Source organism: Pseudoliparis swirei, chromosome 16 (assembly GCF_029220125.1).
Source record: "Pseudoliparis swirei isolate HS2019 ecotype Mariana Trench chromosome 16, NWPU_hadal_v1, whole genome shotgun sequence".
In the NCBI taxonomy this organism is placed as follows: Eukaryota; Metazoa; Chordata; class Actinopteri; order Perciformes; family Liparidae; genus Pseudoliparis; species Pseudoliparis swirei.
In genome coordinates, this window is record NC_079403.1 from 5,237,520 (window position 1) to 5,381,698 (window position 144,179).

Genomic DNA, 144,179 nt, shown 5'->3' on the forward strand with positions numbered 1-144,179 from the left:
AACAGAACAGACGAAATACCTACGTGTGTGTGTGTGTGTGTGTGTGTGTGTGTAGTTATAATGGGTTGAAGCCTTTACTGTGAGCATTCTCCCCCCAGAGATCAGGGACTCGGCGTGTCATGGCAGCACAACGAATCTTTTACAACGAGTGTGAATGTGCGAATTACTGAGGAGTTTTTGATTATTATTAATACGTTGGAATTTAGGTTTAGGTTGGAATTTAGGACTTGTGGCGCGTCGGCCATCGTATTTCAAATAAATTAAATATACAATTTACCCCGAAAAGATGTCCGCTTTAATGGCTGCTTGAATGTAAAACCACATTATTAAGCAGACGTGTCAGTTTGACCAAACTGGTGTGTTTTGGTTGCGGCTGCCAGCGAAGGCCCGGCTAATTAAAGCGGGGGAACAAACAGACACAGTGTGGCGAGGAGACGCCGGCCGGCTGCGCCCACTGTGTGTTTTCCATGAGTCAGAGTGGGCGTCGTCCGGCGGCGGCGGCGGCCAACGTCCATAAGCTCTCTCCATCTGTCACCAACAGCCCTCTCCTGGTAGCCGGCCTTCTTTTATTCACCCGTTTGCTTTGTTCCCGCTTTGAATTGCAACAAAATACAAAAGGAATTGAGGATGAGGCAACAATTACATCACTTTTGTTGTTGTTGTTGTTTATTTAGAAAAAACGCTATTTAAAAAGGCCGTCTCAACCGTTATGATTGCCCGCTTTGGGAAGAAGGATGTTCTTTCAATTTAAAAGCATTTTATTTACATACATTACAGAGTTCATACACATTTTGACCAAAGAATTTCCATGACTTTAAAACCAAATTTCGATGACCAAAAATGTTGTGAAATCTCGGTGTAAAAATAAGGACAAATGAATGACAAGTTTGATTAAAAAGAATAAATATTTATATAAATGTTTATTCTTTTAAATCAAACTGCATAAATGAACATATGAATATAACAAATGTTCATGACTTTTGGGATTTCATTTTTTCAAGGACTTTTCCAGGCCTGGAAATAACCATTTTTATATTCCATGATTTTTCCAGGTTTTCCATGACTTTACGAACCCTGTAAATGATATGTAATAAAATAAAAAAGGGGACAATTCTTAAGGTTTTTCTATGAGCTACTTGTAATATTCTACGTTTATCTTGATTGTTTCTGGTTCATGAAAATAGGGAGAAAGTGTAGTATATATAAAAATAGCAAAAATTACAATAAAATTAATAAAAACAACAGATAATGAAATAGTGAGAAAATGTAGTATTTAAACTAACAATGACAATTACAAAGCAGTACATACCGGGTTAATAAACATATAAATATAACAACATTTCCATGACTTTTTCAAAACTTTTGCTATTATATTTATTTCAATGACTTTTTCAAGCCTGAAAAAAAAACATTTTAAAATTCCATTTTTTTTTACCGTATGAACCCTGCTTTACATTTTCTGAAACAAAGTGACAGAAAATGCAGAAAACAAAAAGAAAGCTTCTCTGTGTTGCTCCTCAAACCTTGTACTTCCTCTTCCCGGTCTCGCTGATGACGCAGATGTGCTGAGAGAGGAAAACACAAAATCAGGCGCGTGTGTAATTTCAACGTTAAGATTTCAACTCCAGAAATGTTTTCAAACTTCGTCCGAGGACATTGACGTTCGGGGCGAGAGGAAAAATATTAGTTTAAGATCTCCCTGCCCTGCGGGGAATTCCAGCACGTTCTCCATGTGCCGTATACCACGGAAAAAAAATAATAACAGATGAAGCTTGCAATCACTTTTTTGAAAAGCAGGCGAGGTAATCAAAGATATGACACGTTCATTAATCTCACCCTGGGGCGTCCCGGGGGTTCAACCCATATTTCTTTCTGCAGGATAAGGACAGATAAGAGGGGAAGCTTTGACTCGATAAAGAGAGCCTGTAACCTCCACATTCCACAGCCCCCCCCTTCAAACTTTCGTAATGAACACCAACCCCCTCAAACATGGACAGGACACACACACACACAAAGAGTTGTACAGTACATACATTACACACACACACACACACACACACACAAAGCTATGGGAGTCGGTCCTGGCTTAGTGTTTGGCATGAGTCAGAGGTCAATTTGAGGCCACGTCTTTTGCAGATATGAAAATGACAAAGTTCACATAAGTTTGCACTTACTAATTTCGGGCTGAGAAATCTGGCATGAAATAGCGTGTCATCGGGGGTGCGGCAAAAAGAAAATAGAGGAGAGGTTGCGCTCCCGGCTCAAAGCTCGGCGGAGGTGTGAGACGGGTGTAAACAGTCCGAGGAGGAGAGGCAGCGGCGGGAAAGGCCGGACGCACTTCTCAGGAGAAGAAGGAGGCGGGACTTCTCCTTCAACATGGTGGATGAATGAAAGGAATAAGAGAGGAAATGGCGTCAGTTGTTCTACCTGCACTCCCATGTGCTAGCTGCTAGCATACCAACATGTCACCGCGAAATGTTATGCTGCGTTCACGCAGAAAGCGTTGCGAAATCTTAGCGCGAGTAGATCCCATAAGCAAAGTCAATGTACAGACGTGAATGGTTGCGAATGACGCAACTTGCGCGACGTGAAAAATTCGCTTCATTCGCCTCGAGTTGAAATATTTACATTTTGCCGAAAAAGTTGCGAAAGCCAATCGGCGTTGAGCTGCTCCGCCGTTGGTGAATCTAACTTCTGCTCTAGTGGAGCTGAAGAGACATTCAGACGTAGAGGGGAAAGTCACCGAGCCGTGTGAGCCTACGGGTGATGTCATGTATAAATATATATATTTATATATATATATTATATTAATGTTATGAACCCAAACACGAGGGCGGTAGATGGCGTCTGTGGGACGTCCTCAACAAGTATGAAGCAGAACTAGTGGTTAGTTCTTCATGGTGAATCAAGGAGATGATAACTGTTTCCACGGAGTAAAGCCACAGAGATAAGCCCCGCCCTCTCTGAGGCGCGAAAAGCCACAAACTCGGGATTAGAGATTGTCCCTTTTAACTTTGTTTACTTTGCGTTTTATCTTCTTTTTTCCTTTCTTTTTCATGGCAAATGAATTTCACTCGAAATACGACACCGTCAATAACTGGATGATTCGTGAACCGGAGGTTTCAAACACATCGCGAATGGGTTTGAGCTGCTTGGCCTCACCTGGGCGTAAAGCCTTCTACCTGTCGGGGGAGTTCAGGTTTCAGGGAGAGGAAGTGATTCTATTTGATTCGCTGCGTTTACCCCCCTCCACTCCCTCCCCCCCTTTCATCCCTTTCTCTCTCGACTCTTCAAAAAAAAGGTCATGCGCTCATGTGTGTGTGTGTGTGTGTGTGTGTGTGCAGGTGACTTACGCTCAGGTCGCGGAAGTATTTGTTGTAGTCCAAGGCGTAACCCACCACGAAGTGGTTCGGGATTTCGAATCCGACATCTGGAACCCGAAAGTTTTTCAAGAGAATCAGGATGCGTGTAAATCAAGACCGAGATTTAAACTGTGATGACGTAAGAACAAACATTTAAGATCTTAAAGACACGCGGCAAAGCTCCCCGGATCACTTGGGATCAACCCTGAGTTTACCGAGGTGGGGTCGAGTTCAATGGAACTCGTATTTTTGGGTTCTGGACCAACGGGTGAACGTTTCCGCCGCTTACGTCCACGCCGTCATTGTTTCGGTCATTTCGTCTCCGGATCGGAGATGATGCTGAACACATGTCAGAGAACCAGAACCGCCCGCTGCACCTGATCCACTGCCGCGCACGGCAGAACATTCCAGATGTGGGACGAGTGGAGAGCGATTATGCCATCGAAGAACCATTCTGGTTCCACAAAGAACTTTTCAAATCAGGGGTCTTTAAAGAACCATTTCCTTCAATAGTTCAACAAAGAACCTATAAAGGTGTCTCAAAAACCTTCAAACCAGGGTTCTTTAAAGAACCATTTCTTTTAAGAGTTCTTCAAAGAACCTATAATGGTGCCTCAAATAACCTTTAAAAAATGGTTCTTGAAGGCGCCATTTTTGGTTCCACAAAGAACCTTTCAAACCAGGGTTCTTTAGAGAACCATTTCCTTAAGTAGTTCTTCAAATAACCTATATAAGTCTCTCAAAGAACCTTTAAAAAATGGTTCTTTAAGGCACCATGTCTGGTTCCACAAAGAACCTTTCAAACCAGGGTTCTTTAGAGAACCAGTTCTTCAAAAAACCTAGAAAGGTATTTTAAAGAACCTTAAAAAATGGTTCTTTAAGGCATCATTTCTGGTTCCACAAAGAATCTTTCAAACCAGGGTTCTTAAGAGAACAATTTCCTTTAAGAGTTCCTTAAATAACCTATAAAGATGTTTCAAAGAACCTTTAAGAAATGGTTCTTTAAGGCACCATTTGTGGTTCCACAAAGAACCTTTAAAACCAGGTTAAAGAACCATTTCCTTAAATAGTTCTTCAAAAGACCGAGAAAGGTATTAAGGAAATGGTTCTTTAAGGCATCATTTCTGGTTCCACAAAGAATCTTTCTAACCAGGGTTCTTTAAGGAACCATTTACTTTAAGAGTTCCTTAAATAACCTATATAAGTCTCTCAAAGAACCTTTAAAAAATGGTTATTTAAGGCACCATGTCTGGTTCCACAAAGAACCTTTCAAACCAGGGTTCTTTAAAGAACCATTTCCTTAAAGAGTTCTTCAAAGAACCTATAAAGGTGTCTCAAACTAAAAATGGTTCTTCAGTAGGTGATGGTTCTTCGTAGAACCACAAAGCCTTTTAAAAAACCACTTAAGAACCATTATTTTTCTGTGTATACTTACAGTCCATCAGGTTGTCGGCCATGTTCGGGACCCTCTTCACCAACAGACTGAAACACACGAAACACAAGAGTTAATTCCCACAATGCAACAGTGCAGAGCTGCAAGTGTTCTGAATTATCTTGTTTTACTGTGGAAGAAAAAAATGTCACTGTGAGAAACACCAAAGTGAGAACTGACATTCAAGGCAGCATGCCAGCACTGTGGAGAGGAACATGTGAAGAGAGGAACATGTGGAGAGAGGAACATGTGGAGAGAGGAACATGTGGAGAGAGGAACATGTGGAGAGGAACATGTGGAGAGAGGAACATGTGGAGAGAGGAACATGTGAAGAGAGGAACATGTGGAGAGAGGAACATGTGAAGAGAGGAACATGTGGAGAGAGGAACATGTGAAGAGGAACATGTGAAGAGAGGAACATGTGGAGAGGAACATGTGAAGAGAGGAACATGTGAAGAGAGGAACATGTGAAGAGGAACATGTGGAGAGGAACATGTGAGAGAGGAACATGTGAGAGAGGAACATGTGGAGAGAGGAACATGTGAGAGAGGAACATGTGAGAGAGGAACATGTGAGAGAGGAACATGTGAGAGAGGAACATGTGGAGAGAGGAACATGTGGAGAGAGGAACATGTGAGAGAGGAACATGTGAGAGGAACATGTGGAGAGAGAACATGTGAAGAGAGGAACATGTGGAGAGAGGAACATGTGAGAGAGGAACATGTGGAGAGAGGAACATGTGAGAGAGGAACATGTGAGAGAGGAACATGTGGAGAGGAACATGTGGAGAGAGGAACATGTGAGAGAGGAACATGTGGAGAGAGGAACATGTGAAGAGAGGAACATGTGAGAGAGGAACATGTGGAGAGAGGAACATGTGAGAGAGGAACATGTGAGAGAGGAACATGTGGAGAGAGGAACATGGAGAGAGGAACATGTGGAGAGGAACATGTGGAGAGAGGAACATGTGAGAGAGGAACATGTGAGAGAGGAACATGTGAGAGAGGAACATGGAGAGAGGAACATGTGGAGAGAGGAACATGTGGAGAGAGGAACATGTGGAGAGAGGAACATGTGAAGAGGAACATGTGGAGAGAGGAACATGTGAAGAGGAACATGTGGAGAGAGGAACATGTGAAGAGAGGAACATGTGGAGAGAGGAACATGTGGAGAGAGGAACATGGAGAGAGGAACATGTGGAGAGGAACATGTGGAGAGAGAACATGTGAAGAGAGGAACATGTGAGAGAGGAACATGTGGAGAGGAACATGTGAGAGAGGAACATGTGGAGAGAGGAACATGTGGAGAGAGGAACATGTGGAGAGGAACATGTGAAGAGAGGAACATGGAGAGAGGAACATGTGGAGAGAGGAACATGTGAGAGAGGAACATGTGAGAGAGGAACATGTGAAGAGAGGAACATGTGGAGAGAGGAACATGTGGAGAGAGGAACATGTGGAGAGAGGAACATGTGGAGAGAGGAACATGTGGAGAGAGGAACATGTGGAGAGAGGAACATGTGGAGAGAGGAACATGTGAAGAGGAACATGTGGAGAGAGGAACATGTGAAGAGGAACATGTGGAGAGGAACATGTGGAGAGAGGAACATGTGGAGAGGAACATGTGAAGAGAGGAACATGTGGAGAGAGGAACATGTGAAGAGAGGAACATGTGGAGAGAGGAACATGTGGAGAGGAACATGTGAAGAGAGGAACATGTGGAGAGAGGAACATGTGAAGAGAGGAACATGTGGAGAGGAACATGTGAAGAGAGGAACATGTGGAGAGAGGAACATGTGGAGAGAGGAACATGTGAAGAGAGGAACATGTGGAGAGAGGAACATGTGGAGAGAGAAACATGTGGAGAGGAACATGTGAGAGGAACATGTGGAGAGAGGAACATGTGAAGAGAGGAACATGTGGAGAGAGGAACATGTGAAGAGAGGAACATGTGGAGAGAGGAACATGTGGAGAGAGGAACATGTGAAGAGAGGAACATGTGGAGAGAGGAACATGTGGAGAGAGGAACATGTGGAGAGAGGAACATGTGGAGAGAGGAACATGTGGAGAGAGGAACATGTGAAGAGAGGAACATGTGAAGAGAGGAACATGTGGAGAGAGGAACATGTGGAGAGAGGAACATGTGAAGAGAGGAACATGTGGAGAGGAACATGTGAGAGAGGAACATGTGAGAGAGGAACATGTGGAGAGAGGAACATGTGAGAGAGGAACATGTGAGAGAGGAACATGTGGAGAGGAACATGTGAAGAGAGGAACATGTGAGAGAGGAACATGTGGAGAGGAACATGGAGAGAGGAACATGTGGAGAGAGGAACATGTGGAGAGAGGAACATGTGGAGAGAGGAACATGTGGAGAGAGGAACATGTGGAGAGGAACATGTGGAGAGGAACATGTGAGAGAGGAACATGTGAAGAGAGGAACATGTCGAGAGAGGAACATGTGGAGAGAGGAACATGTGAAGAGAGGAACATGTGAAGAGGAACATGTGAAGAGAGGAACATGTGAAGAGAGGAACATGTGGAGAGAGGAACATGTGGAGAGAGGAACATGTGGAGAGAGGAACATGTGGAGAGGAACATGTGGAGAGAGGAACATGTGGAGAGAGGAACATGTGAAGAGAGGAACATGTGGAGAGAGGAACATGTGGAGAGAGGAACATGTGGAGAGAGGAACATGTGGAGAGAGGAACATGTGGAGAGGAACATGTGGAGAGAGGAACATGTGGAGAGAGGAACATGTGAGAGAGGAACATGTGAAGAGGAACATGTGGAGAGAGGAACATGTGGAGAGAGGAACATGTGAGAGAGGAACATGTGGAGAGAGGAACATGTGAGAGAGGAACATGTGGAGAGAGGAACATGTGGAGAGAGAACATGTGAGAGAGGAACATGTGAAGAGAGGAACATGTGGAGAGAGGAACATGTGAAGAGAGGAACATGTGGAGAGAGGAACATGTGGAGAGGAACATGTGGAGAGAGGAACATGTGGAGAGAGGAACATGTGGAGAGGAACATGTGGAGAGAGGAACATGTGGAGAGAGGAACATGTGAAGAGAGGAACATGTGGAGAGAGGAACATGTGGAGAGAGGAACATGTGGAGAGAGGAACATGTGGAGAGAGGAACATGTGAGAGAGGAACATGTGAAGAGAGGAACATGTGGAGAGAGGAACATGTGGAGAGAGGAACATGTGAAGAGAGGAACATGTGGAGAGAGGAACATGTGGAGAGAGGAACATGTGGAGAGAGGAACATGTGGAGAGGAACATGTGGAGAGGCACATGGAGAGAGGAACATGTGGAGAGAGGAACATGTGGAGAGAGGAACATGTGGAGAGAGGAACATGTGAAGAGAGGAACATGTGGAGAGAGGAACATGTGGAGAGAGGAACATGTGGAGAGAGGAACATGTGGAGAGAGGAACATGTGAAGAGAGGAACATGTGGAGAGAGGAACATGTGAAGAGGAACATGTGGAGAGAGTAACATGTGAGAGAGGAACATGTGAGAGAGGAACATGTGGAGAGAGGAACATGTGAGAGAGGAACATGTGGAGAGAGACATGTGGAGAGGAACATGTGGAGAGGAACATGTGAGAGAGGAACATGTGGAGAGAGGAACATGTGAAGAGAGGAACATGTGGAGAGAGGAACATGTGAAGAGAGGAACATGTGGAGAGGAACATGTGAAGAGAGGAACATGTGAAGAGGAACATGTGGAGAGGAACATGTGAAGAGGAACATGTGAGAGAGGAACATGTGGAGAGAGGAACATGTGAGAGGAACATGTGGAGAGAGGAACATGTGAGAGAGGAACATGTGAAGAGAGGAACATGTGGAGAGGAACATGTGGAGAGGAACATGTGGAGAGAGGAACATGTGGAGAGAGGAACATGTGAGAGAGGAACATGTGGAGAGAGGAACATGTGAGAGAGGAACATGTGGAGAGAGGAACATGTGGAGAGAGGAACATGTGAGAGAGGAACATGTGGAGAGAGGAACATGTGGAGAGAGGAACATGTGAGAGAGGAACATGTGAGAGAGGAACATGTGGAGAGAGGAACATGTGGAGAGGAACATGTGAGAGAGGAACATGTGAGAGAGGAACATGTGGAGAGAGGAACATGTGAGAGAGGAACATGGAGAGAGGAACATGTGGAGAGGAACATGTGAGAGAGGAACATGTGGAGAGAGGAACATGTGAAGAGAGGAACATGTGGAGAGAGGAACATGTGGAGAGGAACATGTGAGAGGAACATGTGAGAGAGGAACATGTGAGAGAGGAACATGTGGAGAGGAACATGTGGAGAGGAACATGTGAGAGGAACATGTGGAGAGGAACATGTGAGAGGAACATGTGGAGAGGAACATGTGAAGAGAGGAACATGTGGAGAGAGGAACATGTGAGAGAGGAACATGGAGAGAGAGGAACATGGAGAGAGGAACATGTGAGAGAGGAACATGTGAGAGAGGAACATGGAGAGGAACATGTGAGAGAGGAACATGTGGAGAGAGGAACATGTGGAGAGGAACATGTGGAGAGAGGAACATGGAGAGGAACATGTGAGAGGAACATGTGAGAGGAACATGTGGAGAGGAACATGTGGAGAGGAACATGTGAGAGAGGAACATGTGGAGAGGAACATGTGGAGAGAGGAACATGTGAAGAGAGGAACATGTGAGAGAGGAACATGTGAAGAGAGGAACATGTGGAGAGGAACATGTGGAGAGGAACATGTGAGAGAGGAACATGTGGAGAGAGGAACATGTGGAGAGAGGAACATGTGGAGAGAGGAACATGTGAAGAGAGGAACATGTGAAGAGAGGAACATGTGGAGAGAGGAACATGTGGAGAGAGGAACATGTGAAGAGAGGAACATGTGGAGAGGAACATGTGGAGAGGAACATGTGGAGAGAGGAACATGTGGAGAGAGGAACATGTGAAGAGGAACATGTGGAGAGAGGAACATGTGGAGAGGAACATGGAGAGAGGAACATGTGAAGAGAGGAACATGTGGAGAGAGGAACATGTGAAGAGAGGAACATGTGGAGAGAGGAACATGTGAAGAGGAACATGTGAAGAGGAACATGTGGAGAGGAACATGTGGAGAGAGGAACATGTGTAGAGGAACATGTGAAGAGAGGAACATGTGGAGAGAAACATGTGGAGAGGAACATGTGGAGAGAGGAACATGTGAAGAGAGGAACATGTGGAGAGGAACATGTGGAGAGGAACATGTGAAGAGAGGAACATGTGGAGAGAGGAACATGTGGAGAGAGGAACATGTGAAGAGAGGAACATGTGAAGAGAGGAACATGTGAGAGAGGAACATGTGAGAGAGGAACATGTGGAGAGAGGAACATGTGGAGAGAGGAACATGTGAAGAGGAACATGTGAGAGAGGAACATGTGGAGAGAGGAACATGTGGAGAGAGAGGAACATGTGGAGAGGAACATGTGGAGAGGAACATGGAGAGAGGAACATGTGGAGAGAGGAACATGTGGAGAGAGGAACATGTGGAGAGAGGAACATGTGAGAGAGGAACATGTGGAGAGAGGAACATGTGAGAGAGGAACATGTGGAGAGAGGAACATGTGAGAGAGGAACATGTGGAGAGAGGAACATGTGAGAGAGGAACATGTGAGAGAGGAACATGTGGAGAGAGGAACATGTGGAGAGGAACATGTGGAGAGGAACATGAGAGAGGAACATGTGAGAGAGGAACATGTGAGAGAGAACATGTGGGAGAGGAACATGTGGAGAGGAACATGTGAAGAGAGGAACATGTGGAGAGGAACATGGAGAGGAACATGTGGAGAGGAACATGTGAGAGAGGAACATGTGAGAGGAACATGGAGAGAGGAACATGTGAGAGAGGAACATGTGAGAGGAACATGAGAGGAACATGGAGAGGAACATGTGGAGAGAGGAACATGTGAGAGAGGAACATGTGAGAGGAACATGTGAGAGAGGAACATGTGGAGAGAGGAACATGTGGAGAGGAACATGTGAGAGGAACATGTGGAGAGGAACATGTGAGAGGAACATGTGGAGAGGAACATGTGAAGAGAGGAACATGTGAGAGGAACATGTGGAGAGAGGAACATGTGAAGAGAGAACATGAGAGAGGAACATGTGGAGAGGAACATGTGAAGAGAGGAACATGTGAGAGAACATGTGAGAGGAACATGTGGAGAGGAACATGTGGAGAGAGGAACATGTGGAGAGGAACATGGAGAGGAACATGTGGAGAGAGGAACATGTGGAGAGGAACATGTAGAGAACATGTGAGAGGAACATGTGAAGAGGAACATGTGAAGAGAGGAACATGTGGAGAGGAACATGTGGAGAGAGGAACATGTGAGAGAGGAACATGTGGAGAGAGGAACATGTGAGAGGAACAGAGAGAGGAACATGTGGAGAGAGGAACATGTGAAGAGAGGAACATGTGGAGAGAGGAACATGTGAAGAGAGGAACATGTGGAGAGAGGAACATGTGGAGAGAGAAACATGTGGAGAGAGGAACATGTGAAGAGGAACATGTGGAGAGGAACATGTGAAGAGAGGAACATGTGGAGAGAGGAACATGTGAAGAGGAACATGTGGAGAGAGGAACATGTGAAGAGGAACATGTGAAGAGGAACATGTGAAGAGAGGAACATGTGGAGAGAGGAACATGTGGAGAGAGGAACATGTGGAGAGAGAAACATGTGGAGAGGAACATGTGGAGAGAGGAACATGTGAAGAGGAACATGTGGAGAGAGGAACATGTGGAGAGAGGAACATGTGGAGAGAGGAACATGTGAAGAGAGGAACATGTGGAGAGAGGAACATGTGAAGAGAGGAACATGTGAAGAGAGGAACATGTGGAGAGAGGAACATGTGAAGAGAGGAACATGTGGAGAGGAACATGTGAAGAGAGGAACATGTGAAGAGGAACATGTGGAGAGGAACATGTGAAGAGAGGAACATGTGGAGAGAGGAACATGTGGAGAGAGGAACATGTGAAGAGAGGAACATGTGAAGAGGAACATGTGAAGAGAGGAACATGTGGAGAGAGGAACATGTGGAGAGAGGAACATGTGGAGAGAGGAACATGTGAAGAGAGGAACATGTGGAGAGAGGAACATGTGGAGAGGAACATGTGGAGAGAGGAACATGTGGAGAGAGGAACATGTGAAGAGAGGAACATGTGGAGAGAGGAACATGTGGAGAGAGGAACATGTGAAGAGAGGAACATGTGGAGAGAGGAACATGTGAAGAGAGGAACATGTGGAGAGAGGAACATGTGAAGAGAGGAACATGTGGAGAGAGGAACATGTGGAGAGGAACATGTGGAGAGAGGAACATGTGGAGAGAGGAACATGTGGAGAGGAACATGTGAAGAGAGGAACATGTGGAGAGAGGAACATGTGGAGAGAGGAACATGTGAAGAGAGGAACATGTGGAGAGAGGAACATGTGAAGAGAGGAACATGTGAAGAGAGGAACATGTGGAGAGGAACATGTGAAGAGAGGAACATGTGGAGAGAGGAACATGTGAAGAGAGGAACATGTGGAGAGAGGAACATGTGGAGAGAGGAACATGTGGAGAGAGGAACATGTGAAGAGAGGAACATGTGGAGAGAGGAACATGTGAAGAGAGGAACATGTGGAGAGAGGAACATGTGAAGAGAGGAACATGTGGAGAGAGGAACATGTGGAGAGAGGAACATGTGAAGAGAGGAACATGTGAAGAGGAACATGTGGAGAGAGGAACATGTGAAGAGGAACATGTGAAGAGGAACATGTGGAGAGAGGAACATGTGAAGAGGAACATGTGGAGAGAGGAACATGTGAAGAGGAACATGTGGAGAGGAACATGTGAAGAGAGGAACATGTGAAGAGAGGAACATGTGGAGAGAGGAACATGTGAAGAGAGGAACATGTGGAGAGAGGAACATGTGAAGAGAGGAACATGTGAAGAGGAACATGTGGAGAGAGGAACATGTGAAGAGAGGAACATGTGGAGAGAGGAACATGTGAAGAGAGGAACATGTGGAGAGAGGAACATGTGAAGAGAGGAACATGTGGAGAGAGGAACATGTGGAGAGAGGAACATGTGAAGAGAGGAACATGTGAAGAGGAACATGTGGAGAGAGGAACATGTGAAGAGGAACATGTGGAGAGAGGAACATGTGGAGAGAGGAACATGTGGAGAGAGGAACATGTGAAGAGAGGAACATGTGGAGAGAGGAACATGTGGAGAGAGGAACATGTGGAGAGAGGAACATGTGGAGAGAGGAACATGTGAAGAGAGGAACATGTGGAGAGAGGAACATGTGAAGAGAGAAAAACATTCAGTAAAAACATTTTTTTAAATCACCTTTTAGAGTTTCAACAGTCGCTGCATTGTCCCCGAGGGAAATCACATTTCTGACGGATGGTTTCCACGGCGACGCCGTTGGCAGCGTCTTCAGAGCCGTGACACACACACACACACACAGAACAACGCGCTCTCTGCTCGCCAGCGATCAACATGTGTGTGTGTGCGGCGAGCAGAACGTCTCCGTGAGTGTCCGGGCGGCGGCGCACACTTTCCCCTCGCCGCAGGGCTTCAAGGGACCCCTTGTTCCCTCGGCCCGGCCGGTGTGTATGGGGCTCTTTGTGAGGCCCCTGGAGAGCAGCTCTGGGTTTTGGGGGGGGGGGGGGGGGCCGGGCGGCTGGAGAGAGAAAGCAGGCCAACGTTCCCCCGCTGTACACCTGAGACACACTGCGGCCACACAGCGGCTTCAAGGTGTGGAAAGCGGCATTTACAGTTTACAGTTCCCCTTCAGGTCCGTACGCTCATGGAAAACCGGGAATAGTATATGGAATGTTTTGAAATGGTTATTTACAGGCCTGGAAAAAGTTTTGAAAAAACAACAAAATGGAAAAGTCATGGGCATTTGTTATATTCATATGTTCATCTACGCTTTATATACTGTATGCTTGGGAATTCTCATTGCTATTTTAAATACTGGATGTTATCACTTTTTGTATTATCTATTGTTTTTATTAATTAGTTATTTTTTTGTGTAGCTTCTACGATACTTTAATTACCTTCGCATTGAAAATGCGGAAGGTAATGTTTTGATCGCCGTGTATTTATTTATTTGTATGCGTGTTACTCGCATAACTCAACAAGTATTAAACCGAATCGCATGAAATTTGGTGGGATGATTGGTTATTATCCGGGGACCATTTGATTAGATTTTGGGATCGATCGGGTCAAAGGTCAAGGTCATGGAAAGGTCAACATCTTCTTTTTACCATAGCACGGTCAATTTTTATCCAATTGGCATGCAACTTAATGCCAAAATGTTCATAATTCAATGCCCAATCCTGTGATAGGCGAAGGTATGCGCTCTACCGAGTGCCCGTTCTAGTTATGTAATGTAAAGCTTCTTTGACTTTGAATTACACCCGAGATTTCACAACATTTTTGGTCATGGAAAACCTGGAAAAGTCATGGAATTTTTAAATGGTTATTTCCAGGCTTGGAAAAAGTCTTGAAGAAACAAAAAAATCCAACGTTTTGGAAAAGTCATGGAAATGTGTTATATTCATATGTTCATCTACGCGTTATATACTGTATGCTTTGGAATTCTCATTGCTATTTTAAATACTACATTTACTCACTTTTTTCATTATCTACTGTTTTTATTGATTTTATTGTAATTTAGTTATTTTTATTGTGTAGCTTCTAGGATGCATTAATTATGTGATGTAAAGCGTCTTTGAGTACTTTGAAAAGCGCGATAAAAATGTAATATATTATTATTATTATTTTTACACTCGAGATTTCTAGAAATCTTTGGTCATGGAAAACCAGGAAAAGATATGGAATTTTTTGTAATTGTTGTTTTCCAGGCCTGGAAAAAGTCCTAGAAAACCGATAAGTTTTTTGGAAAAATGATGGGATTGTGTTGACGTTGAGTTTTAAATAATGAATACGCTTTTTAAAGAATGACACTCAAAATATAAGCCGGCATACGCTCTCATAAATGTTTATTCTTTTAATCAAACTGTCGTCTCTCATTCATTTGTGTCAGTTCAGGTTATTTACTGCGTGTTTTGTAATGATCATCGTCTCGTGACCTTCAGGCGGCGTATGAACATGTGGCGCTCACGTCAACGGCGCTCCGAGCTTTAAGCGGCAGTAAAGCTGCACATGTAAACATAAATACTCAGATTACCATAATAACCCCCGGATTAGGACGGCAGGAAGCAGCGCGCCGACACAGCGCTGACCTGTGTCTGCGCCGCCATGACGACCCACACAGAAACATGAAGGAGCCGTCAGGAACCGAAAATGGTTCTTCAGAGTGATGCCACAGAAGAACCATTTGTGGTTCCACAGAGAACCTTTCAAACCAGGGTTCTTTAAAGAACCATTTCCTTCAAGAGTTCTTCAAAGAACCTATAAAGGTGTCTCAAAGAACCTTAGAAAAACATGGTTCTTTAAGGCACCATTGTTGGTTTCACAAAGAACTTTTCAAACCAGGGTTCTTTAAAGAACCATTTCCTTAAAGAGTTCTTCAAAGAACCTATAAAGGTGTCCCAAAAGAACCTTTAAAACATGGTTCTTTAAGGCACCATTTCTGGTTCCACGAAGAACCTTTCAAACCAGGGTTCTTTAAAGAACCATTTCCCTAAAGAGTTCTTCAAAGAACCTATAAAGGTGTCTCAAAGAACCTTAGAAAAACATGGTTCTTTCAGGCACCATTATTGGTTTCACAAAGAACTTTTCAAACCAGGGTTCTTTAAATAACCATTTCCTTCAAGAGTTCTTCAAAGAACCTATAAAGGTGTCTCAAAGAACCTTCAAAACATGGTTCTTTAAGGCACCATTTCTGGTTCCACGAACAACCTTTCAAACCAGGGTTCTTTGAAGAACCATTTCTTTCAATAGTTCTTCAAAGAGCCTATAAAAGTGTCTCAAAAGAACCTTTAAAAAATGGTTCTTGAAGGCACCATTTCTGGTTCCACAAACAACATTTCAAACCAGAGTTCTTTAAAGAACCATTTCCTCCCGCTGACCTTTTGACCCCGGGGTGAGAATTTATCTTAATACGAGCCGACGGCTCAGTTTCAAAATGCAAACATCGGTTTTATTTTTTAAAGCAAACACTTTTTTGGGGCATATTGAAGGAAGAGGGGACCGCTGTGAGGAGAAAGGGGTGTGGCCTGTCCCAGGCCGTGTTTTTGGGGGCGATGAAACGTGTTTGCATATTAATCAAGAATATAAAAGAGCGAGGGGTCTCTCCGTTCTCTCACAATGAATCAGAATGACAAAGAGCGTGTTAAATGTGTTGACGCGCACCTTCCCACGCACGAAGGACAAGTCTCGGCTCCCGATGATGTGCAGCTCCTCGGTCGATTGGTCGTTCTGGGGAGGGGGGGGGGGGGACAAACAAGGTCAGAGACGTCCTCATCGAGGTCATCGAGGTCACGTAGGACATGTCCGCGGGTCAGGAGGAGAGTCATTGCACGAGGACAATGAGCGTCGAGTATCAGCCTGAACATAAACAAAGACAGACTCTCTCCCTCGGGGAGCGAAACGGCTTTGAAGCCACACATGCATCACTGGGGGGGGGGGGGGGGGGGTCACATGATCGACTCCCGGTGCCATCGGTCAGACACTGACCACCAGCTTTGAGATGCTTTTCATGCTTTTATTTACAGCCTAACTCCTCTTAAGGGATGTTTTTTTCTTCATATTAATGTATTTATTATTTGTAAGTAACAGGTTTGTTTTGCTCTTTTTTCTTCTTCTTTTTAAGTACATTGTGTTTGTATCTGTCGATCTGGGCGGCGAGCTGCTGCACACAACCGTCCTGCCAGGCGTTGTTAATAAAGTTGCATTGAATTCATATGAATTGTTACTTGTTATGAAGCCCTGTCAACTGGTGTACTCGGCGTGTTTAGTCGTATTCGGTGGTAAACACATCCCACCGGCTGCCTTTAAGCTCGGGATATTATAACAAGTTTGGTTTAAATGTCCAAGCGAGACGAAAAAATAATAATAATATCCATAATTAAATGAAATCCAACTCTTACAACAGAAACGGTGGATCCTCCCAGGGCTCCAACGGGGGGGAGAGAAGGAATGTGACCACATGCGGAGAGGAATGTAAATCACGTCGCTTTGGACGTCCTCCAAAAACACACAGAAGAATAACAAGTGGCGGCGGAGCCAAGCGACATCATTGTAAACATCACGATATCATGACCGGCTTTATGCGTTCCAGGTGTTAGACGGGGGTCACACGGCCGTTTCTCCTGGCAGAGGCCAGGGCACCTATCAGGGGAGAGCGACATCTATTGGCCGAGCTGAAGTAGGACGTCGTGGGACGATATAACATGGAGGAGTGTTACTGGTGCTTGGTGGATGTTGGAATGTAAGTAAGGATTATTTATTTTATAAATACACTACCGGTCAAAAAACACCTACTTTTTTCCAGTTTTTATTGAAATTTACACAGTTTAATTTCTTAATCTACTCTGAAATTAAAGCATGGAACAAATTGGAGATAATAATAAAAAAATAGAGATTAAAAAAATAAATATTGGACATATATAAAAAAAATATTGGACATAAAAAGAAAAATATTAGAGATAAAAATAAAAAAAAATCATGGAATCTTTTTGTTTGACAAAATGCAATCTACATTTTTGACTTATCAAAGTTGCCACCGTGTGCAGACATAACAGCCGAACACACTCGTGAATTCTTACAATGGAAATCAAATATTGTAATATTCTCAAGCTGGAAACAATAACAAATATATATTCATAACTAACTAAATTTATTGATTTGTGTCAGTTAAATTTCTGTGGATTGAAAAACCAAAACATCAACTAATCATTTCAGCAGTACGTCATAAAAACAGCTGAATAAAAAAATAAAAATGTTAAGGTAAGAATGAGGGGAGAAAAAGATGTAAATTGTAATATAGAAATATTATTATTATTATTAATATATCATATTTCATTGCAGGTCAGATATCTTGATCGGAAACAACCTCCCAGAGAGAAATAAAAAATAATAAGAATACACGTAAAAAAAAGGAGCACATAGTCCCACGCCTGCTGAATAATATATCGAGCAATATTATTTAGGGAGGAGTCAAATTTGAAGGAAAGAAACACATTTGCGGTGTTATTGATGAATATCAAACATAAAGTTCAGATCTACGCGCTGCCAGTCCCGGCTGTGCAGACATTGGTACAGCTGTCTATTGTAAATTATAATGGAACAAAAGATTGAATATAAAGTATTTGAGATATGCATGAGGACTGTTGACCCGTAGTGTCGCTCACCTTTCAGCTCAAAACATTTAACCATCATTCATGCTATACTGACTTAGAGGAAATAAAAAAGATTGAAAGTTCTTTGAATAAAACGACTTCAAGGAATTCATTCAGAGAAATACAAGCACGTTAAATAAATACACATCTTTGTGCTGAACATACCACGATTCCTCTTTTCATCCCGGCGTTGTCCATGTGTGGTTGTGGGGAGACAGGTAGAGGCCTTCAGTGGACACACACACACACACACACAGACACACACACCAAATATTGACGAGCTTTCCATCTTCGCTCTGACATGGGTTTTTTTTCTGTCCATTTTAACATAGTTCTCCCTTATTTTATTTGTTTTGTGTGTTTTTAATTGTCTTGTTAGTACTTGACTGCCTAAGAGTCTCCTGGATGAGGATATTCACTATTCTCACTTTTAATTGTTTGTGCACTGTTTGAAAAGTGTAAATATTGTATAAATATTGAATATGTAAAAGTAAGTTTTTAGGTTTGCTTTGTGACTATCTGCCTCTCGGGAATAGCCTCTTGGCTATAACTGAAATGTTTTTCTCCTTCTTGAAAGTGGTGTAGGATTATGTTAAATTCATGAAAAAGCAATAAAATAACAACAAATCGTGTGGAAAATGGTGCGAGAAATAATTTAAAAAAAATAAAACTGAGGAAGATGTACCAGTTTTCAGCAGGAAGGGTCATAGGATGTATTTAGAACACATAATTCAAGCGCAGAAGAAGAGGAGGAGGAGGAGCGTCACATAATGAGGTCACATTCTGTCGTGTCAACTACACTTTCAACATTTCTATTCTATAAAAGTGTTTCGTTACTTACAGTTTCGATGTCTTCTTCTTTGCCGGCGACGAGAGGAGCAAGAGGAGCGTCTGGGAGAGGAGGAGGAGACGTCCTGACCGAGGGACCACGCTCCGGTCATTTGTCGTGGACAATTGACGAGATAATCGGACGCATGTGACGCTCCGCCGGCTCGAGGCCGCAGCAAAGGGAGGTTTAAGAAAATAAGATAAAACATGTGACGACTAATATTTCGCTCACTTCCACCGCAGTCGTTTTTTTAAAAATTCAGTTTTAATTCAATTGATTTTTAAAGTTGTTCCTTCCAACAACAAAAAAATCAGTGAGAAGGTGAAAAGAAAGAAAAAAAGGGATAAAGATACATTTATTTTTTGATTTAAGATGTAATATTTCTAAGATGTATATAGAGTTGTGGAGCTACACTTTTTTTTGCCTTTAAAATGAGAAACAGTACAACAAAAAAATACACATTTCTCCCTCCAAAGAATGCCAATAGTCCACCGAGAAATGCTTTTGAATGCTTATGAATTCACACGGTCATTCTGCATAATTCCTTAATTTGTAGTTCGCTGGGCTTCACAGTTTCATCTTTGTTCCATTGTTCATGTGACAGAGAGAATATGCGAGTAGACAGACGTCTGTTTAGCTCATGTGACATTTGGAGTGTGTGTGTGTGTGTGGTGTTTTCTTTCTCGAGACACACACAGGGCACCGCACAGCCGACTGACTCCAGTGTTTAATGTCCGGTTACTGTATGTAGATGGTCTTGAACCTCTCGAAGAGGTTGATGTCGCTCTCCAGCTGCTGCAGCTGCAGCTCCAGTTGGTCCCTGTGGGCTTTCTTGGACAGGTTGTCCGTGACGAACGAGAGGCTCTGGTACTGGTGGTGCAGCTTATCCCACGACTTCTTCAGGCCCTGCATGGTGGAGCCACAAAGGGAAACCCCGTGAGTACAATATAAGCAGCTCGGTATCATCCTGCTGTCGGGATAAAACACTGATCAAACAGCGGCGTTTATCTGGATTAAATAAGGAACTTTAGGAGCTAGTCAGACCTTTACATGTAATCTCCCTGAAATCCACCACTGAGGTGGGATCAGGGTAATCCTGATTTTTAGGATCAAACTGATCCAGATTTCCCACTAAAGTTTTGAAATAATCAACAGCAGTGTTTAATCCGGATCAAAGGTAGGATTGGATTACCAAATCTAAATCTGAATCTTCAGGATCAGATTTGTATTTAAATACCCGTTTTGGAGATCTGATCAGGATTTAATCCAATCCAGTAAGATTAATTTTGTGGGATCATTTTTAAATACCGGCCCCAGAAGACTAATGTCTCCTTCTGGATCCTCCTTCTTGTTTCCCTTAAATACATGTTTTGCTTCATTGACTCTTCAGTTCACCCTTGGCAGACTCCTGAGGGACTCCGTGTAACGGTGACTCTTCAGTTCACCCTTGGCAGACTCCTGAGGGACTCCGTGTAACGGTGACTCTTCTTGCATGAATAAATGATTTCATAGACAAGTTCTGGTTCTTCGATATTCTTAATCTCATTTTATAAAGACTTAACATTGGGTAGGGACAAATGTTGCCGTCACATCTGTGTCTTCACACTGTTTTACTTTTTCGTGATGCACCAATCGCCTCGTTGGGATTCCTTGCATGTACAATCACACCAATCAGTGTTGTGTGGGAGTACCTCGAGCGTGGCTCGCCGCTCCTCCTCCGTCAGGTGCTTCATGGCTCCCTGCTGCCGCTGTTCTGTCAGGAGGTCGTGGAGCTCCTCCTGCTCCCTCCGCTCTTTGTCATTGCGCTGCTGCAGGTACTCGGGTACTTCTCCGTATTGCTGCAGACAGGAAGTGGAAACGTACAGAGTGCAGTGGACCTAACGGAATATTCAATCAAGTCCCGCAGATAGATGACACACACAGACAAGCAATGGTTCTTAAATGGTTCTGCACTGTTGCATTGTGGGAATTAACTCTTGTGTTTCGTGTGTTTCAGTCTGTTGGTGAAGAGGGTCCCGAACATGGCTGACAACCTGACGGACTGTAAGTATACACAGAACAATAATGGTTCTTAAGTGGTTCTTTAAAAGGCTTTGTGGTTCTACGAAGAACCATCACCTACTGAAGAACATTTTTTTCGTTTGAGGCACCATTATAGGTTCTTTGAAGAACTCTTTAAGGAAATGATTCTTTAAAGAACCATGATTAGAAAGGTTCTTTGTGGAACCAGAAATGTGGCCTTAAAGAACCATTTTTTAACGTTCTTTGAGACACCTTTATAGGTTATTTGAATAACTATTTCAGTAAATTGTTCTTTAAAGAGCCCTAGTTTGAAAGGTTTGTTGTGCAACCAGAGATGGTGCCTTAAAGAACCATTTTTTAAAGATTCTTTGAGACACCATTATAGGTTTTTTGAAGAACTATTTAAGTAAATTGTTCTTTAAAGAACCCTAGTTAGAAAGGTTCTTTGTGCAACCAGAAATGGTTCTTCTGTGGCATCACTCTGAAGAACCATTTTTAGTTACAGATGCCACCTTCATTTTTCTGTTTGTATCATACAATAAAAAAGGGGACTATTCTTTACGGTTTTTCTATGAGCGACTTGTAAAATTCGATGTTTATCTTTATCGTTTCTTGTGTTTCTTGCGTGAAAGGAAAACCTTCTTCTTGATGTATTTGGGGACGAGTCCTGAGTTCTCAAGGAGCTGCTTGTGTCCGTTCCGGGTGTCCACGCAGGTCGGCCGGGGCTTCATGGGCACCGCCGTGGCCGTCCTTATGAAGTCTCTCGTGGTGTGGATGCCCATGGGCGGGATGTCCGTCTTCAAGGGAACCGCTGCTTTCTTCACGGTGCAGGTGTGACGCACGTCTTTGGAACACAGCGTTTCTGAAAGCGCAAACACAGACGTGAAGTTGAGACGACACAGAATCACCGCTCACAGACGAACCCACGCGGGGTTCGAACAGCCGACAGCAGAACTCACTTTGGGGCAATTTGGGCTCTTTGGAATGCTTCTTGAGGAATCTCTCTGGGGATGGAACCTCTACTTTCGCTGGCCCCATCGTCTTCATTGCATCCTTCGTTAACTTTTTCTCAAGAACAACTGTCGGCCTATACTTGGACATGTACCTTCAGTCGATGGAAAAATAGATAAATACATTGATAAATGACATGTACATTGTATTTACTCAGGCAAAAAATATATATACTTTGAAGTATTTAAAATATACTTAAAATGTCAATAGTGCATTGTCACGCTTTCACCTATTTTAAAAATTCAACTTTTAACAGACTTTAAAATAATTGGACTGCAGTATACTTTCAAGTAATATACTACAAGACAAATATACTTTAAGTATAAGTTCTGTGCACTTACTACTTAACTTGTACTAAGTATACTTTAGGTTTTTCCAATTTAGCACAAATATAAGTTGGGATTAAATACTATTTAATCACAATTTAAATATATTAAGTCCAACATTAGTTCAAAATAACACATAAGTATATATATGACTAGCAGGGCTTCAAGAATACTCAATAATGCTAAGAATAAATAAACTTAACATATTTATTTCTCACCTGTTTATCCAGTGCCAAATCACCATCTCAGGGCATTTTTCACCATACTATATAATTATTTGCAGTTACCAACCAATTTCATCACCAAAATGGTTTGCTATGCTACAGGTTACAATGTGGGGCCAAATTCCAAAGCTAGACTTGAGGTCATAATCTATCAATCAGACTTTTATTTCAGACTCAAGGTCCAAATAGTAGACACACTAAATAGAATACAAAATCACAAGTAAAATGTCATACTTTGCTTTCTATGTCTTATTATAGTTTGGGCAAAACCTTGGACACTAGTTACTGACTAGGTTAGTTGCTAGGTAACCCGAGTAGACTAGCTAACCTAGGTAGTTAGCAAGGTGAACGTGACGAGCTTACGTTATTTAACGATAGTCACGCTGACGTTACCTTTGCGAGGTTTGAGTATGAACCTCTTCCGTTGGGATCAGATTGTAGACGCTCTCTGGTGGATACACGACTCCAGACATGTTTAAGTTATTTTAAAACGAACTCGTTTGTTAACTTGGTCGAGATAACGGTCCTGTGGGTCACTAGTTAACCTAACTGTGTTTGTTTGTGTGAGAGCGCTGTGCCGGGCTGGTTGCTAGGCAACAGCGGGGATCGTACGTTGCATTTCCGGACAGTTGTAAAGTTAAATAACTAAATAATTTTAATTAATTAATTAACGTGTGTCTGATATGTAAAGTACACGCACTGTGTCTTGAATGTGGGGTACCTAGTCTATTCAAAAATATATATTTTAATTTACACGTCATTTTCTGGTGCGCCTTCGTCTTCTCGAAGCTTCATACATTTTGTCCCTCCGGGCTGGCCGTAGATGTTCGTGCTTACAGCAGCTTCACTTGTGTGCTACAGACGGTGCCGTGTTCCCGTTACAGCACCCAACATGCTTATTAACTAAACTCAAACATTCGTCGGCACGTGTAAAGTACGGAGACACAGCAGCGCACGTGAGTGTCTTGCGCGTTACGCTGTCACGTGTTATGACAAGTCACTACTGTCCTGACTGCAAAACACGTGCACAAGTTGGCACACTACTTTCACACAGCCTATGCTTGCAGCACATGTTCAAACACGTGACTGGTCAGCAGAATACAAGATTTGTAAAATATTTAAAAAAGTGTAACCGCTTTTTAAATGTCCCTTTTGTGAACAGGACGCTGTCATTCGCTGCCCCCTCAATGGCTTTGCTGAATGCCCTCCGAGCTGTCAGACGCTATCTGAGTCCCCTCTCAACATCTAAATCATGGCTCTCTACCAAAGGCTCCCTGCTGGGGGACAAGAACATCCTGCTCATGGGTGCTCCTGGCGCAGGGAAGACCACAGTGGGGAGGATCGTGGCCCGCCGACTGGGTCTGCCCATCATTGACGTCGACGACGACGTCTTGGAGGCGGCGTGGAAGATGCCCGTGGCGGCCAAGCTGGCGGCGGTGGGCGGAGAGCGTTTCCTGGAGGAAGAGGGCCAGGCCCTGTGCGGCTTCTCTGCCTCCGGGTGTGTCGTTTCCCTCACGGGTTCGAACCCCCTCCACGCCGCAGCGATGCGCCGCCTCAAAGACTCCGGAGTGGTCGTCTACCTGGACGTGGACGGCGAGGACATCGTGCGGAGACTCGCCGGGATGAAGGTGAACCGGATTGTGGGCCAGGAGGCGGGGGCGTCCGTGAGGGACATCCTGCGGCGCAGGAAGCCGTTTTACGAGAAGTGGCTCGACGTGCGGGTGCTGTGCGGCCGAGGGGCCGCGGCGGAGGAAGTGGCGGAGAAGGTGCTGGAGGCCGTGGAGAGGCACGGCGACCGCGCCGCCGACGCCTTCGTGTCCACCAGGAGCGCCGGCGAGGCACCGGCCCGCCCGAAGACGCACTTCAGCGACGCGGTCGTCGAGGGTCTCGCCGCCGACGGAGGCCTCTACGTTCCCAAAAGAGGCTTCCCGAGCGTGGACGCTGGCGAGTGGCTGAGGCTGGTTGACATGTCGTACCCGGAACGGGCGTCGGTGCTCCTGGAAAAGTGCATCCACCCGTCGGACGTCCCCGCGTCGGACCTGAGAGCGATGGTCTTCGAGGCGTACGGGTCCAACTTCTCCAGCGAGGCGGTGGCGCCGGTGAAACACCTGGAGCGCAACCAGTACGTCCAGGAGCTTTTCCACGGCCCCACCGCCTCGTTTAAAGACCTCGCCCTGCAGCTGATGCCCCGGCTCTTCGCCCACTGCCTCCCGCCCATGTGCAACTTCCTCGTCCTGGTGGCCACCTCCGGGGACACGGGCAGCGCGGCGCTCCACGGCTTCGGCGGCCTCGGCGCCGGCGCCGACCGGACCGGCGTGCTGGTGTTCTTCCCGGAGGAAGGCGTGAGCGAGACCCAGAAGCTCCAGATGACGGGCCGCCGGGAGGGCAACGCCAGGGCCGTCGGCGTGCGGTCCGACTTTGACTTCTGTCAGAGGAGCGTGAAGAGGATGTTCGGAGCGTCGGGGCTGACCGGGCACCTCGCCGCGGAGCACGGCACGGTCCTCAGCACCGCCAACTCCATCAACTGGGCGAGGCTTCTGCCGCAGGTGGTGTACCATTCCTCCGCCTATCTGGACTTGTGCAGAGACGGCGTCGTCGCCTTCGGGGAGCCCGTCGACGTCTGCGTCCCCTCCGGTAACTTCGGCAACGCCGTGTCGGCCGTGTACGCCAAGCAGATGGGCGTCCCGATTCGGAGAGTCATCTGCGCGTCCAACCGCAACCGCGTCCTCGCGGACTTCTTCGCCACGGGCGAGTACGATGTGCGGGGGCGGCCCCTGACGCCCTCCCGCTCCCCGGCAATCGATATCCTGAAGCCCTCCAACCTGGAGAGGTTCGTCCACCACGCGTCGGGCGGAGACGGCCGCCTCGTGGCGGAGCTGTTCGCGGGCTTGGACGCGCGGCAGCACTTCCGGGTCGCCGAGCCGCTCCTCCGGCGGATGCGGCGGGAGGTGCTGGCCGGCTGGTGTTCCGAAGGCGACTGCCTGGCCGCCGTCCGGAGCGTCCACGCGCGGACGGGCTACCTCATGGACCCGCACACCGCCGTGGCCAAAGTGGTGGCCGACAGGCTGCAGGACGGCTCGTGCCCCGTGGTGCTCTGCGCCACCGCCCACTACGGGAAATTTGCTCCCGCCGCGTTTGAGGCCCTGGGAATCCTCGACGTTCCAGAGGACCCCGTGGAGCAGCTGAGGCGCCTCGGGTCGGCGGCGTCGGCGCCCGCGCCGCACGGCGGCGTGATGAAGTGCCTGGAGGAGGGAGGCAGGGCGGGGCACGCCGTGTGTCGGGCAGATTACGCCTTGTTGGTCGGAGAGGTGGAGCGCATGATCCAGGACTCCTTCTTGAAAGTGATGTAGGATCATGGCAAATTTATGAAGTAGCAGAACAACAAATTGAGTGGAAAATGGGGCAAATTATGTCATAAAACTTAAGAAAGTGTGCCAGTTTTAAGCAGGAAGGGTCATAAGATAAATTACAAAATAATAATTTAATACTTGCAGGATTAATAAAATACATTTCAACAAAACAGCCACTGTGGTTATTCTATAATTGAGCTCTATTATGCGGTGTCTCTGGTACTCTCATCCAATCAGGCATCTACCTGGACAGCTAGTCAGCTACCTGGCTGGAGGTAGAAATGGTTATTATTATTTAATTCAAAGGAAAACCTTTTGAACCACACCAATACTTTTCTCTCTTTCGTGAGCTTCTCTTTTGCTAACATTCAGAAACTAATATTCTTTAATAAGACGGCGAGGGCAGTTTTAGTTTTTTTTTCTCTACCACAGAAAACATCTGTGATTGAGATGGAAAGAAAAAAATACAATGTATTGTGGAAAGAAGTGAAAGGTAATGTATTTATAAATAAATATATGAAGATATACTTACCAGACTTCAAGCACAGACATGTTTCTGAGGTGTATTTGGGGTGAATATATGGACTTTATTATAATACAAGCTTTCTATGTGTGCTCCAACAAAGCCCTTCAGACATCTGTCAGCGACTCTCTATTATCTAACGTGATTGTATTTTTATTTTTTATTTGACACTTTTAAAAAAAAAACATATAAACGTGCAGTCGTCCGACATCAAGAGAATAATTAATTGTGCAAGACATGTCTTCTTCATGAGAAGAGACTCCCTAACAACCGCTCAGCGGGTTTCCAACCTGTCTCCCATGTGACAGGCGCCGAACGCTCACACACACGGCGAGGAGAGGAAACTCACGCGAGTGAAGCAACGCGAGTAAAGCATCGCGAGAGTTCGCGATCAGCTCGGAGCGTCTCGCTCTCTCAAGTCTCGTCTCCTCTGGGTTCCTCGTGCCCCTGACGTGCTCCCGCTCCCCCGACTATCGATATCCTGAAATCCTCCAACCTCGAGAGGTTCGTCCACTAAAAGTTACCGAAAGTTCAGAAGTTAAAGTTTAGTTTAACACGAAGAAGTTAATGATACGATCATTGTTCTCATTCTGAGTTAAATTGTATTTCAATGTAAGCTAACGGTCCGTTAAGCTAGCTTTGGTGTATTTGAAACTTTTAGCTAGACTAGAGTTTTCTTTTTTATGACGGTCGTATTACTACTAGCGGGACACTCGGTTCTTATATGCATCGCCGTTTTCTCTCGAAAGATTATGACGATTCAGAAAATGCAATAACTAAAAATGATCGCCCGTACACATCGCGACGAGTTGTCCGGTTTTTTACGGCTCTCCCTGAAGGCAACACACGTGGTGTTGTCTCTCTAAGCTAGGCTACATGCTAGCAGAGCTCTGAGGAGCGCGGGACGATGGGAGGAACACGCTGCGTGTGGACGTCCATTGCCACAGAATCTAGCCCCAGTGTAACCGGGCTCTTTATCACTGTAAGGCAGGGCTCTCAAGTGTCACGCATTGAGCGTGAGACTCACGCATTTCGGTCTTAAGTCACGCACTCCCGCCACACATCGTATTTATCACGCTGAAAAAACATGAGCTGGCCGCGCTGCCCTCACCGTGGAGGAATCAAGCGCTCCCCTGGAGCTACACAATAGCCAATCAGAAACAAACCGTATCTGTTGTATCTGAGTAAGATTTAATCCAGCAACCAATGAAAATAAAGCATCCTGGAATTGCGCGCGACTGATATCCGAAAGTTTCCTTCTGGGGGGGGGGGGAATAGATATGTCACTTGCCTGTCTTCAAAACTTGAGAGCCCTGGTAAGTATAGTTTTAATTTGAAGATTATATATATATATATTCTTCTGTTTATTTTCTCTTCTGGCTAGCTCTCTTTTATTCCTCCCTCTGCCTCGAGATTTTTTCTCTTCCTTCTCTCTGTCTCCAACTTTTCAGGCAGGAACATTAACCACAAGGTGGACACAGTAAATATCTCTTTTCTATATAACCAACGAGTACTTTGTGTAATTTGTTGTCTACAATTAGTTATATAGAAGGTTAATAAAATGTAATATTGTTGAGTAAATGTCTCGTGTGGTTAAATGTTCCTGCCTGAAAAGATGTATATATATATATATGTGTATGTATGTAATATATATATGTATATGTGTATATAATATATACACATATATATGTGTATATGTGTATATATATATATGTATGTGTATATATATTATATATGTAAATATATATACATACATATATATATCTGCATTTGTATATACATGGTGACCTGACAATTTATAGAATACATAAACCGTATTTTATTATTATTCTGTGAATAGGTCACACTCCTGGAGACAGTTTGGGGCCGGTGCAGAGAACCCGACCCCCCCCCCCCCTGAGGGCTCTGAGGGGTCCAGTGGGTCCAGTACCACACCACGTGTGTGGGCTGGGATGAGGATTATTTTAAATGTTATTTTTGTCCACTTTGATTTTGTATTTTTTGTGGCTCTTTTATTTAAATAAATATTGGCCACCTTTTCGAAGTCATTTGTCTTTTTCTTTAACAATGTAGATTTTCACTGATGAATGCTTGTTTGTAGTTGCAGTATAACTCTTACTCTGCACTGTGATGATAGTCATTGTTATGGACAAGATGTCTGTGCATAATTGTTAAATGTCATACATGAATTGGTTTTCTTTCCAGTGATTGAAATGAGAAGTTGAACAAACATCCGGCAGGTGGCAGGGCTCCAGACTAACTTTTTTAACTAGGAGCACAGTGGCCCCTAACTTAAAATGTTAGGGGCGCAAGCAGAAATTTTTAGAGCTGGGCTTTAGTTTCCTGGGTTTTAATTTTTATCCATCCATCCAATCAATCGATCCATTGAGAGAGTATTGAGCTGGTGGCTCTGCCAGCGCGTCGGCGCACACATCCAGCACACGGTAACCACACCTCACTCACACCACCCCCCTCTAACCTCTCCTCGCCTCCATTTTCTCTATTTTCTCTGCAGGAAAATTCAGTGCGTTGAAAAAAGAGTTTCCCATCATTTTCCTTGTATTACTGATACATAATTTCATATCATTTCTACTTTATGCCTTTTACATTCATTGCCTTCAAAACATTCACAAACTGCAAAACATTCACTCTTCTGAATTACACACATTTTAGAAAAAGTTTAAATTAAAACATTTTTAAATTGCTTTGCACTGCATGTGTGCAAAAATGCAATCAAAACATGTGTGTGGTTAATCAGAGAATTTGGATCAGGTTTTTGCACCCGATCTCGATCACTGAAATCAGTATCCCGATCACACAGATTGAAGCATTCATATTTCGATCATTTGTTTATTATATGAGGACTATGCTATGAAGCATATTGAGGAACATTGTACATATAAAAACTATAAAGAAATTAAATAATAATTAATTTTTCTTTTTTTAAGAAATTACATTGATACATGATAAGATGTCCTAATTGATACATTACAATTTTATGTATATTTCAGATATGTTGTTTGCATCATATTGTACTGGGAATTTCCTGAATCTTATACAGACTTTTCATACATACTTTGGAACTGACTTTTTTTTATAAACAGGACTTGTAACTCAAAAAAATCCTACTAAAGGTCCAGTTAAAATCTCAGAAACGATAAAAATGTATAAAAAAAATCATATGTTACCAAAAATTGACATGTTTATCAATATTTTGTCGTGTATTTTTTGTCGACATCTTATGTTCGTTCGTGTTTCTTTTACTTTGCAATTATAAACTCAATGTACGCACCCTTTTTCACTTTACTTTAATCACTAACTTTCAAAACCGGATGTTGTCACTTAGATCCTTCCGCTCCGCTCTTTCAATTATGTGAGAGGATGCATTGAGGAGAGTAGACTCAGACAGACGGGGGTGGACGCCGCGTGGTGTGATCCTCTCCCTCGTGGACCTCTCACTCTGCGCCCTCCTCGCTCGTTGGGTCTCTCCGCGCCGGCCTCCTCGTTATCTTTGTCCCCCCCCCCTCCACCAGGCCCAGCTTCTTCCCCCACCCCTTCTCTCACACTTCTTTCTTCTTCTTCGCCAGTTAATCTCCTTTCTTCTTTCCTTCTTTACCTTAACTATAGTGCAAACCAGTCAAACAGGTTAATCAAGCAAAAATAAAGTGTACAAAAAAACAAAAAATCTGCTACAACAAAACAAAAATATTTGAAAAATTCAAAAAAAAAAAATAAAAACACTGTCTAACTTTAGGCGCAGTGTTTGAAATTTGGTTGCAGTCACTGGGTGGTGCTATACACTCAAGTGGAAAGTAAAGAGCTTTTATTGCATAGCTTGGAGTTGAAGCTGATATCTTATTGTGAAGAACAGCTCGAAGGTCCCGATATGTTGACAGTATTTTGTTGACCCTGGAACAAGTTAATATCCTGGCATCAGTTTCTCAGTAAGATACTGTAACATGTCCAGGATCTCTACTGGATTTGGGACTTTCAGCAACTTGTCATCAAAATGTTAAGTAATTTGCTAAGTGAATTAATACAATAACAGGACTTTTAGTGCAAGCTCTTTACCCCAAAACATTTAGGAAACTAGTGGAAGCATCTGTCAAATAAACAAGAACAATTTACAATGAACAAGACAATAAGACATTTTAATATTCATGTTTATTACAATAGCCTTGACAAAACATAGCATCCAACTGATTCAAATATTCAAGCCCTAACAAATAGAAATGTATAAATATATATTTCTTTATTCCAGACTCATGAGTCCATAAAACAAATACAATATATAAAATACAATACTGACTAAATAACCCCATGACAGGTTGATGTGTGTATTGCCTGTTCTGTTTTTGTACAATAACATGTAACATTTGATAATAGTGATTCACTGACTGGAGCAGTTTAGGAATAACTTTTTTACACAAACATATGTGTGTGTATATATATATATATTGTTTTTGTTCTCAAATTTCCATTTTCACTCTCCAGGTAGGAGAAAATACCCACTGAGTCAGCGAGAGCGGGGGCGGAAGATGACTCATCGGCGGATAACCCGGTTATTGACATAGGAACGGAACAGACTACGAATTTGATGATCAGCATACCCGAGACTGCAACAGTGACAGCAGGACACAAGCTCCAGAGCTGCATATGTGGCTGGGCAAAGGTTACTTCCACTTTCTGAGAAGCAGGTCGAGTCAGTTGACTGAAGTTCAGCAGCAGGGCCAAAACCACAGTCTGCAGGACATCAACATCCCTGTCCCAGAAGAAGACGCACCTTGCACAGGAAACCAACCTGAACCCAGCCCAGCAAGACCTGCAGTGGAAAAGAAGATCCAGGGGCGAAGGCCACTGATCAAGTGGCCAAAATCCTGTGAAAAGGCACTGTGGATGGAGGTCAACATTGACCTATGCAACATCTTAGAGAAACTCAGAGGCACCACCAGGAAGAAGCTGGAGAAAATGGGAGATCTTATATACAGCTATGGATCGGAAAGGTTTGGAGCAGTTGAAAGAAAGAGATCTGAACCGACAATCCCCACTAAGTCCAGGAGGCAGAAGGAAATAGATCGCCTAGTCAGAGAGAAGGCAGCTGAAGAAGCAGTGGAGGAAAGCCACAGAGGAGGAAAAGGAGGGCATCAACGTCTTGCAGGAGGAAATCCGGAGTAGACTTGGGACACTGAGAAGAGCGGAAAATCTGGTAAAGAAGCGCAGAAGGAAGGAACAGACAAGATCACGCTTCTACAAAGACCCTTTCAAATTCGTGAAGAGTCTCTTTACAGCGGAGAAGAGTGGAAGCCTCTCAGTGTCAAGGGCAGACCTGGAAAAACATCTGGAAAAGTCCTGCACAGATACCAAATGCCACGAAGAGGTTATTCTCCCATCTGACATGCCACCAATCAATCAGCCAGAGCACCAGCTAGACATCAGCCCACCCAGATGGAGCGAAGTTGAGAAAACGGTGCATAGAGCAAGGGCTGCTTCAGCCCCAGGTCCTAACGGAGTTCCATACAGGCTCTACAAAAATGCACCAGATGCCCTGCGATTCCTCTGGAAGCTCATGAGGGTGGTCTGGCAAAAGAAGGAGATACCAACATCCTGTCAGAGAGCTGGAGGAATCCTTATCCCAAAGGAAAAGGACTCTTCAGAAATCGGCCCATTCCGCCAGATCAGCCTCCTGAACGTCGAGGGGAAGATATTCTTCAGTGTGGTTGCTCACAGGCTGGCAGGATACCTGCAAAGAAACCATCTGATTGACACATCAATCCAGAAAGCAGGCATCTCTGGCTTCTCCGGTTGTCTAGAACATGCGAGTATCATCTGGCATCAGATCAAAGTTGCCAAGAGGGAGGGAACAGATCTTCACGTGGTGTTCCTAGATCTCGCCAACGCCTTAGGCTCAGTTCCTCACAACCTCCTTTGGACTGCCTTCGACTTCTTCAGGGTCCCTGTAGCCCTAACAGGCCTTGTCAAGGCCTACTTCCAGGACGTGCAGGTGTGCTTGTCAACAGCAGAGTACACCACAGCATGGCAGCATCTAGAAGTGGGAATTATGGCCGGCTGCACCATCTCCCCGCTAGCCTTCACAATGGCCATGGAGATGATAATTCGAGCATCTCGGTGGGTGGTTGGAGGACAGTTTATAAGACCTGGCCTGAGGCTGCCGCCTGTGAGAGCTTACATGGACGACCTTACCACCCTCACTACAACCAAAGCTTGCACTGTACGGCTACTGAGAAAGCTGCAAGATAACATCGAGCTGGTTCGGATGAAGATCAAGCCAAGCAAGTCCAGAAGCATCTCCATCGTCAAGGGGAAGCTGTCAGACCAACGCTTTCTCATTGGCGATGAGCCTATTCCAACTGTCTCTGAGAAGCCTGTGAAGAGCCTTGGCCGATGGTATGATGCCTCCCTTAAGGACAAAGAGCAAGTAGATCAGCTCAGGAAGGATGTAGCTAGCGGACTGGGGAACATCGACAGAACCGCACTACCTGGCAAGTTGAAGCTCTGGTGTATGCAGTTCGGGCTCCTTCCACGCCTCTTATGGCCACTTACCATGTATGAAGTCCCGATCTCGAAAGTGGAAAAGCTGGAGGCTGATCAGCACATATGCAAGGAAGTGGCTTGGGCTTCCCAGGTGCCTCTGCAGTATAGGGCTCTATGGCAAAGGAGTATTAGAACTGCCCATTTCCAGTCTGGCAGAGGAGTATAAATGTGCCAAAGTTAGACTGGAAATGATGCTATTGGATTCGAGTGATCCATTTGTAGCCCAAGCTGCACCCATCCTGGCTACTGGGAGGAAGTGGACCCCACTGGAAGCAACCAAGCAGGCAAAGGCAGCACTCAAGCACAGGGACATCGTGGGCCGAGTGCAGCACGGAAGGAGTGGTCTTGGAGCCGAAGCCAGTACACCGGCCTGGAACAAGGCTACTCCGTTCCAGAGACGCAAGCTGGTGGTCCAGGAGGTACGTCAGCAAGAGGAAGCAGCAAGGTGTGCAAAAGCTGTGTCACATGCAAGGCAGGGGCAGTGGATGAATTGGGAGGGAGTGGACAAGAGGAAGATCTCCTGGCAGGAGCTGTGGGAGATGGAGGCATTTAAGGCTAGCTTCACCATCAGGGCCACTTATGATGTACTGCCGTCTCCCAAGAATCTTAGCCAGTGGTACGGAGAAGACCCCACATGCTCCCTCTGCCCGACTCCAGCTCCACTAAAGCACATCCTGGTGGGCTGCAAGACCGGCCTCACTCAAGGCCGGTACACCTGGCGGCACAACCAGGTGCTACAATGTCTTGCGGCAGTGCTGGAGAGTCGACGGATGAGCGTCAATGCCCTTCCTCCACCATCTCGTCGGCCGGCAACAACATTTGTCCGGGAGGGCGGGGGCCAGGCCACTCTCACCACTTCAAGACCAGAAACTGGACAGCTACGTGGGGCACGGGACTGGAAGATGCTGGCAGACCTAGGCCAGAAGCTCCGCTTTCCAGCAGAAATAGCATTAACAAATCTGCGACCAGACCTTGTGCTTTGGTCGGCCTCACTCAAGCAAGTTTATATCATCGAGCTCACGGTGCCCTGGGAGAGTGCGGTGGAGGAGGCCTACGAGCGCAAGAAGATAAGGTATGCAGACCTTGCAGCAGATGCACATCAACGAGGCTGGAAAGCTAGGGTCTGTCCAGTTGAAGTAGGCTGCAGAGGATTTGTAGCCACCTCAACATCCAGGCTTCTTCGAGAGATGGGAGTGCGGGGGAAGGCCCACAGGCAAGCAGTCAAGGACCTTTCCAGGGCTGCTGAAAAGGGAAGTCAGTGGCTGTGGATTAAGAGGAAGGACTCCACCTGGGCTGTCGGATGAGTGATGACATCTAGGGAGTGAGCCCGGGACGCCGGATCTCACTGCTGAACCCTCTGGAGATGTTGTGGGTCAATCAGTGAAACATCGAAGAAGGAGGGCGCCCACTTGATAACCCAGAGGATGCCATCAATCATTCGACCAGCCCACGGAGTCTCGAGTATGCAGAAAAGGATATTTACACCTTGTCCTACATAACAGATCTATTAATGCATACATGCAGACATTAGTTCTCTCCTTCTCCATGCCCTGGTCTTTGTACAGGGAAAATACAACAAAACATAAAATCAGAGTATATGGTGTGTGTGTGTGTGTGTGTGTGTCTCTGTCTGTCTGAGCCTTTTTTAAATCAAAGAAACAAAATACATAGATGAGTGTAGATTTATGTTTCTGCGAATGCATACATGGAATTTAATTGGTTTTCAGGCAAGAACAAAAAAAATGAATAAATTAATAAATTTTCTTTAAAGAGCAGTCAAGAAATAAGGATCCCTGAATGTATCGTATTGTGTCTGGTGTTTTATCAAATTTCCCCTGCCTTCAAATATATGACGCGTACACATGGAGGCTTCTTATTGAAGGCTTGTTCTTTTCTGACCTCCCTCCTCCGTGTCTGTGGCCTTAATCAAGCTGCTGCTGCAAGGTGAGTGTGAGGAATGGGTGGGTAAAGTGTCTGGGTGGGGGGTATAGTGTGTGTGTGTGTGTGTGTGTGTGTGTGGTGAAGGGAAAGAGAGAGAGACAGCTGTTGCTAAGGAGCACCTCGTGGCCCATGGCTCGGTGAGCATGGATAATTGCAGGTATACCAGCCTGTTCCTGTTCCTGTTCCCGTCTCCTTAATGTGAACACGTGGCCACGCGATGGAAGCTGCTCCTTCACAGCGGGTCGAAGCGGAGGAAGATCTGTTGAAGCGCGTTGATTTGAGCTTCATGCTCCCCAGATCGACGACTCTGGTGCGTCTCTTTTCTGAATGGTTTTTGACGCCCGCATCTCTTCTGTCTGCAAATTTGGTCTTTTTTTCACGCTGTAAATAAGGAAAAACGTCAAACTTTATAATCGCTTTTGCCTACTTTAATTCATCTAAAGTAGTCTAAAATAATGTATCTTCGGTTACAAAAGAGTCTCGTCTTCACAATAGAAAGAATCCCAATTTGACATTATTTGCAGCTGGATTTGTCCCATCAATAGTTCCACAGATGTCTCTTTTACGTTGGTGGTTTATGAGGAAAATGCAAGGGGAAACGTTTAGATGAATTACCGTGAGTAGCCACCGGGGCAAACTTGGAACCTGGGATTAGCGGTGGTGCCGTATCCGGTTCTTATTATTACCTTCTCATTGAAAATGCGGAAGGTTATGTTTTGATCGTAGTGTATTTATTTATTTATTTATTTGTATGCGTGTTCCTCGCATAACTAAAAAAGTATTAAACCGAATCGCATGAAATTTGGTGGGATGATTGGTTATTATCCGGGGACCATTTGATTAGATTTTGGGATCGATCGGGTCAAAGGTCAAGGTCAAGGTCATGAAAAAGTCAAAATCTTCTTGAATCGCATGAAATTTGGTGGGATGATTGGTTATTATCCGGGGACCATTTGATTAGATTTTGGGATCGATTGGGTCAAAGATCAAGAAAAGGTCAAAATCTTCTTTTTACCATATACCACCACCACGGTCAATTTCTATCCAATTGGCATGCAACTAATGCCAAAATGTTCATAATTCAATGCCCAATCTTGTGATATGCGAAGGTATGCGCTCTACCGAGTGCCCGTTCTAGTATGTTATATATTCTTGGAAGCTACATGTTAGTGTGCATGAGTGAAGCCAGGATTTTAAGTCCAAGGTCGCCAAATGCAGCTTACTGAAGAGATCACACAGTCAAAATAACCTAAACCTTTTCATCCACTGCCAAGTCTGACTTCTGGTGGGGACATTGTAAAATTTGAATTTAAAAAAATCTCCCAATTAAACTGTACAACACCTCAAGGCTACCAAAACTCCAGAAAAATACGCAAGATACACCCGAATCTGATCACAGATTGGATTCATTCACTGCAACTTTCAGAGAACAGATCAGTGATGTCGTGGGCTGACGTCACATCTCAATACAAACACTTTTAGTTGCGTAATACTTTTGACTTTTTGTAAATGTCCCCATTGAGGAGGTGAATCTCATCAAAGTGTCTCTAAAAACATTGGTTAGCGTTGGTTTCAGTGGATTTCTTCCGTCCCACGACCGTTTGAATTAATTTTTATTTCGGAGGCTTTCCCCCTCCTGCCAAGAACCAAACCCACAGGGAGAACCAACCATCTTTATCCGGCTTGGCACCGACAGTTTTGTCACATGCATGAACGTTGGCACGAATCACTGGCACCGAGCGTCGGTTTCTGAAGTGGAGGTAAAACACTCGCCCACCACCGCGGAGAGTTACATCGTTGGCAGCGTGGCCAACGTCCTCCGACAGGCTCCGTTGTGTGCAGCGGGATGCCAGTGAGGGATCATGTGATGGTCAGATACAATTTATTTACCTGTATTTGTACCTAATGTCTCGTGTTTATCACAAAAACGATGTAACTCATTTATAATTAAGTTTTCCACCGACACATTTTTTTCAGCAAATGCGAATTAGCGAATTAAACTCTATTTTTCCTCTAACTTTTTCAATTTTAAATGTATCCATTGACAGTTTACCAATATATATATTTAGGTATATTTTATTTAAATAATATAACATTTTTATTTCATTTCAGTAATACCTCCAACTCAAAGAGATGTTCCCTTTAAAAAATGTGTTCACTGAGCAAAACAAAATAAAACTAGAACGGGCACTTGGTAGAGCGCATACCTTCGCATATCACAAGATTGGGCATTGAATTATGAACATTTTGGCATTAGTTGCATGCCAATTGGATAAAAATTGACCGTGCTATGGTAAAAAGAAGATTGTGATCTTTTCATGACCTTGACATTGACCTTTGACCCAATCGATCCCAAAATCTAATCAAATGGTCCCCGGATAATAACCAATCATCCCACCGAATTGCATGCGATTCGGTTTAATACTTTTTGAATTATGCGAGTAACACGCATACAAATAAATAAATAAATACACAGCGATCAAAACATAACCTTCCGCATTTTCAATGCGAAGGTAAATATATATTCTTTTCTTCCGAGGCATAATTTTATGACCTTGTTTTCATGTCCGTGTTCACGCATAGTTGTGTTGTTTTCACACGCCACACCAATCAAATGACAAAATACACTCCTACTTACTTATTTAGTTACAAAGTAACAGAATAAGCTCCTTGAATTTCATCAACCATCACAAAATAGACCAAAAAGGTGCATATTGTTTCCTGTAGCCGAACGTGATGTTAATGTGCAATAAAATAATCACACAGGTGTGTTTTCTGTTATCTCACTGGTGGTATAGCGACCTGGTTTGGATGCTTTCTGACTTCCTGCTGCACTCCAGGCGTCTCACTCCACATCCAAACCCAAAGCAGCAGGAGGAGATTGACAGTCACACCACAGATGGCGTCCCTTTTCTTCCTCATCACTTATTCCTGCGTGCCGTCGCCTCCTCATGCGATAACCGGCCCGAGGTAAGAAGTGATCAGCGACTGTCACACAGTGAGCGATCTCCAGACTGGAAAAGCCACGTCTGAGACGTCGAGAGCGGTTGTTCATCAACGTGACCGATGCAGGAAAAGCCAAGGTTAAAAACAATGTCAGCATCCGTGTGTATGAAGCAGAGTTATTGTCTTTTAAAGATGTTTCATTCTTACTTAGGAATTCAGTTTGCATTTGAGCTCTTTTTTTAACATTTATTTAAACTTTTTAGTCCGCTTAGGTGTAGTTTCCAGCAGGTATTTCATATTTGTAACAGTTAAACACAATCAATACAATCCATTAAAAACATTACTGCGTTAATAAATAACTGAACATGATGCTTGACATATTGTCGGACGTTTTAATGCGCAATGAAATGAGGTGTTTCTAGTATTTTATTGTCCACAACTTTGTTATTATTATTATTATTAGGTTATGTTTTGATCGCCGTGTATTTATTTATTTGTATACGTGTTACTCGCATAACTCAAAAAGTATTAAACCGAATCGCAAGAAATTTGGTGGGATGATTGATTATTATCCGGGGACCATTTGATTAGATTTTGGGATTGATCGGGTCAAAGGTCAAGGTCAAGGTCATGAAAAGGTCAACATCTTCTTTTTACCATAGCGCGGTCAATTTGTATCCAATTGGCATGAAACTAATGCCAAAATGTTCATAATTCAATGCCCAATCTTGTGATATGCGAAGGTATGCGCTCTACCGAGTGCCCGTTCTAGTTTAGTTTGTATTGCTTTATATTAAACTATATCACTTGTGAAAGAGGGAATAGAGCAAAAGAAATGAACAAATAAATCCGCCTGTTCTCAGGTCCACACTCAGAGGCTCTGCTGTATGCAGAGTTGTGTATTCTGGTATCACCAGTAGATTACAGAGCGTCTCCCTATCAGGCAAAGCACCACAGTAAAAACCCAGTTTATGACTTTATGACTCTTCTCCACTTGTGCTGCTTTCACGTTAGCTGCTACTTAGCGAGCTACTTAGCGGCACAGTCAACTCAAAGGTGCCGGGGGACTTTCTCTTTACGGGCAATGCTAATTGCCTACATGTATCGTGTGTGTCCTCGAGGTTTAGTACATGCTCTGTGTGTGTTTCCTACACTCAAAACACGTTTTTAGAATAGCGGATTTTTTTCCTGAACGTTTGAAAGCTACATTGTTTACGTCCATGTTAGCTAGCTAGCGAGCGGTCTCCACGTTGCTGCTGTGAGTGGAATAGCCTGAAACCAGTGGCTGTGTGTCGAGTGAACCAACGACACACGAACACACTGCGGTCAGAAACTCAACAGGGTCTCGTTGACAGCGGCTGAAAGTCTTGTGTTGTCGTTGTTGTTGTTTTGTTGACCTTTCACTGCTAATCTCGCAGCAGTTAAATACAAGCGTACTCCAGGGCGACATCGCTGTTGACGCCACATCTACACCGTCACCTTGTGTAATTAGTGGAGCACGCGATCGAGTCTCAAACAATAAAAAGGCTCCATTTTGTTTCTGCCAATTTCCCAGTTGCTCTTCTTTCCCCGGCGGCAGCGTGAACGATTGATCACCGTTCGGTGTCGATGACAGACACGGGTATCATCATACTAATACGATTAGCGTCATTACGCTCGGGTTTCTAATTTAGAGTTGAATTACACAAAGTTTCGTGTGAGCATGTAACATAATTCTGCGTGTGTCATCACAACAGATGCAGGGATGACGTGTCGTTTGAGGCCAGCAGGAAGTTTGCGTCTCACTGGTTTCACAATAATATGAAAACCTTCCACATAAACCTGTCAAGTACAGCAGAAGAAGAAATTTAATTTCCCCCCCATTCTTTTAAAAATGTCCCATTCTTCATATCTGCTCGTGATTAAGCAGAAACACACATTGGTGTTGATGACATCTCATGAGTCTCCATCTGGCAGCTCATTACCATGAAGAGCCCACAGCTCATGCAGATGGCTCACACCTCCAAAGGAGGTGCCACGTCCACCTTCCTCCCCGCCATCATCGCCACGACTGATGTTTTGCATTTCTTTCATTTGACATCTCCGACATCAGGACGGGATACGAGGAGGAAGGCCAGAGGTACTGCCCCATTCACCGTGATGTAAACAGATCGGGAGGTTAAATGACATTTAGGGGATCTTTTCGCAAACAATTTAATACATTAAGGATGTTAAAAATTAATTTGACCGATTAATGCTTCAGTTTCCGCTCAGTTTGACAGTTAAAAAGAAATTGAAAAAAGCTAAGCAAAACTCAGGCTTGCCACTCAATAGCGTGTCCACCTTAAAAGATCAATCCACCTTAAGTACTAAGTTAATTTACTAAGTTTAAGTTACTTAAATTTACTCTACACCCTCATTCTGGAATATGTTGCAGAATAATTAAAAACTCAATGAACTGATACCACGTACTGCTTTTAAATAGAAAATTAAAGAAATGGAGGCAGGTCCCCAAAAATATCAATGTTTCTTAAATTAACTCTGTTATGTCCCTGTCTCTTAACTTCTAGTTTATTTAAACTCATCTTGTTCTGTGTTTTTTGGGTTTGTAACTGTGTGTTTCTTACGTCGCTGTCTGTCTTGTACAAGTCACCCTTGAAAAAGAGATTTTTTAATCTCAATGGGACTAAAATAAAAGTTGAAATGAATAAATAAATAAGTGAGGATGTGCTGTAGTCGACAGAATTATCCAAATAAGTATCCAGAGAATATTAAATTGACGGGTTTGTGTTCTTCAGTGTGGAATCACAGGAACAAGTGGGAGGAGTTCACATACGTACACACCGGCCCTTTAAGGAGGCCTTAAATCCATGCCGCCATTTATGATTCTAAAATGTGAGTTTCTACTCTGCACATCTTCTGTTTTCCTCACCCTCCTTCCAGGAAGAGACGCCTCTCGGCCACACAGCGTGACGGGACATGCCCCAACACACCCAGGAGAGAGAGAGAGAGGTGGAGAGAGAGAGAGAGAGAGAGACTTTTAACTCATAGATTGGGGATGAAGGAGTGGAATAGATTTGAAAAGAGCCCGGATGCTTCGCTGGAGGGTGCTCGGCTAACACGCTTGCATCACCAATGAATGAGTTTATTGATCAGAGTCACGTGGAGGTGGAAGGCATCACTGGATTCCCACAAAATAAAAAAGCCACTTTTATGTTTTCACGTCCTACAAACGAGGAGATGAGGGACGAATACCCGTAGAGAGACACCTCCTCTCTTTACCTTCCTTTCTTCTGGCTGGGCGACCATGAAACCACGCTAGAGGAATTTTTTTTGTGCCTAGCCCAGGTTGAAATCTTTTAAAATATTTCGTTTAAAGTAAAAACTGAGTCGTAAAATAACCTTTTAAAGGTTTGACCCGCACTGCAGCTGTAATCTTTGTTGTTGTTTCATATTCGGTGTATTTACCAAACACTAAAACGTGGGATTATGGATTACAATAAAAAGCATCAAAAGATGTATAGAAACATTAAACACATATATAAATGACACTATATTAAGTCTCTATTTCATGCACAGATGTTGCTATATGTTTTCAGTGAATTTGGTTTTCAAATATTTTCTCTCGAAAAATTAAAGTGCATGTAATTAATCTTCGACTCTTATTGATTCATCAAAATCCAGCGCCTGATTTTAATGAATCAACCGACGCTGACTTCATGTGTTTTCAGCACAGCTCCTCCTCCCTACACCCTCCTCGCCCCGCCCCCCGCCGCCTCTCCACCAACCAACCGACCGCGCGCGCCGTGATTGACAGGAGCGGCGGCCACAGGCGCGGCTCCAAGGCGCGCTCCTCGGGCCCTATGAGAGGCGGCGGAGGACCGGGCGCTGAGGGGCGCGCGGATGGGGGCCTCGCGCGATGCTCGTTGTGGTCGGAAGAGGGCGGAGTGCGTCGGTGCTCCCCGAAAAAATAATAATATATATATATATTTCTATGTAAATATATAATAATAATAACCTGCCCACCATAGCCCCCTCCCTCCTGGTGTTGAGTCAGTCTGTGTGGAGCCTGCACGCAGAGGAGGAGGGAGAGCGTCCGCCGCGCAGCAGAGCCAAGAGCCAAGAGCGTCTCCAGAGAGGGAGAGGGAGAGAGAGAGAGAGAGAGAGGGAGAGAGAGGGAGGGAGAGAGAGAGAGGCTGGAGGGGAAAACAGCTGCAAGCGGATACTCAGCATCAACAAGCTGTGTGAGGCATCTGTAAAGAAGGAGACGGGATTCAGCGAGGACAGCGACGGGGTTCCTCGCGTTTCCTCCACCTCCACCTCCTCCACCACCTCCTCCACCTCCACCTCCTCTTTTACTGATTCCAAGATCGGAGGCGTGGACCTTGTAAGATCACTACACGGGGTGAAGCGATGGTTTAGAGAAGCAATTTGGTATAGTTTTTTTTCTTCTTCTTCTTCTTCCTCCCATTTTCTTCTTCTACTTCTTCTTCAGCGCGCCCCGGCCAACAACACCGTAGATCCGAGCAGCTACACACACCACCAGCACCACCCAACCCAACCCCCCCACCCTAAACATCTGCGGAACATGGCTGTTTCCCGACCGTCGCTGCTGCTGCTGCTGCTGCATGTGGGCTTTGCGGTGGCATCGGACCACCGACACGCGCAGTGGTCGGCGGCGCGTGCGGAAGACGCCGGAGCACCGGCGGCGGCGCACGGCGCTCAGGCGCACCGTCGGCATCTGGCGCATCTCCGCGCGCCTCCCGGGGACAAACCCGAGGAGCGCCTCCTCCCCCGGGCGGTCACGGCTTTCCTCCACACGGGGGACTCGACCACCTTGAAGCACGCCAACTGCTCGCGCAGGTACGAGCTCACCTCTCTGCGTGAGGGGGGGAGGTCGCGAGGCACGTCGTCCCCCCCCGCGCGTCACTCCATGGGCAGCGTGCTGGACACCGTGCTGCACGCCACGAACTTCCTCAACATGATCCTGCAAGCCAACAGGTCCAGGGAGCAGAGCCTCCGGCGGGACATCGAGTGGTACCATGCCCTGGTGAGGAGCGTGCTGGAGGGGGACGCCAAGATCCACCGGGCGGTGGTCACTTTCATCGCGGACGCGTCCGCGTCGGGCCCCTCGGTGCTCCTCCAGGCCACCAGGGCCGGCGGGGAGATCGTCCTCCAAGACCTCTCCGGCGCGGCCCACCTCCATCTGCACAACCGCACCGTGGACACGGAGTGGTACCACGGCGTCAGGGACAGGAAGAAGCCCAGCTTCCGGAAGAGGGTGCTGAGCCAAGACTTTAGCTCACTTGACAATTCCATAAAGAGAGGGGAGAGTTTCATCCCGGACAAGAAGCACGTCAAGTGGTCCGCGCCCTACCTGGAGTGTGAACATGGGCATTTTGTACCCCGCTGGCTTCTGACCCTCTCGGCTGCCTTCTACGGCCTGAAGCCCGACCTGGCTCCTGAATTCAGGTAGGCACCCCCCCCCCTCCCCATCCTATACATATAAAACAAGCTGCTAAACAACAAGCTTAACGCACCACATCTCTGCTGCCTTCATGAAGTGCTCCTTTGTGTCGCTCTGCTTGTGTCGTTGAGGCAGAATTATGTCAAAAGGTTGAGTTCAGGTGAATTCAACCCACCGCGACACATCTTCCATCCCTGCCTCTCTTTCCTCCTCCAAACACGCCGCAGCCTCCCCCTGTTCTACCAAAAGGGGAGGGGGAGGGGGAGCAGGGGGGGTTTCTTCTCTCCTCCATGTCTGACAAGGCTAAAAATAACTCCTGGATGTGATGTGGCGCTGGTGGAGGAAACCTCTGGCTGCAGGCCCTGTAATTAATTCATCAAAACTCTCTCTCTCTCTCTATCAGCTTTACTGTAGCATCCCCTTTTTACTTTGGGGGGGGGGGGGGGGGGGGGCTGTGAAATCTCATCATGAGATGACAGACACATCAGATGAAGAAATTATGAAATATCTCTTATGTATTTGGTGTTTTTTCTCCTCCAATCCGCATGTCCTGAAGCCACCCCTGCAGCCTGCTTGTGTAACATGTACGCCACCAGTCCTGATATATATATATACATATATATATATATATATATATATATATATATATATGTGCCGGTATATATGATCCAACATCTTCCCAATGAATATTTAATCCAGATCACTTGTGTGTGTTGACTGCCTTCGATGAATCTTTAATTGATGCACTGGAGTCGCTCCCAGGCATCGGATTGCAAATGAGTGAAAACCTGCAGCGATGAGAGCCGCTGTGTGTAGCCGCTACACCTGGAGGAGGAGGAGGAGGAGGAGGAGGCCGGAGCCTCTCGGAGCAGCTTCGCCCTCACGCTGAAGCTCTCTGATACGAGGCTGCAGGACTCAGGACGTTACATTATTCCATATTTGGTGGGATTTGATTGCGTATGAGATGCTTTTCCTTCTGTGGCCAGAGAAGATCCAAGGTGTGACACGCGTGGGCGTCTGGTATTGTTTAAAGTCCCCGGAGAGAGAGAGAGAGAGAGAGAGAGAGAGAGAGAGAGAGAGAGAGAGAGAGAGAGAGAGAGAGGTCAGTTTAGAAATGTCTATCTTCACGAGAGCAACATCCAACCATGAATGTTTTCTTTAAAAACTCCGAGTAGCATCACTGCTAATGCTAATGGGGATTATTACCATCATGACGTTATGGGTTGCTTGAATAACTTTAAGTATTTAACGGAGTACGTTAAATATTATCTCCCCATCTTACCTCTTCATGCTAAGCTACGCCAGCAGCACGATCCACAGTCATCAACATGAGTAAACTCCAAACACTCGGATCAAAACCAGCCGTTTCTTACAGCACTCCAGCTAGTTAGCCTGTTAGCTTAGCATAGCGACTGGAAGCCGAGGGAAGCAGAGTTTTCCCCTCTGCTTCTTTTTTTTCTTTACCTGTTTGTTTGAACGCGCAGGTGCTAAACAGTGTGGACAGGAGTGTGTGGACAGGAGTGTGTAGACAGGAGTGTGTAGATAGGAGTGTGTGGACGTGTGTGTGTGCGATGGATCTGTTTGTTTCCGTGGAGGTGTCAGAAATCATAACTCTCTCACTTCGGGCTCCTCTCTTCTTCCCGTCTGCCTCTTCAGTGTGTGTGTGTGTGTGTCTGTGTGTGTCTGTCTGTGTGTGTCTGTCTGTGTGTGTCTGTCTGTGTGTGTCTGTCTGTGTGTGTCTGTCTGTGTGTGTGTCTGTCTGTGTATGTCTGTCTGTGTGTGTCTGTGTGTGTGTGTGTATGACTGTGTGTGTGTGTGTGTGTCTGTGTGTATGTCTGTCTGTGTGTGTCTGTGTGTGTATATGTCTGTCTGTGTGTGTGTGTGTATGACTGTCTGTGTGTATGACTGTGTGTGTGTATGTCTGTCTGTGTGTGTGTCTGTCTGTGTGTGTATGTCTGTGTGTGTGTCTGTGTGTGTGTGTGTGTCTGTGTGTGTATGTCTGTCTGTGTGTGTGTGTATGACTGTCTGTGTGTATGTCTGTGTGTGTGTGTGTCTGTGTGTGTCTGTGTGTGTGTGTGTGTGTGTCTGTCTGTGTGTGTGTCTGTGTGTCTGTGTGTGTGTGTGTGTGTGTCATTGGAGGTTGAGACATTCTTCCAGTTGCTCTGAAGTCCTGATTGTCCCAAACGCACAAAGTTTGAATCCATAGAAAGTTTCTAGGTTTTATTTTCCATTCTTACGGAGACCAGCAAATAACACGATAACAAGAAAGAAAAATACAAAAATACAAAAGAAGACAGGAGGAAGAGGAATAACGAGCCCACCTCGAGCAGCAGCTCTGAGATCAGTTAAAAACCGACTAACTGAGTTCTAGTGGAAGAAGGAAAAAAGGAAAGTCTTTATTCACGCCTGGCTCAGCCCCCCCCCCCTCCAGCTCCGCGAGGCAGCATCTGCTCCTGTGGACACCACCCAGAAACTAAATGGGGAGGGAAACCCCACGACGCCACAACATGTGAGGAGAGAGAGGGAAACGTGTTTCATACCCGATGAAGATGCAGGAGCGTCGAGGTGTGAGTGAGCCGGGGGGGGGGGGGGGGGGGTGCACACCACCCTCTCTGGCTCGCCGCGAGGAGATATTGTTTTCCTAATTATACTGCCAGGTGATCTTCATCCCATCACGATGATGTAATTGGGTCATCCTCTCCCGGGATTTAAACCCGCGTGCAGATTATAGAGCATCAGACAGACGGGAGGCTTAAAGGAATTCAGCTAATTCAGGTTTTGGCATTTTTGGTCAGTTGACGACAAAATATAAAAGGCAAAATGTAGAATTTGAATGCCACTTTAACACGTTTCTGAAGTGAGACATTTTTCCCAAATGTTTTAAAATGGGATAAGGCTGAAAACTAAAAGGATAAATTGATTATATATATATATATATAAAGCAAGTATATAAATTAGAAGTTGCCACACAACTTCTCAAAATAGCTTTTTCAGACATTTCTATATTGGTATTTATGTCCCTTCTGAGTAATTCATTTATATTATAAGTTCATCTGCTGCTGCAGTTATCGCCAATTACTGAACACCCACGTGAATACATGCTTAAAAAATAATTATTGAAAGATGTAACATTACGAATCCTCAGAGCAGGATTTCAATATGTAGTCACAGAGTTAGAGCTCCTACTTAAAGACACATTGTGGAGTATGGACTATTAGCAACACATGTAATATAATATATTATGTTTCCTCTAGTGTATAATCACCGGGAAATAATAATCACAATGCAATTCACAAAAGTCATCAGAGGGAAAACTCAGAAAAGTGCAGATTTTGGGAAGCAAAAAAGAGGGAAAAAAAGCTCTAGAAAAAAAAGAAAACATTTAGTTTTTTAAGTATAATATAAAGTTTCCATGTGTTGTCCAGGTTACTTGAAACATGAAAATCTCAATAAAAACCATCACATTTTATTTTAAATTCAGTCACAACCACATGTGACTTAATATTAGTCAAAATGTTAAATCTGAGTATGTAACGCCAATCCATTCGCCGTCTCCTTTTTTTCGGACCCCTGCGTTTTATATACACGCTCTACATACGTCCACTTAGGCTGGGAGCTATTTTACTCTTTTCGTAAGACTCCTTTTGAGAGGCGGAAAAAAAAGACCAAAGCAGATGCTCTCGGCCCCCATGTGTGATTTAGTGGACCGGTCCGACCCTCATTACATACAGGAGGACTGAAGCGGAGGTCCTTCCTCAGCAAAACAAACAGGGGAGAGAAGCGAGGTCACTCCCCCCCCCCCCTCCCTCAAGGCAGAGGAGTTATTGATATTACAGGCGTTGAGAGCGTCCCACTCTGAAGATGCGTCTCCACGGTGGGACGTCAGGTGCATGAGCTGTACTGTAAATCAGCCGTTAGTCTTATAACTCACGGTAAACTCGTTTATATTGGTCAACATTTGTTTTGAATTTCCCAGTTTCTGCCTGTTTTCTGCATTTATTCAGCTTTTATTTGCCCTCTCAAGCCTCCGTCGTCCATTTAGAGAAAGCAAAATGGCGTCAGTTGGTTCTGTGGTTATTTGATTCATTGATAATTTGATTAAGAAACGACCGGATTCTCCATCTCAGTCCTTAACGCGTGTTTAAAACCACAAAACGCCTGACAGTGAGATTTGAAGAGCGGCTGTAAAATACAGAAAAGCCAAATGTTTGATCCCCAGATCTTTGATATGGTTCATTGGTTCGGTTGATATTATTTTAAGTTGAAGAGTTTGAGGCCATGAGGTCATATCTGTTCCACAGGTGAGTTGTCAGTCATTTGATTGACCCTTTTTTGACCTGTGAGCACCAATCAAAACATCCGTTCTGTGTCCGTGTCACAATTTCAGGGCTTTAGGCTCCGCCTCCTCTTTTTAATTACAGACCCGTGGAGCTCTTCCCTCCCTGAACGCGGTGAAACACTCGACAACACGCTCCGCCACTTTCTGCCGAGTGCGATGTTTTTCCGTTAAGTCGCCGCAGGAGCCGGTTTGACTGAGGCGTAACCATGGAAACCAAACGGGAGCAGTCGACGGGACGAGGTGTTAACAAGGTGTTAAAAAGAGTGATATCAGCATCTTTTCTGTTGATGCTTCCCGACACGGTGACGGTCGGCTAAACGGGAGAGGGAGACGTAATATACTCAATTACAATGTCTAAATTCAATTAAAATGCTTTAAATGACGGTTTTTATTATACGAGCTCATCACAGAGATCTTCTACTTTTATTATCAAACACATTAACGCTTCATTTTATGGGTCTTTCCTCGAGAGGTTTATCTTCTTTTGTGCTAATTACGGGGAATAAATAGGGAAAAAACTATTCTGAGACGAGTTGCTCTGACTTTGTATGCAGTTGTTGAGTTTAATAGTTAATTTTAAATGATTACATATTGAGAATCAGCCCCATGGAACTGTAAATACGACGACAAGACTCTACAGGAAGTGTATGTCAGTGTCTTGTGCACTTGTGTATGTCAATGTATTGGCTTTTTTTGCAACCAGTGAATTGGAAGTGACCATATTTGGACAGCGGATAAAACTGGCGTAGCGACCCGTCAATCACAAGGTAGCCCCGCCCTAAAGGATACTCTGCTTTATCGTCTATTTGACTCCAAACATACTTTGCAAAATGAATATATCATTCTGAATTAACGAAGACTTGGAAGTAGAGTTTGAGACCATGAACTAATCTAAGGGTCTGAATACTTAGGACCGTGTGATATTTCACTTTTTCTTTTGTAATAAATTTGCAAACATTTCTACATTTCAGTTTTTTTCTGCCAAGATGCGGCGCCGAGTGAACATTAATGAGAAATGAAAGGATTTTTTTTTGATTTTTGCAAATGGCTGCAATGAAACAAAGAGTGAACGATTTAAAGGGGTCTGAATACTTTGCGTACCCACTGTACATCGGGGTCACCGAGCGACCCCCGCGAGGTTCCTGCGGCGCGTCCGTGATGTAAAAGTGTGTCCGTGGATTCAAATAGAGATCCTTGTTTTTCTCGTGTCCTGCATTCGCCCGCCGGTCGGTCCCGTGTGCCGCAGCTGTCGGATAGAGGAAAGACATCCGCCAGTGAATAGACGGTCCAAAATCAGAGAGACTGACCTTCAGTATCAGAGACGCTTGACCTTCTCTTGGAGCTCGAGGCAGTTAAGGAAGTGTAAATCCCCCCCCCCTCCCCCCCCCTGTTAGAGGTTCTTGCCCGGCTCAGCTGGCCCACATCGACCCGACGGGCTCCAGCCTCTCCTGAGCTGCACCGTCGTGAGTGTTTTGTTGTGTTCAGTGATCTATTGACAGTTTATGGTCTCGCTGCCAATGTGAGCTCCAGCCGAGCAGGAAGGGGTGGGGGGGGACGCTGGTTTCTACGGTCAACGGGTAGTTACGCGTTCGCTCCTGAATTTGAAGTTGTGTTTCGTGTCTTTGGTCTGAAAGATGTAATCCATGAGCTACCGAACATTTGAGTTCAACTTAAAGGGAACCCCCGTCCGCTTCTGGGAAATAAAAACAGAAAGTGCAAAGGAGCCATCGGGGCGGTTAGTTAACTGATATTTTTTGACGGATTGTCCCCATAATTAGTCCGCTGAATAATCTATAAGTGGTTCTTATCTGCAGTTTAAATCCTGGATGGACAGACGTCAATCACTGGGTTACTTTGAAAGTGAAGATTATTATATCTGGTTTATATTAGCACACATTCTACTCATTTGTAATGCTAGAAGTTGTAGAATGGAGGGATATCATTGTGGAATGCAACTAATTTACTATTATGTAAGGGAAAGAAATATACAAGGTATATACATTAATAAAACTAATTTATATGTCATTTATCACCTTATAATTGGCCAAAAATAAGGATTTTTGTCCTTCTTTTTCTTCTTCTTATCTGTAAATGACATATTCACATGCATGTTTCAACACAAGCCAGTGTTGGGATATCATAGTAGAATGCAACTAATTTACTATTATGTAAGGGAGAGACATGTACAGGGTAAATGCACTAATAAAAGACTATTTTATATATCATTTACCATGTTATAAATAGGATTTTTTAACATTATTTTACTTATTATTAACTGTAAATTACGTATTCACATGCATAACACAAGCCAGTTTTAAATTCTCCTCATTTCTAATTGTGTTGTAGAATGGGAGGATGTCATTGTGGAATGCAACTAATTTACTATTATGTAAGAAAGAGTAATATACAAGGTGAATGCACTAATAACAAACTATTTTATATATCTTTTATCACCTTATAACTGGCCAAAAATAAGGATTTTTTTCTTCTTTTTCTTATTATCTGTAAATGACGTATTCACATGCATGTTTCAACACAAGCCAGTTTTAAATTCTACTCATTTCTAATGTTAGAAGTTGTAGAATGGGAGGATGTCATTGTAGAATGCAACTAACTTACTATTATGTAAGAAAGAGTAATATACAAGGTGAATGCACTAATAACAGACTATTTTATATATCATTTATCACCTTATAATTGGCCAAAAATAAGGATTTTTTTCTTCTTTTTCTTATTATTATCTGTAAATGACGTATTCACATGCATGTTTCAACACAAGCCAGTTTTAAATGCTGAATAATAAATGTTCATTGTGTGAATTCTCGACACCAACAAGGCGATCGCTGCAGAACAATGCAAACCCAGTGCTCTTGTGCCCCGACTGTAACATTACTGAACCTGCTTTTGTCTTTTTTAACTGTCCAAAAACCTCCAAGTGGACACAACCTGTAATAATGCAGTGTTCCTCCAGCGTTGCTAATCCTCCAGCAGCCGGGTTAACGCTGTCCTCCCGTCTTGCAGGGGCGTGGTGCGAGTGGACATTAATCTGCAGGATGTTGATATCGACCAGTGCTCGGCTGACGGCTGGTTCGCTGGAACCCATCGATGCAACCTGACCACGATGGAGGTGAGTGTGCCGAGCACGCGGATTAGCCAGAGGATTGATTCGCTCTGGAAATAAAGCAACAGTACCGTACGGCCGGTGGCTGGAACAGAGATAGATCTGTACGTCACGTGATGGATATCAATCTAATTCCTCTTTGATGACACCGTGACAACCACTTAACACTATTGGCTGTTTTTAAAATCTCATTTTAGATAAGTAATGCGTGTGTGGGGGATGAGTTTGACTTATATCTGCAGTTATACTTTATATAATCACTTGATATTCATCCTTATGAATGTATCCGTCAGCCTTTTATGACTGCAGAGAACACACACCTGCATCTCGTTATCTCTATCAAGGTTATGTTGTTGTGAAGAAAGTAAAGTTTATTTATTTGCACTTATCACAGACAAAGGGCCACAAAGTGCAGTAAAGGAGTCAATTAAAACTATTTGGCAATAACAGTTAAAGAGCAAAGTACAATACACAGTAAAAGATGGAATATTTAATATAACCTATATATTTAAGTATGAAACTGAATGCACAGCTTTGCGTGACACTGGGCCCGATATTCAACTCACAGACAGGAGGACTTTGTTCCACCATGATAAGAGTCGGTTCACATGGTTAAGAAGAAACATATTTAATTTAAAAGTTAAGTGATCGTGGAGACGGTGTCTTGGCAGAGGAAAAATAATAGCCCGTCCATTTTCATACTGATGAAAAATAGACATGTGGGCAGAGCTCTCGTGATGTGCGCCGCTATTTTCAAGAGGACGTCATCAATTTGCAACTTTTTCAACGATTCAAGGATCATCTCACGTCATTATGCAACACAGGGTTACAGGATGACGTGCAGTTGTAGCCAAACAAACGTGAAATAAATGAAATAATTGAAATAAATAAAATAAAATAAAAAATAAAATAAAATATCTTTTTTTTAAATTTAAACAATTAAAAATATATAATTAAATAAATAAATTAAATTAAATTAAATTAATTAAATTATAGAATACATATAAAATAAATAAATAAGGGTGTGTTCGTGCGCAGTTTTCAAAAAGAAATCAAATTAAGAGAGAAATGTAGCAATTTACTTTTATATTTGGCTTTTGATTACTTGGGGGCAGCTGAAACAAAAGGGCAACAAATAACAACATTTACTTAGTTCTTAGTAAACAGTTTCTAAAACCAGGAGTAACATGATATATCATTTAAATTCATGTTTTCTTGTTTTGTTCATCAATTTAAGTCCAACACTGTCTCTCCTTTAGCACAAGTTTCGTCCCTAAGATAAAACGTGTCTCTTTAACCACTAAATGTTCCACTATGTTCAACAGCTAGTAGCTCACTTTGTTTATTTGCTTGTTGCCGGGCAGGTTACCGGCTAGAGGGGATCCACACAGTAACATCATGGAGCGTAAAAAACCCACACGATTTTACTACAAGATGCTAAAACACTTCGAAGTCAATCTGTTCATAACCGAGTAGTCATTTCTTCCAACGCTAACATAGAAGTATGAATCATAGCCGCTTCCACCGATAATATACACATTCAATAAAAGTGTAAACAGCAGAGTAGAAACTTTACAACTCACGCCAGCAGCGAGCCTCACAACCAAAACTCTCTTTTTTTGTATTCCAATTGACACGCACGACTAAAACGTCACGTTCGCATCACAGTTCACTAATTCCAGAGTGACCTTTGGCCGCCTCTTACCTGCCGGTCGGCTCTCGTCGTTAAGAGCGATGGATCTGGACGAGACGCTGGAGATCAGACTGCTTCATAATGCATGTGATGTAATGGATTGCAGCCTCTTTGAATAATTAATCACTCTCTTTGGCTGAGCACTTCCACCTTTTCCGTGGACAGTCAATGCCAGAGACGTTGGACATAGTGTGTGTGTGTGTGTGTGTGTTGGGTGGCTGCTAGCAGAGAACCACCATGCTACTGCTTTATATTTGAGCTGGGTCTGTCTTGTGTGCAGAGCTTCTTCCTCATGAAGGCGCGCTCGTCATCGTCATATCTGCTTCCACATGCAACGCAGTGATTTTTAACCACCTCATCGTCACCGTGGGACTAAATTCTCCTTCTTGTTATATTATTTGAGCTTCACACACATCTCCCTGGTCCTAAAGTGGACGACCAGGGAGACCAGAGGTGGCGTAGGAGGCGATGAGCGGAAAGCCCGGCCGCAGTGTAATCAAGTCTCGTGTGTTTGTGGTAATGTGATAAAAAATAAGGATTCCCTCGGATTCATTTGGTGTTATTGCGGTGGTTTTTTTTTCTGCAGGTATTCCCCTCTGCATGTGGAGCAATTTGTTATTTAAACGGGTTTCTTTGGGGCCATTTAAATAAAATTAAAAAAAGACAATCACCTCAGGCTGCTTATAGATCCACGTTTAGCAGCATTTTCTTTGTTTTATTGGAAACAAAGCAGCCGGATTAGTCGCCGTTGGAGCAGTTTATTTTCTCAAGTGTTTCATTGACGTCGTCACATTTCCAATCCCCACCTCGGATCCTCCTTATAACAACAATTGCAGCACTTCCACTCACATAAACACTATCATTCAAAAGTTTGGGGTCACCCTGACATTTAGGTGTTTTCCACTTTTCTTTATCAAATTAATTTTCAAATGAATATAACAAGACATATATCAAGACATTGACCATCTCAGAAATAATGATTTGTATTTGTAATATTAATGTTGTTCTTCTTGTGGCTCAAAGGAAGGCCAGTTTTATAGCTTCTCTCACCAGCATAACTGTTTTCAGCTGCGCTCAAATAAAAAGGGTTTTCAAGGGTTTTCTACCCCTCCGCTAGTCTTCTAAGGCGATGAAACAATGTACCATTAGAACACTGGAGACGGGCCTCTAGACACCTCTGTAGAGACTTCATTAAACACCAGAGAATAGTCATCTACACATTAACTATGTAGAGAGGGTATTTATGATTAATGTAATGTTATCTTCATTGAAAAATACAGAGCTTTACTTTGAAAAATAAGGACATTTCTAAGTGACCCCAAACTTTTGAACGGTAGTGGAAGTCTCCACATTTATTGGCTATGTGGCAGTTGTCCTCGTTTCTTTCTGCACGAACGGATTTCACCCTATTTCCACCGATGATCTCATAGTTGAGCTTATAGAACGATCGCAGAGTTTATGGGATCAACAACATTGAATATGAAGTGTTTACATTATGAGAAAGAGGGAAAGAGAAAGTATCACGAGTTGACAACTGTTTTATTCGGCCGATAACGATGGTGGGGGATCGATCGGGGTAACCCACTGCTTTTATCAGAGTGTGTGAGTGTTAGTGTGTGTTTGTGTGTGTTAAGGACTACAAGGGGCGATATATGAATTCAGAAAGACAAATATGACTTGATAAAATGTAGATAACTTAAATTTATATTAAAAACAACATATACTTTTCCCATATTTTTGTAAATAATTTTCTCTTGAACATAAGCACTAAATAAATCACCATTAAATTACAGGAACCTGCACTAAACGATGCCAACTCGGCTGTCGAGGACAATATAGTAAATATGTATATATATATATATATATATATATATATATATCAATCCATTTGACCGTACACTCTGACTGCAGACCAGCCGTCACACGTATGAAGCCGAGAGCAGACATCATATTTCTTTTGATTAACGACACGGTGCAGCTCTCCTGATGTGCGGCGATCGCGGTGACGCTGGATGAATCACCACGGAGACGAGCACGGAGGTGTACGCACGCTGTTTGAGGCTGACGTGATGCCCCCCCCCCCCCCCCCCACACACACACCTCTTACCTCTCATCTCATGGCACTTCCATTAGTGGGTTTCTCCATTCCTCAAAAGTCTAGGACGCTGTGGATGATGATGAATGTTTCAATCAATTAGCTTATTGCTCAGAACAAGTGCCGGGACCCATCCGTGGGCCCAGTGAGGCTGGAGGGACCACTCTGGTCCCGACGCAAATAAATATAATAACTCAGCAACTACTTGATGGATTGCCACGGAATTATGTGCAAACATTCACGTCCCCCAGAGGACGAATCCCAGTGACTTCGCGGGTCCCCTGACTCTTCCTCTGGCTTGACATTTGTGGTCAAGCCAACCCCCCACCGCCCTCCAATAAAAAGCTGGAGTGGATATTCCAGCTCTGTTAGATCCCTGTTACATCTTGACCTTGGTCCACAAGGTCGTCCTGGCCCAGCCGGCTATCATCTCAATCACACGCTGATTCCTCCGCTGTGTACCTTCTGCTATTAATAACCTGTCAGTGTTAACACAACTGCTGCTACCCCCCCCCCCCCCCCACACACACACACCTCCACCCCCCCTCTCTTCTCTCTCTCTATTAATAGATAGAGATGCACTGGTCGCAATTTCTTTTTGGTCAAGGAAAGGAAGAGAAAATACATTTTCTTCACTAGATACTCTCCAATTTCTTTTCTTCTTCCCTTCATTCCAGTCGACCTTTGCAGAGAGACTCATCACATATCGTACTGCGATGTAGGAAAGGTTAAAACAGCTGCATCATCCCGAAATATCTTTCTCCCTAAAAAGTGAATTTTTTTGGTCAGACGAACCTGCAACTTTTAAATTTGTGCTGTGTGCCAACTTCATTAAATAATAACCAGTAACATATCGACTGATATGTACATATCTGAACACAACCTCACAATTGTCACTGTTATTATAACACAATAATTATTCAAATAGCCATTGTGATTGCTTAGATTGACTATTTTTTGGTTTATGTATGCGATTTTTAAGCCGAGGCCTAAAAGAAGAGGTTAGTTTTTGTGAGGATAAGCATCTGAGTCAGTGTTAAGAGGTTATCGGCCTACAGGTCACGCTTCTCTCTCTAATATCTATCTTATATTGCTGTGAAAACATCTTCAAACGACTGTATTTATTCATTTTCTCATCATGATCGTGTTATGATTGAGCTAATCCAAATACTCATGTGTACTTTATAGAGATGGACTGCATCACAACGCAAACCAATACAACCCTGGTTAGTGTTAGCTGTTAGCGTTAGCTGTTAGCATTAGCTGTTAGCTCCTCGATTTGAACCCTCACCAACAAACTCTCTCGGTTCAAGTCGAGCTGAAGTTAAGTCTTAAGATTTAAAACCCGGACGGTGACTTCATAGAGATGGACTGCATCACAATGCAAACCAGTGTAACCCGGTTAGCGTGAGCTGTTAGCGTTAGCTGTTAGCGTTAGCTGTTAGCTCCTCGATTTGAACCCTCATCAACAACCTCTCTCGGTTCAAGTCTTAAGATTTTAAAACACCGAGCCGTTCACGTCATCTACTACGTACTGTGATTTACTTCTAGTCGTCTCGTGTCCTGTAATCTTCACTTTACAGCCGCCTCTAACTTACAAAGACGAGACAAAGGCCGCGCATCGTATTGGCGGCCATTGTAACGAGTCCTTTTTTTAAATCTGCACTGGGACGGCACCGGAGGAACAATCATCTCCAGGAGAGTGAAACGTTCACCTCTGAGTGCACCGGAGCCCAGAGATGTTGGGATGGTTCCTTCCTTTAGCTTCAGAGGGACATGTGGGAGGTGGAATTGATGATTGGTTTAAAAAAAAATACCTTTGAAAAACTGATTGCCAATGAAATTCCTTAATCAGTGAGCATCAACAAAAAAAAGAGAGATTGATTTGCCTGTCAAAAATGTTGCTTCATTTGCATGCAAAAGGTTTTTGGGCCCCATTCCGCCCCATAATGAGTTGTCTCTTGTGTCAGCCATCAAATTCAAAATGTCAATTAACCTGCGGGGTTCATCCAGGATTCTGCTAATGAAATTAACTCTCGAGTGCAATATAAAAAACAATGACGTGCAATTACATCTTTTTTCTTCATATTCACCTTACTTTTTCGAAGCAGTTGATCATTTTAAGAGTCGTAATGTATCCCAGATCACAGTAAATACAATGATGATTATGCCTTTGAAGCTTTCAGTCTACAAGGAGTTTCCTGCCACTGTAGAAGTGCTCGCCCCTCCCTCTGCAGCCGCGGCCGCGTATCGTGAGGTCAAAATGAACCTTTAGCATCTTGGGGATCCCCCTTCTGCAGGGGTTCCCATACGGGACCTGCACTGAGAGGAGTTTCACACCAGGACTCCGGCCCTTTCCACCCGATGATCTCTGTTCAGTAATTTGGGTGCAGAAAAAGGGCGCGAAGCATCCTAATTAACCACAGGGCTTTGCTAGGTCGCCTGTTACAGTATGTTCAGGAGCCTATGAATAGGATAATTGCTAATTAGCTCCAGCGATATCACCGAAGCTGTGATTATGCCTCCGAGTTGATAAAGGGGCTCGATAGGAGGGAAATAGTACAATGCTGCATTGTCGTAAGTAAGTGAGTAAGTGAGTGAGTAAGTAAGTGAGTAAGTGAGTGAGTGAGTGAGTGAGTAAGTGAGTGAGTGAGTAAGTAAGCGAGTGAGTAAGTAAGTGAGGGGGGCGGCTGTAGCTCAGTGGGGTAAGAGGGCCGTCCTGCAACCCCAAGGTTGTCGGTTCGATCCCGGCTCTCCCCATTAGTTGTTGCAAGTCGAAGTGTCCTTGAGCAAGGCACTGAACCCCCAGTTGCTTCCCGGGCGCATCACTGCAGCCCACTGCTCCTTAATAACTAAGGATGGGTTAAATGCAGAGAACTAATTTCCCCTTGGGGATTAATAAAAGTATATATCTTATCTAAGTAAGTGTGTAAGTGATTGAGTAACATTGTATTTACAAAGCAACTCTTTAAAGTAAACCCAGGTAACAAATATTCTTTACAAAAGGATCAATTAATAAAATAAAATAAAGTACAATACAAACACTTCAACAGCAAAAATAGCATAATAACAAAAAAGTAATAGAATAATCAAAATAAGGTCCATGACTCTAGCACAAACACTTAAAAGTAGAGGTGACCCGGAAGAGTTGAGGATTTGATGATCGTTTTTGAAGGAGTTTAATCTGACAGCCAATCTCAAGGTGACGGGAGCACGAGGAAATCAAACACACGATGATTCACCATTTATCAATAACAACATGGCTATTTAAAAATCAAACAACAGGCCTCAGTTCATTTATCAGAACGCAGCAGTTTGAGAGTGCTACCCAGGTTTTTCTCACACACACACACACACAAACACATTCCATTTTTACCCATTCTGCGATACCAGGTGGCTTGAATTGGACCCTTGACATCCGAACCGGGGTGATGTGAGAGTACCATGAGGGCCCGTTGAGGAGTCCGTCTTTGGTCCGACTTTAACCGGGGGTCATTAGTCGAAGCAGGTGGACACAAAATTCCTAAAAAAACTATTTCCAACTGCTAAAAAGATTTTTTCTCGTAGCGGCCAATGAACCGAGGTGTCGGAAGAAGTTCGTGAAGACTTTATCCGAAGCAAATACCACGAACTTTTAAATAAAGTCGTGGAGGACCAGGACGTTAGGTCCTACTCAAGACTAGGAAAGAGAGAGAGAGAAAAGTCAACGCATGTGAGTTTCCTTACACTGTAGAGAGAAAGATTAAGGAGTTTAGGGATGAGCAGATGGATGGTGGCAACATCTTGGAAACACTTTGCAGAAGTTTTCCGAGCTGAGGAAAGAAAAAGAAAAAGAAAATGTTTTTATGGCACGGGAATGTGTTCTGCCAACACGGCCCGGTTCAGGATACTTGAGTTTACTTTGGATATTTTCTTTAACATTGCCAGGATTTCATCACTCAATATCTAAGAAGGATTTAGTTTGTGCATGCGCCATCTTTTTCATCCAAGGACATTTTTCTTGTGTTCCCAATAAATAGAAATAAAAACCCACTGATTTACCAAATTCAAATCCCACATTGGACATCAGAGAGTCCCGTGGTTGCGTCTCCTCCGGGGGGACTCGGAGGTGAACACGTCGAGGTCGAGGGAGATCACAGGACACTTCACAGCCCTTCCTCAACCACTCTCCCTCTAATTGGCTCCGTGGATAATGCTGGAACTCTGAATTTACACGGGAAGCACTTTGAAGACTTGAGCACCCCCCGCCCCCTCGGGCTCGGTCTTACATCGGCGGTATACCCGGCCTCAAAAACCGAGACAGAGAAGCAAACACTCGGTCCGGGGAGGATTTGAAAAAGAAGTGAGAGTGTAGAGGTAACGTGTCCCATGAGATTGGATGTGAAATGAGGACGGCTGTATGCTTACGGAGGATGGAAATCGACTGAGAGGGACTGGGGAATACACAGGGAAACATATCCAGTGACGGTGTCTTACTTTACAAACACTAAAGTTACCCGGCTCCTGCCTTCACTGCTGGTTTAGGTCTGATCGAGCGGTTTATATAACCCTAGCTCTGCAATCCCGGACCATCGATCCATTTTCCATCACTTATCTCATTTCATAAGACTAAGCAAGAAAAAACAAGATTTCCATCTCCTCCGCGGCATTCTGTGCTCCTCCTGAGGCGTTCCCATCCCAGTCGGGATAGAGTGGGCCCTCTATCTCTACAGGGTCTCCTCCCAGAGGCATCGAGGAGGATCAGATACTCTTGACATTTGGGTGAGAGATCAGGGGTTCGAGTCCAAAAGGTCTTGCTCATACCGAAGCGACTCACTGTGTCCCTGAAGGGGGGTTCCAGACTGTTCTGGACTCGAAGGCTTTGGGAACACTCGTGGGACAACAGCTGCATTTAATAAGGTGTAGAAAACATCTGCTCTCGCCGGGATCGTTCCATCTGTAGCGTTGAGTACGCATATAGAGTCCGGCGACCTTTCTGCATCGACGGAGACGACATCAAAAGGTCCCATCGACCGATTTTCTCTCCACAGAAAGGCTCCTTTATTCTCTAGTGTGACGTGCTTCCTGAATCAGAAAAACGAGGCTCGCTCGAATCACTTTCGAGTTGCAAATTAGGTCGACGGGGATTTCAAGGAAGACCGATTGAAGTGTCGGTTGAGTGGACAACGGCTGCTTTGAGGATGGACTCACTGTCCAATTTTTTTCCTGCTCCTCATGTACTCCAGTGCGTGCGTACATGTGGTGCCTCTGTTTGCACGACTGTCCGCTGGGACGGCCGACATCAATGTGCGTTTTGCGGCGCTAACGTGATATAAACGTGCGTCCGGGTTCACTTTGGGTCTGTCGATTTGGGTCTGTTGTGTGTCGATTGGGCCCAGTGGCGTCTGTTGTGTGTCGATTGGGCCCAGTGGCATCTGTTGTGTGTCGATTGGGCCCAGTGGCGTCTGTTGCCAGTCTGATAGATGTGCTGAGCTCCCTCCAGGCCAGAGTGTTTATCTCGCTGGTGTTAAACGGCTCTGGTCTTTGGACTGCGCCCCAAAACGAGGCCTCGCGTGTCCGGGCTAACTTCTGCTCGTTGACCTCGTTTAAAGGCCCGGCTGTCCGGCCCCCCTGAGCACTGAGCCACAGCCATCCAGCTCTCAGCAGTGTCTCTTTGTGTGTCTGAGCTAGACTAATGCACAGCAGTCTGAGCCGGAGCCAGCACCTCTTTATCCTCTCCAGTCCAACAGATGAACATTTATTTTGGACGAACCCGGCCAGAAGCAAAGATATTGACGTCAACGCTCATTCTTCTTTGCTCTCTCGTTCACAGAGCGACACACAACCTCTTATGGCCGCTCCGACTTATTATGGACCGCTTCACCGTGAGCACGAAGTGACTATTTAACCAAAAGTACACCTCAAACATGCTGTACCTGTTTACACTGGCATTGGGTTGATTTGAATATTCTACGGCCTGCTTGTAACTTCTCTGTTTGTTTAGTTATTTTATTGCACCATCTTTTTACTTTGCTCTTTAAGCTGTTTATGTTTTGGCCCCTGTTACTGCCAAATTGTTTGAATTGACTACTGCTCTGCACTTTGTGACACTTTGTCTGTAATAAGTGCAATATAAATAAACTTTACTTACTTATTTACTTACTTACATTGTGGTCCTTCATATTCTCGGTGACAGCCGATTAGAGTTTGCAGTTATAGGGAGTGTCATATCATATTCTTGTGGTGGGCTCGGAGGGTCAGGAGACTAAATGCATCCATCTGGTGCGCTTTAACCCTGTAAGACCCAAGCATAGAAATAATATCTAAATCTTTTTTTTTTAAAGTCAGATGATGTTGTAAGAGTCTTCTGATGCAGATAATGAAGGATTCATTTAAAAAAAAATGTTTTTGTACGTTTTTAGGGAAACGTTGTAATATTGCAACGTTGGGCCTAGTTGGTAGCAGAATTTTAGCATTTGTTCTCCTTGCTGGTGGCATTCTGAAATGGAAACAATAGTTAGAGAATGTTCAAGTATAACTAATTCCAATGCAAATTAATCATATTCAGGCAATACACTCCACTGATGGCACACAATACTGTCTGGCTAGCCTAATGTGCTCTCTACTTACATTTACAAAAGGAAAATACAACCCCCCCAGAACTCTTACATCCACATATTCCAGAACATTTACACCTCTCCCTGAACAATGCATTATAAATGCAACCACCATATTCCAGAACATTTACACCTCTCCCTGAACAATGCATTATAAATGCAACTCCCACATTCCAAAACATTTACACTTGTCCCTGAACAACCATCCTCCAAAGCATTCTACACACATTATCTGGCTTGTGTAACAAGGAGATATTTGGGCAAACCAACAAAGTCCAGATTTAAAAAACAGTTGACTATATCTCACTGCGAACATAGAAATAACATAGGGTTTGGGTTACCCTAACTCATTTAGAATTATTCAAATATGGTCTAAACTTAAAATTATAACAAATAACCCTTTTGTAAAGTGTGAATCATCAAATACATTATATTTATCCTGTATCTGAATATCTGAGAAGTGGAATGTCTCCATGTAGTGTGCAAGGTGCACCTGCTATTTTAGCTACTATGTTCACCCAACGTTGTAAAATTACAACAATGACATAACAAGCTGAAAATCTAATGTGATGCATTAATTCCACAATAACTTAGCATTTACATGAACTACATATTCTAACAATCACCAAAACAAATATTTCATGGAATTTACTTACTTCAATGTTGATATAACCAGTTGAATGAAACAAGGAGATGTGCTTCCGGGAAAGTTTGCAGGTAGAGTGAGTTCATGGCCTTATGGCCACACCTATATACACATTTACAATCCAATGGCATTGCAAGGCAAGACAATAGGACCCATTGACTATGTAAATATGGTCTTTCCCCAAAAAACGTTTTTGCAAATGTGTTTTTTAAAGAGATAAAAGTGACGTTGTAATATTACAACGAGGGGTCTTATTTAAGAGGCTCCATCCACCCCTAGTGTTGTCACATTACCAAAAACCATGACTTTGATACGATACCAAGGCAATAACCGACTACATCAGGAAAGGTAGCGGAATAGCAGATGACCAAACATGTTTTTATTATTTAAAAATAGAAAAAACGTAATCATTAAAGCCATTCACGCCCCCAAATAGTCAACACAGGTCGAGCGAGTCCAACTTTTAGTCCTGGAAATGTGTCCTCGAACTCCCAAAGCCAACGAATCCCAACAAGCTACTTGACAAACTTCATCGTTTAACAGAGCAGGTGAAACTTTTATATTCATTTTTTTAATCCTTCCATTGGAGCGAACACCGCCTAATTTCCCCAGTGCCTTCGTAGCCTTTTTCAGAGACGGCAGTTTACAGCACACTGCACATACATGCAACACCCAGAGGCAACATGGGTCAATTACCCTCCAGCTCAGCGCCTTCCTTTCTGTGCATTCGGTAGTCTGTAATTATCGGACGAGGAGTCGTCATCGTTTTTTTTTTTTTTACGTTGCACCGTGTATAGGATCCTTACAAATACCTACAGAGGCCTATTAGTGGTTGATGAGGCACCGAGCCGGACCGGAAGAGCGTGGGCTTTGTTTTTTAAGGAGAGGGAGAGAGAGTAGAGAGAGAGAGAGTCCTCGGCCTGAATGAGCCGGCAGAGTTGAGCCGGCTCCTGGTTTCCCGATCCGGTGGAAGACAACACGGCCTCGCCGTTAATTAACGCCGCGCTCTTTAAGAGTTGTTTTTTAAATTTTATTCCCCTGCTTCGTGTTACAGAAAGGTGATGGAAGATAACTGCTGCGTTTGATGTCAGGAGGAAGCGTGCGTGTGCATGTGTGTGTGTGCGTGTGTGTGTGTGTTTGTACATTCGTATGCAGGCAGTGGAAGTCAATGATGTGTAGAGGATTTGCAGTTATAGTGAATTTATGGTGGCGAGTTCATTTTAAAAGTTACTTCTCTTTCTCGTGAGCGCCGGTATTTGTTACGCCGAAGTGTTTTATTTAAATCACATATTTAAAGTATGTCCACACGGGGCGTGAAACACACACCGGGCGTCGTCCACGAATCCAAATGTGAGAAAGAGAAATGTGAGGGGTCGCGAGGGGGTTCACAGGATGGGGAGGAAAAGAGCATCGCTTATTTATTTATTGTTTTTATTTATTTTTCTGATTTTCCATTGTGTCATTGGGGAGACTCCTTAACGGCCACCAGCACCACCAGTAGGTCGGATCGGAGAGACCAGGAAGTCACATGAGATCCAGTTCTCATTTACAAGAACCGGGACCAAGAGGCGGCGAGTCGATACGAGACAAAACAACATTGATGCATCTCAAACAGTATTCTGGAAGTCCATATTTACTGGAGGAAAACATTGTTTATGTAGTTAAATTACTCTCAAAGTGAAGATATTTATTAAAATGTGGGGTGAATATTCCCGTATTTTCTTTTCTTTTTGCAATGTACATATATATTTTTGGAATATTTTATTTTCAAAATATTTTCACAATGCAAGAAAAAATGCAGAGCACACCACAATATTACACATTACGGAAATATACACAAGTTAGGGGAAAAGAAGAAAATAAAAATATTCCCGTATTTAATTTTATTTTTGCAATATATATATATATATATATATATATTAAATATTTTATTTTCCAAATATTTTCACAATGCAAGAAAACATACAGAGCACACGGAGCACACATATTGAAAAATAATAATAGTACAATACCCTTTTGTTTCAATATCCTGCAGGTCTAAAATATGATGTTTCATCATTAATATGCAGCCCACGTGGTGGACGACGGGGAACGGGCTGTCCACGTACTTTTGGCCAATCAGCATTCGAGCCTCAAGAGATGGAGTTGCGGTTTCTGTTTATCGCTTCGTATGAATTTAATTGGTATTAGATTGGTTATCAAATGATTCTCAAACCACGTTACAGAGAAGCCATCGATTGTAAGAAATTGCACACACACACACACACACACACAAACACATAAAAAAAGGAGAAAGACCGCGGTGGCGTGACGCACCACGATAAAAAGGCTCTCGCTTGCGGTCACATACATGTCACCGAGGCAATTAGTATGTCAGGGTGCGTGTGATTGACAGCTGCCACAGCTGCAACGGGGGCACCCGGGGGAGACAACACGAGCTCTCAGTGTCTCGCTCACGTGTGGCTGTCATAAAGAATCTAGAAGGTCAAGATCATATTTACGTTTCTTATTTATTAAGATTATTTAGTTATTTCCTTAATTCATAAACACTGGGTACGGAAATGTATTCAGACCCCTTTAAATGTTCACTCTTTGTTTCATTGCAGCCATTTGCTAAAATAAAAAAGTTCATTTTATTTCTCATTAATCTTCACTCAGCACCGCATCTTGACAGAAAAAAACAGACATGTAGAAATTTTTGCAAATATATTAAAAAAGAAAAACTGAAATATCACACGGTCCTAAGTCTCCAGCCCCTTCGCTCAGCATTGAGTCCTTTGGAGCTCGCGCAGCCATCGGAGACTTGACCGAGGCCTTCAGCTCGTTATGGAAACAACAACATTGCCGCCGAGTTGCTCTCGACAGAACGCCATCGAGCGTGATTAATATGAACTGCGGTGCGTATAAAAGTAGGTCAGTGCTAGGTGTGCTGTGTGTGAGCGCCGTGCCTCCTGCGGGGCTGCAGCTGGGGACGCTTTCGTCATCGAGTATTCCACAGAGGCATCGAGTAGTTGGATGAATAATATTTTGCTTCATAAAGGACCGATAAAAAAAGAGAATAATATGAGAATAACTAGAACGGGCACTCGGTAGAGCGCATACCTTCGCATATCACAAGATTGGGCATTGAATTATGAACATTTTGGCATTAGTTGCATGCCAATTGGATAAAAATTGACCGTGCTATGGTAAAAAGAAGATGTTGACCTTTTCATGACCTTGACCTTGACCTTTGACCCGATTGATCCCAAAATCTAATCAAATGGTCCCCGGATAATAACCAATCATCCCATCAAATTTCATGCGATTCGGTTTAAAACTTGTTTTGTTATGCGAATAACACGCATACAAATAAATAAATAAATGAATAAATAAATACACGGCAATCAAAACATAACCTTCCGCATTTTCAATGCGAAGGTAATAACAACTAATCGGTTTATCTTCTAAAAACAAATCTTCATTTTGATGAGCTGTCTAACGTGTGTATTTGACCATCACGTCATTATAAAAGGTGGAATCGTGATTTTGACTGATGTGTTGATTTTGAAAAAGAGATATTAAATAAGTTTAGTTTTCTAAGGTCTGATTATTTTAGTCTGTGAAATGTGAAAAGATTGGTGAGAAGCATCCATCACAATGTCACAGAACCAGAGGGGAATTTGTTCAGCTGTCAACACACCGAAATACACAATGGTACCTTTTAAGTAACTCAAAGATTTTCATTGGATTTCTTTTCTATCTATATGTTGTGAAAACAGCCAATACCTTTTCAAACAGTGGCCTTGGATAATAAATCATCTTAATATAACCTCCTCATGGAGACCTTTACACATCTGGTTAACGCTGAACCATAAATTACCAAAACAATGAGCACATTTTATTTTTTAACATTACACTCAATCATTTCCCCCGTCATTATTGTTTTTTTTATTTTTATACTTGATATTTTATTTAGGTATTTTTACAGAAATACAACCTTCAAAAAGTAAGAATGCATAATAATAATAAAACCTAAAAATAAAGTAAAAATTAACCATGCATCTGGCCAAGAAGGGCCGGAAGGAACCACAAAAATAAAAATGTTGAAGCAGGAAAATAATCATCCCCCCATTATTGTTCAAAGTGCCGCTTGAAGTTCATTTGAAAGCTCGAACGAAAAGTCAAGTCACTTTAAAAAAAGGAAAATGTATCCGATCCATTGAAGATGAGAGGATCCTTCTGTTGCTGCTTCTAGTGTGACTGAGCTTGAATCCCAACGAATAAAAACACATGATAGTGCATCCATAGGACTGATGTTTAAACACATGCAAGAAGTCTTGAAATCAGCTCAGTGGAACATCAAAAATACCCTTTTCAGAGATGTCCGTGTCTCTTTAAATGCTTCGCTCTCTTCGGTTTGAGGGAACCTGTTCGCTGAATCGTAACCCGGTGATTACCCGGCGCTCTTGAGCCTCCGGCCGGCGTCTCCGAGGCTTTGAGGGCCGACCCCGTCGGCGCCGGGGGAACGGCCGCATAGTCCGAGCCGATTGGCCGACGCTTCCTCGGCCTCTAGATCTCACCTCGAGGGTCAGGAACACTTCGGTTTAGCGTCAGCGTTTCCCGGGGCTCGTACGTCATTATCGTCTCAGAAATGTGTGAAAATGACATGTTGTGGAGTTTTAGATGGGAGGAGTGGGGTAAGAGAGGTTTGTTTTTTACATCAATGACCCAAATGTGTTGCATGCAGAAGAGAAAACAACACACACACACACACACACACACACTCTCTCCTTGAATCATGCAAATGAGCCGGTTCTTAATTGAGACGTTATTGATATCTCGTAATACGGCAGGCGACCCCGGTGGTTTCTCCTCGGCCTCTCCTCTCCGTCCGCCTCCCCTCACACTTTCCAATCGAGGCGCCACTAATTTAATATCGAGCGGCTATGAACTTCGATAACGAGACCCCCGTCCCTTCCGCCGGGCGTTCGATCCCGTCGTTCTCCTCTCCGATTCCTCCGGGCTCGGTATTGACGTCGCCCGACGGCGTTCATGTCCCGTGTCTCACGCGTCTCCCGTACGGTTGTTTGTGTCTCCGCAGTGTTTGCCGCTCGCCGGGCGAGGCTTCGTGTTGGACGAGTACACGTGCCGCTGCCGGACGGGATTCTACCACCCGGACCGAGTGGCTGTCAACGGCTTCGCGAGTAAGTCAAGGGCGCCGATCGCCTGCTGCAGTGGATGCTTAGAGAGAACGAGCGGTCCACGTAAGAGGTCCCTTTGGACCAATCAGAAGAGTTCGTTTTGGCAGGTTTCATCACGCCGAGCTTGAACAGTCGGTATCGTGATGCTTCTTTAACCCTCCTGTTACCTTTAGGGTCAATTTGACCCCATTCAATGTTTAATGTCGGTGTTCTTTGGGGTCAATTTGACCCCAGGCTGTTTTTCACTATGTCAAACATATAAGAAATATCAACTTTTTTATATATTTAAAGGGCTATTTAGGTAGTCAACAAACAAACATAAAGGACCTCACACTTAAACTTGGGAAACAATATTAATTCTAATAATTTTCTGGAGGTTTTAATTGCTGGGGTCAAATTGACCCCGAGGGTAAAATATGTTAGTAAATGTGAAGGTAACAGGAGGGTTAAGAAGGTGCAACTGGAATATTTATTTGGTTTTCAGCACAAATGTTTTTTCTTCATATCGAGAAATAGAAGTTTGCAGTGATGCCAGTTTATATACGTTTTATTGAGGTTTAAAAGTTGTTTTATGGCAAAACAATAAGGAAAGGACTCACTTGTTGTTCTGTGTCCTCCCTCGTCACATTTATCGCTATGGCGATGAAAGAGGCGGGTGATACTGACCTGTCTGGGAAATTGAAGTACCCCCCCCCCCCCTCCCACCATTAAGTTCACGATGGGAAATATATATATTTTTAATGGTATAGTTACTTTGACTTTTTCCCAGTTTATTCTGTTCGCCGTGAGTTAATTAAAAAAAACAGTTTTTTTGCAGACGTTAGAACACACACACACACACACACACGCGCCTTGTGTCCATCTCAATTATCCCAGCTTCTTTTTGCACATTTTTCTCTTCTTATTTTATTTTGTATTTTTGTTCTACCCTCAAACATGTTTCCCTTTCATGCACAGAAAAGAAAAAAGAAAAAGGATTTTCTCAGAGAGCCGGATATCTGTATTTTGTGTGTGTGTGTGTGTGTGTGAGAACACAATAACAGAGGCGAGGCCTGTTGGCGAGGCGTCCTGCTGCAGTCCGGCCCACCACGGGGCCGATAACAAGCCCCGTGAATCCACGAGGGGACGTCCTCCTCGCTCTTCCCCTCGCTGATTTTCCGTTGTGGATCACGTCAACATGTGGGAGGACCCGAGTCTGAAATTTCCACGGAGATGAGGAGCCCTTTTTTTAAGGGGATCACAGATTTGAAAAGAGGCCAGTTTCTTTTTAAAGGAGAAATCTCTGAGTCAATGGCCCTAAAAGCTCCATATAAGTCCACCATTTTGTTTTCTATCCAACCACACGGGCATCTCTTTGGGAATTCACCAACAACAAGTCCGCTCGGCTCTTCTTTTGGTTTTACCTGAGTTCCCCCTGAAGAGCTTCTTAGCGAGCAGCTCTTTTCTTTTAACGCATTTAATGGTTTAGTGGTTGGTTCACACCTTAAAATCTGTGGAAATTCTAGATTATCTGTCCTCCCCCGACCCTAAAAGACATCAGCGTTGTTTTCTTCCGGCTGGTTTGAGCCCATCTGTCTTTACACCCGATCCTCCCCGCCCCGGTCTTACAGAAGACATCAGCCCTGAAGGATGCAGCGCTGCCGCGTTGACTCTCCGTGTTCACACGTATAGATCCATCTCCCTCGTGTTGACACCATGTCGATGAATCCTCGTGAGGTCACAGGGGGACGGTGATATATAGACTCGGGGGCACTTCATCTCCTTCAGCTTTTCAATCCCGGCCTCCCGTCCAGGAGGAAACCCAGAGGCACGGGAAGTTCAGAGAAACGCTGCCGGCTTCTTTTCTCAAGAAATGATGGAAACACAAACGCACACATTTTGAATCAATGGAAACAACAGCTGTACGACAACATGTGACAGTCATCAGTTCAATTGAAGGGATGCCCATATTGCCTCTGGTCATAATATTAATGGAACCATTATTAATCAATTATTATTATTTAATATTTTAATAAAAGAAAAAGAAAATATTTAATATCCATTTAAATTGTCTGTTAATTATTAATTTATTTTTATTATTTATTATTATTAATGAGAATTACTTATTATGATTTAATATTATAATAAAATAGACAAAGAAAGTATTAACATTCTATTAAAAGAAACACAAAGTATTCACTATCCAGTTGAATTGGTTGTGAATTATTAATGCATTAATTATTATTATTATTTTTATTTATCATTCACGTTATTTATTATTATTTAATATTTGAATAAAAGAAACCAAAAAGTATTTACTTTCCATTTGAATTGTGTGTTCATTATTAGCGTATTAAATAATATCAATGTTATTTATTATTAATATTAATATTATTTATTATTATTTAATATTTTAATGAAAGATACTAAAAAGCATTTACTATATATTTGAATTGTGTGTTTTTATGCAAGACTAACCACTATAGATGATAATAACATAGTTACAATTAAAAACAACAATTTTGGAAACAATAGTGAGTCTGGAGACAAAACATTTAACTCTGTATTTATTATTCACCAGCTTCCTGACTGACACAGATTTCAAGTTGCAACACACTCAAGTGAATACATTTGGTGTGTGTGTGTGTGTGTGTGTGTGACAGGGACGGGCAGGGATGCCAAAGCTTCGGTCAGCGGCCCCAACGCGGACGAGGGCTCCTCCAGCGACTGCCTGCCGTGCCAGCCGGGCTGCAGCTTCTGCCGGGACGAGACGCCGTGCGTGACCCGGCAGGACGGCGCCCTGCGCTGGGCCGTGGTCTCCTCCCAGTGCCTCTGCATGCTCATCGTCTTCGTCGGCATGGTCCTCGTATACCACTTTCGCAGGAACAAGGTATTTATCTTTTATCATTTATCTTTAAGATATGGGTCACCAGATTCAATTCACAAGGACGTCACGCAGTGGTGTATAAAGTACCCAAAAGTCATACTTGAGTAAAAGTAAAGATACTTGACTGGAAAATTACTCAAGTAAAAGTAAAAGTCACCTATGAGAATACTACTTGAGTAAAAGTATTAAAGTATCTGATTTTTTTTGTACTTAAGTATCAAAAGTAATTTTCTGATATTAAATGTACTTAAGTATTGAAAGTAAAAGTAAATGCTGTTAATAAAAAAAACAAAGGGTCAGAATTTTGAGAATTATGAAGTTTATTTGTTTGGGTGCTGTGGCCGCCTTGAACAAGGAGTATGAGCGAGGATGAACTTAGCAATATATGAATACTATGAAATTACTCAAATATAAAAACACGATTAACACAGAAAAAAGCAGAACCAAAAGTAACAACCAAAATCATCACTTTAAAGTGAAAAATGTCTTGTTCATCTTCAAAAGAAGTTGATTTTCAAAATGGACAGATGTCAGTCTCGCTCTTCTGGGGCTGAAGACGAGTCCTGCGATGCTGAAGAGCCGTTCACATGGTGCAGGTAGAGGTGTCTAGCTTCACAGGCCCTGATGCAGGTAGAGTGTGTCTAGTTTCACAGGCCCTGATGCAGGTAGAGTGTGTCTAGCTTCACAGGCCCTGATGCAGGTAGAGTGTGTCTAGCTTCACAGGCCCAGGTGCAGGTAGAGTGTGTCTAGCTTCACAGGCCCTGGTGCAGGTAGAGTGTGTCTAGCTTCACAGGCCCTGATGGTGCAGGTAGAGTGTGTCTAGCTTCACAGGCCCTGGTGCAGGTAGAGTGTGTCTAGCTTCACAGACCCTGATGCAGGTAGAGTGTGTCTAGCTTCACAGACCCTGATGCAGGTAGAGTGTGTCTAGCTTCACAGGCCCTGATGCAGGTAGAGTGTGTCTAGCTTCACAGACCCTGATGCAGGTAGAGTGTGTCTAGCTTCACAGGCCCTGATGCAGGTAGAGTGTGTCTAGCTTCACAGGCCCTGATGCAGGTAGAGCTGTTGGCGTCCTGCTGCAGTCCGCCCACCACGGGGTCGAGCAACAAGCCCCAAGGTGAACTACTTTAGGACGCCCTCCCACCACGGGGGTGATAGCAAACCCCGTGAATCACGAGGGGCGTCCTCCTCGCTCTTCCCCTCGCTGATTTTCCGCCATATAAGTCCACCATTTGTTTTCTATCCAACCACACGGGCATCTCTTGGGAATTCACAACAACAAGTCCGCTCGGCTCTTCGTCTTTACGATCCTCCCCGGTCTTACAGAGACATCAGCCTGAAGGATGCAGGCGGCACTGCCGTACGTTGACTCTCCGTGTTCACCGTATAGATCCATCTCCCCACTTCATCTCCTTCAGCTTTTCAATCCCGGCCTCCCGTCCAGGAAAACCCAAACGCTGGCTTCTTTCTCAAATGATGGAAACACGCACATTTTGAATCAATGGAAACAACAGCTGTACGACAACATGTGACAGTCATCAGTTCAATTGAAGGGATGCCCATATTGCCTCTGGTCATAATATTAATGGAACCATTATTAATCAATTACTATTATTTAATATTTTAATAAAAGAAAGAAAAGAATATCCATTTAAATTGTCTGTTAATTATTAATTTATTTTTATTATTTATGAGAATTACTTTATTATGATTTAATATTATAATAAAATAGACAAAGTATTAACATTCTATTAAAAAGAAACACAAAGTATTCACTATCCAGTTGAATTGGTTGTGAATTATTAATGCATTAATTATTATTATTATATTTATCATTCACGTTATTTATTATTATTTAATATTTGAATAAAAGAAACCAAAAAGTATTTACTTTCCATTTGAATTGTGTGTTCATTATTAGCGTATTAAATAATATCAATGTTATTTATTATTAATATTAATATTATTTATTATTATTTAATATTTTAATGAAAGATACTAAAAAGCATTTACTATATATTTGAATTGTGTGTTTTTATGCAAGACTAACCACTATAGATGATAATAACATAGTTACAATTAAAAACAACAATTTTGGAAACAATAGTGAGTCTGGAGACAAAACATTTAACTCATTATTCACCAGCTTCCTGACTTTTCAAGTTGCAACACACTCAAGTGAATTACATTTGGTGTGTGTGTGTGTGTGTGTGACAGGGACGGGCAGGGATGCCAAAGCCACGCAGGGCTCCTCCAGCGACTGCCTGCCGTGCCAGCCGGGCTGCAGCTTCTGCGGGACGAGACGCCGTGCGTGACCCGGCAGGGCGGCGCCTGCGCTGGGCCGTGGTCTCCTCCCAGTGCCTCTGCATGCTCGCCGCGGCATGGTCCTCGTATACCACTTTAGGAACAAGGTATTTATCTTTTATCATTTATCTTTAAGATATGGGTCACCAGATTCAATTCACAAGGACGTCAATGCAGTGGTGTATAAAGTACCCAAAGTCATACTTGAGTAAAGTAAAGATACTTGACTGGAAAATTACTCAAGTAAAGTAAAAGTCACCTATGAGAATACTACTTGAGTAAAAGTATTAAAGTATCTGATTTTTTTTGGTATCAAAAGTAATTTTCTGATATTAAATGTACTTAAGTATTGAAAGTAAAGTAAATGCTGTTAATAAAAAAAACAAAGGGTCAGAATTTTGAGAATTATGAAGTTTATTTGTTTGGGTGCTGTGCCTTGAACAAGGAGTATGAGCGAGGATGAACTTAGCAATATATGAATACTATGAAATTATAAATATAAAACACGATTAACACAGAAAAAGCAGAACCAAAAGTAACAACCAAAATCATCACTTTAAAGTGAAAAATGTCTTGTTCATCTTCAAAAGAAGTTGATTTTCAAAATGGACAGATGTCAGTCTCTCTTCTGGGGCTGAAGACGAGTCCTAGATGCTGAAGAGCCGTTCACCTAGTGCAGGTAGAGTGTGTCTCACAGGCCCTGATGCAGGTAGAGTGTGTCTAGCTTCTGGAGCCCTGATGCAGGTAAGTGCTAGCTTCACTGGGCCAGGTGCAGGTAGTGTCTAGCTACACAGGCCCTGTTGCAGGTAGAGTGTGTCTAGCTACACAGGCCCTGATGGTGCAGGTAGAGTGAGTCTAGCTTCACAGGCCCTGGTGCAGGTAGAGTGTGTCTAGCTTCACAGGCCCTGGTGCAGGTAGAGTGTCTAGCTTCACAGACCCTGATGCAGGTAGAGTGTGTCTGGCTTCACAGACCCTGATGCAGGTAGGTGTGTCTGGCTTCACAGGCCCTGATGCAGGTAGAGTGTGTCTAGCTTCACAGACCCTGATGCAGGTAGAGTGTGTCTGGCTTCACAGGCCCTGATGCAGGTAGAGTGTCTTCACAGGCCCTGGTGCAGGTAGAGTGTGTCTAGCTTCACAGGCCCTGGTGCAGGTAGAGTGTCTGGCCACAGACCTGATGCAGGTAAGTGTGTCTAGCTTCACAGGCCCTGATGCAGGTAGGTGTCTAGCTTCACAGGCCCTGATGCAGGTAGGTGTCTAGCTTCACAGGCCCTGATGGTGCAGGTAGAGTGTGTCTAGCTTCACAGGCCCTGATGATGCAGGTAGAGTGTGTCTAGCTTCACAGGCTCTGGTGGAGGTAGAGTGTGTCTAGCTTCACCGGTCTGGTGCAGGAAGAGTGTGTCTAGCCTAGACCCTGATGCAGGTAAGTGTGTCTAGCTTCACAGGCCCTGATGCAGGTAGAGTGTCTAGCTTCACAGGCCCTGGTGCAGGTAGAGTGTGTCTAGCTTCACAGGCCCTGATGCAGGTAGAGTGTCTAGCTTCACAGGCCCTGGTGCAGGTAGAGTGTGTCTAGCTTCACAGGCCCTGATGGTGCAGGTAGAGTGTGTCTAGCTTCACAGGCCCTGATGATGTAGGTAGAGTGTGTCTAGCTTCACAGACAGCAGCACACAGTTGGGAAGCATTTCAGCAAGTCAACGTGATCCACGTCTCCATCCAGCTGTTTGCTGCTGTCATGCGCTTGAGATGACGAAGAAGAAGTCCTCTTCATCAGATGAACTGGACCTGGTGGCATCCCCTAGCTGCAGGGAGGGTTCTTCCATGTGCTGCTTGATGTAGTCCATTCCTGAAATAAAGTGAGAGTATTATAGACATGATAGAATTAATAACACTTCCTAACATGTCATGACCCCAACCTAAAGTTTTGTACTAAAGTTTGTTTTAATTTGAGGTTTATACATTTAGTTTCATGCACTGTCCGTGCATCCAGAGTTGATTTGTGAATATGTACTTGTATCTCTGTAGTTAAACACAACAACAGTCCCAAATCAATATCGTCGCCATTACTGGACCGTCACTCTTATAATATTAATACAAATAATGATAATAATAATAATGCTGTAATGATTAGCATTATATTATAGCTAAAACGACTCAAATCAACAAATTCTCACAACTGTCAACACTTCTTCAGCTCATTAACTCGCTAGAGATCCGTCTACTCCACTCACGCTAATTGTCTCATTTAATTGACGATAGCTAGCGAACGTTAGCCTAACATACAACATGTGTAGGACAATCAGACACTTGCCTTCCCCTCTCCTGCCAAAGATATAACTTACTCCAATCCTGAGGACAACACTGCTAGATATCTTAACAGGTTTATGATGACTAAACATTAACGTTGCGGCTCATGGGATTAATCTTAATTTACCTCAATGTGTTTCCTGAGGTTGGTGAGTTGTTGAAGGCCAATATCTCCGTAGCTTTCGGTCGGCATAAGAGGCACTTCATCCGGGAGGAAGAAACTTTCACTCCGACAAAAGAAAAGAGTTCGCCCAAATATGGCCACGGACGTTGATCTTGGTCCCCGTGGTTGTTCGAGTAGCTTCCATTGCTGCTCCACATGAAATGAGTCGTATCTGTAGCCGCTCGCTCGCATCCTGGGCATCACTGGGAAGAGAAAACACGCGGCAAGGACCACTGATCCCCAACCTGGTGCTCGTGCTGCGTTCAGGTGCGCTGCGGTGTGTTCCACAACAGTCCCCGATGTTTCTCATGATATTTTTTTTCCGTAGTAACGAGTAACGATACTGTTTCAGTGGAAATGTATCGGAGTAAAAGTACAAGTTTTCATTGCAAAATGTAGTGAAGTAAAAGTAAAAGTAAACAGAAATATAAGTAGTAAAATAAAGTACAGATACCCAAAAAAACTACTTAAGTAAAGTAACGAAGTACTTCTACTTCGTTACTATACACCACTGACGTCACGTCAGTTTAGAGGCGTTTGATGTTCGCAGGTCATCAAAGCTCTCTGGGATCAATACGCCGGTGAATCTCTCTGTGTGTGTGTGTGTGTGTGTGTGTCACCACAAAGCTTTGAAATCATTTCAAACAGCCGAGGCGCAGCACGTCAACTCCACACCCGTGTGTGTGTAACGGGCTCTGATTCATCCACTGGCGGTGGTAAAATGTCCAAATATCACCTTTTCCCCGAAGATGAAATGTGAGCCGGTGTTTAGTTCACGTCGGATGTATTTCCATCGCATCGATATCTCTGCCGCGTGAAATGTGGGTTTAGCTGACAGCGTCGTCGTCATATCTAAATGGCATGAGTAAATAATATATTCTCCACATCAACTTGAAAAGGTGTCGGCTGACATGTTTTATCACGTCATCGGAGTGTGAAACGACCTCACACACAGCAAACGTCCGGAAAGGGAAGGTTTAGTTTGAGCTCTCGTAGATATTCATGAAAGTATCTCAGTGGCGCCGCGCTCATATTATAACAAGACATCGTAGATTATTGAAATATTATTCTGGAAAGTGATAAATGATTTGTTGTGTGTTTTATTTTCAGGCCTTATCAATTCAATTTAATTGCAAACGTGATTACTTTGTGTGCTTTACAATGATTCATCATCGTATGTATCTCACCAGTGTTTAATGAGCCTGGATGAGTGCTTAATATCTCATCATTCAAACCCTCTTGGCCAAGATATTTTATTTCATTTCTCAGAAATTGCTGCTGTTTATACCGAAAATGTAAGATGACACCCGGAAAAAAAAAGTTTAAAGAATTGTAACATCTAAACTAGAGCATGATTCTGGCACACGATCGGGTGTTTACTAATTTGCTTACTAATTTCTTAATTTACAAATGTCTTAATTTACAAATTTCTTAATTTACAAATTTCTTCAATTACTAATATATTCATTTACAAATGTCTTAATTTACTTATTTCTAATTAACAAATTTCTTAATTAACAAATTTCTTAGTTTACAAATTTCTTAGTTTACTTCATAATTTACAAATTTCTTAATTTAAAAGTTTTTTAATGGACTAATTTCTTAGTTTACTAATTTCTTAATTTAATAATTTCTTAATTTACTAATGTCTTAATTTAATAATTTCTTAATTTAATAATTTCTTAATTTACTAATGTCTTAATTTACAAATTTCTTAATTTACTAATTTCTTACTTTCCTAATTTCTTAATTTCCTAATTTCTTAATTTACTAATTTCTTAATTTACTAATTTCTTAATTTACCATAAAATAATTCACGACGAAAGTAAATCAATTACTTTTGTACTTTTAATGCAAATAAAGTGACAGAGTGCATAAAAAGGAAAGTAAACTAATTTCATGACAAATTATTTAAGTCATAAATATTGGAAAATATACATTTAAAAGAAAGATGAGCTATGGGCCTTGTGACGTGTGTCGTGGTCCACGAGCTCGTAGAGTTCACTTCCGACTCCAGTAAACTTTTGACTGATGAACTATGAACCCCTCTGAGCCTCGACGTGTTAATTAATTGTTTTAAGATCCACCTCCGTGTTGCTCCGCCTCCCTCACACCTGAAGGATCGCTCTTATTAATAATATTAATAAAAGTTGGAGACGCTCCAGCCTTCGTCCTCGTTTCAACACATCCTGTAATCAGCAGACGAAGCTCAAGAGCTGATAGTTTATCAAGCTTCTCGCAGATAAATATAAAGTTTTATCGCCAACAAATGAGTTAATTTGATGCATTTTAATTCAATTTAAAAACTCGTCCGCTCCAGATAGCCGCGGTCGTGTTGGCGCTCGGTTGTCCTGCGCTCTTTGAAAGCCCCCTCAGGCATCTCTTCAGCTGGAGGAGGATATGTTGTTAAATATCTTACATAATGGGAGCGCAGGAAGAGCCGAAGATGGTTGAACCCTTCACTCAAAAAAAGTCCGAGTGCTTTGTTCTCTTTTCAACCAACGAAGAAGAAAAGCTCTTTTCAAACCTGCCGGAGTACGATGATATCCTGCTGCTTCCTCTTCGGACACGCTCCAATAGAACTGTCCAACATACATTTTGTAGAAAAGAAGAAACAAATAATTACGTATATTGTATAAAAAAAGCGACAAACCCCCAGAGGATGATCACAGAGTTACGTAACATTCGAGCTCTGATGTTTTGATTGACTCTCACGGCTCTCATCGATGTGTGGCTTTTAAAGTATTTGATGCATGAACGATAAGTTGAATAATAGTTGAATCTTTCTTCTCCTGCAGAGTATCCGGGCATCGGGTTTAGTGCTGCTGGAGGCCATCCTGTGTGGAGCTCTGCTTCTCTACTTTCCGGTAAGCCTGAGACACTCGCTAGTGTGTGTGTGTGTGTGTGTGTGTGTGTGTCATGTGCTCATTCCCTCGACATGTTTATTGATAATCCTCGTGCCAGGCTCCTTTGAGCTGAGAACACAAATATTCTCCTTGACTGAAGGTTTGACCTTCAGCTTGACCTTCAGCTCACGCCGTCACTCATTCATCTGAATGAGTCGGGATCGGATGCTACAACCCTCGGCCCATGAATCAGACTCATTTTGAGTCTCACGGCCGAGGTGTGATGGAACGGGACGAGCACCCCAGGGTGTTTCTGACTGGACACAGAGCTGGCCAACGGGCCGCGCTCATCGCAGAATAAACGCCATTACTTTTCATTTGATCGTCACCTTAGCGTCTTCGGCTTCTGCACCGTGATAAACCCGTTTGATTGGATCACTATAAAAGGGGGCGGGCTTAGAGGGAACCTCACCCTGTTGTTAGATGATCGAACGGTAACATTTCAACGCATTTCTTTGCATTATCCACCATATTTATTGCTTCCTCTTTTATACGTGCTTACGATCTCAGGGGTTATGTTTTTTTATGTGGTTTTTTTCTTTATTTTTGTCATTGGCTTTTGATTGTTTATGTTTATGTTTGCCCCATATGAGTTATTGGTGTTGATAGGGATAGAGGAAGAAGTACAGCAGCTGAAAATAGTTTATTTTTTTGAGATAGGGTAACTCATCTCCTTACCTTATCTCTAAGGCCGAGTCCGACCCCCCCTACGAAGGAAACTCATCTCCTTACCCTTTCTCTAAGGCCGAGCCCGACCCCCCTACGGAGGAAACTCATCTCCTTACCCTTTCTCTAAGGCCGAGTCCGACCCCCCTACGGAGGAAACTCATCTCCTTACCCTATCTCTAAGGCCGAGCCCGACCCCCCTACGGAGGAAACTCATTTCCTTACCCTATCTCTAAGGCCGAGTCCGACCCCCCTACGAAGGAAACTCATCTCCTTACCCTTTCTCTAAGGCCGAGCCCGACCCCCCTACGGAGGAAACTCATCTCCTTACCCTTTCTCTAAGGCCGAGTCTGACCCCTCTACGGAGGAAACTCATCTCCTTACCCTTTCTCTAAGGCCGAGTCCGACCCCCCTACGAAGGAAACTCATCTCCTTACCCTATCTCTAAGGCCGAGCCCGACCCCCCTACGGAGGAAACTCATCTCCTTACCATTTCTCTAAGGTGAGAGCGGCGTCGATTGATCTCCACGCCGAGACGCATCGCCCCCGGGCTAAAAATAGATCGGGAAAAAGATGCTGCCGCTGCTTCTGTTTTAAATAATTCCGCCGTTATTAAGCAGCGGGAGGAGATGCATCGCCGTCGCTCCCGGCTTTGCGGAGTAATGCAACCCCCCACCCGCCCCGCCAAAATAAAAGCCTTTTCTCTCCTGAGTGTGTCACGTGCGATAACTTCGTTCCCCACCTTCTGCCTTGATATGAGAAGAAGAGAGGAGCAGCGGAGTGCAGGAGGAGAGAGGCAACTAAATTATGGCGGTGCCGAAGACGGCTATTTCCGTCTGAGGAGGGGGGGGGAGGGGGGGGGATACACGCACACGCACACATTTGTGAGTCACAATGTGATCCCTTGGATTAGCTTGCCAGCCCCGCGTTTGTTTCTTTTGCAGCTTCTTTATTGAGGGGGGGTGGGGGGGGAGACACACACACACAGGCGAATGAATCAGAGCCCAGGTTCCATTGTGGCGCAACCTGGCCTCGACTTCACCGATGGGTGCTTCACACGTGTTCACGGCGTGTCGAGAGGAGAGAAAACAACACGGGGGAAAACGTGGCCTTTCGACATTTTTTTATACGAAAAATGTCGGGCGCCTCTCGTCGTCCGTCCACGTCTGCCGACCTCCTTGGAGGGCGGCCCCTCTGCCGCCTGGGTCCCATCCTGAGCTGGAACTACGACGTTTTCATTTGCTTTGCCCTTTTCTTTCCTTTATTTTTCATTTTTTTACCTCACAGTTACCTTTGTTTATCTCTCGTCTCTCGATTTCCTGGTGATTTTTCTCCTCACTGACCCTGTCCTATATTTGTGTGTATACATAAAAAATGGTTGGAAATACCGTGCAAGAGCAACAACAACACCATAACAAGCATGTAAACACGGCGGGGGAGATACTTCCTGCCCATCTGCGTGTGCACCAGTCTGCGGGTTTCTATTTAACCCTTGTGTTGCCTTCGGGTCATTTTGACCCGATTCAATGTTTAATGTCGGTGTTCTTTCGGGAGTCAACAAACAAACATAAAGTACCTCACACTTAAACTTGGAAAACAATATTAATTCTAATAATTTTCTGGAGATTTTAATAGCTGGGGTCATATTGACCTCAAGGGTAAAATATGTTAGTAAATATAAAGGTAACAGGAGGGTTAAACATTGAATCGGGTCAAATTGACCCGAAGGCAACACAAGGGTTAAGACATTTTGACGACACCTTTCTTGAGTTTGCAGAGCGGTTCCCAGGGAGGACTCGTTCATCAGGTTCCACCTGTAGTTCTATACTTTGATATAAGCGTTGTGCATCTCAAGGTTATTACGCACTCACGCAATAAACATAACTAAAGTTTAATTTCAATACAAATCCTTTATGACTCATTTGGCTTGGTTTTGAGTGAGCGGGTCAATATGACCCTGAACAGCACAGGTGTCTCATCTCCATTTATCTGCATCACCACGTGAAAGAAAATAAAAAAATGCAAATAAAATTTCGGAGAAAATACATGTTATGGTAGAATAATGCAATTTATATCTACACTTTTCCAATGTACCTAAAACATAGTTTGAACATGTATTTTTTATTAAAAGGAGCCTAATTAAACTCTATGGAGAGGTGAATAACTCCTTTCCACTAAAAACTGATTGAATTGTTATTAATGGTGTTGGTGATGAGGTACAAACTATATTTCTGATGATTTTATTCGTTTCTGACAACTTTTGGATGATAAGAAATATAGTTTGTAAGAAATATAGTTTAAAATATAGTTTGTACCTCATCATATTGACCCGGGAACATCATTTTGCTGTACCTGAGAAAAAAAACCTAACAGGAGGGATGAACGCGTTTCTGATGAGGACAATATCTACATAAGAAATTCCCAGCCTGGACATTTTTTTTATCTGCCTCACACGATGAACAAACTGAGAGAAGGATTACATCACTCTGCTTCCCCATGTCGGAACCGCCCTCGGGTCAGAGCGGAGCACTTTGTGTCCCGCTGGTTAAATCCTCTGCACTTTTGAAACCCGGTGACCTTTGAGCACGACCCCTCGCCCCCTCGAGGTGTCCCCTCGGCCCGACTCGGGGCTCCGCCGTGCATGTCGGAGCACGCGAGGGGGGCTCATGAGAAACAGGATGGCCGCCGCATCCTGACCTGACGGGTCGTGACACGCGGGCTGCCGGACGCTTCCCTGCGTGGCGCTCCGCTCTGCCCTCCATCCAAGCTCTTCTGACACTTCCAATCTGACTTAAGTGGATTTGGAGGGGTTGACTGTTTGCGTGTCATACCCGGTTTCCCTTCTCCCCCCTCTTGCAAAGTGCTTCTAATCAAAAATGAAGTTGAGGACATCCAGCTGCAGCTGGAGTGTTCCTTCTATCTCCACGTGCAGACGGACACGATGGGAGAAAGACGGCATCGCGACGTGTTATTCCCCCTCTGATGCGTACCCCTTTGTGCCCGAGCAAGATGGGAATACCTCAGCTTCTAACTGGTGATGAGGAGGAGGGGAAGAAGGGAATTATAGGAGGGCGAGCACCAGCCCCCCCCCCCCCCCCCCCCAGAGTGTGAGCTGGATGTAATTTACACTCGGCCCACCTCGGGGAGCAGAAGAAGAAAGCATTACCTGCCTCCCGTCCCATGCGGCCGCTGGGTGTCGGCTTTCATATCAAAATGGATCCATCGCTGTTACAGAAAGCCCCACCTCTCCTCCCACTCACGAAGGTGTTTTGTCGAAAGGAGAAAGAAAAAAGGAAGAGACGGGGAACGAGAAGGAGACGACGACCAGAGAAAACCAAAGCGGCGGCGGATGTCGGCCCTCATTCCAACGTCGGAGCATTACAAAGTAGCACGAGAGCTGTTGTTGTGACAGAAGGATTTCCCCGAGGCGGCTTCCTCCCGTCGTCCTCGCACTCAAAGGCTCAAAGTCGTTCTTCTCCCTTTTAGCTGGTGGCAGATTGGTGAGAAACTGCGATGGCAAAAGGCTGAACGTCAGCGCCGTCTGCTCCTTTGACAGTTTAAGATTGAGCCATTAAAAAAAAAAAAACTAATCTCGAGATTGACATATTTATACGGCGGCGACTGATATATTATCTTTTATTTGGGCTTTCTTTTTCATTTCAGTAAGTGCTCCATTGGCGCGAGGTCGCTCTTCGAGCCGTTTGCGAAGCTGCCAGCTGTGATAATAATCATAATTCAGCGTTTCGAAAACCACATTTTTTAAAATGTCCCCCAAGCCGAGGAGACCGACTCAGAGGCGTTGAAAGCATTTGGGTCGGCGCCGTCGGCGTCTGAACTCTCCGACCGCGTTAATTAGACAAATTAATACGAACGCTTCCGAGAGGACGCCGCGGTTTCCTGTCGCCGTTTCCCTCCCGGAAAAAAACAAAAAACAAAACACTTAATGAGTGAGTCATTTCATCCGTAGATCGTCAACGCCTGCAGAGCGTAGACGAAACGTAAGCTCTGGGGAAGAAGAGAATGAAAACACCGGCGGTCCCTCCTCCGTTTACTCTCGACCGGGCGAGCTGGACGCGTGTCACGGCGTTGAGGAGGAGCTCTGACGTCCCGCGTGATCCATTCGCCGCGAGACACTGACCTTCACGCTAAAGGCGATCAATCCCTGAAACTTTCCAGCCCCTGGTGCACACACACACACACACACACACACACACGTGTGTATTTTTATAGTCTACACGTTACAAGTTCATTACAATCTGCTGCTTTCCGAGGCTCTTTTCCTAACTAGCTTGAATCAGAATCAGAATCAGAAACAGTTTTATTGCCAGGAATGTTTACACAAATGAGGAATTTTTTTGGCGGAAGGTGCAACATTTAGACATGACAAACAACAATCAACGCGACAGCAACAGTGAACTTAAGTATGCGATAAGATAAAGATAAAGATAAAGTGCTCGGACAACAAATAACGTTAAAGTGTTTAGGTGTGTGCTTCAAGTGATGTGTGTTTAAGTTAAAGTGCATGTTAAAGTGACGTGTGTGGAGGAGGCCTCCAGTTAAAGTGCATGTTAAAGTGACATGTGTGTGGAGGAGGCCTCCAGGAGGGAAGAAGGAGGAAGAGGAAGGAGGGGGGAGAAGGAGGAGAGAGGAAGGAGGAAGAAGAGGAGGTAGTCCTGGGGGTGACAGAGTCAGTCAGTGGGGGACCCGGGCTCCATTGATGAGCCCGACTGCCGACGGGAAAACTTTTTTTTGTTTTTTTGGAGTCTTCAAAACCAAAAGGATCCACACACTTTTTATTCCGACGCGCTACATTTGCTAAATATCTCCCGTTTTTTGGCGAGATATAATGATCTAAAGACATTATGTGCGTATATGCTTTGCGTTGCGTCTATATTTTGGTTGTGGGCGTGCTCTCCGTGACATTTATTCCTTCTTTCTATTATCATCTGATCTCCAGTCAAGGTAATTTTTTGAGGTGTCGTGCAAACTAGGGCGCACAAACATCCGTGATACACACGTTTTGAGCGTCCGTTATACCAAAGGCCGGGGGGGGGGGGGGGGGGGAAGAAGTCTTCGCCATCCGGAGAGGTGAGCGTGCAACATCACGACAACATGGCGCCACAGCTGACTGTCTTGCGTCACCGTCGGACCAACAGGGTACCGCTCTCTGCGAGAAGCAACCCGCTGGATCTGTGTGTGTGTGTGTGTGTGTGTGTAGGTGTGTAGGTGTGTGTGTGTGTGTGGAGCCAGCTGGTGGCTGCTGAAATGAGAGATGATTAGGAATGAAAAATAACTGCAAATTAAGTGGCTGAGTGTTGATTGAGTGGGTGAGCGTGTGAATCTGTTCTCTGAGAGTCCCGTCACACTAAATTCAACCATTCATTGTTGTTAAGTATTCTCAGAGATGGATCAATGAATAAATGTCTTTATACTGCGTATGGTATGAGTGTTTAAGTCAGACAGTCTTGATTTGTCTTCAATATTTGATGACAAAAATAACTCTGATTGTGTGAAAACATTACTCTACTTCTCCAGTTTGGATTAAAATAGAATAAGGAGTAGACAGAGTAAACACACAGGGGAACGAGACACAGGTGGAAACAATGAGGGCGGGGCTTGCAATCACACAGGGAGGTAGAGGGGTGACTGAGGGCAGGTGAAGGGAATGAACCAATCAGGGACAGGGTAGACGATCACAGGGACAGGAAGTGGAGGGAAACAGAGGACGCGAGAGACGAGGACTTCAAAATAAAACAGGAAACAAGACACAACAATCCCGACCATGACAATACAGCAGAGCATGCTTTAGGGCGGGCAGCTGTACGTCGCTTCTCAAGCGTCCAGATATGATCATTTACGTTCATAAAGCAAAAAAAATAGTGGCTTACTCCACTTTTTATACACGGTGTGTGACACCGTCACAGGTTCAACCCCCCCGACAGCAGCCGGTGTTCCCGTCAACAGTCGTCAAACCTACAAGTCACCGTCCATAAGAGCGTCGGCGACGTCTGCCGCCGAGTCTGATCCTCACCTTTGATCTCGCTGCATTGATTGGATTCTCGCCTCGCACATGACTTCAAATAAGCTTCTGTGTGCCGTGCGATGAGCACAATAATGCGTGGGTTATTTGTTCCAGCAGATTCTGCTCCTTCATTTTTCTCGCCACCGGATGCCAGTCGATACGCTCCGGATAGGCGTGGTCATGAAACACGTTCCGAGAACAAACTGTTTTGGCGAGTCGCCATCGTTTCCCATTCTCGTTTAAGGAATATGGCGAGACGCCAGGTCAAGGTGCACCGACTAGCTCGATGTTCGTTTATTTCGGATCGAACGATATCAAAAACCCGGTTCTACAGGAATTTGGACAGCAAATTGTCTTCAATGTGAACACACACACACCTTTTAATGATAATGTTGGTATCTAGAAGAGACAAGAGATTAAAAGCTCTGTTCATATCTTAATATACTTCGTCTTGTATTCTTTACTTTTAGCAGAACACGTGGCTCAGGTCGTGATTCAGGGAAAGGGAAAGTTCTTGGGCGTTTTGTTGTCAAGTGAGTCCTAATATTCGATTGTCAGGAACAAAGGTAAGGGAAGAGAAGCTACAGTGAGTCATGTTTTAGTCGTCAGGCGGAAATGACTTCTCACTTCTCAGGTTAACAGACGAGTTCAAAAGCTTTCGATTGGCTTGAAAATCCGACGTCAATTCAATTCAGTTTATTTTGTATTGGCCAATATCACCAATTACGAATTTGTCTCAGAGGTCACAAAGCCGGAAACGGGCTTGTGAAAGGTTTATATATATTTTATATATATTCTTTTCTCTTCTTAGAGATACGTGGTTCTCATAGGGCAGAGACGCTCCAGACATACAAGGATTTTTAAAGAATAAGATTAAACTACCAACAGCATATAAAGAAGATAAAAGTAGCTCAACCGAACACATCTGCAACGTTAAAATGCAACAGCAGCAATAAAATCAATCCAGATCCAATTCAATTCAATTCAATTCAGTTTATTTGTATAGCCCAATTTCACAAATTACAAATTTGTCTCGGAGTGCTTTACAATCTGTACACATAGACATCCCTGCCCCAAAACCTCACATCGGACCAGGAAAAACTCCCAAATAACCCTTCAGGGGAAAATGGAAGAAACCTGCAGGAGAGCAACAGAGGAGGATCCCTCTCCAGGATGGACAGATGCAATAGATGTAATGTGTACAGAAGGACAGATTTAGAGTTAAAATACATTCAATGAATATGACAGAGTGTATGAATAGTTCATAGTAGGCATATTCCACGATGGAGACCTCCACGATCCATCAGGCAGATGGCGGTGGGGAGGAGGAGTGGCGGAGTCTCAACAGGACAGTGGCGTAGTCATGAGCAGGAATTCCACGACCCAGACGATCCATCAGGCAGATAGGATCTATGCCGTCTCATAGGGTCCGATGACCCCATGAGACGTAAAGTCAAAAGGACTTCCGGGAGAAAGCAGAGTTAGTAACGTGTGATTGAGAGATGAAAATTCATCCTTAAGGAGAGAAAAAGAGGAGATAGGTACTCAGTGCATCCTAAAACGTCCCCGGCAGCTATAAGCCTATAGCAGCATATCAAGGGGCTGGACCAGGGCAAACCTGATTCAGCCCTAACTATAAGCTCTGTCAAAGAGGAAGGTCTTAAGTCTACTCTTAAACGAGGTGACTGTGTCTGCCTCCCGGACTGAAATTGGAAGCTGGTTCCATAAAAGAGGAGCTTGATAACTAAAGGCTCTGGCTCCCATTCTACTTTTAAGACTCTAGGAACTACAAGTAGTCCCGCATTTAGTGAGCGTAGCTCTCTAGTGGGGCAATATGGTACGACAAGCTCCTTAAGATATGATGGAGCATCACCAATCAAGGCTTTGTAGGTTAAGAGAAGAATTTTAAAAGTGATTCTTGATTTTACTGGGAGCCAGTGCAGAGCAGCTAGTGCAGGAGTGATGTGATCTCTTTCTTAGTTTTAGTGAGAACACGAGCTGCAGCATTCTGGATCAACTGGAGGGACCTAAGAGATTTATTAGAGCAGCCTGCTAATAAGGAGTTGCAGTAATCCAGTCTCGGAGTAACGTAACGTGAACCAATTTTTCTGCATCTTTTGAGACAAGATGTGCCTGATTTTGAAATATTACGTAGATGAAAGAATGCAGTCCTTGAGATTTGCTTTACGTGGGAGTTAAAGGACAAGTCCCGATCAAAGATAACGCCAAGATTCTTTACAGTGGTGTTGGATGCCAGGGCAATGCCGTCTACAGAATCCACATCACCAGATAATTGATCTCTGAGGTGCTCAGGGCCGATTAAAATTACTTGGTTTTGTCTGAGTTTAACATCAAGAAGTTGCAGGTCATCCATGTTTTATGTCTTTAAGACATGCTTGAATTTTACAGAGTTGGTTGCTCTCCTCTGGTTTTATCGATAAATATAGTTGAGTGTCATCTGCATAACAATGAAAGTTTATGGAGTGTTTCCTGATAATATTGCCCAAAGGAAGCATGTATAAGGTAAATAAAATTGGTCCAAGCACAGAACCCTGTGGAACTCCGTGATTAACGTTGGTGGTTATCTTGGCGTCATCGTTTACAAATACAAACTGAGATCGATCTGATAAATAGGATTTAAACCAAATTAGTGCCGTGCCTGAAATGCCAATCGACTGCTCCAGTCTCTGTAACAGGATGTCATGGTCAATGGTGTCGAATGCAGCACTAAGGTCTAACAAGACCAGGACAGAGAGGAGTCCTTTATCTGCTGCCATTAAGAGGTCATTTGTAATTTTCACCAGTGCCGTCTCGGTGCTGTGGTGTTTTCTAAATCCTGATTGAAATTTCTCAAATAAACTATTATGATGTAGAAAGTCGCACAACTGATTTGCGACCACTTTCTCAAGGATCTTGGAGAGGAAGGGAGGTTAGAGATCGGTCTGTAGTTAGCCAATACCTCTGGATCCAGAGTGGGCTTCTTCAGGAGAGGTTTAATAACAGCCACCTTGAAGGAGTGTGGTACGTGGCCTGTTAGCAGAGACACATTGATAATATCTAATAGAGAGCCGCCAATTAAAGGCAAAACGTCTTTAAGCAGCCTCGTCGGGATGGGGTCCAAGAGACAGGTAGACGTGTTCGAAGTAGAAACCGTTGAAAATAATTGGTCACGGTTGATAGGAGAAAATCCCTCCAAATATACACCAGGGCATACAGCGGTTTCCAAGGCCATTCCACTTGAGGACAGATTGGCACTGGTTATGGGCAAGAGATTATTAATCTTGTCCCTAATAGTTAAAATCTTTTCATTAAAGAAGTTCATAAAGTCATTACCACTAAGGTTTATAGGAATGCTCGGCTCCACAGAGCTGTGACTCTCTGTCTATGTGTACAGATTGTAAAGCACTCCGAGACAAATTTGTAATTTGTGAAATTGGGCTATACAAATAAACTGAATTGAATTGAATTGAATTGGATCTGGATTGATTTTATTGCTGCTGTTGCATTTTAACGTTGCAGATGTGTTCGGTTGAGCTACTTTTATCTTCTTTATATGCTGTTGGTAGTTTAATCTTATTCTTTAAAAATCCTTGTATGTCTGGAGCGTCTCTGCCCTATGAGAACCACGTATCTCTAAGAGAAAAGAATATATATAAAATATATATAAACCTTTCACAAGCCCGTTTCGGCTTTGTGACCTCTGAGGCAAATTCGTAATTGGTGATATTGGCCAATACAAAATAAACTGAATTGAATTGACGTGGATTTCAAGCCGATCGAAAGCTTTTGAACTCGTCTGTTAACCTGAGAAGTGAGAAGTCATTTCCGCCTGACGACTAAAACATGACTCACTGTAGCTTCTCTTCCCTTACCTTTGTTCCTGACAATCGAATATTAGGACTCACTTGACAACAAAACGCCCAAGAACTTTCCCTTTCCCTGAATCACGACCTGAGCCACGTGTTCTGCTAAAAGTAAAGAATACAAGACGAAGTATATTAAGATATGAACAGAGCTTTTAATCTCTTGTCTCTTCTAGATACCAACATTATCATTAAAAGGTGTGTGTGTTCACATTGAAGACAATTTGCTGTCCAAATTCCTGTAGAACCGGGTTTTTGATATCGTTCAATCCGAAATAAACGAACATCGAGCTAGTCGGTGCACCTTGACCTGGCGTCTCGCCATATTCCTTAAACGGAACAGAGCTTTTTCTCTGGCCCTCTCCCAAATTTGCAGACAGACGAATTGTATAGCCGAATGTCGTCTTTCAACCGCTGGCTGTCGAGGTGGTGCCCAGCGAATAATGTGGGCTACGTAGACAACTGGAAGACTTTCTGGGGAAAACCTGATCTGATGAGGAGAGACGGCATTCATCCCACGTTGGACGGAGCGCGTCTCATTTCTGCGAATATGACCAAGTTGATGACCGGACTTAATCTATGACAACCCAGGGTTCAGATCAGGAACCGGGAGCAGAGTTGTAGTTTAACACCCTTCTCTGCTCTTCCATTCGAGCAGTTACCCACCCATGACTTTAGAGTAGAGACTGTGTCTGTCCCACGGCCACTTCAATTAAATAAATCAAAAGTAAGCAGAAGAGGAGTCGTACACAATAACCTTATACAAGTTAACACCATTATTTCAGCAGTGCAACAAAATAGGTCTATTAAATGTGGTCTCCTAAATATTCGATCTCTGTCATCTAAAGCTGTGTTACTGAATGATTTAATATCAGATAATCACATTGATTTATGTTGCCTAACTGAAACCTGGCTGAGCCATGAAGAATATGTCTGCCTGAATGAATCGACTCCTCCAAGTCATATTAATACTCACATTCCTCGAGGCACCGGTCGAGGAGGTGGAGTAGCAGCCATCTTTGAATCGAGCCTATTAATTAATCCTCAACCAAAATTACACTACACCTCATTTGAAAGCCTTGTTCTTAGTCTTTCACATCCAACCTGGAAAACACTACAGCCAATTCGATTTGTGATTCTGTACCGCCACCAGGTCCATATTCAGAGTTTATATCTGAATTCTCAGAATTTATATCAAGTTTGGTTCTTAAAACCGATAAAGTTATTATTGTTGGAGATTTTAATATCCATGTGGATGTTGATAATGATTGCCTTAGTGCTGCATTCATCTCCTTGTTGGACTCGATTGGCTTCTGTCAGAGAGTACAGAAACCCACTCACAGCTTTGGCCACACGCTTGATCTTGTTCTTACTTATGGCGTTGACATTGAGCATTTGAACGTCTTCCCACAGAATCCTCTTCTGTCAGACCACAACCTCATAACTTTTGAATTTATACTACCGGGTGTACTCCGTTAGTCAAAAGTTTCTACACTAGATGTCTAACTGATAGTGCTGTAGCTAAATTTAAAGAAGCGATTCCTTCTGTATTTGATTCGATACCACGTCTCAATATAACAGAGGACTCCTGGTCTAACTTTAGTCCGTCCCAGATTGATCATCTTGTTGACAGTGCCACAGGCTCTCTGAGAATGACACTGGACTCGATAGCCTCTGAAGAAGAAGACAGTGAGGAAGAGGAGGTTTGCTCCTGGTATAACCCTCAGACCCGCAAACTGAAGCAAACGTCACGAAAGCTTGAACGCATATGGCGTTCAACTAATCTCGAAGAATCCCGCTTAGTTTGGCGAGATAGTCTTAAAACATATAATAAGGCCCTCCGTAATGCCAGAGCAGCCTATTACTCATCAATAATAGAAAAAAATAAAAACAACCCCAGGTTTCTCTTCAGCACTGTAGCCAGGCTGACAGAGAGTCACAGCTCAGGTCGTGATTCAGGGAAAGGGAAAGTTCTTGGGCGTTTTGTTGTCAAGTGAGTCCTAATATTCGATTGTCAGGAACAAAGGTAAGGGAAGAGAAGCTACAGTGAGTCATGTTTTAGTCGTCAGGCGGAAATGACTTCTCACTTCTCAGGTTAACAGACGAGTTCAAAAGCTTTCGATCGGCTTGAAAATCCGACGTCAATTCAATTCAGTTTATTTTGTATTGGCCAATATCACCAATTACGAATTTGCCTCAGAGGTCACAAAGCCGGAAACGGGCTTGTGAAAGGTTTATATATATTTTATATATATTCTTTTCTCTTCTTAGAGATACGTGGTTCTCATAGGGCAGAGACGCTCCAGACATACAAGGATTTTTAAAGAATAAGATTAAACTACCAACAGCATATAAAGAAGATAAAAGTAGCTCAACCGAACACATCTGCAACGTTAAAATGCAACAGCAGCAATAAAATCAATCCAGATCCAAGACCAATACTTTTACTTTAAGTACTTTAACTGCATTCCGCTTTTGATAATTTACCATCACTAGTAATACTTAATAATTTCTAAGACAAAGGTGGTACAACGTAGTTACAGAAGGCTTTATTTAGAAAATAGCAATACAATATTTAATATTCAAACAAAACCACATTTATTATTACATGTGCTCAGATGTGCTGTGTAAACTTCTGTGTGAATTAAAGTAATAATCTCATAAAATGTTGAACATTAATATTTTCCAGCCATATCCTAACTTTTTTAATTAATATTATCATTATGATTTGGGATATATACATATATATATGGATATATATATATGGATATATATATATCCATATACATATAAATGGATATATATATATCCATATATATATATGGATATATATATATATACAGGACTGTCTCAGAAAATTAGAATATTGTGATAAAGTTCTTTATTTTCTGTAATGCAATTAAAAAACAAAAATGTCATGCATTCTGGATTCATTACAAATCAACTGAAATATTGCAAGCCTTTTATTCTTTTAATATTGCTGATTATGGCTTACAGCTTAAGAAAACTCAAATATCCTATCTCATAAAATTTTAATATTTCCTCAGACCAAGTTAAAAAAAAGATTTATAACAGCTGAGTGTTTGTCAAGGCTCAGGAAACCCTTGCAGGTGTTTCGAGTTAATTAGACAATTCAAGTGATTTGTTTAATACCCTACTAGTATACTTTTTCATGATATTCTAATATTTAGAGATAGGATATTTGAGTTTTCTTAAGCTGTAAGCCATAATCAGCAATATTAAAAGAATAAAAGGCTTGCAATATTTCAGTTGATTTGTAATGAATCCAGAATGCATGACATTTTTGTTTTTTTAATTGCATTACAGAAAATAAAGAACTTCATCACAATATTCTAATTTTCTGAGACAGTCCTGTATATACATATATATAAGATATATATATATGTATATCTGTATATATATATATCCATATATATATCCATATATATGTATTAGATATATATATATATATCCATATATATGTATTAGATATATATATATATTTATATATATGTATATATATATATATGTATATATATATATTGGTGTAACCATGAGCAGAATTCACATCAAAAAGAAAGTTGAGTCAGTCAATGCTCTTTATTGTCAATTCAGACAGCGTAATTGTGTATCCCGATATCTCGATGTGTGACTTCATCACGTTTTAGATTCCACAGAAAGACAAACCCTCGTATTGAATATCATTCGCACACGTTCACCTTCATGATGGACATGTGGCCTTTTGACATGGAGGCCGATACGGTAACCGTTTCACTCTGGTGGGACAGGCTGGGGCAGACTTTCGCTTCGCCGTTGACGAACGTCTCCCCCTCGCTGTCTCCGATCATCGTTTTGTAAAGATCGCTGTTGCACTCTTTGTCGATGTCGAAGATTCCCACCGCGTACTTGTTGGACTTCTTCTTTCGGTCGAAGGGAACCCGGAACAGCACGGCTATCTTCTGAGCGGCGACCTTCGTGGACACGTTGAGAAGATCGTAGGTGAAGACGCCGAAGGATCCTTGAGCTTTAAGGCGACTATTGCTGAACAAGGCCTCTCCGGACGAGTTGGGCTGGATCATGGCGGGGAGGGGCTCGCGGCAGCACCCCACGTGGATGTACTGTCTACGTATACAAGAGACGTGTTAATGGTGAGAGCAAATACAGCATATGTACATCCCATAGTTTCACTCGCCTGAGGTTACAGAGGCTGTAGTTGGAGCTGTCGTTCGTGAGAATGACCTTGCACTCGCGGCTCATTGGCAAGGCAGCGATTCCGGATTTAAGTCCTTCAAGTGCCAACGTGTTCGTGAAGTCAGAAAAGAAGTCTTCCATTCCACCACCTGCTCAGACGGACATGTTTATAACATATTTTACAAATATTTCATCTGACAAATACATCTAGTATACTCACTGTGCCTTAAAGCGGCCAAATGTGGCATTAAAGTCACTTCCATAAATATGATCACGTTATTATTGACATTTAAGCAATTTAACCAACAATAAACTGTTTTTACAATCTGCCCTGAAGGGGGCGCTATAGACAGGATCAGGGGATCGCAATTCTATAACGTACATGTGGTCGTACATATGCACCGGATACATCTGAATATTATTTCTGTGCAAAATAAGAGCACGTATAAGCATAAATTCAGCTTTTTATGCTGAGAACAGATTAACTGCTTCCAGTTTCTTGAGTAACTACACTTGAAACTCAAAGTTAATCTTTTTAAATGAATTTTCGAATGAAACAATTACATGTTTCACATTCAAATGTGACACACAGACAAATTACGATTAGATTTAAAGAACATTTTTACAGGCTCGTCATTGCCTAATAACGTTACCGTGTAATTTGTCAATCACAAGTTGGCAGATGTCCAGTTATGTGATTCCTCGTGTTGCTGAGGAGCCGTCTGGTGAACATGCAGGAATATGAAAACGTGTCAACAGGCGAGCATATAGACAGAATATAGAGGATGAAGTTTAAAATACTGAAGTAAGGAAAGGCAAGTTTATTTCATTTTGCAATTCACAAAGTGCTTCACATAAAATCATTAAAAGCATCAAAATGCAAAAGAAAACAAGATTAAAACAATTAAGAACATTCATTAAAACATTAAAAACAGTTTTTAAAAAAGCAAGAAATAAGAAGAGTAAAAGTTGCAATGCAGTTAAAAAAAAAAAAGTACTAATAAATGATAATTGAGCATTATATATTTTTCTAAATCACATTTCCCCTATAATTAGTACGAGACTCCAAACATTCACTCAGATGGTTCTTCTTACCTGAGATGAAGAACTGGATGCTCTCGTCAGCCCTGCAACTTTCCTTCTTATACAGGCGATGGAGTTTAAAACCTGATGTTCCAGGAAGTTGGATAAATATCTTTACTGGAAAACGTGGTGGAGGAATGTGACTCCACCTGACTGGAAGAGATCTGAAACGAGACAACGGGCCGATGCTCGTCGCTCAACGCCCTCAATCAAATCCACTGGCGTTGCCAAGTGACTTCTCTCGCACATCGTGCTGCGGCACGTTTGTTTTAGCCATGTGGTTAGACTTCATCAAGTAAACTTTTAAAAAAAGACAAAGAAATGCAGCAGAGTCGACACAAGTTTCATCGAAGGAGGGAACGAGGTGACGTTGGTTGTCGTGTTTGTCCGCTTCCACCACTTCCAAACCTTTTCATCCGCACGTGAGCTCAATGTTTCTCTCTCCAGGCGCGTGGAGAACACGCGGTTCTGTTTGGGAAAGTCCAGAGATCCGACTCGGAGGGCAGACGCAGAACCCGGGTTGCGTTGTCAGGCTACTGGGGGAGCCTGGAGACCAGTCCATGACCCTAATGGTCGGGGCAATTGAGATGCGGTCACCAGCCGAGAGAAAACCCAACGTACTTCTGTTTTCTATCGCCTCAGCACCAGTTATGAAACCTATGCCGTTTGAAGCCGAAGGGGAAATTAAAAGAAAGCAAACTGTAATGTTCTGGTATAAAACGTGGCCCTAAAAGCAGCACTCGCGGTACGGTTCAAGTTTAGAATCAAAAAAGGTTTATTAATTCATCCAAAAAACACTCTGGCGACGGAACGATCTGGCAACAATTGGCAGGGAGACCACAGGAGGAAACCACCAGGGACAGGAAAGACGATCACAGGGACAGGAAGTGCAGGGGACTCGAGTAGGGATGGGTTTCGATTAGGTTTTTTCGATACCGGTGCTAAACCGTTTTTTAAAAAATGATATCGGTGCCTAAACGGTGCCTGAACCGATACTTTATAAAAAAAGAAGCACAAAACGACGATTGACAATGACGACATTAAAAACCTCTTCGGTCAAATTCACAGTAAAAGACGTTCTCATGGAGCACTGACAAACATCGGATATCAGACTGTTGTAGCTCGTAGCTCGTAGCTCATCGCTCGTAGCTCGCGCTAGCTACGAGCGATGAGCTAGCTTAAACATGGTTATAATGGCTAATTTATTATTTGTTGGCCTACTTTTATGAATGCAAGACTTGCAATCAACGTTACGGTACTTATCTGAGTCAAGGCCATATTGGCACCGGTTTCCGGTCTCCAACTTATGATTTGGTGTTTTACGTAATATCGTTAAACTTAGTTTGATTTTATTTCTACAAAATATACGGAAGAAGATCTCCTATATATACACTACCGTTCAAAAGTATGGGATCACCCAGACAATTTCGTCTTTTCCATGAAAACTCACACTTTTATTTATCAAATGAGTTGCAAAATGTATAGAAAATATAGTCAAGACATTGACAAGGTTATAAATAATGATTTGTATTTGAAGGATTAATTTTTTTCTTCAAACTTTGCTTTCGTCAAAGAATGCTCCTTTTGCAGCAATTACAGCATTGCAGACCTTTGGCATTCTAGCTGTTAATTTGTTGAGGTAATCTGTTGAAATGTCACCCCACGCTTCCTGAAGCACCTCCACAAGTTGGATTGGCTTGATGGGCACTTCTTGCGGACCATACGGTCAAGCTGCTCCCACAACAGCTCAATGGGGTTGAGATCTGGTGACTGTGCTGGCCACTCCATTACAGACAGCAGACCAGCTGCCTGCTTCTTCCCTCAATAGTTCTTGCACAATGTGGAGGTGTGCTTTGGGTCATTGTCCTGTTGGAGGAGGAAATTGGCTCCAATCAAGCGCTGCCCACAGGATATGGCATGGCGTTGCAAAATGGAGTGATAGCCTTCCTTATTTAAAATCCCTTTTACCTGGTACAAATCTCCCACTTTACCAGCACCAAAGCAGCCCCAGACCATCACATGACCTCCACCATGCTTGACAGATGGTGTCAGGCACTCTTCCAGCATCTTTTCACTTGTTCTGCATCTCACAAATGTTCTTCTGTGTGATCCAAACACCTCAAACTTGGATTCATCTGTCCAGAACACCTTTTTCCAATCTTCCTCTGTCCAATGCCTGTGTTCTTTTGCCCATACCAATCTTTTCTTTTCATTGGCCAGTCTCAGATATGGCTTTTCTTTGCCACTCTGCCTAGAAGGCCAGCATTCCGGAGTCGCCTCTTCACTGTCGGCGTTGACACTGGCGTTTTGGGTACCATTTAAAGAAGCTGCCAGTTGAGGACCTGTGAGGCGTCTATTTCTCAAACTAGAGACTCTAATGTACTTGTCTTCTTGCCGAGTTGTGCACCGGGCCTCCCACTTCTCTTTCTGCTCTGGTTAGAGCCCATTTGTGCTGTTCTCTGAAGGGAGTAGTACACACCGCTGGAGGAAATTTTCAGTTTCTTTGCAATTTCTCGCATGGAATAGCCTTCATTTCTAAGAACAAGAATAGACTGGCGAATTTCACATGAAACTTCTTTTTTTCTGGCCATTTTGAGAGTCTTATCGAACCCACAAATGTGATGCTCCAGATAATCAACTAGCTCAAAGGAAGGCCAGTTTTATAGCTTCTCTCATCAGCAAAACAGTTTTCAGCTGTGCTAACATAATTGCACAAGGGTTTTCAAGGGTTTTCTAATCATCCATTAGTCTTCTAAGGCGATTAGCAAACACAATGTACCATTAGAACACTGGAGTGATAGTTGATGGAAATGGGCCTCTATACACCTATGGAGATATTTCATTAGAAACCAGACGTTTCCACCTAGAATAGTCATTTACCACATTAACAATGTATAGAGTGTATTTCTGATTGATTTAATGTTATCTTCATTGAAAAAAACAGTGCTTTTCTTTGAAAAATAAGGACATTTCTAAGTGATCCCAAACTTTTGAACGGTAGTGTATATATTAATGAGAATACATATATATGGAGCACTTACTAAAATTAAATCAAACGCTGTATACTAAAGAGAAATCATACAGTATTTCTCAGCTTGTTCACAAGGGGATCTCGAGAGGGAACCAGAAAGTGCATCTTTGGATGGATGGGAGAAACAACACCGAGTAGAAATGCTATTGACTCTGAATTCCCCCAAACAGTTTCTGATATTGTCTGAATGTAGAAGAATAAACTCTTATTAAAAGGTGCTGCTGGATGCTGGCCACGCTCACTCAGCATTTCCAGAAGTCTTTCCTGAGGCCAGACAGAGAGAGAGAGGGGGGGGGGGGGGGCGCTAAGCGTTTTGATAATTGTCTCCTCGATATCGACGTCCATTAGATCCGCGCAGGTATGAAGCGCCCGGCTTCTCTCAATCGGCCCCACGTGCACGCCGACGTGCACCGTGCACACAACACCAGATCCTCTTTCCCCCCTTTCCCCCAGCGCCGGATCTTAGATTCCCAGCACTCAGCATTGATTAATAATGGAAGGATTGAAAAGAAAAGGGGGGAGGAAGAGGAGGGGAGGAGGGGGTTAGAAACTGATCTCTCTCTTCATGCACACTGGCGTTAAGAGAAACCCTTCGAGGGGTTCGCAGACGATCTCTTCCCGGAAACCACGACTGATGTAAAGTGCACGGCTCAGAGCGGTGAGGGGTCACGGCAATATCTGAGGACAATGACCACACTTTGCCACGTGTGTGTGTGTGTGTGTGACCCTTCATGGACAAAACAAAAATGAAAGCTCGTCATTTTTTCGTTACTCATTTTCTGTAAATGCAACGGCATTTTTGGGAGGCGGCACCACGGAGAACAAAGGGATTCATGTCATTGTTTTGGTGTGTGTGGCAACGTTTCTCACAGATCTCATAGTCACCGTTTCAGTAGCTGTGTAATATGTCGAGTCGTCACGAGTATGATGTCACTTTGAAGTGAACTTTCTGGGAAATAATGAGACAGCTGATTGCTTATCTTTGAAAACCTTATCATTTTTATTATAGGACGGGTAAAGACGAGTCCCTACGTCAACATTTATAAACACGGAAAAAATAAATTTATAAAAGAAAACAATGTAATTTATAAAAGACAAACATTTCATTTCTAAAAGAAAATAATTTTATTCATGAAAGGATTTTTTTATATACGCAAAAACAATGTAATTTACAAAAGAAAATAATTTAACTTATAAAAGAAAAAAATTCATTCATAAAAGAAAATAATTTCATTAATAAAATATTTTATTTATTTATGCGCAAAAACAATGTAATTTATAAAAGAGAACAAATATTTTCCTTTGTGGTTTTCAGCAACGAGAAAAAAAAGGGACAACGAGGGTCGATCGCCCATTCGAAGAGAAGCTAAATGTGCTAACGACTTTTTATGGTGGGAAGGAGCAGCCCCCCCCCCCCCCCCTCTCCCTTTAAGTGGCACGTGAAGGAGGTCCGGATGTTATTTTCTCCAGTTTCCCTAAAAAGGAGAAGAAGGAGTCGTGATTCTCCCCTCGGGGCCTCTCCGATCATCTTCCGTCTCCGCAGAGCTTAAAACATGCGTCAGCAAGTCGCTGCACATCTGCAACGCACCGATAATTATGTTCATGCCTCAGATGTTAGTTTGTAAGACCATCAGTGTGTTGTTGTTTTTTGTGAGTGCGTCAGCTTGGATGGAGTGTTTCTGAGGTCTCTGGAGCAGCCAATGGGCGGACGCCCTCCTCCTGGTCTCGAGGGCGAGCTTTGGATGACGTTGGCGGGCTCAGATGTATTTTGTTGTTCTGAATGACGCTGAGGACGATAATTCATTTATCGAACTAGCAGAAAACACGTTATATCGTTGTATACGTTGTTTAAGATATGAAATCACCCATACTGGGAGAGAAGACGTTTACCTATATCGCCCGGCTCTAGCCACCAGATACACAACTTGTCAAATTGTTATTTCTATCAATAAGTCTGACTTCTTTTGGTACATTTGAGGTTTGTTGTTGTTTTAATAGTCTAAGCCAGGTTGTGGGGAACCTATGACTCGCGAGTCATATATGGCTCTTCCGGTGACGGCATATGGCACCCAGACAATTTTGAGTAAAAAAAAAAAAACTCCGCCCGCCCTCCTGTAATTTTCTCTATCGCGCCAGATTACAGCAGAAGTAATTTAAGGTCCTTTTCTTAAAGACCCACCCCTAGCATCATGCAGCACCAGAAGTCGCATTAAAAGCAAGACATATTTAATTTATTATACTGTAGTGAATGTGATAACATAATTCACCCTTATTCCTGGTGTAGTTCGTTACACAGTGATTAATGTAATGAGTCACACACATCAGTGTGACTGTTCCGGGATCGCGGTCCCTTTAAGTGTTGTGTTGCTGTTGTGACGTTGAGCCCCATGCGGGTTTGGTACCTGGGCAGCGCCATCGTGTGTTCATTCGTTTTTGTGTTACGGAATAAACGAGACACACACTTGTGTGCTCAACTTGAGGAATTGTGTTTTGCCTTTTAATGCAACTTCCACACTGGTGATCCCGACGCGTCTTTGATGCCATCCACGGTCTCTCCCACCCCGGTTCGAAAGCGTCGCAGAGGCTGGTGGCGGCGAAGTTTGTTTGGCGCGGCCTCAAAAAGGACGTAAGAGACTGGGCTACCACTTGCCTTAAGTGCCAACGGGCCAAAATACATCGCCACACTAAAGCCCCGCTAGAGTTGTTCCCTGTGCCAGAGAGGCGTTTTGACCATGTTAACGTGGATCTGGTTGGCCCTCTGCCCTCCTCTCAGGGTTTCACCTACCTGTTGACCATGGTTGACAGGACCACCCGTTGGCCCGAGGCTGTGCCACTGACATCGTTGGCATCTGTCGAGATGACACGGGCATTTATCGGCACCTGGGTTGCCCGTTTCGGCACCCCTTCGGACATATCCTCTGACCGGGGCGCGCAGTTCACGTCTGAGCTGTGGAACGCGGTGGCCCAGAGCCTCGGAGCCAAACTCCACCGCACGACCGCATACCACCCGCAGGCTAACGGACTCTGTGAACGATTTCATAGGTCCATGAAAGCTTCTCTTCGTGCCGGCCTCAAGGACAGCAACTGGGTCGACAAGCTCCCGTGGGTGATGCTCGGCATCAGGACTGCACCGAAGGAAGACCTACAGTCCTCATCCGCGGAGCTCGTCTCTGGCCAGCCACTGCGGGTTCCAGGGGATTTTGTTCCCGCCTCCACCGTTCCCTGGTCTGCCTCTCCAGCGGGCCGCGCTACTGGACAATGCGAGGCTTTTCGCACCGGTCCCTACTTCCCATCACGGCCTCCCTCAGTCGCACATCCCCGCTGGGCTTCAGACGGCTGAATACGTTTTTATTCGCCACGACGCTCACAGGGGACCGCTACGGCCGCCCTACGAGGGTCCATTCCGTGTTTTGGAGACGGGAGACAAACATTTTATGGTGGACATGGGTGGTAAACCGGAGCGACTCTCCATTGACCGCCTCAAACCAGCTCATTTGGACGTTGCTAGGCCCATTGAATTGGCCCAGCCCCCACGACGCGGGCGTCCTCCAGCTCTGCACCCACCCCCTGCTCCCCTCCCTCCCAAAACTCCCACACTCCAGTCCCCACACTCATGTCATGGTGGTACACCTGCCACAGTGTCTCCTCGACCCCCTGTAAAGCACAGCCGTGCTGCCGGTTACTACGACCACCTCGCCGATGACCTTTTTCTTATTTGGTGAATTCTGGGGGGACGTGTGTAGTGAATGTGATAACATAATTCACCCTTGTTCCTGGTGTCGTTCGTTACACAGTGATTAATGTAATGAGTCACACACATCAGTGTGACTGTTCCGGGATCGCGGTCCCTTTAAGTGTTGTGTTGCTGTTGTGACGTCGAGCCCCATGCGGGATTGGTACCTGGGCAGCGCCATCGTGTGTTCATTCGTTTTTGTGTTACGGAATAAACGAGACACACACTTGTGTGCTCAACTTGAGGAATTGTGTTTTGCCTTTTAATGCAACTTCCACAATACGCTAAAAATACTATATGGCTCTCAATTAAATATATTTAGAAATATTTGGCTTTTGTGGCTCTCCCAGTCAAAAAGGTTCCTGACCCCTGGTCTAAGATAATAAAACACGTGGATAGACCGATTATTTCTGTATCTCTCTGTGTTGCATTAGAGACGCCAAGTGGCGGTGAATGCAATTGCCTTTTTTGTTCTTGGATTTATCCCTCCTCTCTTACCGTAGTTACTTCCTGTTTCATGATTCTACTGAAAGCACACTCTGCAGCTACGTTTCCCCTTTACTGCGTGATATTGAAGTGCTAAGTCTGTGAGTAGCTATGTATGTCACATGTAAATATCTGCTACTCTATATTATCTGTGTAGTTGCTGTTATAGTATAGCTAATATTGTGCTGTAGCAAGAGACGCAAATTAGCATCTAGCTAATCGCGGCTAGCTAGATGCTAATCTCGATTAGCATTTCGTCATTGACATCCATGTTGGGGTTAGCTTAGACTCTTAAGTAGTCAGGGGATTCATGTTGATGGGTAGTGGTAATTTCTGGTATGGTACTTTGTGCTAATCGTGTTTTTTGTTCAAATATATGTGTGAAATGTTTGTTATGTCATGTTATGTTTCCACATTTTAACAATATCAAAACCCCAAACTCTATATCGGATTCCTCGGTTTTAATTTCATGGATCTGCTGTTATCTATCTGCTAAGGTAACTTAGAGAAGCAAGAGCAGAATAATCGGATATTCCTTTATGTTTACATAACTTGAAGCTGCTCAGTAAGTGTGAACCCTCCCGTTGAGTGCATTTAATCTGATTGTTATAAAGTTTCACAGCTTTGTTCTCGCAGGACATTTGAACACGTATAATAATAAACGTGGTTTTGTTTTTATATTCACTTTTTTCAGAGCTATTTGCGAAATAAAGCCTTCGAAATAAAGCCTTTTCGAAAGAAAAATGTTTGGGACGTATTGAACATGATAAGTAATATATAAGTGAATTATATGGTTTGGTACATGGGAAAATTCAAATTGCACAGATGCCGATGTCGGAGAACTCGCCTAAATTCTCTGTCCTAAAGTTTTTAAATGTTAATGTCTCTCTTCCTTATTTCTTCCTTCCCCTCTTCACTTCCTGTCTTCTCCCACCTCCTCTTCCCAGGTCGGGATCCTCTACTTCCAGCCCAGCGTATTCCGCTGCATCCTCCTGCGATGGGTCCGCCTGCTGGGCTTCGCCACCGTCTACGGGACCCTGACCCTCAAGCTGTACAGGTACACACACACACACACACACACACCTGGAAGCCAGTGTGTCCCGATGCCATCATCCATCCCGGGGGGAAACAGGAAGTGACCTCTGTTCAAGTGCAATTACACATGTGTCTCACTCCTTGAGGTAGGAGGAGGGAGGGAGGAGTAGGGAGGAGGAGGAGAAGGTAGGAGGAGGGAGAGGAAAGGAGGAGGGGGAGGAAGTAGGAGGAGAGGAGAAGGAGAGGAGAAGGAGGAAGAGGGAGGAGGAGCATGGAGGAAGAGGAAAGGAGAAGAGGAGGAGGAGATAGTAGGAGGAGGGAGAGGAGGTAGGAGGAGAGGGGAGGATACAGTGGGAGAGGGGGGGGGTCTTCTGTATTTAAAGTAATGCTCATGGTGCCCCTGGAGGAGAAGGGAGGAAGAGGAGGAGGAGAAAGGAGGGAGTAGGAGGTAGGAGAAGGGGGGAGGATACAGTGGGAGAGGGGGTCTTCTGTATTTAAAGTAATGCTCTCATGGTGCACCTAGAGGAGAAGGGAGGAAGAGGAGGAGGAGGAAGGAGAAGGAAGGAGGGAGTAGGAGGTAGGAGAAGGGGGGAGGATACAGTGGGAGAGGGGGTCTTCTGTATTTAAAGTAATGCTCTCATGGTGCACCTGGAGGAGAAGGGAGGAAGGAGGGAGTAGGAGGTAGGAGAAGGGGGGAGGATACAGTGGGAGAGGGGGGGGTCTTCTGTATTTAAAGTAATGCTCTCATGGTGCACCTGGAGGAGAAGGGAGGAAGGAGGGAGTAGGAGGTAGGAGAAGGGGGGAGGATACAGTGTGTGAGGGGGGGGGGTCTTCTGTATTTAAAGTAATGCTCTCAAGGCGCCCCTGAGGGCCTTCCTTCCTGTCAGGATGTCCAAAACACTCGATGAAGATGACGAAGAGGAAGTGTGGCGAACTCCCTCAGAGTCACGTTAGCATGTTGCACTAATCCATTTTTGATGGGGGCTCATTAGCGGCGGCGGCCAGCGGACTCGTCAGCGTGCATGAAGGGCACGTTCTAAGAATAGCTGCTCACGTGTCGGAGAACCGCTTAATTTGTGCTCGTCTGGATTTGAAGCTGCACGGCGAGAACGGAATAATAACCGATCGGAATAATGACGAATTTCAAGAGCCGGTGATCTCTCCTGGTTTTATTTTTACACCAAACCCGAGAGAGAGATAACGATTTCTCAAGTAGAGAGAAAGATTTTGGAGTCGTGGTTTTGGATTCATCCAGTCGGCGTTCGGCCGTGAGTCGAGCCCTCGTGTCACCACGTAGAAATAATTCTAACTAGAACGGGCACTCGGTAGAGCGCATACCTTCGCATATCACAAGATTGGGCATTAAATTATGAACATGTTGGCATTAGTTGCATGCCAATTGGATAAAAATTGACCGCGCTATGGTAAAAAGAAGATTATGACCCTTTCTTGACCTTGACCTTTGACCCGATCGATCCCAAAATGTAATCAAATGGTCCCCGCATAATAACCAATCATCCCACCAAATTTCATACGATTCGGTTTAATACTTTTTGAGTTATGCGAGTAACACGCATACAAATAAATAAATAAATACACGGCGATCAAAACAACCTTCCGCATTCTCAATGCGAAGGTAATAATAGCTTTTTTAATGAATGACTTTTTTATTATTATGATGAAATAGATTATATTTACGAAATAGAGTAAAACAGTGCGTGACGCCAGTAGATCGTAACGCATCGGAGGAAAATAAAAAATAAATACAATCTGTTTCCCTCTAGCGCTTTTTTTTCTTTTTTTCTCGTATATCTACACATTTATAATGATAATAATCCATTTAATTTATATAGAGCTTTTTAAGGTTATCAGACACTTTACATGTTATATCTATACACCGTAGTCACAGCTCAGGGTTACGTGTTGCTCAAGGACACATCAACTAGGGCGGGAATTGAACCGCCAACCTCCTGATTGAAAGACGTATTTGCTAACCTCTGACCCACAGTCACCCCAATGTGTGGGTTGCTGAGAGGAATTCTGGGAAATATTGGAACTCAATGAGAGGAGGAGGAGGAGAGAGGAGGAGGTAGGAGGAGGAAGGATGAGAGGAGGGAGGGGAGGAGGACGTAGGAGGAGAAGAGGAGGAGGAGGGGGAGAGGGAGAGAAAAAGAGGAGGAATTCTGGGAAATACTGGAACTCAATGAGAGGAGGAGGAGGAGAGAGGAGGAGGTAGGAGGAGGAAGGATGAGAGGAGGACGTAGGAGGAGAAGAGGAGGAGGGGGAGAGGGAGAGAAAAAGAGGAGGAATTCTGGGAAATATTGGAACTCAATGAGAGGAGGAGGAGTAGAGAGGAGGAGGTAGGAGGAGAAGAGGAGGAGGGGGAGAGGGAGAGAAAAAGAGGAGGAATTCTGGGAAATACTGGAACTCAATGAGAGGATGAGGAGGAGGAAGGATGAGAGGGAGGGGAGGAGGAGGGAGGGGAGGAGGGAGGAGAGGGAGGACGTAGGAGGAGAAGAGGAGGAGGAGGGGGAGAGGGAGAGAAAAAGAGGAGGAATTCTGGGAAGAGGGAGGGGAGGAGGAGGAGCAGGAATTCTTGGAAATACTCAATGAGAGGAGGGAGGAGGTAAAAAGAGGAGGAGGTAGGAGGAAGGATGAGAGGAAGAGAAAAGGAGGAGGAGGGAGGGGAGAAGGTAGGAGGAGGAGACGGAGGACGTAGGAGGAGAAGGGGGGGTAGGAGGAAGAGGGAGGAGAGATGGGGGAGAGGAGGGGGAGGAATTCTAGGAAATATTGGAACTCAATGAGAGGAGGAGGAGGAGAGAGGAGGAGGAAGGATGAGAGGAGGGAGAGGAGGAGGACGTAGGAGGAGAAGAGGAGGAGGGGGAGAGGGAGAGAAAAAGAGGAGGAATTCTGGGAAATACTGGAACTCAATGAGAGGATGAGGAGGGAGGAGGTAGGAAGAGGAGGAGAAAAGGAGGAGGAGGGAGGAGAGATGGGGGAGAGGAGGGGGAGGCTGAGGAATTCTGGGAAATATTGCAACTCAATGAGGAGTGGGCCTCTGGATGGTTCAGCTGAGGGGAGAAAGGTGAACGTTTCTCCTTCTTGGTGCTTGATTCTGAGCTGCTCCTCCTCCTCCTCCTCCTCCTCCGCCGCCCGCAGGGTGCTGAAGGTGTTCCTGTCCCGCACGGCCCAGAGGATCCCCTACATGACCAGCTGGCGCGTGCTGCGCCTCCTCGCCATCATCCTGCTCGTCGTCTGCTGGTTCCTGGTGGCCTGGACGTCGGCCGTCTGCCAGAACCCCGACAGGAAGTCGTCTCTCATCGACGTCGGCTTCACGGCCCACGGGCTGCAGTTCAGCCTGTGCCTGCTGGACCGCTGGGACTACATGATGGCCGTCGGTAAGCTACGTGATGGCTGTCGGTAAGCTACATGATGGCTGTCATTAAGCTACGTGATGGCCGTCGGTAAGCTACGTGATGGCTGTCATTAAGCTACGTGATGGCTGTCGGTAAGCAACATGCTGGCTGTCGGTAAGCTACATGATGACCTTATTGTTCTTCTTTAAATAGAGATAAAACATATATATATATATATATAAATATATATTATTTTTAAGTAACATGCAAACGTTTATTTTTTCAAAGCATTGTTAAGAATGAAGATTTGATCTATTCTGTAAAAAAACAAACGAAGAAATGAATTGGAAACTTGTTAAAACATTCTTACTACTCAGATTCTTCCTTTTGTTTTTACGGCTCAACCATAACCAGATGTGGCAAGATGCCCCCCCCCCCCCCGCACACACACACACCTTGACAAAAACCCCTAGCCAATTGCATCGCATGCTCCCAGTGGTTCCCGTCGTGAGGAGTACACGTGAACGCTCTCACGACAGTTCAAGTCGAGGACACACTAAATGGAGAACAATTAATAAATGAATGACAGCAGTGTTTATTGTTGCCTTGGCGACGCTTCATGCGGTTACCATGCAGGTGCCCAGGGATTCATCTCGTGCCCAGAGAATACTGTCACAAGTGAGTTAAACAACAGGCCGTTATTAACCTGATGATGCCTGATGGGGGGGGCCTGAAAAGCATATGCACTGCGTATATATTTAATATTCACTGTGTTCACCGCCTCCTCTTTTCCTCCATCTGCCCCCCCCCCCCCCTCCAGCTGAGTTCCTCTTCCTGCTGTGGGCCGTGTACCTGTGCTACGCCGTGAGGACGGTGCCGTCGGCGTTCCACGAGCCGCGCTACATGGCCATCGCCGTGCACAACGAACTGGTGCTGACGGCCATCTTCTACGTGGTCAGGTGAGAACTTAGTGTTGGCTTTACGTGGATTAAAGGGAGGCCATTTAATGCAGAGGTTTAGTGGCTATATAGATATCAATGGGAGGCGAGAATGTTTTTTATTATTATTTTTAAGTCTAGTCTAAATTAATTTCGCCTTTTATAACAAAGGATTTATCAGGTTTTTATTTGCCACGTCAATCTTTTTTTTACATTTTTTAAAATATTGGTTGTTGTAATACACATTTTTACCACAACAGACTGAAGTTCAACGCTACCCTATTATTTTCTAAATAGGATAAAAAGCAATCGTGTTTCCTTCCAGGTGAGTTTTAATTACTTCACCGACCCTAAATAAATAAAAATTGTTAGCAAGTTGTATAAATAAATAAAAAGTTAAAAAAAGAGTAAGTAACTTGTAAACTTGTCCTGTTAAAACCCTGTTACATAAAAGAAGGACAAAATACAATATAGATTAGACTCGAAATATATTTCTTTTTTTCTCACTGGTCGCTCAGGGCTTCCGTAGTTTCATAAAAACCTCAGCAATCAGAAATACTACTCGTTGTAATATCTACATTATTACATTATTATTACACAATTAGTATTACATTATTACACTCTGTGTGTAATTGGGTGAAAAGTAATACATATACAGTTCTGGCTCTGTCCGCCTTGGTGCAGTAACCCCCCCCGCCCCTCCTCCATCTTGGGCTCCAAGAGGTATGTTTAAAACAAACATAATTACTAAAAGCCTCTTCTTCATCATACAGACTGTGTCACAGTCATGTTCCATATTTACTTCCATATTTAATATCCCAGTCTTTGATTGCCCTCTGCCGTTTCCGTCCTCCGTGTCTCATATAGGCTCATATACAGGACTGTCTCAGAAAATTAGAATATTGTGATAAAGTTCTTTATTTTCTGTAATGCAATTAAAAAAACAAAAATGTCATGCATTCTGGATTCATTACAAATCAACTGAAATATTGCAAGCCTTTTATTCTTTTAATATTGCTGATTATGGCTTACAGCTTAAGAAAACTCTAAAATCCTATCTCATAAAATTTTAATATTTCCTCAGACCAAGTAAAAAAAAAGATTTATAACAGCTGAGTGTTTGTCAAGGCTCAGGAAACCCTTGCAGGTGTTTCGAGTTAATTAGACAATTCAAGTGATTTGTTTAATACCCTACTAGTATACTTTTTCATGATATTCTAATATTTAGAGATAGGATATTTGAGTTTTCTTAAGCTGTAAGCCATAATCAGCAATATTAAAAGAATAAAAGGCTTGCAATATTTCAGTTGATTTGTAATGAATCCAGAATGCATGACATTTTTGTTTTTTGAATTGCATTACAGAAAATAAAGAACTTCATCACAATATTCTAATTTTCTGAGACAGTCCTGTATGTTCATCTGGGAGATGGTTATTTAATTATTTTTCTTATTCTCCTGAAATCTTCCCTCTTCCCTCTCATGTCAAATAGCTGCAGCGTGCACTTTATAAATGAGGCGTTTCAGCTGACACCGCCACAACCGTTCCTGGCTGGAGTCCCTCTAATTGAGAGCTGAGCTCCATCACATTATTTACTAATGAAGCGTGTCAGAATGATTTATGGCGGGGTTTTTTTTTCTTCTTCTTCACGACGACATAAATAGCTTGACTTTTCGGGCAGCCGTATTTCAGTTATAAGTTAACATCCACTCGCCACAAAAAGAGTTTTCTTCGACGTATAAACTGAGAAGTTATCACCATAATATATCCCTCTTTGAACATCTGGCTCGTTACCGTGCCGACCCGTTTCATCTCAGCCTTGTTGTGAGGCTTTTCTCTGCAGATAAATGGCCCAAACGAGACCCCCTAAAAATTGGAAAGGTGCCCGGCGGGGCTAGTTAATTCTACCGGCCCGCCGGAGGAGACCACCTTCCCTCGTTAGAGGCCTCCGTCGGCCATTTGTCTAAGTCACTGGACCTGCCGTCTGATCCCAGTTAAAACCTACGATACGCGTCGTGGTCCAGGTGAGAGGAAGGGGGGGGGGGGGAGTGTTATTAAATCCTCGTCTGCACAGAAATCCCCTCGCCAGGGCGTGAATGAGTCCTCAAAGCTTTGGGACATTTCCTGTGATGGACTTTCGCCGTCACTCATATCTCTGAGCCATTACCGCGTAATCGTTACGTAAAAAAAAAAGCCATTTGCCAACTTCAAACGTCGTAATGAGCCCGCTGGATGACATTTGCTTTCGATAGGGTCTCAGGTCGACAGGTCAAACCTTCATATCGTTAGTGCGCCTGAGGTCTCACTCTGCCGGAAGCCCGTTCAGTTCATCTCAAACAAAAGGCGCGGCGCGGCTATTGTTTTCCGCCAGTCATTTTCTCATTTCCCAGTATCTTTGCGCGATGTTATAAATAGGCCGAACTTGTCGCTAAATCAAGGTCGCTCTCCTCTATTTTGAATCCAATTGAAAGAAAGAGGGAAATATTTCGTCCTTGCCGGCGAGAGGATCATCCGAGTGGAACATTGGATGAGCCGCTGGAGTCGACGCCCAGACAGACGGCGTGTGAATCCACTTTGGCTGAAAACCCATTAAAGTCGGCCGGTCTCCGTCTCTCCGTCGGCATCTAAGAGGTTTACTGCAGGCGGGCCGCCGTCTGTGCATATCGCGGCATAATGTAGTCACGCCTCACTGCATGTTGTGTGCGTGTGCGTTTGGAATTGAACAATCCGCCCTCATAAAGATGTTTACGATGTTTTTATTGACAACGCTGTGGAACCGGGGGAAAAAACAAGATGTGAGCACAGATACTGAACTGTTAATGAACGCGGCGAGGTTGAACGGCTTGATAAACGACTGCATTACTTGTGTTATTGTTAGTATGCCAACTGCAGCGTGAACAATAGTAAAGCTATTTGAATTGTGTTTTATGAGGTTTTATTAAAGCGTAAAATACACTGAAAGTGATGCTCATGTGGGGCACACCATTGTTTATGTTACAGAAAACCCGTCACACCTTATCTTTTAGATTATTGATGTATCCAAAAAGTTTAACTTCGGTGAAACTGGCGTCACGCGATCCACGAGATGGAAGAGGTATCACTCTGCTGGAGTTCTTGAGACCACAAAAACACTCGCTGATGATGGTGAAGCCGGCCATCGAGTTACACAATTAATTTACATTAAGTTGTGCAAGCCGATTGTCATTTTAGGAAGTGAAAGAAACAGTCATAATAATATTATTATTAATATTAATTTGTATTATTGTTTTTGTTTTTATTATAATTATTGTATTATTATGATTGTATTTAGTATTGTTTTATTTGTATTTGTATTATGTATTATTATGTATTATTTTTATTATTATTATTTATAATGTGCACCCGCTGCTGTGATCCTGACATTTCCCCCCTATGGGACTAATAAAGGAATATCTTATCTTATCTTCCTTTTATCTCTCTACAAACTGGCACAGCGACTGCAGAATAAACAGCTTTGGTCGTTTCCAAAAATGTAAACGAGGCGTCGACGCCGTTCGACTCAACTCAAAACGCTTTTTGTGCGTATTTAACACAAACAAGGTGTTCTTCTAAACCAGCAGAGGAGTCTTGCTGTTGGTACATGTTTTCATAACTAGGTGCACAGGTTGTATTCCTGAAAATATGTAAATGTTGCGATGCTTTCGTGGGCCAGAGTTGAGCTCCTGTGACATGTATCATCTCTTTAACATCCGGGTATCCCCGCTCTTGTATCCGACAGGTTCACTCTGGCTCCAGAGCTCCACCCGGACTGGATGCTGCTGCTGTTCTTCACCCACACCCACCTCACTGTCTCCGTCACACTGGGCCTGCTGCTCATCCCCAAGGTAAACACTACAGAAGTCTGGCTTTTCTTTATCAACTAAGCCCTCAAATTTAACAAATGCTAACTAAAACTTTTAATTAGCTAAATGTTGGAGCTTTTTATTTGATATTAGTATTTAGTTTTTGATGGACAAATAGTATTGTTTAATCATTCAGGTGGTTTGCTTCTTTATATTGATATATTAGAATATAGAATTAGAATAATATTAGAATACATTAGCTTTTTCTTAGTTTTAGTTAAGTTTAATTAATTGTTGTTGTTTCGATATATTTAGTCTTCTGATTGTTCATTTGTTCACTAATTGGGTAACACTGTGGGCATCTGTGGTTATATGTAGGAGGAGGCAGGACCAGCATGCACCTGGTTAGGCCCGTGTGTTTTTTTACCAGCGCAGGAGAGGCAGCGTTAGGAGTTCCTTTGTTCTTTAGTTTGTTTGCTTGTTTTAAATGATCAGAAAAACAGAATCCTGAATGGACAAAACTTTCTCTTGGCTGCGTAAACCACAAACCCGTTGATTTATGTTTGTTTTTGATCTATTGGACAAATGCTCACTACAGTATATTTAATTTATTATCCACATATTCCATGAAAAAGACCAAAACACACAAGTAATTGATCCCAGTAGGTAATGTCTGTATATCCGAAGCCTGCTACGTTTCTCTTTGCCATATAACTATATTTATGTCCAGAAACATATGTTCACATATGTATTCATGTACAGTCCCGAACAAATGTCCAATCTAATCCCGTCTAAGTGGCGTTCGTTTGAAAGGCACAGTGCACAGCTGCTTTAGGAAATACCTTTTCGTATGGCTCCTCACCAGTTCATGTCCGCTGGCACCCACATGAGAGACGACATCGCCTCCGAGGCCTACGAGGACGAGATGGACATGGGTCGCTCGGGGTCGTATCTCAACAGCAGCATCACGTCGGCGTGGAGCGAACACAGTCTGGATCCCGAGGACATTCGGGTGAGCGGCGTTCCCTTTTGACGCTTTCGCTCTCCATTGCATAACCTGGTGACATCTTTTGAATCCTCCGAAAATATACTGAGCCACGGCAGTTTTTTATTGCAGACGCCAGAGGAAATGGGCCATCTCAGTCCTATTAATGGCTGTGGCGTAAGGTCTTGCGACAGTCTCTGGGAAAAACGTACCAACGTGAGCAGAGATTTCCGTTTGTCTGTTAGAGCCGAAGAAGTCTCTCCACCAAAAAGATTTGGGCTAGCCTATCACCCAAAATTCGTTGTGTCCGATGTGCACAGTGACGATCATTTAAAGACCTGAGCTTCGAGGCTGTTCCAGACATAACAATAAAATGTTTTCGAGCACGCATGCGATATTCCGTCGTGCATCATTAACCAACCGTGTGTAGTAGCGTGTCATGGATCTGTACTGCATGTTCTCTGTGCAGTAGAACGTCTGCTTTTTTTTCTGTAAGTGTTTTGATAAGACATCTCTTTTATTTTAAGCTGTACGAATGTAATCGCTCATTCTAATCCGACCGCTGATCCCTTTGCTCGTGTCTTTCCCCTTGGTTCTCTCATGAACGACGTAGGAGGAGCTGAAGAAACTCTACACCCAGCTGGAGATTTACAAAAGGAAGAAGATGCTGGCCAACAACCCTCACCTCCAGAAGAAGCGCAGCTCCAAGAAAGGGTTGGGTCGCTCGCTGATGAGGCGCATAACTGAGATCCCCGAGTCGGTGCACCGGCAATGCAGCCGCGAAGACAAGGAGGCCGGCGAACACGGGAGCAACCGCAACAGCATCTGCATGTTGAAGAAGAACCCCTTCGATCCGACTCACCCACCGAAGCCGGCGAAGGAGGAGACGCTCAAGAACAAGGTCTTCTCCCTCAAGAAGTCCCACAGCAGCTACGACCACGTCCGGCACCAGAGCGAGGACTCCAACAGCTCGGCGACGGACAAGATGGAGGCGAGCCCGGCGGAAGGCTCCCTCCTGGATACGCTCATGGGCAAGAAGCTGGTCAAGAAGCAGTCCGGGGAGAATACGGGCGTCCCCAGCGAGCCGACGGAATCAGTTCCGTTGGTGTGCAAGTCGGCCAGCGCCCATAACCTCAGCGCGGACAAGAAGCCGATCCACCCTCGAGCCTACATGCTGCAGAAGTCCCTCAGTGTCATCGCCAGTGCCAAAGAGAAGACTTTGGGCTTGACGGGAAAGACCCAGAGCACGGAGGACGGCAACAAGAAGGGTCAGCCAAAGAGCAAAGACGCCAGGGTCGACGCAGAGCCGGAGACCGAGTGCCAACCCAAGATGATCGCGAGCCATTCGGCCGAGTGCAAGCAGAGCGCGGCGCTGGGCCGGATCATGAAGCAGTCGGTGAGCAGCAGCCAGCCTTCCATCTGCTCCGATCCCGTCAAGGGAAAAGACCTCTCCGACCTCTCCGAAGTGTGTCCCTGGGAAGCGGAGGATCTACCCACTCCGACTGAAAACAAGGTCCAGAAGCACGTGTCCATCGCGCCGAAGGAAAGCACCACGGTTCACGGAGGCGGCGGCGGCGCCAAGGGAGGCAAAGCTCAGAAGCAGAAGCTCTCCGATCCGTCGAGCGGCAGGCTTCCGAGGTCGACCGCCGTGCGAGCGGAGGTATGTCCGTGGGAAGACGGCGCCGAGAGTCGAGGCGGCCAAGAGGAAGGCTCGAAGCGACAAACGTGCAGCAAGCCCGCGAAGACCCAGCAAGCTCATTCTACAACGGAGAGCGCCAAGACCCATCGGGTGGAGGTTTGTCCGTGGGACTTCGGAGAGCCCCCGAAGACGGCCGAGGTGGCCCGCTCACCGGATGCGACGACGCAAAGGAGAGGCTCCTCCTCTCCCGCGGATGGGAAAGGCAGGAGTCTCCTTCCAGATCCGTCCGGAACGGGAGGCTCGCTCCAGCCGCCGTCTTCAAAAGCCGACGTGTGCCCCCGGGACGACGACGGCGGCGCCGTGTCTCCGAGTTCAGAGAGGGCGCCGAGTCCCTCTCGGGCGCCCCAAACCAAGGAGTGCCCGTCAAAAAGGAAGGACGCCGCTTCCCCGAGGACAGTCGAGAAAGAGAAATCAAAAGGCGCAGACGGCGAGAAGTGTCGAACGAAAGCCAAGGACAAGAGCAAATCTTCAGAGAGGCACGCGAGCCAACAGAAGATGGCGGCGGCGTGCCCGTGGGACGCGGAGGGTGTTCAGGACGTGCCGCCGGTTGAAAAAAGGAAAAGCGCAAATGTCGGAGCAGCCAACGCAAAGCCGACTGACGTCTGTCCGTGGGATTTTGAGGATACGTCGGATGAAAAAGTTTCAGACAAAAGTAGTTCTGCGGTGAAGCCCGGCAATCCGATTCCTGAAGGCGGAGCTGCAGGCGCGAAGGCCGATGTTTGTCCCTGGGACTTTGAGGATAGCACATCGAGCAAGAAGGCGTGACACTCGCCCTGAACGGACCACTGGAATTATAGTTATCGATGTATACCTTTGAAATCGTTACATATGACCTTTTACTAATAGTGCGGCGACTTGGAAGAAAAGTTGATCAAGTTCCACAAGTTGCCTTCCTTTCCGAGGTTTTGTTCCCGTTTGACCTCTTTTGAAAATGAGTAAAATGTACACACACAAAAAAACCAGAAAGAAGAAGAACCCAAAACAAAATCACGACGAGCATTCCAGATTATTAACGGAGAGTCCTGAGGATAAATCTTTAGACTAATTATGCAACTTTTGATTCAGCCTTTTCACTTCATGAGCGGTGTCGGGGAAAAAAAATCTTTTATTTGTCATGTCGACGGTTCATACGTTTTGTGCGTTGACGTCATCACTTAACGATAGAATACGACCCGACGATCGGATTTGGAGGCGGGAAAAGACGTGTGAAATTGAAGTCGTACAAAAACAGCAAAAGTGAAAGCCAAAGAACGAGGGAACATCTGCGAAGACAGATGTTGATCTTAAGATAGCAAACGATTATTTATTAGTTGTGTGTGTGTAACTCCGTCTATAGCACTTCAGTCAACTCCATGAATTACACACTCTGTTCTCCGTGAGCAGTCGGTCCACTTATTCCTAACGTCACGGCATGATAACACACACACACACACACACACACACACACACACCAAACACAGACATGTTTTCTTTGTTTAGATCTATTTAATTGTAGTTTCTCGGCAGATTAAAATGCTTCCAAGTCTGCGGAGATGTACTGTATGTGCCTAACTATACTAGCGTTGTCTTGTATCAGTCGGATGGGAAGCGGGAGGCTTCTCCTCCGGCCCTTTGTGACGGTGAACTATTTAAACAGCATGCACAGCCAGGGGTCGAGAGTAGTCGGACCCTTTTTGTCAAACCCCAAGCAGTTTATGTCTTGACAAAAATATACCGTTTGTTTTTTTATGACCGGAAGGCGGCGCTCCTTTCCCTGCTTTCATATTTCCCCCCCCAAAAAAAGAAACTCATTCAGGGTGGTGAAGATGATACGAGAGCGGCATCAACATGAATGTCTCATATGTACAAATGTAGAAAGTAGGTGTGTGTGTGTGTGTGTGTGTGTGTGTGTGTGTGGTTCTTACGGTCATGGAAAACCTGGAAAAGTCATGGAATTTTAAAATGGTCACTTCCAGGCCTGGAAAAGTCATGGAAAAAACTTAAATCATAAAAGTTTTGGAAAAGTCATGGAAATGTGTTATAATCACATCATTTACGCCGAGTTTGAAATAATTAATATGATTTTTAAAGAAAGACGCTCAAAATATAAGCCGGCGTACGCTCTCTATACGCAACATTTTTTATGTTCATACCGAGATTTCAGTTTGGTCATGGAAATTTGGTTTAAAGTCCTGGAAATCCATCGATCAAAATGTGTAAGAACCCTGTGTGTGTGTGTGTGTGTGTGTGTGGACTCGGGTATATCATGAATCTGGAGTGTAAATGTAATTCGGGAGCTGAACCTCCCGGGCTCTCGTGCGGCATGGCGTCCTGGCCGCGCTTCCTGTCCTCTCGCTCTCCCTCGGAAAACCGACGCTAACCTTTAATCGGAGAGCGATCGGCTGATCGGAAGCCGCCGCTCTGAGAGGAAAACGCGGGTTCGTCACAACTCGGGTTTTGTTTCGGCCGCTACTGACGTTGCATTTGCTGAGACCTGGAACTGGAGAACAAAGTCCAATGAGTACAAAATAGAAGGCGAACAGTAGAATAACGTTATTGCGCAACAGACTTCCTGCTTGGTGATGTGTGGATCTAGTAAGGAACTGGTTGAGGAGTACCACCGACTTTTTAAATGCACTTATTTTGTATTTTAACCCTCCTGTTACCTTTAGGGTCAATTTGACCCCATTCAATGTTTAACCTCCTGTTACCTTTATATTTACTGACATATTTTACCCTCGGGGTCAATTTGACCCCAGCAATTAAAACCTCCAGAAAATTATTAGAATTAATATTGTTTTCCAAGTTTAAGTGTGAGGTACTTTATGTTTGTTTGTCGACTACCTAAATAGCCCTTTAAATATATAAAAAAGTTGATATTTCTTATATGTTTGACACAGTGAAAAACAGCCTCGGGTCAAATTGACCCCAAAGAACACCGACATTAAACATTGAATGGGGTCAAATTGACCCACGAAAAAAAGGTTTGCACTATGAGTATAATTGAAATCAATCTGTTCGTAATCCACGTCGTCGTAAATGTAGTTTGAAGAGCGAGAGGGAGGAGGTCTAGAAACACTGGACTTTCACCCAGGAGACCATTGTTTGTGTCAACTAACTTATTAAGTGAGCATATTTTAACCCAAATCCTGAAAAATAACAAAATAACCTCCTTTTGTATCCTATTCAAGCGCCTGTATGAGGATGTGTTTAATGCAGTGCTTCAGATCATTCGGCTTCCTGTCATGTGACTGTCAGACTCGTTTCCAGCTCTCAGCAAATGACTTCGGTAAATGCGACGTTGCGACAACCAATAGGAACAACGAGAAACGCCACGGAGAAAAAAAACCACGCTTTTATATCGAGCAACTATCCTTTCGTATTTTTAATATAATATTTCTACGAGCGTTAACACTGCCGTTAGTTTTCTCTTCGCGTGACGCATGCTGTTCCCGGTTTAATGCACTGAAGCCCCGTCGATTTATGAAGATGATCGTTTTAGAATTAGGCAATGTGGTTATCAATTAATAATCCTCCTGAAGGGTTTTGACTTGTTTAGTGGTTTGTATCAAAATGTCTAAACATCCATCTTTCACTATAAAACATCAACGGTCTCCATTTAGCATCGGGTACTAAAACGTTGTCACTGATTGTCATTAATTATCTATAATTGCTGTCAAATTTCCTCAATATCCAAGATCTGTAGGAGTCTTTATATCAAAGAATATAAATCCGTGCTCATTTGGCGATGTCCTATTCAAAACAGTCCAGTGACTAATGCGTGTGACCTTTTGTTTGTTTCTGCGTGAACGTGATTCAAATGCCACGTCTCGTGTCTGATGAATTATGCCCTTCGTCGGGGTCTCGTCTTCAAGCGTTTCAGACGAGGGTTTTGTGCTCCTGCTTTACGAGCATCGGAGTGATGTAATGATTTGATATGGATCCATGTGATATTTATGAAGCGCGTGTGAGGCGTCGTCCATCATCGTCCCAGGGGGAGACAACAACAAAGACATTTCAAAAGATACTTTAAAAAAAATGTTTCTCTATATGATCACTGCTGCGTTGATTTTAATTTTAATTTGATTATAATTACATTTGTATGTTTATTTTTATTTTATTCATATTTTCTTAAATTTGTATTATATATTTAATTAATTAGATTAAATTGAAAAAAAAATATATACAGTCCATCATTTTCTTTTATTATTATTATTTTGTTATTTTTTATTATTATTTATTTATTTTAACTGCCCTGGATGAATAATAATATGCTGTTTTTGATTATTTCGTATGTCCTTGTGTGCAAGCTAATTTAAACGAGGGGCTGTGTTTATATCACGATGATTATTTTTTAAAGATCTACAGCTTAAATCTGATTCTGGTGGAATTCAACCCGTTTGTGGAAAACAACAACAACAACAACAATATATTAAGACAAATAAAGGTGGTTATTTATTTCTGGTGTTGAAACTTTATCTAATTTCTACATTAGAGTTAGCTGGAGCACAAACGATAACAACAATGCAATATCCCACCATCACGCCATGGAATACGGCGCCTCCTCGGTTTGGCCTCCTCTATTTGACCTCTGTTTGACCTCCTCTGTTTGGCCTCCTCTGTTTGGCCTCCTCGGTTTGGCCTCCTCTGTTTGGCCTCCTCTGTTTGACCTCTGTTTGACCTCGGTTGCGTACCTTTGCATATCTTCAGGTAGTTGTCTTGCTGTACGTCCCTCGGTCCAGTCGGCCCTCAGCGTGGACATCATGTCCGTTCCCTCCGGAGGTCGTCGTCGTGTTTTAGTCGCACCATCGACCAATCAGTGACGGAGGCCGTCGACCTCGTCCCGTAGCTTTCTGTCCACCGATGTCTTCTCTTGACCTCTTCTCTTGACCTCTCCTCTTGACCTCTCCTCTTGACCTCTCCTCTTGACCTCTCATATTGACCTCTTCTCTTGACCTCTCTCTTCTATTGACCTCTTCTCTTGACCTTTTCTCTTGACCTCTTCTCTTGACCTCTCCTATTGACCTTTTCTCTTGACCTCTTCTCTTGACCTCTTCTCTTAACCTTTTCTCTTGACCTCTTCTCTTAACCTCTCTCTTCTCTTAACCTCTCTTCTTTTACCCTCTTCTCTTGACCTCTCCTCTTGACCTCTTCTCTCGTGACCCCGACGGCGAACACAAATACTAATATTGCTACTACTATTCAAATGCTGTAACGTCGTGAATCTTGCTCTTGTGGCTTCTGCATGAATTCAAGAAGAAAAAGTAATAAAACTGATACTAGGACCGATTGTTTCACTGCCCTCGATAGAACAAAAACATAAAAAAATGGATCTTTTATGGACTGTTACAAGTTGTATCGTGAGTGGTTCTGTCCCTAACCCACTGTATTATGTGCTTGTTACGACTATGGCTCTATGACAAGCTTATAGCATCGATATATGGGAATATTTGGTAGATTTATATTGTTATATTGTGATAGCATGTACATAAAAGATACCTCCTCTGCAATAAATATTTATATAAAAAAGAAGCGCGTTCCAGATCATCTTTGAAACTTCTTCACGGCTCTGAATATATATTTATATTTATATATATATATATTTATTTATATTTATATATATATATATCTCTCGCAGCGATGGAGCCAAATGGCATTGCAGAAGGGATTAGTGTAAAGCAAACACGTTAGCATCGATTCCTGTTTACAGGAGCACTTTCCGGAGCTGCTCCTCGTGAATAGAAGATTGATCCCGACGGCCGCGGGGAGCTGAAGCCGAGGAGCGTCGGAGGAGAAGACGGTGAACCGGATAAATGAACCTGTGACGCCGAGATGAGCCGACTGTTGACGCTGCTTTTGATATTCATTACGGAGAGAGAGGAGTCAGCCCACGGAAAGCAGCGCCTGAAGCAGCTGTAATGTCCATATTTATATAGTGATGGATCCATGGGTGGATTAGGAGACAGGGAGCCTCTGGGCACACACACACACACACACACACACTCTTTGTAGAAATGGTCTGTCTCTGGTTGATTTGCCTCTTTTCTTATTCATTTTGCATCTTTTTGTAGTTCTTTTGTGTCTTCTTATTCATTTTGCATCTTTTTGTAGTTCTTTAGCGTCTCTTATTCATTGTGCATCGTTTTTGTTGTTCTTTTGTGTCTTCTTATTCATTTTGCATCTCTTCATATTCATTGTGTATCTTTTTGTAGTTCTTTAGCGTCTCTTATTCATTGTGTATCTTTTTGTAGTTCTTTAGCATCTCTTATTCATTGTGCATCGTTTTTGTAGTTCTTTTGTGTCTTCTTATTCATTTAGCATCTCTTCATATTCATTGTGTATCTTTTTGTAGTTCTTTAGCGTCTCTTCTTATTCATTGTGTATCTTGTAGTTCTTTAGCATCTCTTCTTATTAATGTTGCAGATTTTTGTAGTTCTTTAGCGTCTTTTTATCAATTGTGCATATTTTTGGAGTTCTTTATTCCTCTTATTCAAAGTGTATGTTTTTGTAGTTCTTTTGCATCTTCTCTAATTAATGTTGCAATTTTTTGTAGTTCTTTAGCTCCTCTTCTAATTCATTGTGTATCTTTTTGTAGTTTTTTGCATGTAGTTAAGGTTGCGTCTCTTATTTTTCATTTTGCATCTTTTTGTAGTTCTTTTGCATCTATTCTTATTCATTGTGCATATGTTTGTAGTTCTTTAGTGTCTCTTATTAATGTTGCAACTTTTTGTAGTTCTTTAGCTCCTTTTTTTATTCATTGTGTATCTTTTTGTAGTTCTTTTGCATCTTCTTATTTATCTTGCAACTTTTGTAGTTCTTTAGCTGCTCTTCTTTTTCATTTTGCATCTTTTTGTAGTTCTTTTGCATCTATCCTTATTAATTGTGCATATTTTTGTAGTATTTTAGCATCTCCTCTTTTTCATTGTGTATCTTTTTGTTGTTTTTTTGCATCTTTTATTCATTTAACATCTTTTTATAGTTTGTTTAATCCCATAAAAACCCAACGTTTTGCTGGATCCCTCAGATGTGACGGTGACTCTGACTGTTGCTCTGCGACGTGTCTCCGAGCCTCCAGTGAGGCCTCCTCCACGCTGGGGGCCTCTCTGTTGTCCTTTCGGGACAGCGGGACACATCCTCCAGCGTGGCGGGATGTGTTTTTAAATCTCAGGCGGTGATCGGTGCATGAATCAAAGCCTTTTGAGACCGGAGGAGGAAGAGGAGGAGGACGAGGATGAGGAGGAGGAGGTGGAGGACAAAGGATGAGGAGGAAGGAGATGAGAGGAAGCTGATCAGTTTGGCACAAGCGAGCGTTGCTGACTCATCGTGTCTTTCAGATGCAGAGACGGTGAGGAGGGAGAGGGAGGTGGTGGGATGTCGAGGACTGATGACTCACAACTGAGGGTGGCGTGTGTGTGTGTGTGTGTGTGTGTGTGTGTGTGTGTGTGTGTGTGTGTGTGTGTGTGTGTGTGTGTGTGTGTGTGTGTGTGTGTGTGTGTGTGTGTGTGTGTGTGTGTGTGAGCGTTCCCCTATTGCTCCTAAGTATTCAGACCCTTTGCTGTGACATATTTAACTCACATGCTGTCCACTTCTTCTGATACTTATGACCATGTCATATTTCAGTTTTTCTTTTTTAATAAATTTGCAAAAATATCTACATTTCTGTTTTTTTCTGTGAAGATGGGGTACTGAGTGAACATTCATGAGAAATAAAATAAACTTTTTTGATTTTAGCAAATGGCTGCAATGAAACAAAGAGTGAATATTTTAAAGGGGTCTGAATACTTTCCCTACCCACTGTATGTATACCGTATATTTAGACGCTCTAAATAGGCATCTAACATATTAAATATTACGGTTGTATGAGTGTGGCAGGTCTGGAGGACTTTTAACATAAACTGACCTCTTCTGAGTAAAATTAAGGATATTTAAGTGTAATTCTGAGCCTCCATTTCCTTCAATGTGATTGATTGCACAAGATGATCATAAACTCCATAATAGGCTATAATCCATCTGCTGGTCGACAGGATGAGGCCAGTTTGGGCTCCTCTCAGATATTGATCGGCTATCTTCGGTTAATGGTTTGGGCCCGGACCCGTGAGCAGTATTTTTGGAGATGATTCTCTTCAAATATTGGCAATCGATGTTATTAGTGTTTATGAAACCTGAGAGGACATTAGTCACTGGGCTCATCTACAAACCGGGGGTCATTTGATATTTATGACCCAAATTATATCTTTAACTGCTTCTCCCGAGTCAGATGAAACCAGTTGGAATACAGTGTTACAGTCTATCTCCGCTGCAGGCAGGATTATGATAATAACCTGAATTATGCCACCCTAAATATTGTAGGAGACACAATTCCAGCATGTTGAATTTCTACTAAATGAAAAATAACAGCTGTGAGATTTTTAAATAAACTTTTAGAAGATCGTCTTATGATTATTAAACTGCATGTGGCTCCCGTCTGAACCTTTAAATCAGTCTTTTATCTTTTTAATTTACAAATAATCTATGCAGTAGAATTTTACTTTCCGGTACACGGTTATAACGGAAATGTCAACAATAAGGAGAAAAGCTGCACATTCATAAAAGCACACATTAAATAGACTAAATTATTGTAAAATAGGATTTTAAATATAAGAAAAACAAATGCTGGATGTGAATCAAGTGACTTTGATCAGCATACAATCTTCATTACATTTTAACTTTTTTATTGTCCTTATTTTTCCCAAATGTTATTATGTTGGTGACATATGAACAAATACTCATCCAACTTGATTTTTTTCTCTACCAATTTTATTTAAGGCAGAATAACTTTACAAAAATGTACAAATGTAAAAAATAAAATAACTTAAACTTTAAACGAAACAATTTAAAGTCAAATAAACAAATATAATTTGAACATTTCCAAATATAAATAGTTGCCAAATCTTGTCCATAATATTCCTCAAAAACAATTAGAAGACTCTTTAGGACAATATATCTTTTTTAACTGGACACAAATGAGGAAAAAAAAAAAAAAAAAAAATCTGAACTCAAACTGATCCCAGAACAGCCATCAGTCACCGCTGCTGTCGCGCTCTGATTGGTCGGCACACAGAGCAGGCATCCGATTGGTGGATTTTTACTTCCTGAAAGGTTTCGGACAAAATTTCAAGTTCTGAATTATTGTCCAGGTGTTCGAGGAGTCTGGACCAAGGCTCTGTGGGTCTTGATTTGGGGAGGCTGGATCAGGCTGGGTCGGTTTCTGGGTGATCCGGTTGAACCTGGGTCCGATTCTGGAGCAGCTTCTGGATGCGGTCCAGGATGATCTGGTTGGAGCTGCGGCAGTCTTCGGGTCCGTACGGGGCCACGATGGTCAGGGCCCCCGCCACCGTCAGCTCGTCGCCCTCCTCCTCCACCGGGAGCCGGTTCTTCTCCAGCCACCGGCGGACGACCCCTCTCCTCCTCCGCAGCTCCGCCGGGTCCAGGCTGTGGGTCTCCGGGGGGAGGAAGGAGGTCTGCAGACGCACCGTGGTCTCCTCGTCGGCCTCCTGCAGGACCTCCACCTGCTCCACGGCGTGGCCCATCACCACCTGCACCGACGCCCTCCCGCCCTCCTCCTCCCCGAAGTCCACCAGGACCAGGCTGGCGGAGACCGGGTCCACGGTGAGCAGCCAGCCGCGGCGCTCTTCGTCTTTTCCCGCCTTCACCTTCACCTGTTTGTTGACGTAACGCATCCACTGCAGCGGCCCCAGCAGGGACCAGTCGCACTGCATCGCGGACCGCCGGACGGGCGACACGAGGATTTATTATGCGCGCGGTTCTCTGTCAACACGCATGCACCGTCCTCTCTTCAGTGCGGTGCGGCGTTTAGAATCATCCTGAAAGAGACACGCACTCGAAATAAAGGTTCCGCTTCGACTCGAAATGTAGGTTTTTTTTTTTTTAAACGTCTCAAAATTGAATAAATAATATAAAATTGTTGATAAAAACTATCGGTAATTGAACAGAAAATTGTGCTTAAATTCGTATCATAAAGTCAAAAGGTGAAAAAAACTGTAGCGGAAGTCTAAAACTCAAAATTAAATACAAAATATTTAACTCTACAAACAGGAATATACGTTTATTTTATTCCCATTTAATTAAAATTTTTTTAACAATACATGTTATAATGATAACACATGTCTTCAGGAAATGTCGTACAATAAACTGAACCATAGACTTATGTACCAATACAAGAGGCTGACTTTATACTGTATGATATGAAAGGGTTTATATATAATTAGTTGTTAAAAAATAGTTTTACCGGTTTTTAAATGTGACCGTTTTTTGTATGATTTATACTCTGTTATATACGTTTTTAAAGGAATATGGAATAATATATCTTTTTTTATGTAATCTTATTAAGTGACTTATTGTTGACAGCAATTAGGATTGTTGACTATTATTAACAAATCTTGGTTCTGTACATATTCTTTATCAAAAAAAGGTATCCCAACTTTGAATCGGACCAAACGCCTCTCCTGTCTGTAAACCAGCGCCCCCTAGCGGCAGGAGAGCGTTACGTCACGACGTCCTGAGGTGGTGACGTAACTCGTCATCACGTTGTAGATTTTTAAACGTTTACAAACTGGATTTTGCTCCAATCGTCCTTGATTTTGTTTCCGGTCCAGCTTTTTCAACTCGAGCCACCGGATCACCGGTAACTACGTGACACCACCGGTGGACAACGTGTTGTGCGTGTTTTGGGCTTTTTTTAAGCCCTAAAATCTGAATTTTTTTGTAAATGTAATGTTTATTTTCAAAAAAAATAATCCCAAAGATCGATTTAAATTGTTTGTAAAGATTGCATTAATTAACCAATTAAATTGACTGTTGACCTCTGTATTCACCTCAGGGGAACCATGGAGTCGCCCTCACATGAGTCTCAGTGCCCAGCTGCATTAGAAATGGTGTGTATGTTATTATTTGTTTGCTTTTCATAGACGATGGGATTTGGTTTTTCAAGCTGTTTACTGACCTGAACTCACCATTTGTGATTCAGCCTCATAGATCAAATTTGAACTCAGAAAAATAAACTTTTTACTCCATTGTCACTTGACATTTATTCCAGTTTAAAGTTTGCAGTGTCATGAGAGTCTATGTTGGTTTTGCTTTGCAAACATTAATGATATTTCTAAGATATCCCTAATTCATCAACATGCTCATAACTCATCTTTCTTTGAATTTCTTTGTTTTACAATAAGATGAATTTTTATTTTTTAGCTAAATTAACTCATTTAACGCATTTAATTCGCACGGTGGCACCTGTTTCCCCCCCATCGTAAATCACTCGACTCTTCTTGTGAGTGATGTAATCGCTCTGTGATTTCCACAGGGTAGGAGAACTGTGGAGGTGACACGTGAGGAGTCCAGCCAGCTGACGACGGGGGGTAAAACATCCAACGTGTGAGTGTCAAGGCGATAAAAGTCATCCGACTCTAAAGATGTACTTGAACTAGCCTCCAGTAAATGCGTGTGAGGAGGATCACTGCACAAGCAGAGGTGTTTGCCAAAGGACAAAGGCAGGTCCGCTCATCTGATAATCTCATTTGTTTTGATTTTGTTTAGGTGCAAACGTGGATTTTCTGATTCGCCGCCGCCGCTCCGTCTTCCACCAGCGACCGCCGCAGCAGCAACGCAGACGGCGAGCACAAAGCCCGAGGACAGGACGCTGGTGAGTCACCGCCATGCGTGTGTGAATGAATGACGGCTAAGTGAACGTTTATTCAGTAAAAGGAAAAAAAGAGCTTTCATTTGACGTCATGACTCTTAATCGCCCAATTATCGTAATTTCCAGAAGGTAACCGCTTTTCATCTCCCCCTCGTCTGCCTCCAGGTGGCGTGCGGGCGGCTGAGTGATGGGAGCGAGGCGGCCTCTCTCCAGGGCCAATGTGAGATCATTCACTCTCAATATATGAATCACACTCTGTGCGTGTGTGTGTGATGTTAGGGCGACAAATTAAAGCCCGTTGTTGTTATTCTGCAGGACGGAAAACATTATTCTAATTGTTTCCGTTTAACGAGCGTTTTAATTTGCAATCAAGAATACGGAGAACAGAGATGGGATTAAATCCACATTACAGAAGCTCTGAAGGAGTTCTATCATGAGGCTGAGACTCCTTATTGTTGTAATGACTTGCCTTTATGACTGAGACACACACACACACACACACACACACACACACACACAGGAGCCTGAGAGTGAACGTGAGTCAGCCTGATAGTACAACTTGTTACGAGTGGGAGCTCAATGGATGACTCATGAACTCTGGTTGACCAAATGGAGTTATTGATTGGTGTTTCGTGAGTCTCCGCTTACTCCGTGACCGTTTTACGGTTTGGAATTTTCTTTAAACTTATTTTACCGAAGAGGAATTTAAGTTCAGATCATGTCCGTTCAGAAAAGGTAAAAAATAAAATAAAGAAATATAACAAATCTGAATATACAGGACTGTCTCAGAAAATTAGAATATTGTGATGAAGTTCTTTATTTTCTGTAATGCAAAAAAAAAAAAATAAAATGCATTCTGGTCTGGATTCATTACAAATTTTGAAATTTATTCTGATTTATTTTGATTCTGATTTATTGCTTAACTAAAATAACATCAAATAAAATCTCATATATCTTAATATAAAATATTAGTAAAAAAGTAACAAATCATGGGAATTAATCTAATCACTTGAATTACTCTACAGGACACAACTCTAGCCTTGTGAGCCCTTGACAAACACTCTTTTTTTTTTTTTTTTTTTTTTTTTTAATTTTTTATTTAAATTTTAAAAGTTTAGATGTTTTTTTTTTTTAGTTAAAGCTGTAAGCTATAAATATTAAATAAAAAATAAAAGAATAAAAAGTGATTTGTGATTGATCCAGTTTGTAATTTTTTTTTTTTTTTGTTTTTTACAGAAAATAAAGAACTTTACTTTATCTTTTTCTTTTCGTATATTGGTTCAAATATAACACTTAATTACACGAAACACTATTATGGCTGTAACTAACCCTCATTTTCATAATTGGATTAATCTTTCGGTCTTGTCTTCTGGTCTAAAAAGTGACAACTTCAAATTGTTTTGTCCAACCAACAGTCAAAAAATCCCCCAAAAATGTAATCGCAAGGGAAAAAAGGCAGTTTATTCTCGATACAAGACTAAAATAATGAATCTCTAGATATTCTCACAATGTCAAAATATAAAGGCCAGCTCATGTTTTAGTTGAATCTAACGGTGTCCCGTCTATTCTCGTCCCTCAGATCTTCCGGCGTCACTCACATTCAAAGGGACCGTATGTCTGGCGAGCGCTGACCCCAGGAGCAGCTTTTCAGTCCACGCCACCATCGACGTAAGTCTTTACAGCAAACGCACGAATTCTCTGCCATGTTTTAATTTGTATTCTTGGCTTAAAGAGTTGAAAGTTTATTGTTAAGAAATCCCACAAATACAAACACACAGGTCCGTCTCAATACGTTCCCTAGCCAGACCGCTGGACCCCAAACGCACTGGTCCCTCCTGAAGTTGGATACAAAAAGTTAGATTTCCTAAAATTGGGTGCTTTAGCTTTCAGAAAATATTCCTCATATTTAATTAATTGGTATTTAATTTTTTAGTGACATTTTTTATTCAGGATTAATGCACATTTTAGTGCAACAGTGCCTTCCTGACGTGTTTTTAATGAAATTACAGCATCTCGCCGCACCAATATTTAAACTGTAGTACTGAATATGACCACTAGGTGGAGATGGTGATCCGTGTTTACTAAACAACGTCACACACGAGTTTACAGGTTGTGCTGAGAGTCTGTTTCTTTCAGGGAAAAGCTTCAGTATCGGCGGCTCAACAGCAGGGAGCACAAGGGTTGAACAGCAACACCACCAGCGAGGTCATCGTTTATCTTCTGCATCACGACTATTAAAATACATCTGATGCAGGAAATTATAACAGAGGGCTTATGTTTCTTCCTTTAGGGAAGCAAAACTCAGTATCACAGAGACCTTTGCCTGCAGGTAGAGGAGAGGAAACAACTGATGGAAAGGGAGAGAAGTAGAGATGTTGTTGATGAGCAAAAGGTCAGGAAGAATGTAATGAAAGGATTAATTGGGATTCTGTACTTTTCGTGATCAGATGGATGCCAGATTATATCTAAAAGGTGTCATACTTCTTCCATCACCCCCGCAGCACAACGACACCATGCAGCACACCGTCTGGGGGAGGCCGGGAAGCGGCGCCCCGAACCACCACCTGGGCACGGCGAGGCGGAGCGGCGGCCTCCACGCCGCCGGGATCTTACCGCAGGAGCAGGTGAACAAAGGGTCCGTGTAAATTAAGAAAGAAAGAGCGTCTGCAGCCAACGCTTTGCGTAACCAATGACGACCGTTTCATCCATTCTGACCTCCTTCCACACACGTTGCAGTCTGAAACTCAAACCTCCCTCTGTGGCTCTTGCCAGTCGGAGCAGCTCAGGCTCTTAGCAGGTTGTGTTTTCGAGGGGCCTCACATTACAGGCCGGCCTCTTTTGTGGCCGGCGCCACTGAAAGCCATCTTTTGTTTTCCAGACCTGGGACGAAGTCTTCGGCGGGATCCCCCCCCCCTTCTTCTGCCGCCCGTGAAACCAAGACCACGACGTCCCCAAAACTGAGAGCGCCGAGAGCCGCGGAGCCTCTCGGCTTTGGTCAGCGTCGGTTTCGGGTCGGCGCGTTGCGACGGCGGCAAAAGGAAAAATGCGTCAATAAACAAAAGGAGTCCGAACAACTGGAGACGATGAACTAGAGAGCCTCCTCTTTACGGATGTAGCGCCAACATTTTCCACTTTGCGTACCAAGAATGGACTCATGGCCTTCGTCGTGTATTACTGTGATGTTAACATTATTATACTTCCATAAGCGGCGGAAGAGGATGAAATATTGTGATTTTTTTTGTCTCTAGTATTGATTACTAGTCAGAATTATTTTATTTTTGTCTGAAATTGGTAATCACGTTTACACAAAGACTCTTACACTTTCAACTTTCATTTTAAGTTTCGACAACATAGTAGATTGAGCAACCAGAAACACCGTAAATGCAAATAATCATCAAGAAAATGGCCGGAGATGAGAGGGTGCACTTGGTTTATTCGTTGGCAAAGCGAAGGATGAAGGAGAGATTAGACGACGGTGATCGTGCTCGAGGCAGCTAACTGATAGCTTCTAGCTAACTGATAGCTTCTATCTCTAACTGATATCTTCTAGCTAACTGATAGCTTCTATCTCTAACTGATAGCTCCTAGCTAACTGATAGCTTCTATCTCTAACTGATATCTTCTAGCTAACTGATATCTTCCAGCTAACTGATAGCTCCTAGCTAACTGATAGCTTCTATCTAACTGATATCTTCGAGCTAACTGATAGCTTCTAGCTAACGTCGTTCATACATTAGCCTCCTTTGGGACTACCGCTGTCAGTGTCCTCCGAAATTGTTTTACATTTTAATCTTTAAATAAGTACATTTGAAAAATTAGGACTTGCCTTTTAACACGAGACGAATGAAACCCCTTTCACATTTGTAGAGTAACTGTGGCTGAAGCCAGCGCCATGTTAGCTTAGCCTAGCATAAAGACTGGAAACAAGGGGACACAGCTAGCTGTCTTTGTCCAAGGGCAAGTCCGCCTAAGCTAAGGGAGCCGCTGCATCCAATCATGAGAGGAGCATCGATCCTCTCATAATATATGCCACCCAAAATGTTGAATTACCCCCTTTTTAAAAATAGGGACCAGTTGATTAGATTTTGGATCTCGATGTCAAAGGTCAAGGGTCATGAACAGGTCAAAATCATTTTCAGAGAATCAAAAAGTATTGAAAATCGCATGAAATTTGGTGGGATGATTGTTTTTATTAACCGGACCAGACTTGATAGATTTTGGGATCGTCGGGTCAGGTCAAGGTCATCAAACAGGTCAAATGTTCTTGAATTGAAATGAAATTTGGATTGATGATGATTATTTATTACCATTTTTGATTTTTTGATTTTCAATCAAGGTCAAAGGTCAAGGTCAAATGGTCAATCTCTTTTTTTTTTTTTTATTGATATATTTTTATTTTGTGCAATTGCAATGCAACTAATGCCAAAATAATTCAATGCCCAATCTTGTGATATGGATATTGCGCTCTGCGAACCCATTCTAGTTTAAATAGGGACCGTGTCGGATCTACAACGCAGATGTCTAACGACTGCGTGACTCATCAACAACGATCGAGGGGTTCAAGTTGGTTGAAATACACGACACGCCATACATGTATTATGTGTAAAGTGTATATGTGTATAATTACCTTCGCATTGAAAATGCGGAAGGTTATGTTTTGATCGCCGCGTATTTATTTGTATGCGTGTTATTCGCATAACTCAAAAAGTATTAAACCCAATCGCATGAAATTTGGTGGGATGATTGGTTATTATCCGGGGACCATTTGATTAGATTTTGGGATCGATCGGGTCAAAGGTCAACGTCAAGGTCATGGAAAGGTCAAAATCTTCTTTTTACCATAGCACGGTCAATTTTTATCCAATTGGCATGCAACTAATGCCAAAATGTTCATAATGCAATGCCCAATCTTGTGATATGCGAAGGTATGCGCTCTACCGAGTGCCAGTTCTAGTTTTAAATGTATTTGTGTTGTATTTCTTTGTTTGGTTGAACATCACTTTTATCCTTTTTGACTCTGGAGCTGCTGTAAACGATGAGTTTCCCCTGATCATTAAAACTCTGATCTGATCACCATCTTATCCTGAATATGTTGTTACTGTGAGTCACATCTTGGCGTTACTGGTAGAAACTTAAACTTTATATACACTGACTTAGATACTCGGTCTAAAAAGTTTCCCTGATTGATCCTCACAGCAAAGAGAGATGACTCATCCTCGTCTCATTGTGCTGCTCTGTCGGTGTTAGCGAGCATCTAATTGGAGCCTTTTACTCCGACACAGTGTGCATGTGTTTAGTTTTCATGGGCTAGAGGGCCGGAGTGTGGAGGGCAGCCTGAGTGGGTGAGTAATTATAAAGGAGGGGCAGTTTGTATGGTTCAGTGAAAGGCCGGTGGCGAGCGCGTAGGCTGTTAATTATACCGTAAAACACGAGATTTGAGCTTTTTTGGTCGTGGCTGTCGGATGCAAATGGTGGACACTAAAAGCAGAGAAACTGTTAGAACAAGTTAGAACTTCCTCTAAATGATAAATGTGTAAAAATAAGGTTGGTTGATTTGATGAAAAAAGAGATTATTTGTGTCCTGATTTGATTTACAAACATATAGGACATTGTTCAAGCCAAGTTTCCTATGTTTGCGAGACTAATTTGTAATTTGTGAAATTGGGCTATACAAATAAACTGAATTGAATTAAAACTGAAGTCAGGAAACCGTGGGAGAAGGGAGAGCGTGAGCTGTCAACACATATCCAGGGAGGTCAGAGGTCATGTCGGCAGTATTTATATCACCGCTGCAGAAAGAAGTTCAGCATTTAGCTATTGGACATAAAAAATAGTATATTAAAGGATTTATATTTGGCTTTGAATGTGGAATAATATACAGAACCTTCTCTTCAATAAAAGTTATTATTTAAAAACAATACTCATTACAAGTAAGAAGTCTGACTGAAGATGTTACTGAAAAAAAAGTGCAGAAGTAATTTCTGATCTTTTCTGTTGAAGATATCAAAAGTAAAACTCCTGTAGAGCGTATCATTTAATTTATATATATATATATATATATATATGATATATATATGATATACATGTGTATATCTATACAAAAATAAAACATCTATATATACATGTATGATATACATGTGTGTATATATATATACATACATACACACATATATAAGTGTGTATATATATATATATATATATATATATATATATATATATATATATACAGTGGGTACGGAAAGTATTCAGACCTCTTCACTCTTTTATTGCAACCCTTTGCGAAAATCAAAAAACTTCATTTTATTTCTCATTAATCTTCACTCAGCACCCCATCTTGACATAAAAAAACTGAAATGTAGAAATCTTTGCAAATATATTAAAAAAGAAAAACTGAAATATCACATGGTCATAAGTATTCAGACCCTTTGCTGTGACGCTCATATTTAACTCTTCTTCTGTGTATATATATATATATAGAATGTTGTACACTAGCTCTGTCCAGGTGCATCATGGGATATTACAGTGGTCGAGGATGTAAACGGTTAACCAGTGGTCCGCGGTGACGTCACTCTGCTGCTGCGGGCGGAAGCGCGTGCCCGCGAGACATTAGTTCCCGAGAACTACTTAATGCCAACAGATCACCCGCGCGGCAGCGACTAAAACATCCTGAAAATGGGCAACTGTCAAGTAGGTACCGCTGTCTGGGAGCGTGCGCTACCAACGCACTGATTTATGGATACATATTTATATCGGAGAGAAAACATGTCTAACAATCAGCAGTTGGTGCTTCAGCGTCGAGTTAACGGATTTAATCCACGTTTTCACCCCGGGGGAAGACGTGTCTGATCGATAATGACGTATTTTATGCTCTTTTAGCCACTTCACGGATCGAAAACGTTGTCGCGTGATGACGAGTCTGTTTTAGGATTTCCAGCCGACATTGGGAGTGTATTGCGTGTCGCATTCACAGCACTTTATGTTGGGTGTTTCTTTAAATGTAAGCGAGTAGTCACCGTGTAACAGACAACCGAGTCTGGAGAGGGTTTTACGCAGAGGGAAAGCGGGCCACTCCCCTGCGGGCAGCTCCGTTAGATGTGTGTGCGTGAGTGCGTGTGCGCGTGCATGCGTATGAATGAGGGAGTCGGGCTCTGGATGTGTTTGGGAAAGAGAGAGAGAGAGAGAGAGTCCATTTGTGCAAAGATGGGGGAAGGGTGTCATTTCGGTGCCTGAGTGCTCATTTGTTTATTAATGCAGCTCCTTGCTAATTTTTTATTAAAGGCGTGAAAAAAAAAGCTTTATTTAAATCCATACTTAAAAAAATACTTACTTATAATACAACTTAAAATTCACAGAAACTGGCTTTCCAACACAAAATAAAATAATTAATAATAGAGTTAATTGACACAGTCTCCTTGTTACGGGGCAGACAATGTGGTTCATTTGTTTATTAATGTAGCTCCTTGCTAATTTTTTATTAAAGGCGAGAAAAAAAAGATTTATTTAAATCCATACTTAAAAAAATACTTATAATACAACTTAAAATTTACAGAAACTGGCTTTCCAACACAAAATAAAATAATTAATAATAGTTAATTGACAGTCTCCTTGTTACGGGGCAGAACATGTGGTTCATTTGTTTATTAATGTAGCTCCTTGCTAACTTTTTATTAAAGGCGAGAAAAAAAAGATTTATTTTAATCCATACTTAAAAAAATACTTACTTATAATACATCTTAAAATTCACAGAAACTGGCTCTCAAACACAAAATAAAATGATTAATAATTATAAAGTTAATTGACAGTCTCCTTGTTACGGGGCAGAACAAATTTGGTTAATTTGTTTATTAATGTAGCTCCTTGCTAAATTCTTATTAAAGGCGAGAAAAAAAAGCTTTATTTAAATCCATACTTAAAAAAATACTTACTTATAATACAACTTAAAATTCACAGAAACTGGCTTTCCAACACAAAATAAAATAATTAATAATAATAGAGTTAATTGACACAGTCTCCTTGTTACGGGGCAGAAAATGTGGTTCAAAATGATGCTACTCGATACAGTCTTCCCCAGACCCCGTGTAGGCCCCTGGACCGCAAGCCGGGCCCCCTCCAAGTTTGTTTAACGTTTTCTGGCCCCCGAATTCCTCAACCAATGCATTGGTCCTCCCCTCCCCCATCTGATATCTGATGCTGCACAGCTATCACGAACCCCTCTGAACTTCATTTATTTTAATTAAAACAAATGATCAGATGCAACCGGATTATTAAGGGAAGCTGTTTTTAATCTTCATCCACGTAACAATCTTGTGTTTTTCTCCCAGCCCACCATCGTGCACTACGAGGACTTTGACGTCGTCGCCGACATCAAGGCCATCCGCAAAGCCTGCAAAGGGTTCGGTGAGTTGGGAAACGCCGATTTTAATTCCAGCGACGCTCCCGTATGCGTTATTGCATTTTGTTTTATCGCGATTGTGCATCCGTTTGTGTTGTTTTCCCACCACAGGAACAGATGAGCAGGCCATCATCGACATCCTGGCAAACCGCAGCTCGGCTCAGCGGCAGGAAATTAAATACGCCTATTTTGAAAAGTATGATGATGTGAGTGTCGCTCAACAATACGCAGTCATACTGTGTAATCTTCTTTTTACCACAACGACCATTTTTTTTCTTCTTTTGTTGCCCCCCTTTTTTAATCACCCGTCCCATTTGTTTAATGATGTCTCTGCGCGTTAGGAGTTGGTGGACGTGTTGAAGAAAGAGTTGTCGGGCAGCTTCGAGAACGCCCTCCTCGCCATGCTGGACCCGCCCGTCGTCTTCGCCGTGAAGGAGCTGAGGAAGGCCATGAAGGGGGCCGGCACCGACGAGGACGTCCTGGTGGAGATCCTCTGCACCGCCACCAACGCCGTCAGTGACGCTATTATAAAAGCACGGAAGCAGTTCAGATAGTCAAAAAAAAATATTTGTATTAATTGTGTATGATTGTTTCCCACAGGACATTGCCATGTTCAAGGAATGCTACTTTCAAGGTAAGCCATTTGCAAAACTAGAATGGGCACTCAGTAGAGCGCATACCTTCGCATATCACAAGATTGGGCATTGAATTATGGACATTTTGGCATTAGTTGCATGCCAATTGGATAAAAATTGACCGTGCTATGGTAAAAAGAAGATTTTGACCTTTTCATGACCTTGACCTTTGACCCGATCGATCCCAAAATCTAATCAAATGGTCCCCGCATAATAAACAATCATCCCACCAAATTCCATGCGATTCGGTTTAATACTTTTTGAGTTATGCGAGTAACACGCATACAAATAAATAAATACACGGCGATCAAAACACAACCTTCCGCATTTTCAATGCGAAGGTAATCATTGTCACTTTATAGTTATACATAAGTTAATAATTGATATTTGCTTGCGAGTGACTCGGGCAAAGCTGCTAAAGGAGCCTGAGCACGCTAACCGCTAACTAGCTGGTTGTGGTTAGCGCGAGCATGTTGGCATGGCAACGTCTTGACCACTGACACCGGCGCTAATGACGGATGTTATTCACAAAACATCTACTTATTTGATTATTCAAAGGTTTCTCAGCCAATTGAGAACTCTCTGTGTTTAGCTCAATGCTAACCTGGCTAGCCGCTGTATTCTCTTTTTAACGTTCATCTTTATGTATGTTAACTAGAATACTTCATCTTATGTACGTCCTGGGGGGTTTAATGTTAAGCTTTCACTGGAGAGCACTGTTGAGTAATCTATTGAGTGTCCTTTACACAGGGAGGAGTGAACAAGGGAGTGATTTTGGACACAACTCCCGTGTCTACTTTTATGAATCCAGTTCCCACGTCACTGCACTAATTAATTTTTTAATTACCATTTTGGTTTAGCTGACTCTTTTGTTGTTGTTATGGTAAACACTATCATTCAATTTGTTGTCCAGTATTTATTTTTGCAGTTTCGTAAGTTCACGTAAACTGTAATCACATATTTATATTTATATGGTGATGAATTCTTTCAAGGCTAAGACACTAACTGGTGGTGTCACGAAACTAAAACACACTTGAGGTGTTTGAAAAATGAAATCAGGTTAGACTTGAAGAAAAAATAGGATAATTATTAACTTAAAGCTGGTTTTGGGAAAGTGGTTATACCCAACTTGTTATTACAAATAAGAAACCGACTGGACCCGCTCACTTTCTATCTAGTACACGAGTAGTTTAGGTACTTTAGGGGTGGACTTGCCCTTTAAATAGCGAGACGTAAAACAAACGGTGTGGCGACTCTTTTCATCTGACCCGTTTGTGTTCACACTAGTGCACGAGCGTGACCTTGAAGCCGACATCGAGGGAGACACGAGCGGGGACGTGAGGAACCTGCTCATGGCTCTGCTGGAGGTGAGCGGCCTTTCAGGTTTCTACTACGCTCCCGTAACTCAAATCCCGCCGTCTGCTCTGGGACTGAAATCGAGCTCTGCATACACACACATACACACACAGACACACACACAGACACACACTGGCCACCACAAAGCAGGAGAGGACATTTACATATTCTTTAGGGGCAATTTTTCTCCCCACTGACTGTAATCCAGAGGCATTTAAAAATAAATTGGAGGCACTTTTTGAAACTTCTGAAATAAGATTTAACCTTTGTTGAAAAAAACAATGAATATACTTATTTAGGCTTACAGTATATGAGCATTTGTCATAAAAATGGCCAAAATAAGACTATTAGGCAGTAGTCTGCAGATTCAAAGTGTTTTCTTTGATTTTTTTAACAAAAAACAAACGGAAAACATAAATTAGACAATTATATTTAATTTTATTCTTATTTCTTTGTGGTTATTATTACATTTTTTAAACAATTATAACTTTTTATTTTTTATTTTTTATAGGTCAATATTTATTTATTTAATATTATTTATTTATTTATTTACAGCAGATAGGACACAACAAAGAACCCCAAAACAATGCTATTAAATTATCTATATTCTGGGGGCATTTTTTCCCCCTCTTAATGATATCAGGGGCAAATGATATTTCTTCGGGGCGGTTTTGCCCGTTGCCCTCGTGTATCTCTGACGCTGCCTCTAAGTCATCCCGCTCTCCGTCCTCCAGGGCAACAGAGACGAGACGTACGAGGTGGACGAGCAGCTGGCGGAGGAAGACGCCACCTGCCTGTTTGAGGTACCGCCCCAATGTTCAAATCCCCCAATATCCTCATCGCGGATTTATTAATGCCGAACGACGTCAATATAATATCTGCCGTTTCCCGATGCAGGCGGGCGAGGGTGGATTCGGAACGGACGAGTCCACGTTCACCTACGTCCTGGCCTCCAGAAATTACCTGCAGCTCCAGGCCACCTTCAAGATCTACGAGCAGGTGGGTTCACGGACGGCTGCGGCGATACGACAAGTCGGTGCTTTTACATCCCCCTCGAGACGGACTTCCGTGGCGCTTTAAAACGACCCGAACATCTTCAATTATGGGATTAGGAGGATCTGGAAAATGAAACGTTGTACTTTAAAGACGTTGCCGGTGCTTTTGATTCAACTGCTCGTCGTCTCCCCGCAGCTCTCTGGAACGGAGATCCTGGACGCCATCGAGAACGAGACGTCTGGCACGCTGAAGAAATGCTACATCGCTCTTGGTTTGTGTGAAATGCCGCATGTTGAATATTAAGATACTAACGTACTAGATCTGCGATCTGAATTCATTAGGAAAAAAAGGAGCAAAAGGCTGGGATGCAATTATGTCACGCCAGCGTAACATATATTTAAGTATAACCAAAATGAGTATTATGCTTGCCTTCACCCATGAATGCCATTATGAGTTCATATTTAATGTATTCATGGTCGTAACTGGTCATTTAAATTACGTCTTTTCAATGTATTTAGTTTCCTTGTCTATGTAAAGGGTTGAGCACATTTGTATATGAAAATAATAATAATATGTTAAATGGATGCCTTTCCTTGCTCCCCTCAGTGAGAGTTGCTAAGAACCCTCAGCTCTACTTCGCCCGGCGACTGAACGACGCCATGGCGGGAGCGGGCACCGACGAGGACACCCTCATTCGCATCATTGTGTGTCGCTCCGAGGTAACTGCAGAAAAAAACATCACGACTTCTAGCGAAGTTTAGAGACGGACATGACATCATTGTTAAGTTATTTTATCAATATTTCATTTATTGAGTGCTGTGTTACTGGGAAAAATCAGGTTACGCATCAACAAGAGCTGAATTAACTTGGTTTCTGTAAAATCTGCTTGATAAACAAAGATCTCTCTGATAAGAGATTTAATTAAATAAATCCAATATGAGTCAAATATTTGGCTGTGGAAACCGACTTTCAGCGCGCTGATTTCTTCTTCAATAATGTTTATTGTTTCTTCTTCGACAGTACGATTTGGAGACCATCAAAGACCTGTACCTGGAGAAATACGACGTGTCCCTGAAGGAGGCCCTGAGGGATGAGTGCGGCGGGGACTTCAAACGCCTCCTCCTGGGTATCTGCCACTGAAGGTCTGAGAGTCGAGCAGGACGACAGGGAGGACACGATCGACCAAAAACAGAAATAGATTGATAAATGACTGAAAAAATTAATTTAATATGACATTAAATGTACCAAAAGTTGTTTAAAAATTTTTATTGTAACACTTATAAAATGTGACAAAGAGATATTAGTTTTATTGCTTATAGAGATATATATATATAGGGAATAAATAGATTAATATTTTAATAAGAGATTTATAAATTATTATATAAAAATAAAAGAGTATGTATAGATATATATATATATATATATATATACACACATACTCTTTAATTAATTAATTAATGCAAAGCTTAATAAATAAAGAAGCAAATTAAATCCGAAATACCTATTTATCACGTTTTATCAGTTAATTAGTGCCTCTATTTATTTTTCGATATGAATTCCGTCACATTTAATGACATATTAAGTTATTTCCCGCGTCATTTATTTAATTACTTTTGGATTTTGGCGGGTTTTGGACGTGGACAACCGAGGCAGAGACAGCAGTTTGTCCTGTGCTGCTGTTTCCTGTCTGAACAAACTAATTACCCCTCGGCCTCTCCGCGTGACATTATGTAGGCAGGAGGGTGGAAGTAATATAATTATTAACCCAACTCACGTCAGAGTAACTAGGTATTTGGGTCTCTCTTTGTAAACGTTTTTTTCCACAGACGTTAATCACAAAATTCACATCCCATTTGGAATTAATCCTCTATCTGCGTCCGCCAGTTACTGCCCGTTTCTTAGTCAATTTGGAGCTCCAGTTCTTAACACACTTACCAGCATTTAACTCAGTGGTGAGAAAGTCTCCGTCACTGTCAACGAGCACCAAGACTTTTACATTTCCAGTCGCACTGATGCCATTACACCGAGTGGGATTCGATCAGCTGATGGGATAATAACATTGTAAACATGTTTGTACACTGTGGGAAAAAACTATTACTTCATTATGTCTCTACTGCTGCATTCATTAAAGCAAGGAGATATAAGTGTTACGATTATCACCATCATGAAAGTATTAATCCGTTTTTAGATTTATTTGTGTTTTATTTTATTTTTCTTATATCTTTCACCCTCCGTGACCCAAACTGACGGTTATATTCCACCGCTGTTGCAACTAATGCAATCACTCCATGTGGCTTGAAGTTTTGTTTCTGTTAAAATGAAAGAAATGTGAATGTTTTGAAGGAATCTTAGTTGGTGTCTCAAAATTAGCAGACGAGATAACGAGTAAAAACTTGACAAATACACCTCGCCTTGTTATAAATATATGTTTTATATTTTACGACTAACACAGTAGAGTGTTTTAATATATATAATTTGGTGTAATGCTTAGGCCAGAGGGCTTATGAGAAGCAACATCTAACATCTGGACAGTGTGTATATCTGTGTGTATCTTTAAGGCAGCTGAGATGTGTTAAAAGTACCACTATTGTGAGCAACAAGGTGCATGTACCTGTACATGAGATCGTTGCAACATGGGCATCCGGTGGAGTAGTTGGAATATGTTTTGTCTCTATAGCCAAAGAATGTTAGTCTAAAGCAAATAAAGTTCCCTATAACATCATCATGTCTGATTGTATTTGATCTTTGACTGTCTCCGATTCTCTAAGGAAGTATTGCCGGTTAAAAAAACAACTTATCAGGGTACATAGAATTTAAATTGAGGGGAAAAAACGGACATTTTGAGATATATACAATCCTAAAATCACTGTTCACCGTGTAGAAGCTTATAAAAGCCTAATAGTCATTTACAACGGAGTTGTTAGATGCACTTGCTCCTTGATAGCGCATTGATGCCTTCAAGTACTGTCGGAAATAAGAACATCTTAAATAAAAGTGGGAAAGAATAAGGGAAACCTGAAATCGTACAGTATAATTTAACTCGTATTATACTAATATTACACACGTATCACGCAATCGTGTGTTGTATCATGACAATAATTTAAAAAATAAATAAAAACTTGAGTAATTGACTATTGATGGAGAGAATTACGACGGTGAGCTGTTGCCCGGAAGGCAGCTTACAGTCGCCACGGCGCTCTGTGGCGCCGCCCCTCCCTCAGACATGCGTGTTGTACTGTCGTCTCGTATTTCTCCACTCGCCTCTTGTTTATATACATTTTTATTAAATAACATTATTACAAAAAAAATGTACGCATTGTACTTGAAGTGAGACTTGAGACGACCTGCGTCACTGACACGGGAAAACCTCCAGCACCGGCCGTGTCCGCTGGACCCTCTCGACGGTACGTTGTCCCGTGTGTGTGTGCGTGCGTTTCGCCGGTTGGTCCTTTTTCTCTTGGTAGCAGGTCATTATCGTCATTAGCATCCATCTTGGTGGAAGCGAATTAAAGAGAAATGCTAGACCCTTTAAACATCGTATGTGTATATGGTATGCCGTATAACGTATGTCGTGTTACATATAATGATTAAAACCGTAGTATTCAATCTATAAATCGATATATATGAAGATAAAAGGCCTGCCGACTGAGCCGTTGCATTATCGCTAATTAGTGGAAGCAAATGTTAAATTCCTTCACAGGTCGTTCACTCCACATTGTGTCAGGTGTTTTTTAAACCGGATTAATCACTGCGGCGTGGTGTGTTTACGTGCTGCAGCTCGCACATGTCAAAGAATAAGTGGAGTCCGTCACACCGACGAAAACAAGCAGATAAAAAACATTATTTTAGTCTGTTGTGCGATTTCGCAGCGTCGCATTCCAGGTATCGAGCACCTGAATGCACCACCCCATATTTATATGTCTTCGCTGCAGCCAGGAACCATATCAGGAAAATGAGTGCACTGGGGTTGAAAGTGCACATGCACAGTTGTGTATCAGGAATTCATGTTGCGTATCAGTGAGAAATCATAAAGTTATTCCGGAAGATAAGAGATGTTGCGTTGCATAATGGGAAATGGGGGATCCACTGGTATGTGGAGCCTCAGGGACTAAACGTTAGGATATCTAGGATTAAACATACCTGTCTACTCTCCCCTGACTAGCAACTGGTACCCACTAGAATAAATATAAAAACAAATAAATATAAAAACTAAATAGGGAGATATATATATATATTTATATATATATATATAAATACATATATATATATACATATTTATATATATATATAAATACGTATATATATATATATATTTATATATATAATAAATACGTATATATATATATGTATTTATATATATATGTATTTATATATATATAAAAAAATATATATACATATATATACGTATTTATATATATATAAATATATATATATATTTGTCTTAAAAACCTGCTTCTAAAATACATTTACGAAAACTATGGATCCCCTGCTCATTTGTAATGAATGCCTCACTAATGCATGATTCATCCCGCTTTAATTAATGTATTCATGCTTCATAAATCATGAGCTCACGCGGTTTGGCACCAATACATTATTCAGTTTTATTAAGTTATTCAGCACAAAAGGTAAAGACATAAAAGGACCGTTTGTCCATCGTAAGTTCGCCGCATCAAGCGAAGGTCCACACCTGAATATGTCATGGAAACACAGGTAACATAGACGGGGACATCCAACAGGTTGTTTATTTAAATGCTGAATATAAACGCTGTTATTATAATGAAAACATTTCAGTGCCTGCGTTGATTAATGTATCGTTCTATTTGGATATGTTCATTAGTCGCTCTTAGTTTCTCATGAAGTTGCATGTGCATAAATTAATGCTTTGCACCAAAAAGTAAATAATATATGTATCAATGCATAATAACGTAACCTATTTATAGCTTTAACTGGAGCCTTTATTATTCTATAAATGTAATTTCGCACCTAAGTAGTCTACTTTAAATTATATATATATGTATATATATATATATATATATATATATAAATAATAATAATAATAAAAGTGATGAAGGGATGAAGTGCAAACAGTTAGTAACCGCAACGAAGAACATTTAGACAACATATCATTTATGAATTTATTTAAATTATTTGTTTTATTTTATTTTCTGGACTTGTGAGGGTTATTAAAAGTACAATGAAGGCACAAACCTTTGTGATTATGACTTCTGTGTCTCATTATTGTGACTTATATCTCGTAATCATAGGGAAAGTTTCTCTTTCTGAACTTTGTGTTGCTGCTTGTATTGCACCTGGTACTTTATTCTTTGTAAGCTGCCTTCAGGGGAACGGTTAAAAGTCGTAATTCTCCCCATCAATAGTCAATAATAATAATAATGCACTTTACATCAAATAATTAAAACGTCCTAAAATCTATAGAATAAAAGTAACTAAAATGACCATAAAACAATAAATGACAACAATTAGAACATGGAGCACACCATCACACTTTAAATAATAATAATAACTTTATTTATATTGCACTTTAAAAAACAATGTTTACAAAGTGCTCCGCAGAGAGTCAAAGGAATAACAAGAAACCAATATTACATTTAAAAATCTATATTAAAATAAAAAATACAAATACAAATACAAACAATTAATTAAAAACCAAATAAATTGAAAATAAAAAATAAATAAATCAAAAACAGACAAACTAAATTAGGGGAACCAAAGTTCTGCATAAAAAGACTAGATCACCTAAAAGCTGTTCTATAAAAATGGGTTTAAAGAAGTGATTTAAATGAAGTTACTGATTCTGCGAGCCTTATCCCCTCCTTAAAAGCAGCATTGACTCAAGTTTTAATTGTTGTTGTTGTTGCCATCTTACAATACCAGATTGCGCAATGCAATTCGATTGTAACCCCATTTCTCACACTATACACACAAAGCATGTATATGTATACAGGACTGTCTCAGAAAATTAGAATATTGTGATAAAGTTCTTTATTTTCTGTAATGCAATTAAAAAAATATTAAATATTAAAAGAATAAATGGCTTGCAATATTTCAGTTGATTTGTAATGAATCCAGAATGCATGACATTTTTGTTTTTTTAATTGCATTACAGAAAATAAAGAACTTTATCACAATATTCTAATTTTCTGAGACAGTCCTGTATGCGTGTAATATTAGGACAATACAAGTTAAACTATACCGTACAATTTCAGGTTTCCTCTTAAGTTACTCTCTTTATTTAAAAAAATAGCCGTCAAATTTAAGCAAGCAATACATGTATGATAAGAACATGAATAGTGGGAGTACACACAATATATACATGATATAAACACTCATTCTTGTTGTTGTGATCATGAGATTTCATCCTGTAACTGTAAGATAAGTTACATTAAGTTGCACAAAAACTAGAACTGAACTAAAAGGAGAACAGATATTGAACATATACACTACCGTTCAAAAGTTTGGGGTCATCCAGACAATTTTGTGTCTTCCATGAAAACTCACTTTTATTTATCAAATGAATTGAAAATTGAATATAAAATATAGTCAAGACATTGACAAGGTTAGAAATAATGATTAATATTTGAAGTATTAATTTTGATCTACAAACTTCAAGCTCAAAGGAAGGCTAGTTGTATAGCTTATATCACCAGCATAACTGTTTTCAGCTGTGCTAACATAATTGCACAAGGGTTTTCTAATCAGACATTAGTCTTCTAAGGCGATTAGCAAACACAATGTACCATTAGAACACTGGAGTGATAGTTGATGGAAATGGGCCTCTATACACCAATGGAGATATTTCATTAGAAACCAGACACTTCCACCTAGAATAGTCATTTACCACATTAACAATGTATAGTGTGTATTTATGATTAATGTTATCTTTATTGAAAAAACAGTGCTTTTCTTTGAAAAATAAAGACATTTCTAAGTGACCCCAAACTTTTGAACGGTAGTGTAAATTCAAAGTAATTCAAAATTGTTGATTTTTTTTGTCAGTACAATGAAGCTGTTTTGGGTTTGACTTAGTTTAACTCCTCTAAACACGTTCTGCATCTTAAAAGTATGCCTGAAAAGTATTTTTAACCAATAGGAGCCTTGTTAATCTTACACGCGCCCGGCCGTCCCAACTAATCAGAATTTTTATTTTGTATAGCCCAATATCACAAATTACAAATTCTCCTCAGAGGGCTTTACAATCTGGACACACACGACATCGCTGAACTTTGACCTCACATCGGATCAGGAACGACTCCCCAAGAAATAGAAACAACCAGAAGGCATGAGTTACAGCCAGATCCGACGGTCCCTATTAGATCACATGACCCGTCGTGAAACTCTCCTCTCGCCCCCCCCCCCCCCTCTCTCTCAGGTGGGGAGCGATGGCGTCCGTGTGGCAGCAGGAGCCGTCCGGTTACTCCTCGTGCGTGGAGATCGACTCCAGCACCGTGAGGTGCGGCAAAGACAGACTGACCTCCCCCGTCTGGCTGAAGCAGGAGCAGGACGAGCTGCGCGTCATCAAGTGGGACAACTTCCAGTCGGGGGGGTCGGCCGACGCCGTCCAGGACAACACGCCCAGCAGCGCCATGTCTGGTGAGCGGCGGCGAACTCGGATTCACGTACATCCATCAAGTGAAGAAGAAAACTGCACACTTTGACAGGCAGAACTCAAAATACTTGTGGGAGTTTTTCTTAATTCGAAGGAACCAAAGTTACACAAAAACGTAAACGAAATGTATCCGGGCATTCCAGTTAGAAGACAAACAATTATTTTTTAAGGAAACGGCTTAATTGTTAAATTGTTTGTTTTGTTTGTGTATTTTATTCAGTCAATCAAATCAAATACAATACAATATTATCCTATATAATATACAAAAGAGAAAGACTGAAAAGGTATCGGTAGAAGCAAAAAATGCTTTTAAATTCCTATCCTAAATTTAAATCAAAATAAATCAGAAAATTAATATAAAATAAAGAAAAAAAACAACAACAACAAAAATTCAAAGCAGCAACGTGAGTTTCTTTGGTTCAGTCCAAAGAGCCGTGGGACCGATGCGTCGCTCCATCACGACTCACTGCCGGCATTTAGGGTTTGGGTTTTCTTCAACTTTATTAAAAATAAATGTACAGGAAGCTTGGTGAAGTTCGTCCCGGCCCAGGCTGGAACATATAGCGCCCTCTTGTGTGTGATTTCAAAATGGTTTCACACACATACACACACACACACACACACACACACAAGGTTCAACATTGTCATGTTTACCTTCGCATTGAAAATGCGGAAGGTTATGTTTTGATCGCTGTGTATTTATTTATTTATTTGTATGCGTGTTATTCGCATAACAAAAAAAGTTTTAAACCGAATCGCATGAAATTTGGTGGGATGATTGGTTATTATCCGGGGACCATTTGATTATATTTTGGGATTGTTCGGGTCAAAGGTCAAGGTCAAGGTCATGAAAAGGTCAACATCTTCTTTTTACCATAGCTCGGTCAATTTCTATCCAATTGGCATGCAACTAATGCCAACATGTTCATAATTCAGTGCCCGTTCTAGTTTTTGTGATGATTTGATAAACTGATTCTGATTCAATTCAATTCAGTTTATTTGCATAGCCCAATATCACAAATTACAAATTTGTCTCAGAGTGCTTTACAATCTGTACACATAGACATC

At 42.9% G+C, this 144,179-nt stretch overlaps 7 protein-coding genes and 1 long non-coding RNA gene across 12 annotated transcripts in view; 5 read left to right on the forward strand and 3 right to left on the reverse strand.

The window, feature by feature from the left end:
* Positions 1-644: 644 nt before the first annotated feature.
* On the reverse strand, positions 645-13,506 carry LOC130206576 (uncharacterized). Its single transcript, XR_008834147.1, has 5 exons — positions 13,176-13,506; positions 4,798-4,844; positions 3,354-3,430; positions 2,175-2,369; positions 645-1,565 (listed from the first exon to the last, which is right to left on the reverse strand). It is a non-coding gene; the product is annotated as an uncharacterized LOC130206576 (long non-coding RNA).
* Positions 13,507-19,227: 5,721 nt separating this feature from the next.
* Positions 19,228-23,123, reverse strand: enkur (enkurin, TRPC channel interacting protein). 2 transcript variants are annotated; one of them, XM_056434605.1, is made up of 5 exons: positions 22,948-23,123; positions 21,953-22,098; positions 21,632-21,855; positions 20,663-20,809; positions 19,228-19,877 (listed from the first exon to the last, which is right to left on the reverse strand). In XM_056434605.1, exons 1-5 carry the CDS (start codon positions 23,025-23,027, stop codon positions 19,710-19,712), a joined length of 765 nt encoding a protein of 254 aa, XP_056290580.1. In that variant the 5' UTR covers positions 23,028-23,123; the 3' UTR covers positions 19,228-19,709. The 2 variants fall into 2 exon arrangements, with proteins under 2 accessions (XP_056290580.1, XP_056290581.1); XM_056434606.1 differs by having other exon boundaries at positions 22,549-23,040.
* A 279-nt stretch (positions 23,124-23,402) lies between these two features.
* LOC130206169 (threonine synthase-like 1) lies at positions 23,403-28,416 on the forward strand. 2 transcript variants are annotated; one of them, XR_008834040.1, is made up of 3 exons: positions 23,403-23,510; positions 23,717-26,931; positions 28,268-28,416. XR_008834040.1 is itself a non-coding variant. In XM_056433997.1 (2 exons), exon 2 carries the CDS (start codon positions 23,742-23,744, stop codon positions 25,902-25,904), a length of 2,163 nt encoding a protein of 720 aa, XP_056289972.1. In that variant the 5' UTR covers positions 23,403-23,510; positions 23,717-23,741; the 3' UTR covers positions 25,905-27,012. The 2 variants fall into 2 exon arrangements, 1 of the variants encoding a protein (XP_056289972.1); XM_056433997.1 differs by lacking the exon at positions 28,268-28,416 and having other exon boundaries at positions 23,717-27,012.
* A 14,017-nt stretch (positions 28,417-42,433) lies between these two features.
* On the forward strand, positions 42,434-117,936 carry gpr158a (G protein-coupled receptor 158a). Of its 2 annotated transcripts, XM_056434200.1 has the most exons (12): positions 42,434-43,317; positions 50,673-50,778; positions 66,886-66,988; positions 69,628-69,854; positions 77,415-77,483; positions 101,545-101,654; positions 104,792-105,030; positions 105,809-105,947; positions 109,684-109,789; positions 110,613-110,759; positions 110,865-110,948; positions 111,346-117,936. In XM_056434200.1, the coding sequence occupies exons 1-12, from the start codon at positions 42,434-42,436 to the stop codon at positions 113,194-113,196; spliced, it is 4,065 nt and encodes a 1,354-aa protein (XP_056290175.1). In that variant the 3' UTR covers positions 113,197-117,936. The 2 variants fall into 2 exon arrangements, with proteins under 2 accessions (XP_056290175.1, XP_056290176.1); XM_056434201.1 differs by lacking the exon at positions 110,865-110,948.
* A 3,239-nt stretch (positions 117,937-121,175) lies between these two features.
* Positions 121,176-122,245, reverse strand: gemin6 (gem (nuclear organelle) associated protein 6). The gene has a single exon (XM_056433923.1). The coding sequence runs from the start codon at positions 122,166-122,168 to the stop codon at positions 121,641-121,643; it is 528 nt and encodes a 175-aa protein (XP_056289898.1). The 5' UTR covers positions 122,169-122,245; the 3' UTR covers positions 121,176-121,640.
* On the forward strand, positions 121,975-128,166 carry LOC130206128 (uncharacterized). Its single transcript, XM_056433922.1, has 10 exons — positions 121,975-122,058; positions 123,290-123,344; positions 123,770-123,840; positions 124,003-124,108; positions 124,271-124,325; positions 125,685-125,773; positions 126,242-126,310; positions 126,396-126,497; positions 126,607-126,740; positions 126,984-128,166. Exons 2-10 carry the CDS (start codon positions 123,297-123,299, stop codon positions 127,195-127,197), a joined length of 888 nt encoding a protein of 295 aa, XP_056289897.1. The 5' UTR covers positions 121,975-122,058; positions 123,290-123,296; the 3' UTR covers positions 127,198-128,166.
* Positions 128,167-130,692: 2,526 nt separating this feature from the next.
* anxa13 (annexin A13) lies at positions 130,693-138,206 on the forward strand. Of its 2 annotated transcripts, none has more exons than XM_056434507.1 (11): positions 130,693-130,792; positions 132,427-132,502; positions 132,609-132,703; positions 132,839-133,009; positions 133,098-133,131; positions 134,420-134,499; positions 135,223-135,291; positions 135,386-135,487; positions 135,680-135,755; positions 136,091-136,203; positions 136,505-138,206. In XM_056434507.1, exons 1-11 carry the CDS (start codon positions 130,778-130,780, stop codon positions 136,622-136,624), a joined length of 951 nt encoding a protein of 316 aa, XP_056290482.1. In that variant the 5' UTR covers positions 130,693-130,777; the 3' UTR covers positions 136,625-138,206. The 2 variants fall into 2 exon arrangements, with proteins under 2 accessions (XP_056290482.1, XP_056290483.1); XM_056434508.1 differs by having other exon boundaries at positions 132,842-133,009.
* A 489-nt stretch (positions 138,207-138,695) lies between these two features.
* LOC130206212 (coiled-coil domain-containing protein 106-like) overlaps positions 138,696-144,179 on the forward strand; it is a 9,832-nt gene continuing 4,348 nt past the window's right edge. Inside the window, exons 1-2 of the mRNA XM_056434059.1 lie at positions 138,696-138,888; positions 142,875-143,095. Coding sequence (XP_056290034.1) covers positions 142,885-143,095 — 211 coding nt within the window. The 5' untranslated portion in view covers positions 138,696-138,888; positions 142,875-142,884. The remainder of the gene's footprint in view (positions 138,889-142,874; positions 143,096-144,179) is intronic.

Bases quoted from the DNA above. Each gene is read 5' to 3' on its own strand.
- enkur (XM_056434605.1), bottom strand. From the start codon at position 23,027: ATGTCTGGAGTCGTGTATCCACCAGAGAGCGTCTACAATCTGATCCCA. The intron at 22,099-22,947 runs GTAACGTCAGCG...CATCGACTGAAG, and splicing joins CATACTCAAACCTCGCAAAG to GTACATGTCCAAGTATAGGC. The intron at 19,878-20,662 runs GTACTCCCACAC...TCCACCATGCAG, and splicing joins AGCGGCGAGCCACGCTCGAG to GGCCTGAAGAAGTCGTGGGA.
- LOC130206169 (XM_056433997.1), top strand. From the start codon at position 23,742: ATGGCTTTGCTGAATGCCCTCCGAGCTGTCAGACGCTATCTGAGTCCC.
- gpr158a (XM_056434200.1), top strand. From the start codon at position 42,434: ATGGCTGTTTCCCGACCGTCGCTGCTGCTGCTGCTGCTGCATGTGGGC. The intron at 50,779-66,885 runs GTGAGTGTGCCG...GTGTCTCCGCAG, and splicing joins GCAACCTGACCACGATGGAG to TGTTTGCCGCTCGCCGGGCG. The intron at 101,655-104,791 runs GTACACACACAC...CGCCGCCCGCAG, and splicing joins CTGACCCTCAAGCTGTACAG to GGTGCTGAAGGTGTTCCTGT.
- gemin6 (XM_056433923.1), bottom strand. From the start codon at position 122,168: ATGCAGTGCGACTGGTCCCTGCTGGGGCCGCTGCAGTGGATGCGTTAC.
- LOC130206128 (XM_056433922.1), top strand. From the start codon at position 123,297: ATGGAGTCGCCCTCACATGAGTCTCAGTGCCCAGCTGCATTAGAAATG. The intron at 123,345-123,769 runs GTGTGTATGTTA...TGATTTCCACAG, and splicing joins GCCCAGCTGCATTAGAAATG to GGTAGGAGAACTGTGGAGGT. The intron at 125,774-126,241 runs GTAAGTCTTTAC...TGTTTCTTTCAG, and splicing joins CAGTCCACGCCACCATCGAC to GGAAAAGCTTCAGTATCGGC.
- anxa13 (XM_056434507.1), top strand. The intron at 134,500-135,222 runs GTGAGCGGCCTT...TCCGTCCTCCAG, and splicing joins TGCTCATGGCTCTGCTGGAG to GGCAACAGAGACGAGACGTA. The intron at 135,756-136,090 runs GTTTGTGTGAAA...TGCTCCCCTCAG, and splicing joins GAAATGCTACATCGCTCTTG to TGAGAGTTGCTAAGAACCCT.